Genomic DNA, 142026 nt, shown 5'->3' with positions numbered 1-142026 from the left:
ACTCTGGCTAAGGGTGTCACTGTCTCTCTTGCAACTTCACTCTGACTTTCACTCATGCCTCTATCATTACCTTCAGGAAATGACACATGACGTCTTTGTCTTAGAGTTTTCTCCAACTCATGCTTACATCTCTCATAGTCAGTAGTGAGGTCCTGCAGCACTTGTTCTAAATCTGAAATCTGTGAACTCATGCTAGTATTTAACATACTCTCATACATATCAATCTCACTCTCAGGAGAGGACAAAGAGGGCTGATTGACTCTTGTCATAAGCTTACTTCTAGCACCTTGACTAGAACTTAACCTATCAACTCTAGGGGTTGATGTAGCTCTTCCTACGCTATCAGAACCTGAATTTAGCGAAGTCATGGTTTCTATTCAGACATCCTGGTCACGGCACCAAAAATTATGTAACCGGAAGTAGAACTCTTTAATAGATAAATCAACAAAGTTAATAGCCAACATGGCTTAAAGCAGTAAACTGCCTCCAGTTATGATTGTCAACCCAGGTAAGGGGATATCTGAACTATGATCAACGCTAAATGAAAACACAGTTGTAAGTTTTATAAATTTAATAAAGTGAGAATTAACCTTTGTAAATGATAACAAATAATAAATAATAGTCAAAATTTAAACAAGAATAAAGTCTTTCAAAATTGCACAGGAATAAATAGTTTTATCAAAAATATAATTTAATCTGGCAAGTGAATAACAATAATCTCAATAAATAAATAAGAAGTTTGTGAAAAATTTAATAGGAAAAATGGGAGGAATGTGAAAAACCTATGAAAATAATTTATGTCCCTACCGAGTTTCCATACTTATGAAAAAGGTCAAAAATCCTATTAAATGAATAAATTAGAAAAGTGTCAAAGGAATGAGCTACATCACTCAATATGACTACTATCAACACTCTAGAGTTGAACTGAAAATATCAATGCTAATTCTAGGTTCTAAAAATAACTGACCCAGAAAATAAACAACACCAAAAATAAATAATAAATAGTAAATAATGGTTCTAGGAATTATACCTGTTATCTACAAATCCCTAGACCAGGCTTGACTTGGAAAGGGGAAAATAAATTTATTCTATTAAACCTACATCCTAACTGTTTCCTAAAAAAAATCTAGAATCTGTGAAAAACGTGAAACTAAAGCTAGCTAAGACCTAGAGTACTGTTAAATCATAAGATTTTGTTAGCACTACTAAAGGGTACTAAGCAAATAAGTGCGTTTAAACCAGGAGGTTTTATTAGCACTGTAAAGAGGAACTAACCATTAGGTCTGTTCCCCAACCCAAGTGAAGAAAACTACACGAACACGGCTTTAAATACCCTAGCTATAGGCCCAAATATAAAAGCCAATAAACATCAAAGATTCTATAGCTAAGTTAACCAATCAGAACACAGCTACCAAAAGTACTATGGAAAGACTCCCAACATGGATGACACTTCCTGTTTAAAAAGTAAAACATGTGGAATGTCAACACATGTCCTAACTTATAACAGACAAATAATAAAGAGGTTTTACTTATTTAATAAGTAACAACTGAAAACATAAGGTAAATAGAATTATCAGACTGAAATACCAACAAATACTTGCAAAATGTAATTTACGAAACAAGGGCTATGAAATAGAAATCTAAACCACTACACATGTAAGAGGATCAATCGCAACTTCTCGGGGTGAGCCTTTTCGGCGAGCGGAAAAACAACCTCGAAAGTTTAACATTGGTGTGTGTCCACGATAACCCCTTTTGATAAGTATTGAAATAAATGTAGAGGGTTCTTATTCGTAGAGTCTGGAAGCAAAGTCGGGGAGAAGAGAAAATTCGGACTGTGCACAGTGTTTTTTTTTTTAGTCAGTCCTCGTTTGTAGTAATCTTGAAACCCACAATGCAATGCGAAAGCATCTCACCTCACTGCTGGTTGCTCTACGGTATTAAATTTCCCTGATATATTCTTGCCAAAAACATTTAAAAATGCACTACTCTGAGTAGGTGGTTTTGATTCAAAACAACTTTTTGAAAGGTTTCTTTTTCAGATCTTGCAAAACGATTCTTTATTAGAATTCAGTACCAAAACACATAACCATCCAGCAAAGCATGCAAGTTTGTTTCGGTTGAATTCGAGCAGGTGTTTGAATATCAATCTCCCTCCCCCCCCCCCCCCATATCGCCAAATCCCCTAACTCCGTCACTTTCGGGAAACTCCGCGCCGTTTTTAAACGAATGCGATTGTGACGTCATTTTTTACATGCTGAAAACCTATAATCGAATGCCGAGAAATTATTACGGTCAAGTTCAAGAATGTGTCAAAAATAAATAACTCGTTATCGTATCTATCATATTTCATGTGAAATCAGTAAGTTCTTTTTCCTTTATGCGCTATTTCATGGATACCTCCGACATGTGCGTCAATATGCCCATTTTTACAATGTCATGTCACTCATATTTATGAAGGTCTTGGCCAAAGGATTAATACGACATACCATGCTGAATACTGCTAAAATATTTTATTTTCCGTCCCTATTTGCCCTAATACGCTACACGTTGGAGAAAACGTAGCTTGACGTTATTACATATAAAATACGTTATATCAACATTATTTTATCTATTGTTGATACTTTTCCTAAAATACAATTCAATACTTTTTTAAATCTTCAAAACTAATTTTCTATGTTTACAAGTTTAAGATGAAGGGATAAAAAACGAAACGGGAAAAAAATTCTAATTACATGTAATACTTTGACATATTGTAGAGGGCCCTGGTGACGGAGTTAGGGTTCATTGGACGTAATGTACACGGATGTGGTACGCATTCTATTCATAGTAGTTCTGTATAAGCCCAATAACTGAATTTTTTAAAATGTTTCTGAAAACAATGTTTAAGTTCATTATTAAGTGTAGCAAACAAGATGTTTTGAACATATTTTATTGACATAAGCAAATGGATCGGAAACAAGTTCTTACAACTTACTGGTTCCTCTCCTTAAATATAACAATTGTCATGCAAAGAAAAAAAAATTGCATAGAAATATTAATTTAACAAGTAACATGATTGAAAGTTCTGTTCAATAACATAGCAATTTAAAATCTACAGGTTTCATCAATAAATTTATGGACAGCAGCAAATATTGTGTGATTAGTTTGTAGAGGCAAATCTGTGTCACCCCAAAGTAACAAATTTTTGTCAATATTGACCAACTCGTCGAGCAAAAACAGGCGGTTAAAAAGCTTATTTCTAGCATTTGGATAATTTCTACATGCAAAAAAGAAATGATAAACATCTTCGTATTTACCACATGAACAGAAAGGATTATCGATAATATTTCGTTTATAAAGATCATAATTAAGTAAACAGTTGTGTCTTAGTTTGGTATGAATTATGTTTGTATAGCGTTTACCAAAAGAAAAATATGTTGGCGGATTGCTGACTTTTGTAATAGAACATAAGTTTTTACGGAATGAATTAATTGAGATGGCTTCTCTCGCTTCTACTTTTAATAAATTCCACTGCTTCACAGCATCTGGTACAAAGGACCTTTTGTATACTTCTAATCTACATCGTGGGACAATAAACTGTTCTTTATTACGGGTATTATATTTTGATACATTTTCATGCGTGTTGGGGACAATATTACTCAAATACTCAGGAACATCCCCTTTATGAATTTTGAACATAGTAGTCATTTTTGCAATATAGCGCCTGGATTTTAAAGTTTCCCACCCAGTTTCTAAATAAAGTGTTTCTGAAGATACAAAAATAGGAAGCCCTGTGACAATTCTAGCGGCAGCTAGTTGCACTTTTTCAAGCTTATCAGCATCGTGTTTAAAGAAGCCATCCCAAACAATAGAAGCGTATTCAAGCGTAGGTCTAATGAAGGTAGTGTACAATTTTGAAAGGTTACTTCTACTCAGTTTGTACTTAAGTTTTTTCAAAAGCCCAAGTTTCTTATAAGCATTGTTTACAATACCGTCAATATATGTAGATCAGCTGAGGTTTTGTGACAAAAGTAGACCCAAGTGTCGATGGACTGGAACACATTCCAGTCTGTCACTTTTAAAAAATATTTTAGGCGTAACAGAAGTAGTCTTCGTGTTTTTCGTGTTGAAAAAAATAACCTTAGTTTTAGATGGGTTAAATTTTAGAAGCCACTTATTTGACCATAATTCCAAAATATGTAAATCGTGGTTTAGCTTATATTCAATGTCTAAAATATTGTATGAAGATTGTTGAAGCGAATTGTCATCAGCAAACAATCTACACATTGACAACATATTTTCAGCCACATCGTTTACATAAATCAGAAATAAAAGTGGCCCCAAGACAGAGCCCTGGGGTACACCTGCAAATATATCAAGTTTTGACGATAACAAATCCTTATACATAACTCTTTGTGACCTATGACTTAAACAACTAGAGAACCACTGAAGGAGATCACCAGATATACCATAAGTTTGTAATTTAAAAATAAGACCTTTGTGCCACACCCTGTCAAAAGCTTTTGAAAGATCACAAAAAACCATACAACATGATTTACCTTCATCAATGTTTTGTACAATGTTATGATAGGTTTCTAGTAATTGGTACACAGTATAATGACCGGGTAGAAAACCGGCTTGATATCGATAAAACAGATTATTGCTATGGAAATAATTGTACACATGTTTAAAAATAATTCTTTCCATAATTTTACTAACACAAGATAATAGTGACACAGGTCTATAATTAGACACCAAAGAGGGATCATCCTTTTTAAAAAGAGGAATAACATGAGCATTTTCCATAAAGATGGAAATGTTCTTTCTAATAAAGACCTATTAAACAACATAGTAAGTGGTTTGACAACAGAATGGCATGTAGATTTTAACATCTTATGGCTAACACAGTCAGGACCTATAGCTCTGTTCACTGGGAGTATTGAAATAATGTCTACTACTTCCTGTTCTTCAAATGTAATTTTACAAAATTTGTCACTACACAGACTATACATGTTTGGCAGTATTTCATTTGAATCATCAATAGCTGAAATAGATGAAAAATAAGAATTTTAAGCTTCAGTCTTGTCTAAATCAGAATAAGCCAGCTTTTTTACACCGTTATCATTATGTATTTGTATTGGTGGTAATTCGTTAGAGAGTTTAACGTTAAATGAATCCTTCATCAACTTCCAGTAGAGTTTGTTATTATTGTAACAAGTCGAGCGGACCCTTGTCACAAAATAAAAACTCCTTTGTCAGGCATAACAAGTTTTTATTTAGGATGGCAACAATCAAGAACAATAACAAGGAATGAGATGCTGACCATTCAGACAATAGGTGACCCGAAAAAAAAGGGGGGGGTGAACTTGTCTTGCGACTATATTACACAGTTAATTTATTGTAGTAACTAGTATCTGCAAACAACTCCTTGTTTTCGAACTCAAAGTAAAACAACTTTGCGTAATTAATTGCGTAAAATTAATTGTAAATTTAATAATTCAACAAGCGACGATCCGGACAGTCCCTAACTATTTGGGAAATCCAAATAAACTATCTCTATACTAAACTATTAGATATGCCTAATATTAAACTCTAATGCCACTTAACTTATGAAGAAAATATGCGTAAACTATTCAGAATATGTGTATACTCTCAAAATGAATTTATTTTCAGCTCAAGCTAATACGAACAAATACTACCAAATCCGGACAAGCCATTCCGGACAAGAATAACCTAAATGAACTTAACTGTGAGAACTACTCTGGATATCCGAACAAACGATCAGGACAACTATTAAAATGTATAAACGTGACATAAACTATCAAATAAACTTCTGAACTTGGAAACGACTGACTCATAGAAATGTTCCGGTCATAAGTCCTAATTAATAACTCGAACTGTAAACAACAAACTACTGGTCTACATGACTGGAATAATCTCTATACTCTTAAAACTGTCCTGTCCGGACGCGCAAGTCCTTATAAAAATTAGCATCATCCACTACAAGATTTATCATCTTGAATACCTTGGACTTTCTCTAGTTCTAACCAAACAACCCGAAGGGATGAAGAGTCGAGAGTGAGTGTCGAGATGCTGAAGCTGGGTCCTATATATAACCTTCTATGACCAATCAGCGTTTGTCCTTTTTGTCCGGAAAATTTATAACCAATCCAAACGCTGTACGGATCTATGGAAATTCCGAACAATTCCCGATATCCGGACAAGCTGAATTACAACCCTTAATAATCATTTAATGAACAATACAAGACCTTGTCCGGATTACTTTAATTATATGGACACTAAATAATGTAATTAGTTTAATAAATGAAAATATCCAGGACTACGTAGTTTTACTATAAAAATCAAGATTCGAATCTAAGCGCCTTCTAAAGTAGTGCGAGCAGCGATATATGTAAATACGGAAGTATGACTTCACAATATAGTGCGCCGATGAGATCGATAAAATAAGACAATAGTTCACCATCATAAGGTAAAAAATAGACAAAAATAGTGGTCAGCATCATATTACAATAATTCAAAATAAAAATAATGTACAACATGGTTGAATAATGAAAAATCAGGCAGCCGAATCACAAGTGACAAGATGAGTAGTGAAGCGGTCAGTCAGACGAGAGAAACGCATGGTAAAGTACACAAGAAATTCGCGAGCGGTAAAAGGACGATTTCACATAGATGAAGGTAAAAGAATGCGCTGGTACTGAACATGCATCAACAACTGGTAATTATAAACAGCTGCAGTTTAATTAAAACGATTGTTTTACCGTATTTACGAAGAAATTTAGAGAATAAAATTTGTAAACAAATGATCGAAAATGGGGGAAGTTGTCAAAACACGAACGGTAATACTGCAGGTTTTGTAAAACATATCTGAGTTAAAATAAGGCATAATAAATGCTGTTTAAGCTTAATAAATCACTTTAGAATCATGTACTATGATTATAGTAAATTCCCATCCAGAATAAATTAATTGTAAACAATATAAAGAGTTAGCACATGAAGGTCTCACATATTACATTATTTTTACTTGAATCATTTAAGTATGTTTCTATATTATCGTAATAATTCGCCATCGCATGTTTTTTCATATTGTTAACCGAGTTTCGTACCTTTCTATATCGGACCAGTCAGAATCTTTTTTTGTTTTAAGTGCTTTATTACGAAGACGGTTTCTGATTCTTATTGTTTTTCGTAATACTGAATCAAACCATGGTTTGTCACGAGGACGAATGGTTACTGTTTGTTCCGGTACACATTCACGAACACTGGTAAGAAATTCAGATGTGAAATTTTCTGTAGCCAGATTTATAGTATCAGCTTCATTGATGATTTTATTCCAGTTACAATTCTCAATTAAATAGTTTATTTTTTTAAAGTCCGCATTTTTATAAGCCCACACTTTTCTTTTATAAGAACGATTATAATTTATATTTGAGGAAAGCGAGATATAAGTAGCTCTATGATCACTTATGGACGAATCCATTATTAACGTGCCCGATTCGGTAACTTGAATATCAATAGAAGTGAGAATTGGGTCAAGAAGCGTGCTCGACGTGTTCGTAGTTCTTGTTGGTTCATGGATATTGTTAACTAAATTGTGTGTTGTGATCATTTCACGGATGATATGTGTTTGTGGAGCATTAAAGAAATCAACATTAAAGGACCTATCGCATGTTTCTAAATTATTTGAAATTAAAAGCGTATTACGTTCCTTATGACCACAATTTATAAATTCTGTGTTTTTACTGTGGATAAATCGCGGTAATTAACCAATTATTGACTCAAATGAAAACCCCTGAATTAAAAATCTAAGTTAATTAGATAGCGATTACGTGACCCTGTGACCTCAAAGGCGACAATGGCTGATCAGCTCTTCATTAATCTTACTAAAATATACGCGATACAACCTGAATTTTCTGCGTTGTGGAGACCAAATCACTTATTTTATCGATATAAATTAAATATTCAATCTTATATGTTAGAATTGTCAGCAAGAAAAAATCTGAAAAATCTGTTAACTTTGTAAAAATAGCAGCGACGATAGCGAGGGAGACGCAGCGAAGACGAAGAAACTCGCCATAACAATGCAATTTGATTTGTCATCTTATCACATGTATTAACTTATTTGATTCACAAATTAAACATTATATAACTTTGTTATTCTTCGTTTTGTATATAACATTAATTTATGCAAGTCTTCATATGTTTTTTAAAGCATGGCGATCTTGAAAAATAATTTCCCGATCTCGAAACATTGCTGTAATTAGAGCTACAGGTTCTAAATGTTTTGAATAAAAAACGAAAATATCTTAAAAGCCTTATACCTTAGAACAAATTAATGTTCGATAGTAATTGAAAAGCATATAAGGAATTAATTTTTTCAGCATTTTTCGTAATTAAGCTGCATTTGTCGTTGATAACTCCGTAAATAGTGTGCATATTCTCATCTCTCTATCACCGAATTGTCGCCTATGACGTCAGAGCAGTATTTCGGCGAAATCCGACTGAAATATGCATATTGCCGTATTTGAATTTCAACTCTCCATATCTCTTAAAATATGCTTTCAACAACGTTTATTGTATTCAGTATTTTAATAAATAAGGTTATAGATAATATTTTTCATAAAATTACGATTTTTGAAAGATCATGCGATAAGTCCTTTAATATCACCGACTAATACTATCTTATTCGAATGTTCACCTACTTTATCAATACACCATGAAAGTTTGGTCCAGAAACTGCTCTCGGAGTTCGGAGGACGATATACACAGCATAAAAAATATTTACAGGTATGGTTATCCATTTCGATCCATATGCATTCAACGTCAGCTGGTTCAAATTCCTGGCGCCTAACAGCCCGTATATTATTAGATAAGTAGATCATAACACCACCCCCAAAACAGTTTCTATCTTTTCGCAAAATATTACAAAACCCATCCAAGTGTAAATCATCATTGTGTACGGTATGGTCAAGATGGGTTTCAGTAAAACATAGTATGTCGAAATCATGAACAAACGAGTTTAAATGACCTATTTTGTGTCTGATACTTCGGATATTGAGGTGTAAAATGTCAAGGACATTTTCAATATTAGGCCCCGGATTGACCTCGATATCGCCACATGCCAGTAGAACAAACGTAAATAATTGTAAATAAAAATTGATATACACAGATCTGTGTGTAATAAATATCATGCATTGAGTAAGTATTTTGATAATATTTTTGAGTAACTGTAATAAATATGCACATGGAAACACCAACCATAAACATGTTTTGGATGTACATTTGCCTGATAAATAAAATAGACCGATTGCAGCGCGGTATTGTTCGATTGAATTACCCATTATCTACTTTGTGGTACATGTAATTTGTAATTAATAAGAGGCTGCAATCGATTGCTGCTAAAGTTATATCTGTTACAAAAACTAATAAGTACACGAAATTGGTTGCATGACTTGAAGAGTCTACACATGTTGTATAATAAAAAATGTCACAAACAAAAATATGAGAGAAAATATAATATAAATACAGAATAAAAAAGAGTAACAAATGAAATATGTACATTATAACCAAACTGGTAGTGAAGTACAATACACTGATATAAATAAATGAAAACAAATTCAGGTTTGCCTGTATAACTGTTGGTAAATTGAAAAAGTTGAATGTAAAGGGTGTGTTTTCAAAACAATTGTAAAGGTACCCACCACAAAAAATGGTATATTCACAAGAACAAAAGGTGGGTTGCAAACACAAACAAAAAGATGTATATATACAAAGCTTGATACTGAAGAAATGCAAAAAAAAGCATACTAAGAGGAAAAAAAGAAGAAGAAGGGGGGACTGAGAGAAGTTGTGGCTAAACTTGGTATGATATACAACATTACTTTGATTTAGAAAATTATTAAAGCTATAATTGTATTACATAAGTAACATTTATTTAAGATGAAATGTTTGTCAACAAGAGTACAAGATTTTAATTAGCCATTTTTGAAACACACTTACTCGTCCTCTTCAACAACGTGTCCAAATTTAATTAAGTCCGGTTCATCTCGGATGTGATGATATTTGTCTCGGTTGTCTTTTACTGTTATTTTTCCGTTGGATGACCTCGCACTCTGTAGCAGGTTTTTTCTACATAGCTGTCTGCAGAGATATAGCAGCCTGTCACGGAACTTGGTGAGGTCTTCGTTGACGGAGATTCTCTGGGTAGCTTCGTTGTCCTTAAATTTGCTGGAATTCCGAAGCACATAAAACTTGGTATCCACGGATTTAAGACGGGCTATTATTTGGCGTGGTCCAGTACGTTGCTTCTTTGGGTTGCCAACTCTGTGCGAATTGATGATGTCTTCTTGTTTTAATTCTATTCCTGCAGTGGTGACAGCCTCTAAAATTTTTACGCTCGTATTTTCATCTTGTGTTTCTGGGATTCCGGATATTCTGATCAGCGGGCGTCTGTCGTACTGTTCGACTTCGTCTATTTGTCTTCGCATATTCAGGTTCTCATTTCGCAAGTGTTCGATTTCTTTCCGAAGTGGTGCGACTTTTTCCTCTATCATACTAGAAATTTCCTCACGGAATGACTCCCGTATGCCTTCCCTGACAGCTTCGGCAATTTTTAATATGTCTTCGGGCGATAATGTCAGTGGGGCATTCAATACATATTGGGGTTGGAATCCTGGGTGAAATTGTTGGAGGCGCGGATCTTGACTTTCATAGGCCTGAGTTGGCGTTGAAGAACAAATTGGTGATGGGTTTTCTTGTTCCTGTGTGGTTGCATAATCAGATATAGATCCTTCTTTAGATTTTTTGGGGGTGCGTGACGCTGCCTCGGCAAAAGATTAAGAAAGGTCCTGAAAAGCTCTTTTGTTTGACTCACCCATTTTTTTTTTACTTGTGATACTATAATCTTGCAGTTCTTGAATAGTTCTTGAATAGACTTTACTTGGATAGACTTTGAATTAGATGTACATTAAACAGTAGTCGACAATAACAAGACTTAAAACTGGAACTTGAAGTATAGGACACTCCGAACAACCAATGGCAGACTGAGCAATGTTCATATAACGAAAACAATGGCACATAGAACTTGAATTTAAACAGCAAAAAACTCACATATTACAGCTTTTTTTTCTGTAGATTGTTATCACAGCATGTCTCACTATGCTTTCATAATTGTCAAACCCATTTCCACACACTTTCTCAGCTGAGTTTACTAAAAAAAAATCACATTTTAGTCGGAGCTGGCGAAAGACCGTGTATCGCCAAGCAAGGGCCACAACTTCAAAAAATAATTCAGAGAGAAACGTGGCGTGTTTTCGGCTTATCGGACGGAGTTGGGTAGTAGGGGATACAGTATACAAAAATTTAGCACGCCCTAAATTTTTAATTCATCTGGTAAATACAAAAAAATTACAAATGTCTTTTTTTTCATCTCATTAAAAAAAGTTTAGCTCCAGTCTCGTTCAAAAATGCCCGAATCAAGAGGGAAAAATTCAGGAATCATTATGCGTCAGCCATGTTTTGGCGTGAATCTCAACCGAAATATTGTTATGACACCTGCAAACTACGTTCTTGTGGTAACAACGAAAGTTACTAAATAATAAACTCATCTTGACTTAATGGATATTGCAGATAAATAGTATATTAAACGTTCTTTGTTAAATTTTGCACTTTTTCAGATATGGTCATGCAACTAATATACAACTTCATGTGACGTCACAGTCTAAGCGCTCCTCGGGTCCTAGTCTGGGTCCGAGAAGATGCGACTGTTAGAGGATATGCTCAAAGATGGCTTTTCACTACACAAGATACTAAACTAGATCCGGTGTTTTCGTCATCGGTGGGGTTGGGGGGGGGGGGGGGGGTTAGGTACAAATGCATTTTTTCTTGAGTTCAGTACAATTTATTCCGAAAAATTTTACATTATTACTGGGATTTTTATATCCAAAAAACCGTACATCAGACAGTTCAATGGCGTATCTAGCAACAATCTTACCGTAGTCAAAAAGGCAAGGTGTCTGGGGACCGTCTTGAGGCCCCAGTAGGTCCAGGGTGAGGCCTGGTGGGGGTTCGGAGGCGAAGCCCCCTGAAGCTCCTTGAATTCCAGTGTTTTAGGTCATGAAATTGCCTTTAAATATTTTATTTTTTACTACTGTAGTTATACTGAATATGAAACAAAAATGCTGGGCTTTGACATAGGCTACAGCTCCCCAATATCAGTTCCTTCAAAGGCATTTTAGGCAATGTGAGGACATTACATTAATTTTTCTGAATGCACACACACACAAATATATACATACATACATATGGGCGGAAGTGAGTATCCTAATAAAGTGAATTTCTCTGTGCAATCTATCTATCTACTTAAATAAGGAAGTGTAACATTATTTGGTACTATTCGTTGTAAAATTTTGCGGTCACAGTTGTACATTGTAAGTTACAGTACAATTCTGTTCCGATCTCTGTTGAAATATCTGTCTTTCTTTTAAAAATATCCACACTTTCCTTATTCAATGACTCTCCTTAGACCATTTTAATTTAAAGGGGTCTTTGTTTCCTATGGGGGTCAAAGGTCATCTTTTTGGTTACTTTAACATAGAAATTTAACAAAATTCAAGGGGGTCCGGACCGGATGCTTTAATGAAATAGTTTGACCAATTTGTTCACTGATGCGACTCGAGCTTTTAAAACTGAAGTTGTACATAAATCATGGAAAACTATTCTATATATAAATAGAACCATGTTTTTACCACGCCGCGAAGGCATGATTCGTGATACAATTGTGTATATAAATCAGTAATATTGCATCATTTTCCTGTGTTAACATATACTTCTTTTCTTACGGGATTACGCCTCCATACTGTAAGTAAATATTATAGAAACTCAACATTCTTTGCTTGCATTTATTTGTTTATATTTTACTTAAGCACGTTTAGAACAGAGAACATCTTCATCTTGATTTTTGTAAACAAATTCATTTTGAATAAGTGCGATATTCTCTGTTACATGGCTTTAAAAGGTTTTAGAAATTTTATAGGATGGTCCTTTGTCGAGAAGTTTAGACTTTTGCAAATACAACTACATGTACATACTATCTATTATATAAACATTTACATGTATATCATAGATTACGATAACAAAAATTATTATTTTTTAATTATTAAAATAACATTTCTATATTATCATAGAACACTTCTGCTATATGTTTGCAGTCAGAATCGTTTATATGCCCCCGTAATCGAAGATTCAGAGGTATTTGCCATGTCCATCCGTATGTCTGTCTGTTTGTCCACAAAAACTTTAACATTGCCCATAACTTTTGATTGGTTGGAGCTATGCCTTTCATATTTCACGTGTGTATTCCTTGTGACAAGGCCTTCTTTGGGTACCAACATATTTGACCTCTTGACCTTGGAATTTGACCCACTTATGCGAAAATGTACCCACCTTTAACCTTGACCGGACTTTCAGGCCCGTAGGAAGCAATTTCACTTTGAGGGGGCACAACCATACATTTTCAGTTGGGGGGGGGGGCACTATCCAGTACCAAAATTCCTTGACAAGCAAAAAAAAAAAAGAAGGTCATTAGACGTTATTATTGAGGGGGCACAAGCATATAGTAGCTATGTTTTCTATAGTATTCTATATATCGGCAAAATTAAGGGGGGCACGGCCCCCCGTGTCCCCCCGGTTCCTACGGCCATGACTTTTGAACAGGTGATGCTAGGGCTTTCTTATTTCACATGTGTATTCATCGTGGCAAGACCTTACCATGGGTTTTGACCTTTTGACCTTGACCTTTCAGTTTGACCCACTTTTGAAAAAAAAAACTTTAACCTTGGCCATAACTTCTGAACAGTTAGGACTAGGACTTTCAATTTCACAGGTACATGTATATTTCTTGTGAAAAGACCTTCCTTTGGATTCCACAATTTTGACCTTTTGACCTTGGAGTTTGAATTTCTTTTGAAAAACTTCAACCTTGGTCATAATTTTTGAACAATTGGCGCTAGGGCTCTCATATTTCTCATGTGTATTCATCTTGACAAGACCTTTTCATGGTGTAAATATTTTGACCTTTTGACTTTGACCTCAGAGTTTGACCCAATTTAAAAAAAAATAACTTTGGCAGTAACTTTTGAACAGTTAGTACAAGTGCTTTTAAATTTCACAGGTATATTCCTTGTGAAAAGACCTTCCTTTGGATAACAACAATTTTGACATTTTGACCTTTTAACCTTTACCTTGGAGTTTGACATACTTTTGAAATCTTTAACCTTTAACAATTGGTGTGAGGCATTAATATTGTGCAAGTGTATTTCCTATATATATCCCCTGCATACCATTAATTTTGATCCTTTGACTTAGACCTTGGAGTTTGGGAATATATTCTATTATATTCTGTAAAATAAGTAAACTACGAGCTATTATTATTATAATATTTCTATGAATTTATTGATGATCAGAAGATACTGTGTTCAAGTCCTATAAATTAATCTTTACTCAAATTTTTGTGAACATGCATTCTAAAGACATTATTGTAAACATCAGTATCCAATTATTTTCAAGACCACAACAAATATTTCATTACTCAATATTGTGGGAAAATTTTGCAGCCTTAAAAGCAATCATCATTGGCTTCAATAAATGTAAAAAAAAAAAATTATGACTATAGTCAATCTAGAGACACTTAATTTGACAATAATTTAATATTTTAGGTATATAGGGCAATAGGCAAAAGTCGCAAAAAAAGGTATTCTGCTATTTGAAGAAAAAAAAATGTTGCGAATTCGAATGACACAAACAGTTCTTGTCCCAACACTTCATTTTAATTTTAAAGTCCATAACGTTACCCTGCAGCAGCATTTGCAGAAATTACGCGGCATGTAATGATGATAAATAAATTCAGAGAATCAGCGCGTGAAAAGTTTGCGCTGGATATGATGCTTTGCACACACACACACACATCTATCTATCTATCTATCTATCTATCTATCTATCTATCTATCTATCTATCTATCTATATATATATCTATATCTATATATATATATATATATATATATATATATATATATATATATATATATATATACTAGATAAAACCCCGCGCAAGCGCGGGGAATTGAATGTATACTACTACCGACAGAAAATATTTTGTAGTTTCTAATGACAGCCTACAGGCTTATAGCAGGAAGAAATACTTTGTTCAAAATCTCGCATGAAGTAGATGTACGTCTCCACCCCCACTCCACCCCCTTTGTAAAAACTTGAAAATTAACAAAATTTTTCATTAATTGACGTTTATTGTGAAACCTGTTATATTATGTTATAGATATTGTACTTCAGATGCTCTTATTTCATTTCCGTCAAGGATAAAAGCAGTGAATATGCATATTTTACTGATAAATTGATTTGGGGGGGGGGGGGGTTAAAAATTCATAGGTACTTGGGTCTTGGTTTATAAATATGTTTGTACCTTACTGATATGTAAATAATGTTCTTTACTTTTTTACATATCAATAAGGTACATACATATTTATAAACCAAGACTCAAGTACCTTGAAAATTAACTTTTAACGCCCTATGAATAGGCCGAGTATTTGATACAAAAGACTGTTTTCAGAGAAAAAAAATGAAATGTGTTGATTAAAGCACAAAATTTTACATCTGTAATTGTTTTTGAACAACACCTTATTCATTAATTTTCTCTTTACATGTAAGCAAGTTTATTACGAAGTACAAATTGTACTTCGGGTTCGTTGCCACGATGCTCTCAGTAAGGAATATATATACACAAATTTTACCGATAAATTTATTAGGAAAACCTACTACATACATGCATATATTTGTAATAGTCTTTCGATTTGTAAATATATTCACAACTTATAGTTTTATCAATGATTTACCATTATTTCAATGACCAATCACACAAAAGCTTTTTTTTTATGTTGTGCAGCTATATAAGCGCCTCGGTTTTTTTTTAAACATCGGGCTCGATGCTATAAGATGTTCTAGAAGCTTCCGTCAATATTAAGATCGATGAGTGACGAAAATAATTTGCACATTTCCCTTTTTAATCGGTTATCACAACTTATTTCTTTTACATCATTTAAATCAAGTTTTGATTGAATAATTCAGTGATGACGTTTTATGAAATAAATAAACGATTGATTGTTGTCAGTTTCATTAAAAATTGCCAGTAACTTAGATCCGCCAACCGGAAACGCTACCGTACTCACGTTTTTGCTATTTCATGGCTGTTTATAGAAAATAAAAGTAGACTTTTAATTTAATGTACTATACTTACTATGCGAGTGAAATCTAAATATAGTTTACGGACATCATCTTGTATCTAGTGTATTGTTAGAGGAGTGAGTAAGAACTCTGGTGCACCCGTTTCAGAGTTTATTTGCAAGATTTATTAATTTATAAGTATATATATATATATATATATATATATATATATATATATATATATATATATATATATATATATATATATATATATATATATAATGTTTTCAGTTACCCTTATCTAGCTAAAGAACAGGAATTTAGCGACACCAGACATGTGCGGGATATGGGCTATATTCGGAAGCGACGATGATGTTGCCATCCAGTGTAACGCTGCGCATAAAATTACTCACAGAGGGCCCGACGCCTTCCGACTAGAAACGATCCATCATTTCCCAAACTGTGCTCTCGGGTTCCATCGTTTGTCCATCGTTGACGATTTAGCAGGAATGCAACCCATGAGAGTTTTTAAGTATCCACACATCTGGCTGATGTACAACGGAGAGATTTATAACCATAAATTTGTACGTTTCCAAAAAATATATGATTTATTTTCAGCTAAAGCATTTAAAGTTTTAAACCCATTAAGTAACCTCTTACGCTGATCAAGGATTAGCCAATAGGGATTTCTTTTTCAGAACAGCATTTAAAGATGTCAAATCAATTACGATATCAAGCTAGTAGCTCGTTTTTTAACAACACCCCCCCCCCCTTTTTTGAGAATTTTAAAATTTATAACGCCAATCACCGTTGTAAATTCTTTTTATCTTGAGTTTACAAAAAATACTATAATTACTACAAACTATATGTCCATACAATTTTATGAAGCTTGAGGAGCAGTTTAACTTTGATACTTCTACGGAATGTGACGGGGAGGTTATTATTCACCTGTATGCCCGCGGAGGTGCTGAGTACGCAGCAAGGCATTTGGATGGAGTGTTCGCCTTCATCATCCTGGACACAGCAGAACGAAAGGTGTACGTTGGTCGGGACACATTTGGCGTCAGACCATCGTTTAAAGCCTATATTGAAGAAAAGAAATTCCTCGCCATCTGTTCAGAAGCCAAAGGTAACTGCATGTTCAACTGTGTTATAACAGAATCAAAAGCAATTATAGCATATTATTAAAAGATGAAGTGTCGAGAACAAGAATCGTAATCGTATTGCTACATGTAGATAGTTTGTTTAGAATGCTCAAGTGTCCTCGGACTCAATAGTTAACCTTTTCAGGCCTAATGCCCTTAAAACAAGTGTCTGATAGCGATGTACAGATAACACCATTCCCTCCCGGTCACGTGGAAGCATACAGCCTCGATTTGAATGGAAGGGCTACATATATGAACACCACACGTTTCAATAAAATTGGAGAATGCCCAGAATATAAAACATTAGTTAATCCTATAGGTTTGTAATTTTGCATATAAACAGTAATAAGTGCTTGGTACAGAACACGATGCAATGAATAATACTAGTAACTGAGATGAATTAAACATAGATGATGACATCCTCGGCAGCATACGAGATCTGCTGGATGCTGCAGTTCACAAGAGAACGATGGCAGAAAGACGAATTGGCTGTTTGTTGTCCGGTAATCACCAAACTCATATTTAATGTACAATTTTTCAGTATTTGAATTTAATGAGTAATTTTATGGGATACTTTTTGTACTTGTAGGTGGTCTTGATTCAAGCTTAGTTTCTTCTTTATTCGTAAGAAAAGCTAAAGAGCTTGGAATTAAGTATCCCATCCAAACGTTTTCTATCGGTATGGAGGGGAGCCCAGATTTGCTAGCAGCAAGGAAGGTAAGAGTTTGAATTTCATTATTGTATTAAATATTATTGTCTGCTTGTCATAATAATGGCCTTGTTTAACAGGTTGCTAACCACATAGGAACTGAGCACCACGAGGTTGTATTTACTCCAGATGAGGGCATCGAGTCTCTGGAATCGGTCATATTTCACCTGGAGAGTTATGACATCACAACAGTAAGAGCATCTGTTGGTATGTCATTTTAATAGTAACTAAGTGTGTGTGTGTGTGTGTGGGTGTGAGTGTGTGTGTGTGTGTGTGTGTGAGAGAGAGAGAGAGAGAGAGAGAGAGAGAGAAAGAGAGAGTTAGTTATTAATTTTAAAGAAAAAAATATCAGTTGAAAGTATTTTATAAGTTGAGTATAGGTAATAAAGCGGACGAGAGGATATACTGAATATTAATTTAAGTGAGATACATATATATATATATATATATATATATATATATATATATATATATATATATATATATATATATATACATGTATAGATATATATATATATATTTATATATATATATATATATATATATATATATATATATATATATATATATATATATATAGGAGACAGATTCCGTAGGTCGAGAGTTCAACCCCGGGTTGGGGCGGAAGTGGGTATCCTTGTAAAAGTGAATTTCTTTGTGCTTTCTATATTGATATTTCTTCACTTATGCAATTATGTTAGTTTAAGAGTTGTTAAATGTGCTGTATAAATAAAATTAATAAAATTAATTCATTACAATGTGTATCGGTAACGATCCTCTAATAAAACTAATGTCCAAATAACTGTATCTCTCTTCCATTCTCAATGACCGTGTAGTGTAGGACAGCGCCGCGAGAATTCCATCGGCATCGAAAGCAAGCTTTTTGACTTGCCTAAATGACTGAGCGGTCTAGCGCGCTGTTCCTGTACTGCTAGCTATAGGAGATAGATTGCATAGGTCGAGAGTTCAACCCCGGGTTGGGGCGGAAGTGGGTATCCTTATAAAAGTGAATTTCTTTGTGCTTTCTATATATATATATATATATATATATATATATATATATATATATATAACATTCATAACAGGTGTAAAAGACCAAAAAAATGTAGCAAGCACATATTAAATAAAAAAGGTTAATAAAAAAAATGAGGCACGTAATACTAAGTACATATATATTTCATATTGGCGAGGAATAGAGAGGGCTAGGGTCAATCTCAGTACAACCGGTTCTTTTTCCTAGTCGTATAGGACTGAATTGTGCTTCAAATGATCTGAATTCAAATAAGTTTTCAGCAACCCCATTGCATTGAAATTCGAATGAATCCGCTTAATTTACAAAGAACGAATTTTTTTTGTAGGTATGTTTTTGCTTAGTAAATATATAATGGAGAAAACTGACACTCGGGTAATTTTATCTGGGGAGGGGGCAGATGAAGTGATGCAGGGTTATATATACTTCCACAAAGCACCCTCTGCTTCGGAGGCTGACACAGAGAGTAGGCGCCTCTGTAAGGACCTATATATGTATGATGTGCTGCGAGGGGACAGGTCCACAGCAGCCTGGGGGTAAATTTATTATAATTATCACAAAAAATTAACTTTTAAATGCATGAAAATACAACAGTAATTTTAAGTTTTAAAAAATCGTGCTACTTTTGTCTCTCTTTTTTCTTTTAAAATAGAACGTCTGTTTTCTTTCTCTCATTACTTACTAAAATTAAATATTTTAATTTTAAGCATGGAAATTCGTGTTCCCTTTCTGGACCATCGACTTAGCAGCTATTTCCTCTCACTACCACCGGAAGTAAGACAACCACGTGACAGCATAGAAAAATATCTACTGAGAGCAGCATTTGACAAAACAGAATTATTGCCGCACAACATATTATGGCGACCGAAGGAGGCTTTCAGTGATGGTATTTCAAGTGTAAAAAGGTCATGGTATGAAATTCTCCAAGACCACCTTTGCGATCAGGTCATTGTTTCAATTATATATATTGTTTTTTTTTATTTATACATATAATTTCATCACATAAAGTGAGTGGGATTAGGCAGCAGGCATAGCCTATTTTAGCCCTCTCCCTACAGCAAGGATAAGGTAAATACACTGCATAACATTAATTAAACAAACATTTAAAAAAATGCAAGGAACAAGAAGGGGAAACAAGATGTATTTGTGAAACACTGATGCCCCCGTATGGCAACTTATAGCAAACTTAAGGTTAAACTTGCAAATCAAATATGTTGGTACCCAAAGTAAGGTCTTGTCTCGAGGAATATACCTGTGAAATATGAGAGCCCTAGCAGCAACCAATGAATAGATATGGAAAAGGTTAAAGTTTTTCGAAAGTAAGTCAATCATAAAGGTCAAGGTCAAATGGTCAAAATGAATGGTGCCTAAGGAAAGGCCATCTCACAAGAAATATACTGGTGAAATATGAAAACTGAAGCACCAATCGTTCAAAAGTTTTGACCAAGGTTTAAGTTTTTCAAAAGTAGGTCAAACTTCAAAGTCAAGGTCAATGGATTACAATTGTTGGTATCCAAAGGAAAGTCTTGTCACAAGGATTACATATGTGAAGTATGAAAGCCCTAGCACCAATGGTTAAAAAGTTATGGCCAAGGTTAAAGTTTTCCAAGAGTAGGTCAAACTCCAAGGTCAACGTCAAAGGGTCAAAGTTGTTGGTATCCAAAGGAAGGTCTTGTCACAAGGATTACATATGTGAAGTATGAAAGCCCTGGCACCAACGGTTCACAAGTTATGGCCAAGGTTAAAGTTTTTCAAAAGTAGGTCAAACTCCAAGGTCAAGGTCAAAAGGTCAAAGTTGTTGGTATTCAAAGGAATGTCTTGTCACAAGGATTACACATGTGACGTATGAAAGCCTTAGCACCAATGGTTCAATAGTTATGGCCAAGGTTAAAGTTTTTCAAAAGTAGGTCAAACTCCAAGGTCAAGGTCAAAGGGTCAATGTTGTTGGTATCCAAAGGAAGGTCTTGTCACAAGGATTACACATTTGAAGTATGAAAGCCTTAGCACCAATTGTTCAAAAGTTATGGCCAAGGTTAAAGTTGGGTAAAATTTTGCAAAACTGGGTCAAACTCCAAGGTCAAGGTCAAAAGGTAAAAAATGGTGGTACCCGAAGAAGGGTCTTGTCACAAGGAATACACATGTGAAATATGAGAGCCATAGCTCCAACCAATCAAAAGTTATGGGCAGTGTTAAAGTTTTTGCGGACAAACAGACAGACAGACAGTCAGACGGATGGACAGGGCAAAAACTATATACCCCCGAATCCTCGATACGGGGGCATGAAAATACAATGTAGTACCGGTTTGGAAAAATTAACAAAAGTTATATATACATTTACATGACAGTGTTCAAGTAAAACGTTTTGTTGCTGCTAAAACAAAAGCAATATAATTGTCAAACCGGTATTGATATAGAAATCCGAATTCCGGATTAAGAAAACACAAAGAGTAAACAAAAGTACTGTAGATAACGTACATACAAATAAGAAAGAATTGCCTCCTCATAAGAAGGGAAAAAAACGATGCTTTAGGTCTAACATCTTATATAGAATAAATAGATATGAATATACTAGAATATATATTTTGATGGCACAAATATCAGATTTACTGGACATATATGACAAGTGTCTAATTGAGCATGATTTACAGCTGGAAATCAGCTGTTGAACAGATGGTATAAAATGTTTATATCATATCAAGTAAGAGGCGTTGAAGTGTCTAAGCCCTGGCTGGTAGTCTCAGTAACGGTATGAGTGAGGTCATGAGGCGGAATTGTACTTACAATTTTGGTAATGTCATTTTCATGTTGAATGTGGAATACCCTTCCCTTTTCAGTTATTTTGGCAAAGAGTTTGCTCTCATAAGTCCAGCAGGAGTGGAAAATCCGATTTATATCTTGTTGATTGTTTCTTTGTTTGAAGTTTACGTCCCTTGCAAGATTTCACTCATATAAGACGTCACCAGATACAGATGAAGAGCTGCAAATTGGTAGACACGCGTCTCGGTCCACTGGGCCTAAATGTCCGTGGGTCGAGGTGTCTGATATTCTGCAAATTTACACCTATGCACATTTGTGCAGTGAAGGTTCTTTTGCGTGCCTGCCGTGCCAGAGGGCCTCGGTAATCTTTAAGGTTTCATCCGAGAGAACCCGAAACTGTCGGGCGCTTGGCAAATTGAACAGTTGGTGCTTATTTTAATTATCACAAAGTTTATAAAATTTCAACCCTGGGTTGTGCACCTATCTGCATAGGCGTCGGAAGCAAATTGAAAGTGGGGTGGCTAATTGAAATGGGGAGGGCTAAACCAACGAAAAAAGGTAAGCCCCAATTTCCAATGCCTATATTATGTCTATCTTTGCAAAAAAAAATGGAGTGGGGCTAAGCCCCCCCCCCCCCCCCCGACGCCTATGCTCTGCAACCTGTAAAGACGAGATTTAAAAAAAACGATCAAAACCAACCTATTGTCTTTTACTCATAATTGAACTTTAAGAAATTCAAATGATGAGTACACGACAATTAAGTACATGTAACGTATTTCCAACTCGGCCTGTGGCGCTACTTATCCAAATGCTTCAATTGCTTTCGATAAGGGGAAACCTTTTTAATTATAGCTAGGTAGGAATAAAGATGTTCAAACTAACTAAGGATATTCTAGATTTATTGCATATTTCTCTCCGGCTACAGTTTGGTTTTGACGGCACGATTGTCCTTCTTAAACTGATTAACGCATAACACGTTTGAGGAAAAACAAATTAAACACAAAGATGGAATAAGTGTCACACAGAAATGAGATGAAAGGGTGACATTCTATAGTTTGACAAATCTATCTTTCAGATTAACAACTTACATTGATACTAAAATCGCTCGTAAATCTTGTCGTGGTCAAGGTGTGAAAATTGCCTTTAGGATTAATTCTACTTAAGGTCAGTCGACACGTTCCTTGAAAATATATAATTTTTCCCAAGAATTTGTCATTGATGTGTTGCTACTTAAACAAAAACTTTCCTCGCAAAAAATCGAGGTACCTTACCGGGAATTTAATAACTTGGGTAATCTTATAAATTGCCAATGTCACAATTTTTAGTGTACTTATTTTTTTTCAAAAATATATTAAATTCAATTTACAAATCACAAAGAGAATGACAATTATGAATAATTTTTTAATAATACCAAGAAATACAAACGAATATTTGAGGAACGTGTCGTCTGACCTTAACACCAAATGATAGTTCGATAAAATGTAGGTTTTAGACGTTTTGTTAAACAAATACGGGATCAGAAAGCATTAATGAAAATTATTACAAAATAGCCGTACGAAAAACTAATTAACCAAACAGTAATTTAAATGACAGCGAACATTTAGAATCTTGAAATTTTTCATCAAGACACATTTTTGACTTGAATTTTCAAACATATGTTACATATATTTGATATGAAATGTGTATATCAAGGACCGTTTTTAAAAAATGAAAAAAAATGCCATGTCCAAGAACTTTTTCGTGAGTCTCTAGTGCATTTTTATTGCAAAATTAGTCAGGTTTGCACATATCTTTTATGAGAAGATAATGTCAAATATAAAGTCAACAAATTGTTTAATACTTGAGTTACGAACAAGATTCAATTGACAAATTACAGACAAACAGAGTGAAAGACGAGCCCAAACAATATATATGAACGCGTGGTTTATTTCTTTACTAAATAATTTTAAAATAAGTTAATAGCTAGAAAATCCTATTTCCTATTTTTAGGCGGATCTTTTGGATTGATCGCCTAGCCTTTTTGAATGAAATAATCATAAAATCAGTGTTTTGTAATTCAAGTATTCCAGTCTAATTCCTAAAACAATTATTATATATTTACCACAGATAAATGACAAGGAATTACAGGAAGCACCTGCTAAATATCCCTACAACACTCCCCTAACGAAGGAGGCTCTCTACTACAGGAAAATATTTGAGAAGTTTTATCCAGGACAGGCTGAGTGGATACCTTACTTCTGGATGCCCAGGTGGACAGAGACCACTGATCCCTCCGCTAGAACCCTCAAACACTATAAACAGGAGTAGCAGACAAGAAGCTCGGTAACTGAAGGAAGATCTTTCTAAGCCGGATCTACATATCCGAATTTACCTACACATCAATTTTTTATTCTAATATTAATTAATAATTGGTATCAGAGAGAGAGAGAGAGAGAGAGAGAGAGAGGTCAACATTTTGTTGAATACTTTACAATAATAATTAAATAAAGGAGTACTTTTATTATTTTGTTTGTGATTTTATTATTAGTATATATTACACTTATACGTACGGAATTTTTTTCTTGCAATCTGTATTTTGATTTCTGCTATGAAGTAATGTATAGACTGTGAACCATTTATTACTGTTAATGCACTTCCCTTACCACACACACACACACACACACACACTTTGAACCACATGGGAAGTCTCTTTTCTGGGATTAGGAAAAAATGTGGTTATGTGTCTGCAGACACCAATCCAGCAAGCGTTGACAGTGATCACTCCACATTGCGTCTAAACCTCCTGACTTTTAACAAGTCCCAGAGTACATGAATGGACAGAAAATGCCTATACAGTCATCTTTATTTGAAGATAACTGTAATGTTCATTCTCTCCATTAGATCGGACTTTAGTAATGGAATAAATCTTAAATTTATCGTAGAAAGAAATATCTGAAAAAATTAAGGCCCGATCGAGGGTCTCAGCTTCCAGGGCTGATACGGATCCTGTAGGGCTGATATACATCTACAGGGCTGATATGGATTCATACAAGTATCATACCTTTTGTAGATTAAACCTGATGATTCACATATTTTTCTCATAATTTTAAAAATTACTGTTCTTTGATCATGTTGATATTATATGGTATTCGGTGCTTATTTGTTTTTGCTCAAGAAGTTGTGAGCTGTAAGTTATTATTAAGTATGTAATAAACATAATAAACATAGTCACCCTTTTCCATATAACATCCTGTATCAGCCCTAGACCAATCGATATATCGACCCCCCTTTAGATCCCCGCATATGGTTTGTATTATTCTCTTCGTATTATAATACAGACGTGTTGATACGATGTATCAATACATAAAATGCAGTTTCGATTTTTAGGTCACTGAGTCAATCTGTTTTTGTCCGTTGTCGTGCGTTGTGCAATCTCTAATAAAAACGCTGTGCGTAATATATGTGTTTGGGTCGGTGACCAGCTGTTGCAAAAATATACAAGCTAATTCAGAGAATTTGTGTCCCCTGCTTAGGAAAAAAAAAGAAGTGCATGCGCAGTTCGGGGGGGGGGGGGTCGGACCCGGATTTGTAGAGTTATTAAATGTATACATGTATATTGAAATAAAAAATGCCAATATGGATATAAAGATTTGATTGCTTATTATATAAATAGTGCACGTTTTTGAGGGTAACAGTTGAAATTGACACCCCAAGGAAAACCATTGTCAACCGACGCGTCAGCGGAGGTTGACAATGGTTTTCCGAGGGGTGTCAATTTCAACTGTTACCCTCAAAAACGTGCACTATTTATTTTATTATACTGAATGTCTTATTGATTTCGGGTGTCATAAAAAAATTCGGAGATCGTCGTTAAGTTCACGTTTAGAAAGCTTTCAAACTCCCCGCTTCTATTTTTCTCAATAAGAAAGCTTCGGAAAGGATTTACCAACCTCTTTATTGTTTGTTTGCTACTCAAAAAGTCCTTTATCATCTAAAGTGTGCACTCGCAAGGATGTTTCGTCTGTCGTTTGTTGTTTTCAGGTAAGCTACATCGGACGGAAGCTTTTATTGACGTAGTTTATTCGGCTTCTTTCAAACGCACAACCGACGTTTTGAGAATTCTACGGTGAACCGTACGCGCATGATTTGAACGCATGTGATATTTTCGTAATGTTACCCGTTGTCAAGTGTGTTGCTAACTCTGAGGGTAACATTACGGATTGTTAAATGCGTCTAAACCAATCAGATTTTAGTATTTAACATGAAAGTATAATAATCTTTAATATGTGTATAGAAGATTCTTTTTAATATACCGGCTATATACAGAATATTTATCACACTGTAATAATGATTTTATGAGTTTGTACACGCCAGACATCATAACTTTTTCATTTCACATGTTGAATAGTATCATCTAGTAATTCCAGAAAAAAAAATAATAATAAAAAAAAGAATCGTCCGGGGATTGAAGCCGGGCCTCTCGCTTGCAAAGCGAGCAACATACCACTAGACCACGGAGGCACTTGAATATACAGTAAATTAAATGCAAACATTAAGTCACATATAATGTTTATATTTATGTTTGATATTGTCAAAATTTTAATCAATAAATGTTGTCTAATTTAGCCTTTACTAAACAGTTCTAATAGATGTAATTAGAATATAAAGTCCGCCGACAACCTGTATTGTACGTAATAACTCTGACATGCCCCTGTGCTAAAAATAGTGCCAAGCGACTTTTAATATAATAAATAAATAAAAAAAAAACACTTTGAGAGGGGCAAGCGGCACGTCGATTTACTCAAATGGACCCCAAATGAACACAAATGGAACCCAAATGGAAACACAAATGGACCATAATGGAACTCAAACGAACCCAAATGGAAACCAAATGGAATATTAAATATATATCATCGTATTATCAAGTTGTTACTTATTTAAAATGATGAAAATAATGAACTTACAAATGGAGAATATTAATTATTCATTTCTAATATTGTATTTTAAAATACGAATTAATTTTCTATAGTATTCTATACATCGGCAAAATTATTGGGGGGGGGGGGTAGTGCGCCTCTCTCGTGCACCCCCCCCCCCCCCGGTTCCTACGGCCATGAAATCTATAAACTTTAATATGAAATTCTTCCATTTTGTATTCAATGATATGCAAAAGTTATTTCAAATAGAAAAAAAAAATTCGTATTTTAAAATACAATATTAGAAATGAATAATTAATATTTTCCATTTGCAAGTTTATTGTTTTCATCATTTTAAATAAGTAACAACTTGAGAATACGATAATATATAATTAATATTCCATTTGGGTCCATTTGTGTTTCCATTTGGGTCCATTTGTGTTTCCATTTGGGTCCATTTGGGTTCCATTTGGGTCCATTTGGGTAAATCGACGCACCCGGGGCAAGAGAGGCCCTAGGGAGTTATGGTATAAAATTTCATTGCAAAGGCTCAAAAGCTTCTTGAGATATCGCCCGGAAACGAAAGTGTTACACACAGACGGAATTTATGAATTTACGACCTTGAACTTTGACCTTTTGACCTCAAAATAAATAGGGGGTCTTAGGCCACAGGGAGTTGTTATGTAAAATTTCATTGCAAAAGCTCAAAGAATTCGCGAGATATCGCGCGGAAACGAAAGTGTTAAAACAGACAGAATTTATGACCTTGACCTGTGACCTTTTGACCTCAAAATAATTAGGGTTCTTTTTTAGGCCATAGGGAGTTGCTATGCAAAATTTCATTGCGAAAGCTCAAAGGGTTCTCGAGATATCGCGCAGAAACGAAAGCGTTAGATCTACAGACAGACAGAAATACAGACGGACGGACGGACAGACAGACCCAAATTATATCCCCCACTTTCAGTGAAAGCGGGGGACAAAAAAAAAACAACAGCTGTTAACAAGGGATAATTGCCACTTATTTAAGCCTAAAGGAAATCATTGTGTTTTACATTTGTATTTGTGCATTCTCGACATTCTATTGAAACAGCTATCTACTTAGCACTATAGTTGACCTTCACCTTCCTTCGCAATGAAAATGAAAATGGCTGACAGTAACTCAGCGGTTCTGCGACGAAATCGCCCAGGAACAAAGGCTGAAGTAAGTAAAGATTAATATGACGTGCTTCTTATGTTTGAAATATTTAAAAAAATTACGAATTGATTCATGCTGGATAAATATTTGGCTTAAAAAATCGATACTTCTGGGCATTGTCGTTTTGGTCTCGAATTTCTTCTGTTTTGAAAAGAAAAACTTATCATCTTACAAATGGTTTTCTGACAGGGATGGGGTCAATTACTTAGGAAAATTAATTAAATTACAATAATGCACAAAACCTTCAATTAATTACCATTACCGTTTCAAGGATTTTGGAATGTAATTAATTAAACACAGGTCCAATACAATCACAAGCCACAAATAATTCAAAATGTTTCAAACCGTTCACTTGTAAAATGGACCAATTCAGACATTCATTTTTTCCAAGAACTGTGATAGATTGGAACCAGCTTGAAGAAAGTGTTGTGTGTGCAAAGACAGTGGCTACTTTTCGAGTAGCCGTGCACCAGTGGGACTAGCCCAAACTCTCTCTCCCCTAGCATTTATGCCGGAAAGCCCTGCTACGTAATTATCCAGATCCAGATCCAGAATCAGTACATTTAACTACGTAGCTGGAATTACCTACCATAGCTTTATTTAGCTTCTTCAGGTAGCTTTCTTTAGCTATTTCAATGTAACTTTTCACAGTTTGGCTTTTTATTTAAAATAGACATAAAATCGCAAGTATACGACTACTAATATTTATACTAGGAAAATTTCAAAAAGCAATCTAAAACATTGCTGGGTTTGAACACTTTCAAGCAAAGGATGTACAGTAGTTGGCCATAATTTAGTTCCCAAAATGGCCGCCGCCGTTAAATGTTAGGCTAGCCTGTTGTCATGTAAAATTTAAATAGCATGCAAACAACAACACACACTTACCTTAAATTACTAGTATTTTGTTATGTATCCCTTTGCTTTAATTACTGCTCTAATTCTTTTTGGAATACTTTGATATAGGCTTTTTATATAGTGTAAAGGTAGTGATGCCCAGATTTCAGTCACTACAGTACTCTTTCAAGATCTGACTTGTTGTTAATTTCATTTATGCTGATTTTCAAAACTCTCCATACATTTTCTATTATGTTCATATCTGGGCTTTGTGCAGGCCAAGGTAAAATGGGAATATTATTGTCTGCTTTCCAGGCATTGCATTGTCTTGATACGTGACAAGGAGCATTATCTTCTTGGAATATCCAAGGGTGATTTCCAAACATTTTTAGCTCACCTGAGCCAAAGGCTCAAGTGAGCTTTTCTGATCAAAATTTGTCCGTTGTCTGTCATCGTCGTTGGCGTTGGCGTCGTCGTTGTTGTAAACTTTTCACATTTTCATCTTCTTCTCCAGAACTACTGGGCCAATTTCAACCAAACTTGCCACAAAGTATCCTTGGGTAAAGGGGATTCAAGTTTCTTCAAATGAAGGGCCACGCCTTCTTCCAAGGGGAGATAATTAAGAATTCGTGAAAAATTAATGGTATCATTAAAAAATCTTCTTCTCAAGAACCACTGTGCTTGAAAATATGAAACTTATGTGGAAGCATCCTCAGGTAGTGTAGATTCAAGTTTGTTCAAATCATGACCCCCGGGGGTCGGGTGGGGCCACAATGGGCCATCAAAGTTTTACATAGGAATATATAGGAAAAATCTTTAAAAATCTTCTTCTCAAGAACAGCAAAGCCATGATTGGTCATATTTATATGGTAGCATCCTCAGATAGTGTAGATTCAAGTTTGTTCAAATCATGACCCCCGGGGGTCGGGTGGGGCCACAATGGGCGATCAAAGTTTTAAATAGGAATATATAGGAAAAATCTTTAAAAATCTTCTTCTCAAGAACAGCAAAGCCATGATTGGTCATATTTATATGGTAGCATCCTCAGATAGTATACAGTACCAACCAGACCCAACCTGACACAAAGCAGTCCCAGAGCAGTCCCGGGGACTGCTTTCTGGGACTGCTCTGGGACTGCTAAAGCAGTCCCAGAGCAGTCCCATAGCGGTCCCAGAGCAGTCCCACAGTGGTCCCAGCAGTCCCAGCGGTCCCAGAAAGCAGTCCCAGCAGTCCCAGTGGGCGGGATTTATTAATTAATGGGCGGAGCTTACTCAGAAATGAGATTACCAATAAACAATGTAACTATAAAAGGCAGTTGAAATTGATGATCCATTTCTTTCTGAGCAGTATCAATTCTCATGCAAAAGTCATTTTTGAACTATTAAGAAATTCACACTACGCGTATAGAAACAAATAATAAATACTGAACAAAGAAGACGGTCACACCTTCTAATAACATGAATATTTAAACACAGTTTTGTGGTATATTAATTTTTCACCAAAAAAATCAATTTCTTAATTTACTGTGATTGATATAGGTTTCCATATTTATTTATTTATTTTTTATAGAAAATTAAACTTGAGTTGTTTATTTTCTATCAAAACTAGCTTTAAATAGACCTTATGATTATAGAGCAAGGCCGATTTCCATACTATACTCTGAATGCATTTTTCTTAAGTACTGGAGCCTTTGAAAAATTCTTTGAGTATTATATTTCAGTCATGATTATTTTCACTGACTTGCCAATTTAATTATCGTTAGATTATCTATGTAACAGAAAACAATAATACTTTTATTATATAAATGTTTGAGTGTACATCTGTAAATCACGCGAATGGAATCCTCAGATTATGTTCAAAATTAATTAATCCCGAAATAAACGAAGATTTTTTGCAGTACATAGATTGAAATTAGTGCCATTGTTGACCAGCATGTTCAGTGATGTGTAACACTGATACCCAAATAACATGCATTGACTTTCTGCTAATCATGCCCGAAGGCGATTGAAACCTCAGGTGTTGACACCATTTTATACATTTGTATTGCTTTTTATTAATCGGCCAATCGGCCAGGAAAACAAAAACAAAACAAATAAGAAATAAGTCACAATTCCCAATAATTTAAAAAAAGTTTATAAATTTACTCTTTTAAGGGGGACCGACCCTCTGATAAGAGAGATAACTTTCCAAGTAATATATCCTAGTTTTACTCATAGTTTACTTTATCAGATTTTGATTATCGAGACCTTTGAGCAGTCAATTCAATCAAACTTAACCTATGATGGAAACATTGTCTTCTATTTCCTTTGACTGTACTTTTCAAATTGTTTTATTATGTTTGACAAAAAAACCCATTTAAATCCAATTTTAAAACCTTTAAAAATTGAATAAGTTCTATCTTTTTAAGGATCATTTTAAAAATGGTTTAATGTATCAAGTACCAAATGTAGAATTTTTATCAGTATTACATTTTTTTCCAATGAAAAAAACATTTATAAGAAAGATAACTCTTGTTAACAGATGTATTGTTTTCTTACAACCACATATAACATTGTGATATTCTGACTTAGGAAGCAGCGCTTCATTATGTTTTCTAATATGAATTTAGTAAGTATGACACTAAATATTATTTTCATATACACCGCGTATTTCTAATTTTATGTTGTGATAATAAATTATTACTCTTTCTTATCTCTGTGTTAAAATTTCTTCATATTATGATCTGACATAAAAATCATTTATGAAAAAATAAGCAGCGCTTCGTACCTCATACTATTTTTCATTTGATTTTGATGCTATAGCTCTTGATGAAAATCAATGTTGGGAAGTTTAAAAAATTTTCGTGAAATTTGGAGCAGAGGGTCATTAGTACTTAATAACTTGTTTATAAATCAAAAACAAATTCATAAATAGATCCCCCAGTAATTGTTCACAAATATAATTGTTTAAATGACTGAAGAATGGTAGAACAATTTTATTTCATGGTCATTTAATAAATTATTAGGTTTTATTTGAGGGCGGTAAAAAATAACATGGAATGCTCTTTTTTTAGCATGGTTTTAGCTTTTTCAAGTTAAAAAAAAAATCCAGAACAGTATGTCCCTCTGAATATCTTATTGTAATGACAAGTTTGTTTGTTTGTTTGTTTGTTTTTAAAATAGTGCTAATGCAAACTTTGAGTACATACTGTAACTTGACAGCATTAATTAATTAAATAGGCCTAGATATCTTTTTTTCAAACACCTGTATTTAAGTTTAATTCAAGGGATAAAAGTCATCTCCTGACTTCCCTTTTAACTAATTTCATTTTTTAAAATTAATTCTAGACTACAATTGTGTAAATTTACAACCCCTGAAGACATTTAGTAATTACATGTATATCTATCTCTTTTTATTAAAATGTAAGAAATCCTTGGTATTTTTATTCTTTATCTTTAACACCTCTCTGCTGAAAGTAAACAAAACAACAACAGGGAGCCTGCAAATTCAGAATACACAAAGGGCGGAGCTATCATGTCACTCAGAACCTTTTTCATGCATGAGTGAACAAAGCAGTCCCAGAAAGCAGTCCGAGGGACTGCTGGGTCTGCTTTCTAGAGCAGTCCCAGAGCAGTCCCACAGCAGTCCCATAGCGGTCCCAGAGCAGTCCCACAGCAGTCCCAGAGCGGTCCCAAAGCAGTCCCGGGGACTGCTTTCTGGGACTGCTTAGGTGTCAGGTTGGGTCTGGTTGGTACTGTAGATTCAAGTTTGTTCAAATCATGACCCCCGGGGGTCGGGTGGGGCCACAATGGGCCATCAAAGTTTTACATAGGAATATATAGGAAAAATCTTTAAAAATCTTCTTTTCAAGAACAGCAAAGCCATGATTGGTCATATTTACATGGAAGCATCCTCAGATAGTGTAGATTCAAGTTTGTTCAAATCATGACCCCCGGGGGTCGGGTGGGGCCACAATGGGCCATCAAAGTTTTACATAGGAATATATAGGAAAAATCTTTAAAAATCTTCTTCTCAAGAACAGCAAAGCCATGATTGGTCGTACTTACATGGAAGCATCCTCAGGTAGTGTAGATTCAAGTTTGTTCAAATCATGACCCCCGGGGGTCGGGTGGGGCCACAATGGGCGATCAAAGTTTTACATAGGAATATATAGGAAAAATCTTTAAAAATCTTCTTCTCAAGAACAGCAAAGCCATGATTGGTCATATTTACATGGAAGCATCCTCAGATAGTGTAGATTCAAGTTTGTTCAAATCATGACCTCCAGGGGTCGGGTGGGGCCACAATGGGCGATCAAAGTTTTACATAGGAATATATAGGAAAAATCTTTAAAAATCTTCTTCTCAAGAACAGCAAAGCCATGATTGGTCGTACTTACATGGAAGCATCCTCAGGTAGTGTAGATTCAAGTTTGTTCAAATCATGACCCCCGGGGGTCAGGTGGGGCCACAATGGGCGATCAAAGTTTTAGATAGGAATACATAGGTTAAATCTTTAAAAATCTTCTACTCAAGAACAGCAAAGCCATGATTGGTCATATTTAAATGGAAGCATCCTCAGATAATGTAGATTCAAATTTGTTCAATTTATGACACCCCCCCTCCCCCCGAACCACTTTTTTATTCAAACTTCAACCTTTCAAGACAACTGATTTCTGCTTTTTCCTAGCCATAGTGCTCAGGTGAGCGATGTGGCCCCTGGGCCTCTTGTTGTTATAACTGGCCACAAATATCTATTCAAAGTTTCAATTATAAATATTGGAATTCATGTTTCCATCAATAAGTGTTATTGTTTCGACACCATTATAGGTGATACAGCCCCAGAACATAGCAGAAATTGTACCTTGCTTCTCTCTGTCCTTAAACATTCCCGTGCATTCTCCCATTAAACGTTTTTTAGATTTTCTCCACACATAAATTTTTTTGTCCTCTCATTACCACTTTTGTTTTGTCACTAAAAATTACTTTAGACCAGTTATTTTAACTGTCCAACACAATTTCTGTCTACAAAAACTGGTTCGCCGAGATCTGTTTTCTCTCCTTATCGTGATTTTCTTAGAAACAACATGTCTTTTATAATTATTTTCAAACAATCTTCTTCTAACAGTCCTTGAAGAAATATTTTCAACAGAATTGTTGTTATATTTATTTGTGAGGTCTTCTAAAGTCTGCCTTTGGTTGTTCCGTACCATACGAAAAAGTCAACGATCGGCTCTATTGTCAGTTTTTCTCCGCCTGCCAGTTCTTGGAAGGTTTTCTTCGTTTCCCCTTTCTTTCACTCGTTTTATAAATTTATTTACAGTCCTTGGATTAACTCCAGTGATTTTTGAGATTTTATGGCCAGATTAACCTTTCTCAGATAAACTTACGATGATTTTTCTCACCTCCGGTGTCAAATCTTTCCCACGGCGACCCATTTTGTTAGCAGACGATTATCAACAAACAAAACGGAAATAGAATTAGGAAAATAAATTTAAAACCAAATTCGATATGGGTGCTTATATCCGGATGCAGAAAGATAAGATTTTTTTTATGTATTGGGAAACTAAGAGACAAAATATTATCGCCAAGCCGATTCACGAAAATATCGGCGGCCATTTTGGGAACTAAATTATGGCCAACTACTGTATTTCCATTGTTTGAGTAACTGTACAGCACCTTGTGTGCGGTGAGGCATGGATAAGTGTGATTACTTCACATTGTGCTGAATAAGTACTAGTGATTCAGTGATAGTTGCCGACGATCGAAAAATCGTCGTTGAAAGGTTGGCGATGCTGACAATCGATAGCATAGCAGCAAAATCGATAATCGCTAATTTATAACTACTTTAAACATAATGCTAAATCTTAATATATATTATCTTTTTTCATGTAGTGTTCCCTGTTTTCTTTTGTACAGAGATGATACACTGATTATTTTTTATGCATCTTCCATGTGCACACATATTTACAACGAGTTCCTATTTGATGCCTGACTAAATACTGAGTCAGTGAATGATTTGTAAAAATGCTTCAAAAATTATAATCATGACTAAATCTAAATAAAATTCCCTTCCATTAATGCAAGGCATAATTCATTTAGGCAACAAAAGAATTGATGATGAAATATAGCTATTAGGGCTGTCACGGTACCAAAATTTTTCGGGTCAGGTCGGTTCTGTAAATTTTCGGTTCGGTTTCGGGTATTTCGGGTCGGTTATTTACATCTATTTTAAACCTTAATTTCATTAATTTAACTTGAAAAATCTTTATTTGTTACATTAAATTTACATTGAAAACAAGTCTTAACCATGCGAACGTCTAGACATCAGTGACTTGGCCTACTATTAGCCATAACCTGACCATTCCTGCTCGTTTTGATAATTATCTTATACGTCCGTGACAAGTGTTTTGTAATGGAATGAAGCAGATTTCAGTTGTGATGTTTATTTATCACTGTTATCATCACAAGTTTAGCTTTTTAAAAAAAAGCTGAGAGTCAGCCACTGGAATACAGAAAGTTTCTTTCTTGTTTTGTGATGGTATATGATTTGTTTTATCCATCATGTTGTGTTCATTAAAAGTCATTGTCGTCTAAGTTAAAATTCGCCCAGTCGTTTTCTTATTTGTAAATAATGCTGTACATAATAAATAATAAAGGTTACATCGTAATCATTATGATGACTTCCAATTAATTTCTCTTGGGCGCGGACATCAGATAAAGTTCGTCTCAGAAATGAACAAAGCCACTATGATCCAAATCATTAAACGTTGAAGAATGTATACATTTTCATTTTTACTGTTAAATTCTATAAATGATATAGATTATGATGCTTAAAAGGAATGTAGACCTTGGGTTAGATTGTGTTAATTATTATTAGATAAAAGTTTTTAATCGTGCAGGTTCGAGGCAATGCATGATAGGGGAAAGGGGGGGGGGGTGCATACTGTATGTATATTTAATTCAATTTCTAAATTTAAGCATCCATTTTAGTGTTATTAGGAAAGAAAAGAATTGCTTCCAAAATAAAGTAATAAACTGGAAATTCAAAATATTTTATACATACAGTACGTATACCCTAAAATGATACTGGATTCCATCTTGCTCACTCTAATTGGGGGGGGGGGGGGGTCTATAAATCCGCGCAGTTTCTCTCAACTATCGCAGTTCTACTGTGGTCAGTTCCTCACCTGTGGGCGCGGTTCACGTGCACAACCGGCACTTACATTTCTATCATCGTGTAAATTATAAGACTTTACACATCTTAAGTGATCTTCTGACGTTTTCATAACTTTCATTATTAAAGTGAAAAGGGATTCTTTTTTTCACTGTTTTGGGACCTTTGTGCAAGTGGATTATTGTGTGAATTCCGACCCGTACATGTCTTATGCAAGGTATTGATTGAGGGAGTCTTACACACAAATCTGTGAACTTGCAACGGCGATTGAGGGTATATATATCAAGTGTTAAATGTGTTCTGCATATAAACTTCTCATCTTCTATAAGAAGCACTGAAATATTTTCATAGTATCATATTTCCCACTTAAAACAATTTCGTCGAGAATGACGAAGAACAATGCAGTCTATAAATAGATCGAGGTCGCGTCTTTGTTTAGAGGGTGTTTGTGAAGAATCACGCCCTTTGGTTGGAGCAAATAGCACTAGTTTCTTTAGAACAAGTTGTGTACATCTTTTTCCCAGAATTCCAAATTACGCAAGCGCACTTGTAGTTTCATCCCACTGTAACTAGTCAGCCCGTGGGCTGACTAATCATTTCTTTGATTTCGACGCCATTTTTTTTATTGAACAGACTCTAATATATAAACCCGAACCGAAATCCGGAAAAATGGAACCGGAACCGAACCGAACAACTTGGACCGCGGTTCTCGGTTATTTCGGGTACTCGTGACAGCCCTAATAGCTATTAAGAGTACCACTTAAAACAATCGTCTTTTAACCTGAATTTCCTCTGCTCTCACTCTTGAAACGATATTTTAACTTTCCACTCACATTTTGTGTATTATTTTTCACAGTTTAAACAGTCAGAAGTCAAGCACAAAGCTACTGCTTTTTTAGGTCACCTGAGTCACTCAGGTGACCTATTGCTATCTCTTTTCGTCCGTCGTCGTGCATCGTCCGTCGTTCGTCGTCCGTTGTTCGTCGTCCGTCGTTTGTCGGTCGTAAACTTTTGAACATTTTCAGCTTCTTCTCTGGAACCAGCAAACCAATTTCAACCAATTTTGGCATATAGCATCTATGGGTGAAGGGGAACAAAAATTGTGAAATTCGTGGCCCCTGTCCCCCAGGGGCCTGAGGGGTGGGGCCAAAACCATCAAAATTAATGCAATCTTTAAAATCTTCTTCTTTGCTCCTGGACATCAAGCAGTCAAACTGATGGCATGATTGTAATTAGCATTGAGCCCTCTACCAAAATTGTGAAATTCATGGCCCCAGGGTTAGGGGTTCTGCTGCTAGGGCAGGGCTATATAGATCATATAGTGAAAGTGCATTATTTCTTTGAAAATCTTCTTCTCTACTACTGGGTATTATGAAACAAATTGGATACATAGTTATGATAAGCAAGGGTGACTCTACCAAAATTGTGAAATTCATGACCCCAGGGTCAGGGGTTCTGGTGCTAGGGTTGGGCTATATAGATCATATAGTGAAAGTGCATTATTTCTTTGAAAATCTTCTTCTCTACTCCTGGGTATTATTGAAACAAATTGAATACATAGTTATGATAAGCAAGGGTGACTCTACCAAAATTTTGAAATTCATAGCCCAAGGGTCAGGGGTTCTGGTGCTAGGGCAGGGCTATATAGATCATGTAGTGAAAGTGCATTATTTCTCTGAAAATCTTCTTCTCTACTCCTGGGTATTATTGAAACAAATTGAATACATAGTTATGATAAGCAAGGGTGACTCTACCATAATTATGAAGTTCATGACCCAAGGGTCAGGGGTTCTGGTGCTAGGGCGGGGCTATATAGATCATATAGTGAAAGTTCATTATTTCTTTGAAAATATTCTTCTCTACTCCTGGGTATTATTGAAACAAATTGAATACATAGTTATGATAAGCAAGGGTGACTCTACCAAAATTTTGAAATTCATGACCCCAGGGTCAGGGGTTCTGGTGCTAGGGTGGGGCTATATAGATCATATAGTGAAAGTGCATTATTTCTTTGAAAATCTTCTTCTCTACTCCTGGGTATTATTGAAACAAATTGAATACATAATTATGATAAGCAAGGGTGACTCTACCAGAATTGTGAAATTCATAGCCCCAGGGTCAGGGGTTCTGGTGCTAGGGCAGGGCTATATAGATCATATAGTGAAAGTGCATTATTTCTTTAAAAATCTTCTTCTCTTCTCTTGGGTATTATTTAAACAAATACATGGTTATGATAAGCAAGGATGTCTCTTCCAAAATTGTGAATTTTATGACCCCTGGATCAGAGGTTCTGATGTTAGGGCGGGGCTCTTTTTATTATGTAGTGAAAATGCATTAATGCTTTAAAAATCTTCTCTGCACCTGGGCATATCAGAGGCAAAAAGAGTAAAAGTTTTAATAAGGAAGGGTATTTTTGCCAGATTTTTGAACATCAGGACCATTTGTTTAAGTGTTCTGGTCCAGGCCAGGGCTCTATTAATTTGTATTCTACTGAGAGGAGTTATTCCCCTTTGCCATTTACTTTTGATAATTAAACACTGTAAATATTGTACTTCAAAGGTAAATAGAATAAGAGAATTATGCAAGAACTTTTATTGTATAATACAAAAAGTACTTAATTCATTGTTTTAATGATCAGATAGACTTGTAAGTAGTAGATAAATAAAAATGAGACAAAAATAACTTGTCTTATTAAATGTTCATCAAAGACCAAGAGAGGCCAATGTAAGAGATTTCAACAAGGGATTAAAATAGTACAGAAGCATTGATAATTTGTTAATATACTGTATGGTGATAGTGATAAATGGGGAACAGATTAGAACCTAATTTATGAACTGTTAATGAATATTAAGACCAATTATTTTGTTGATCATGATCACCCTATTTTTTTTTCTTTTGGGCAACAAAGCTTCACCTTTCAGTTCATTTTATACTCTATGCATAATGCTAATTATTGTATCATACTCAGGTGACCGTTAAGGCCCTTGGGCCTCTTGTTATTGTGTATACCTATATGCTATATATAAAATATTGTAAATTATTTCTCTGAATAAATTCAAATATTAATATTTATGAAGGTAGACAACTTGTTGAACTTTTACTTTTTTTTCTTTTATATAAATAGGAATAAATTAAAAAAAAAATTATCATCTTTTAAAAATCAAAAATAAAAAATTTAAGCAAGAGTAATTCTTTCCTTTAATGATTATAGAATATCATATCAGATTTATTAAAATTGAAATATTGGCCTACATGTGTACTTGTCAATAACTATAAACATAATACCGGGCCTTTAATAATGTAAATAAGAAACATAAGAAATGTCCAATTATTTTCAATTATGAATCGAAATGGTGTTCCAGATTCAATAATCGATAGTATTTGTCGTCCGATTCTGAAACACTAATAAGTACCAATCAATTATCATGTTATCCAAGAACTGGTCTTCTTTGTTAGTTCATTCAAGAAGTAACTGTTTTGTCACAAATTAACTGTTGTATATAGCCCCAAAACTTTTAGAACTTTGATTGCAATTGTGCAGAAAAGACATCTATCTTCCAGAGTGTTGTTTTCAGATGAGATTAAAGTTGAAAATTATTACTGCACATCCTGAGAAATATGCTAATTTAAGAAATAAGTATGATTTAGTAGCTAAATAAAGCTACTTCAGGTAGGTAAATAAAGCCATGTAGGTAATTCAAGCAATGTAGCTAAATGTAGTGATTGTACCAGACCTGAAACAGGTCCAGTCCAAAGACTATTTCTACCTACATAGCTGCTTATAGCTACCTAGGTATTTAAACCTACTCCAGGTAGCTATTTTTACCTACTTTTTGCTTTATTAGCATTTCGTGACCAATCGATGGAATGGCGCAATATGGTGAGTACCAAATTTCTAAATACAGTCACACTGTTGTGACTGACGATATACAACAAAAATTTTGGCCAAAAGATGATTACTTTTTAACTTTAGTTAGCAATTTTGCATCAAAACTGCATCCAGTTTCATTTTCTGGTAGCAAAGGATCAAAACTAAGTCTAAAATGTCTTACAAATCTGTATCAATTTTTAAACTTTAATATCTTCATGCTTTATTATATAAAATCAGGGATGGGGTAATTGAAAAAAGTAATTGTAATTGACTGTAATTAATTACATTTTTTGAAGTAATTGGAAGTAATTTGTAATTGAACATTTTTTCAATTACTTGTATTTGCAAAGTAATTGTAATTTAATTAGTTACATGTCTTAGAAAGCCTGTAATTTAATTGAAGAAAAAGTCAAAGTAATTGTAATTTAATTAATTACTTTTTAAAGTAATTGACCCCATCCCTGTATAAAATGTTTTTTAAGATGATTTTCCATGCATTTCCTCTCCATTCTCCACTCTTAGAAAGTTTTCAGTTTAACACTCTGATGATAAACAACAAGTTTGACCTATTTTAAAGATGTGCCTTAATTATTATTTTATTTTATTTTCAAACAGAGCTCCAGATAATTTTTTACCTCAAAGTGTATTTACTCCCTGTTTTTCAAATAAATGCAGATTTTGCTTTTCAGCAAAAATAATTAAAGAGTACTTTGTTAATCTATTGATCTTTTGACATATAATGTGATTTTTAGCTTGTAATTGAAATAAGTGTTTTGAAAGAGGAATGTAAAAAAAAAATAATAATAATAAAAAAAAAAAGAGGACAGTTTCTGCATTTATCAATTAGGTTAATGAAATTTAAAAATGTTGTCAGCTTTTAGCTATAACTGAGAATCATTTCATTTCTTTCACCAGAAAGACCATATGGTAGGCAAAGTTACTTGTACCACGGGCACACAGAATTCCGTTTAAGATTAGGCCTATATCGATCGTAGCAAGAGTTACCAAGAAAAATATCCTTCCTTTGGCCAGATAAAATTAATCTTTAGATTCTCATCCCCACCTGCCCCTCTCAAAATGTCCCGCCCTGTTGTTTTCCTTTTTTTTTTTTGTTACCAAAAATATATACAAGGTTAAAAGTTTGAGTTACTCCCCATTTGCATTTAAAAGTCGCGTGGTGCTATTTATAGCATAGGAGCATGTGGAAAGCAAAAAATTAAGGAATTATTTTCATACAATTAATAAAGGTTTAGGTTATTCCGAATATGCTTATAAATCAAACTTTCCTTTTGATAAAAATTCAAACACTGAGCTGAACTCAATTCACATAATTAGCTAAATCGTACTTGTATCATTCAATCCTTCGTACATGTATATAGTGTAATGCTAATTTATAACTGCTAATGCGTAATTGTACACCCTGTTTTAATTTTTAATGTGTGTTTTGAAAAATTCAATGCATATTTCTGCAAATATGCACCTTATCTGGAGCTCTGTTCAAAGACAGGTAAAAGTAGGTAGAAGTAGCTACTTCAAGTAGGTTTGAATGCTACATGTAGGTAGCCATTAATAGCTACTTAGGTGGAAATAGTCTTTTGGACTGGACCTGTTAAATTACAATTACTTTGCAAATGTTATTAAATTACAAATTACATTTTAAGGAAAAAACTTAAGTAATCATGAACATTCCTTTATATTAATATAAGATTTAGATACAACTTTTTATTTATATTTACATTTGGGAATCTTTGGGGAATTTGGGAAGTCCACAGTGTAGCAATGTGAATGTGATGGGACTTTTTAACCATACACAGAGACCTAAGCGTAGTCATGGGCATCAGTCATACAATAAACCTATTATACACAATGTTTCTTTTGATTCACTACTACCTTATGTAAATAAACAGTTAGGTCTCCATCACATTCGCACCAAACTTTACTCTGTCCCTTTAAAAGTTCTACATGGTCTTTTTGAAAAGGTCAAGAAAAGTCCATATTTGGATTCTTCGACACCAGGCCTCAAGACCATAAAATGAGAACAGACTTAAGTCAAAATTTTGATTTTGAATATCTTGAGTTTTATTTAACATATGTGCTTAAAAATGTGCAGATTTATATTATATTCGTTTAAATATGAGATAAAAATTTTGTTTCATTATCAAAATTATTTCAAAAGTTATACTGATTTGAAATTTTGACTTAAGTCTGTTCTCAGTTTATGGTCTTGGGGCCAGAATACAGGCTTGGATCTGTGATTATGGATATTGCAATTAAATCATAGGCTTTTTAAACCACCACATTTTACGGAAGATAATACTGGTCAAACAATCTGTTTTTCCCTTAAACTTCAATTTGCAAACAAAGGAAATGACACAGTTAATATTAGTAATATATTTTTAATCATAAAAGGGTCCAATCTTGTATTCCACCATATTTCAAGTTGAAGTCCACACCTTGTATTTCTTATAGATATACATCAACTATTGCTTTCAAACTTTTTAATTAAAAAAAAAACTAGAATGCCTACAATATTGAACATCTGATACATAATCCTCCTACCTGTTCATGTTCTTCTTCACACTAAAACTATAGTCCTGCTGGACACGTCATTACTGGTGATGTAAACATAGTTAATAATGAGGACCTTAAATCCCTTATTTTAAAAGGGTCAAAATTTAGGGAACCCCGTTCTTTCAACTGGCATCATAATTTTATAACTATTATGAATTCTGTGGAAGATTGCACCAGGCAATGGACCAAACACAAAAAAGAAGACCTTGACACTTTGTCAGAATGGATTAAGTGCATCAGATGGATGTTGAAATCTCGCATTAAGCGATTGAGGGGCTGTATAAAGACTATTTATCCTTCTGTCTTTAATAATTCAGAAGTGAAAAAGGAATGAGATAGAATACACGATCATTATGTACTGGTCCCAGCTGACAAAGTTGGTAACAACATAGTCTTTGTTTGTAAGGCTCATTATTTGAATTGTATTTTAGAGTAATTCTACAGGTGGAAATCCAACTTACACCCATAGCTCTCTTTCTAATTAAAAGAGGAAATTCTTCAAAATCATATTATGTCCGTTTTAGATATTTTTAACATTCCCAACAATCAAAATGAATTTGAATTACCATACCTTTACTGGATTCCTAAACTTCATAAAAATCCTTACAAACAAAGATACATAGCAGGTTCCAGTAAATGTTCTAGCAAGCCTCTTTCTTTACTCCTCACTAAAATATTTACTGTAATGAAGGAGAAATTTCAGGAGTACTGTACAACAGTATATTCAAGAAATGGTGTAAATCAGATGTGGATACTTAAAAATTCCAAAGAACTTTTAAAAAATTTTGAAATCACAAAATTGTAATAAAATCAATAACATCAAAACGTACAACTTTTCAACAATTTATACACAACCATTCCTCACTATAAATTGAAGTCCAGGCTTTTTGACATCAAAGACAGCTGCTTTTTCAATAAAAATGGAACTCGTAGATATACTTACCTTGTCATTGGTCATTTGCAAAATTATTTTGTTAAAAAGCATTCTGATTGTACACACTCTGAAGTTGACATTAAAAAGATGCTTGAGTTTCTGATTGACAATATTCTGTGTAGTTTTTGGAGATCAGGTCTTCCAACAATCTGTTCAGAGTTTCCAAAAACCAAATATTTCTATCAGTCATTTGGACTGATGACTTACTGTGTTCTTCCAGTCCGAAGCAAATTCTATCAGTCCAAATAAATTTTAGTATATGTCATGATGTACTTCAAAAGAAAATGGCCTTGGTTGATGGTACTCAAACTGAGATTGTAAATCTTTCCACGAATCATTACAACTCTGATTGTGAGACCAGGGGTGTGCAATAATAGATAGAAGCACTATAGCCCACGCGCTATTGGCAGCAAAAAAGGCACTAGCCCGAAGTAAAAAGTTACTAGCCTAGATGTAGGGGGGGGGGGGGGGGGGAAGTAACAACTAATATAAAAAAAATAGTTTATTGTTGAAAAAAAAAAATTCTTATGGTCATTATTTTTAAAATTAAAGTTTAATCAGGGTTTGAAATATACAATAGCCCGAAGCCTAGGGCTAGTTGTTTTAAGACTCGGGCTAGCTAATTTAAATGTAACGATAGTCCGTCGGACTAGCAGAATGGAAAAAAATCTTGTTATATAATTTACTTTCACTTTTCTATGTAGACTGGTTTCTTTTGCAATCATTTCAAAACACAAAGGTCTGAGGCCAGTAAAATTGGCTACCTGGGCCAGTTAAGTTGAAAAATCAAGTAAGTCCTGCAGGATTATTTGAAAGCCCAATTTGAAAGATAAAAAGCATGTTTTCCCCCAAATTTTTCCTGCAAAGTTTCCAACCAATTAAAAAAAATCAAAGCTGTATGACTTCATTAGTTGTTAATCTCCTTCAGCTAATACAATTAGCAGTGCTACATGACTTATTTATTCCTAAAAATAATCGGCTTCTTTTCTTAATCCGAAAATTAATAAAAAGAACTGATAAAGTGTGTCACTCCATTTCAGACTCAATCAGAAGAGTTAGACTCCTGCAGATTTCTTTTTAAAAAAAGCACTTTTAAATTGAAGATAATGATTGCCCTACATGTACTTGAGGGGGCTTCCTAATTTCTCTTGGGGCCTGTATTTTTCATTGACAGACAGGTCCTATGGGCCCATGATGCAAAATAGTTTTGGTAAAGACGGCTTTTGATTGAGATCTAGTTTAATTTGTTTCTGTTGCCAAAGCATTTTAATCTTTAACTTATGCTTTCAGTTTGCTTAAAAATTGTCGGGCTAGTAATTTTGAGCTTTGGGCTAGTAATTTTTTACTGATCAGTAGCCCCTTGGCTAGTGGGTTTTCCAGGAAAATTTCAACCCCTGGTTTAATTCTCACTAGTAAATTGAATCATGTATAAATTAATAATCTGGAAAATGACTGGCTAAAACAAGCCAAAGGTTATTGTCTAATATTTCAATATGTTTTTTTGCATTTATGTTACCTTCTACATTAATTAAAGTTCCTATTCCTTTTATACACACACAACCCCAGATCATGATACTCAGATGTCATCAAGATGGCGGACACACTAGCTGCACACTGTACTTTTCCTTGTCTTTTCTCCAATGGCATATACTAGTATAAACTTTCTTATTTTTTCCAATTACTATCTGGCTTTCATCACTAAACACCCATGTATTCCATTCACGATCAACAGTCCAATTTTTTCTCTCCTTGTACCAGCTTTTTTGTTGGCCTTGTGAATAGCGACTTTTTTCTTGGCAACCCTCCGTTTGTAACCCAGCTCTTGAATTTTTCTTTTTGTTTAGTTCAAGTACAAAATCTATGATTGTATTCCTCATTCACAATACCTGTTATGTCTTTGTAAGTTCTTCATCTGTTTTCTTTAACTACACATGAAAGTTTGTTTTTATTTCTGTCTGTAAACACTTTCTTCCTTCCCCTTCCTCATCAATTTTCTAGCTGTCCCGTTTCATCAAACTTTTTCACAATACTTCATATTGTAGACCTAGAAATTCCTAATATTCTCTCCAATTCTGAAGTATATATGTTCTCTCTAAATGTTTTTACAACCATACTTCTGATGGACGTATCTAATTCTTTCCCCTTCCGACTCCAAGTTATTTTTACATGAATTTATCAACAAACAATAAAGCAGACAACAAAAATATTGTGTATACATCATCAATTTTAGTTTACAACACACAGATAAAAGTAGAAAGGGAAAACTAAGGAAAATCTTTGTCTATAATAGCGCTCATTCCTACTTTACCGAACATGCGAGAAAACGTGATGCGATTTGCTCGGAAGTGGCAAATAATTATGTCCCTTGACTGTAAGTCTATGCTATTTAGCATGTGCATTGTTAAACAATGATTGTTTGTCAAAAGACAATATGAAAAATACCAGCATTAAAATCCACTTGACCTTGACCTTTGACCAACTTTGCAAAAAATACCAGTTTAATTTAACTTATGACTTTTGAATTTTGAGAGGCAGGATTTTGATAATTTGCATTTATACATGTTTATGAGCTCATGATAGTGTACTTTGAAACCGTGTGATATTCAGTTACTATACAAACTTATATTTAAATACCATGAAAATACATCAGGATCTGTATTAATCCACAGTGGATCATGTAGACTGACAATTGCAGTAAAGTCTGAAATCTCTTCTGGAGGATTATTGGAAACATGTTTAGCTCATGAAAAAGTACTTTGAAAGTGTAAGATGTTCAGTTACCACACAAACTTATATTTAAATACCATGAATTCAAAATACATTGGGATCAGTATTCTACAGTGGATTGTGTAGACTGACAATTGCAGTAAAGACAGACTGAAATCCCTTTTAGAAGATTGTTGGAAACATGTATTAATAAAATGATAAATAGTTATTTCCAATAATTTCAATTTAATTATTCATTTGAAGGTTAGGGAACCATACAACATGTTTTCTTTGATTGTCAAATTCTTTTGCTGTTTTATATAGGTGCCATTTTTTCTTTGCAGGCAAATGCATGAACTATAATGCTAAAAGTAAATAAAAAGCTGATCACTCTTAGATTTATTTGCACCTTTAATGAAACTACAAAGCAGGCGACACAGTTGTTCATTGGAACACTCTAGTTATATTTTTGTTGCCGTTATTTCCAGTTTGGAAAATTTTGCAATTTAGTGATTTTTAAAGTGTCATTTGTCCAAGCTTTTTGTCATAAACAAAATATTTGGTGATGATAGAGCAACATATGTAGAAGTGAATTATGTATTTCATTACTGTCGGAAGTATGATATGTCAGTGCTCATTTATGTCTCTAATTCAGCCAAATTCTTCTTTCTTGCTAAGTTGAGATGTCAATCATTATTCAATGACATGTTATTAGAGATTACAAAGGGTAATTATTCTGTATATGTATTTCAGACTGGGAGTCTGACAGTCTGACATAAGTGTCTTTGTGCTTTCCATGTTAATATTTCTCTGTGTTAGAATGTTAAGTCTTTTTGGGAGTTGATTTTATCAACTCTCTATGCACTTCCCCAGAACAAACAGTGTTTCGACCTAATCACTTCGACGAGAGAAAAATCATCAATGGAAAATTATCTCCGCTGACAAGAAATAGTACATCAGAATGATCAAGAAATTTGATGAAATAAGCAATCATAATACACTCTTTATCAACAAAATTATTTTTTTCAGTTTAATACATTGAAAACATTTCATGCTACGACTAACTCTAAATAACAGTATTTGCAGTTGTAAATTTTCCAACACTCAGTCACAGTGCGGAAGGTTTCAGTAATCGGTTCAGTCTCTGATACGCGCGAAATAAAGACTATGTAGTCAGTAATATAAAGAGTCCTTTGCTGGCTGCGCTGATTGGCTGAAACTCTCACTGACGTAGATTTTTTTTAAAAAAATATCTCCAGGAAACCAAACCAAAACCAAAGAGAAACAGAGAACTGCTAACAGATATCGTTACCTTGAGTTCATATTGCCTGACAAAAAACCCCCACAAAAAAAAAAAGAAAAAAAAGGAGCAATAATTTGTCTCTTTAGTTCGATAGCAGACAATATTAATAACCAGTTTAACACAATTTGCCGACAAAATTGCATAGGGACAAAAGAATTTATTCATTTAACGTGTGAAGTTTTATTTTATCATTATCAGCCAGGAAAAAATGGGAAACCATCTTGATGACGTGATCTCTGTTTATATGTACCAATAGCATCCATTCGGCAAACCTCGGATGATTCGCTCGCTTTTATCATGTTTGAGGGACGAATCGAAATAGTTCATTGAACTTTTACTTTGAAGAAATTATAATTCCTGACAATAGTCCACAATGGCTATGTAGTCAACTTTATTCTGTCATTTTATTTTCATTATAAGCATTTTCACTTCAATTTTTATGCAGCTTTCGATATGTGTTCTTACATCGTGCATGCATTCTAATTTTAAGACAGGAAATTCGCTCCTAAAATAGCTTAGATACATCATTTCTTCAGTTTGTAGAGAAAAAACTGATGGTATTCTGGTGATTATATGGCAGTGCATAAACATTTACATGTATACTAGTAGCTACATGTACAGTGTACTTATACAATATGATAGGTCAATAACAGCGTGATTAATAATCAGATACACATTTAAATGCATGTTGGTATACAGAGAACCGTACCTAATTAATACAGAGTGAGACAATACAGACAATTGATGTAAATGCAACGTCTGGCTGTTATATGTTTAAGAACATGTATGCACGTGACTGATTATCACAGCGGGCATTATGTGCTTCCAAATCTCTAATATGTGTAAAGTTCTATAGCCGCAAATAAGATCTTCCCACTGCAGCAGAAGTGACCTATTGGACAAACTTAACCTCTGATTAAGCAGCCGTCTAGTTTTGTGCCCGGTGAATGATAATTATTGATGGTATACACAGGTCGGATTAATTTTTATTAGATGTGTAAATTTATATGGTTTGCTAATTATTTTTATTTTTGAAGGAATGCTAAGCATGTAATTGTCTCAATAATAAGTTCACTGGTGAAAGAACAGGATTCAGGGTGGATCCAGATTTTGGCGAATTTGGGGCACATTGAGTATTTTTTGGGCTGGGATGGGGTGTTGAGATAGTCCATTTCCTTCTAAAACAAAACCGTGTGATTTGAATACATTTTGCGAACAAAGAACAAATATGTTGCTTTGTGGTGGAAATATGTGTAATGACATATTTCATCTCGTTGCAATCTTATTTAGATTCTAAAAAAAATAAATAAAAATGAATAAAATGATACAAATGAATTAAAAATGAATTATGCCACGCAACAAGCACAGTCTTTGTGGATGGACCCCACCCCCCGGCATTTCATATGGTACCCCATGGGTTCTTCGACTCTTTATATATAGAATATTCCTCTATGAATTATTCACAAAGTATTACAATTGAAAAATCTATAATATAACCTAAAACTAGCCTTTCATTAAAATTCACACTCTCTGATACTAAAAGAGAACACCTTTAGAGAATGCGAATTTCATAAAAGGCTAGTTTTAGGTTATATTATGAATTTTTCTGAGTACAAGTACCTACCCATACCAAAAAAAAGTACAGATTAGGCATGCCTATCTTGGGTAAAAATAGGTACAAAAAAAGCATGCCTAAGGTATGCAAGTTTGGAACCACTTGTTCAAGTATAGGTAGCAAATTGGTACAAAAAAGGCATACCTAAAGTATACCTATATTTATTAATAGGCACACTTTAGGTATCAAAAATGCACAATATTGGCACATGATCAGATAGGTACCTTCTAGGCATACCTAAAATGTGCCTATAAATATACCTAAAAGGTACCTTCAAGAATGTGCCAAAAGTATACCTAAAGTATGCCTACAGTTTAGGTACCAAAAAAGCACAATATTGGCACACATCTCAAACATTCAAGAATGTGCCAAAAGTATACCTAAAGTATGCCTACAGTTTAGGTACAAAAAAGGCACAATATTGGCACACACCTCAAACATTCAGATGAGTACCTTTTAGGTATACCTAAAATGTACCTACAAGTCTACCTAAAGTATGCCTACCAATTTGGTACTCAAGAAACTGTGCCAAAAGTATACTTAAGGTATGCCTATAATGTACCTATCAAATAGGCACGTTTGAGGCAGGCCTATGTAAAAGAAAAATTGATTTAAACAATAATAATTATGGAAAAAATAAAAATTTATTGCATGATAGTACATCAAAATATATGAAAAACACTTCTTTAAAAAGTCATCTCTATAAATACAATCTATACCTAAGAAATCCCAAATATTTAATTAATCAAATCCCTAACATTTAATTAATTTAGATTAATATGGTTTATGATATCAAGATAATGATATTTTAAACTTTCTTAATAAGAAAAAATAAAAGAAATAAATAGACATACCTTTTTAGGCATATACATAAGTTAATTTAAATACACAAAGTCAAAAGTATACTCCATTTCATGTCAATTTTTTCCCCCATGAATTGTTCACTTGTAATTCATGTAATCTTCATTATCTTTATAGAGTTCCTATCCATCACAGAATTTTCTACCAGCACACCTTGTTAGTCTTCATTGCTTTACAGTTGGGGTTTCCATCTGGACTCTAAAAACACTGATCCTCCATTTGAATATGCTACGCAATTTCGGCTTTCAGTTTCATGTCATTTTCTTTCAATTCTGAAAAAGTTCAATTATTATTATGTTGCTCTTCACCAGGGACCTAGTATATAGGTCCCTATCTTCACTTACTTAGTTACATTTTATGCTGAAATATTTTTAAGCATATTTAGTAGATGAAATCCCTATAGTTTGCATTGGAGTTTGATGAGCAGTGCCTTGTTATATTCTTATACATTTACTCATTTTTTACAAAAATCAGATTAGATCTTATACTTACTGATAAAGTTATAGTTTTAAATGCATTTCCCTCCAGCTTGGAATTTAAATGACCACAGGAGACAAGTATTCTGTTGAAAAAAAAGAATATGTTTGTTCATGAAATTATCTGGCATTAATATTGACCAACACACATGCACACACTATGTTTAAATTATTGAAACATTACACTCTGAATTAAATGATAATGTGTCTCATATTACCCCCCCCCCCCCCCCCCCCCAGGTATGGAAGTGGAGAGCTTGGGGATTAGGCTAGATGATCAGAAATTTATGCACAACTTATATAAATATAAAATTTATTATGTTTTATTATGCTGGATAAAGGTTGTAAATTTTGCTTGATGCATTAAAAAAAATTTACCCCCCCCCCTTTTTAAAACAAAGATCTTTATCTTATATTTCAAAGACCCCATTACAATAATTTTATCTCACACAGTTCATTTGGATTTCATTTGTTATTATCATCATGCTCATGCAGAGGCTACTGTAAGTAACTGTTCCCAGATATTGACACATTTCATATCTTTATATTTTAAGAAAAGACTCTAAATTACATTTTTTTTTTTTACAAAAGTCTTGTGATACATAATGTTAAAGAAAGAGATTATGTTTAAGTACATTTACTTCATGTGTAGCACTGCCATCTTGAATCAAAACAAACCAGAAATCTACGATACAAATACCTAGAATATCGCGAAATCTACACTTGATATTCATATTCTAATGCATTCTCTAAGTGGATAAATGCATTTACAACAAGCAGCATCAAAATTTAAACTGAAATAAAGACTCACCGACTAATAAGTCTCTGATTTCTTCTTGAAATTTTCATCACAGCAAATTTTCAAATCGTCTCTGAAATATCCGCGCTGTCGCTGACCAATCGTAGACTTCGCAGGAGTCACGTGATTTTAAAAACGTTTGTTAAATTATTCATGAAATAGTTCGTGTAAACAATAAAAAATTATAACAATGCATATTTAACAACTGTTACATGGCGTCAACTTTATTAAAAAGCCGATTAGTATGAATTCCTTGAAATATAGCGTCCCTAATTGGGTAAATAATCGGGACCGCCATTTTGGACGCCATTTTGTGTTATAATCGGGGTCGCCATTCTGATTTCACATAACTTCTTTTTTTAAAAAACTACATGTGAAATTGATTAAATTTATTGATTTACAACAAATTCTTTATGTACTAGACCTCAGCTAAAATCTTAATGTAACTGGCACTCTACGTACATTCCCAAACATCGAAATGAAGTGTCACTACATGAACCCTGTAAAATATACACATCATGTTTACATACTATGTGTATGGTAAATTAAACAATAAGGACAGGTCTTTTGAACACCTTGAAGGCTATTATTTATATTAAATTTCAAGCCTGATTTGTAAATGTGACACTATTCTTTACTGCTACTACTTTACTATCAGTTATAGTTTAAAACAAATTTCATAAATATCTTGTTTTTATTTCATTTTTATTATTTTTTCTTTTGTTTATTTACCTATTATGATTGAGCTGTAGACTTCAAATCAGCCCTTTGTGATTGAAGAACTGCACGTGATACACGAGCCAAAATTTCTGCAGTGTAAGCTATAAAGGTCACCTAGTACAAACACCTGTGTCACTGAAGAACACTGGAAATCAACATCGTTTTGCATACAAAGAAAAATGAAGTCTATTTTAAAATATCACTGGAATGCTGGATATAAATAAATTCCCACTCTCTATATAAGTAAATTTAAACATCCCTAACATTTCTGTATTTCACCAGAGAGAGAGAGAGAGAGAGAGAGAGAGAGAGAGAGAGAGAGATGTCCTAATTTGGATATCATTTAATAGACTGTAACACAAGGTATTTATTGATTTTAATACACTTTTTTTCTGTTAAACTGGGCAATTCAGATGGTCAAAATATTGGTATTTATAATTATACTGTGTTTATAAGACACCCCCCTCCTTTGTTTCATAACATGTAAAACAAAATTACTAGTAACCCTGTAGGGTAGAGGGGGTTTTTAAAGAACAAAAATGGATCTTTTATTTGCTATAAAAAATTTAATTGAATTGAATTGATAATTATATATATATTTTTGGCATTTGATTAACAAAATTACCCCCCTTTTTTCTTCCCCCAACACAGTAGACATTATGCTTACGTTAATGAACTGAAAATCTTAAGTATAATATAATTAATAATCAAATGAACAAAAATTGTTGAATAATAATTAAAAAAAAAGAAAAGAAATAATGGATAAAAAGTGGCTTTTATTCTAACCCCCCCCCCCACACACACACACACACACAAATCACACATCCTAAATGTCATGATATAATTGTATTACTGTAAAAGTATAATTTCAATTGTTATTAATTATTGATTCACTTGTTTGAGTTTTCATTTTTCTCTGATTGAAAAACATGATTCTATTTAAATATTATCACAAATAGGTGCCCATGTTGAAAAAATCAGTTTAAAGTTACAAAGATGCAATAAATGTGACAGTCCAATTTAGTGTAGAAGTAACATTGAAAAATAACAAAGTCTTGAATAAAGTTTTACTTAAATTCAAACATGACTGTCAATTTTAGGTACAAAAAGTTGTATATTCTAAAAGTTTACTCATCCTCAAGGTACAAAATTTAAAGAAAAGATATATGGAAATGTTAATATTTTTGGTATGGGTAAGTAGACGAAAATACTGTGAAATGACTATGTCTTTTATAGGTACTAATCAGGCACATTGAAAAATAACAAAGTCCAATGTAGGTACATTTCAGGCACACTAGAAAATGACTAAGGTGTAATACAAATTATTCCACGATAAACTGAAAATTAGCAAATCAATGTACAGATGTACATAAATATGCAACTAATTCTGCTGTACAGTCTCTGAACTGGCTATATTTCCCCTATACTTTGACATTATAAGATCAATGATAAGATATAATTGCTTTACACTTGAAAATCTGGTAAGCAATATTTGTCGTGATTTATTAATAACTTAATTTTAGTCAAAATACATCCTATGGTTAAGTGCTGTACATTTTATTCATGAATTAATGACAACGTGACCGTTGTTAATGGATATTCATTATTTTTGTGATATTTTTCAAAAAAAAAATTAAATGATCAATCTTAATATATGAAACATAATTAAAAATTTTATCATATCCTCATCATATATATGACAACAATGAAGTTCAATAACTCCCCAGTCCAGAAATAACTGCATTTTCCCCAGTGGATTTTTTTAAAATTCTGTCTTAAATGTGATTTCAGCTGTAAAAAAAATCTAATTACCTGTATTTTATAAACTGAAAATGCAAGATCCAGAATTTCATGTAAGATGAGGACGAAATCATAAAATGGCAATTACTTATAAGTTTACTTGATAAAGACCTTGCAAGCTCTATAACCACATTTTTTCACATGTATATAATTGTAATGAAAATCGCTTTAGATTTTCAAACTCAAATGGAACTATCAACTTTTCTTTATTTTGTAAAAAAAAAACGCATTCCGATCCAGGGCAAAATAAAAGATAGAGTCAAATGAGGAAGAAATTATTACGAATTGATGATATATATTTTTTTAATTTCTGGGTTTTTTTTCCTTAAATAATGCATTGAGTAAAAAATCTTCCATATTGAAAACAATATGGCCGCTATGCAAATAAGCAAAACGTAAACATTTCTCTAGATGTAAATTCAGATTATTTATTCAAATATTGTACATATAAAGGAGTAAAATTTTCATATTTACAACTATCACATTTTGTCAAAAAAAAAACAAATTTGCTATTAGTAGCCCTTTTAAACAAACTTTTGGTCAGAAAAAATACCTTAATTTCATGAAAGAAAAAGTCTTACACGTGTTGGCATATCATTCTAAAGTTATGGTGAGATCAAAACAAACCTTACCTTTTTATACGCCCGTCTTTAGACGGGACGTATTATGTTATGGCGTTCATGTCCGTCCGTCTGTCTGTCTGTCTGTCTGTTAGCTTTTCTCGTGTCCGGCTCATAACTTTAATACTATTAGGCCTAGGATTATCAATCTTTGTCAGCTGATACTTCTTGGGTAGAAGGTGTGTCGCGCACTAAAAGTAGGTCATTCTGACCTTTAATTAAGATGCTATGGCCAAATATGGAAAAATCTTGTCCAGCTGATAACTAGAAAACTATTAGACTTAGAATCATCAAACTTGGCCAATTTATGCATCTTAGGTAGAAGGTGTGTCGCGACCTATTTCAAGGTCACTGTGACCTTTAATTTAAGTGAAATTTAAAAAAAAAACTATCTTTTTACTATTGAATTACACAATCCCAAAAAATGTAAAGTGTTGCAGTATCCTTATCAAAAAATGTTAAAATCAAGGAAATACTTATTTTTTTCATTATATACTTTACAGCAATCTATAAGAAATATAATGTTACAAGAGAAATTCCACCTCTCCCATGGGTGTAATTATCAAGCACTGGTCAAGGAGAATTTTGATAACAGAAAATTGCATGTCAAATTAGAGAGAAATTAATGAGTTTAGTGTGAGGAGCTAACTGGTAGAGCATCTCTGATCAAGCAGGTGTTATCTATGTCTCTTGGGAATTGGGCTGAGGAATCAGCCATGTTGGATTAAATAGTTTTTGTGGGCTAGCTTAACTTTTAAAATGAATTTGGTGAAAAGTAATTAGAACTAATTTGATATTGTATAATAAACTAGTTTGATATTGTATAATAAACTAATTAATTAAAACTAATTATACTTGGGGGGGGGGGTGATATTGGAATTAGCATGCCCGTTGTCCATATGAATTGCAGCTTAAAACCAGTCTGACATTGAATCTAAAAAAAAAAAAAAGAAAGTATTTAAAAAAAAATTAATTATGGTAGATAGTCCCTACAAATCTAAGAGTCTAGCAGAAACCTTATTAAAAATGTTGTTGCATCAAGATTACAATTTTTTTTTCTTTTTATAAATCTTTGTAACAAATTGAAAAAAAAAATCTTTGTATTCAAATTTAATTTCAGAATGACATAAATATTCATTTTAAATGCACTACAAAGCAGATAGCGCAGATCCATTCATCCCTTGGGAGTAATGAGTGGACATGCATCCAGTTAAAGAATAATTAATGAGTTCAGTGTAGGAAGGCTAGCTGTCTCAATCATTTCTGTTAGTGGATCTCTGATCAAGCTCTTATCTGTATCCTTTGGGAATTAGACAGAAGAACTGCTGGTCAGTTTATAGCATATGTCATTTGATGGCCAGTCTTTTATTTTAAAATTAATTTGGTATAGATTAAGTTAAGACTAAATTGATATCGTTTAATTGATATTTTTATTTTATTTTTTGAAAATATTGACGAACAAATTTCAGAGCATCATGTCTCACAAATATGAAAGATTGTGTGTGTCACTGTGTGTGTGTGTGTGTGTGGGGGGGGGGGGGGGCTGCAGATGGGTATTTGTCAAGCTCTAACACAACCAGTTGAGGATCGATAATGTTATATTTGTTATAATTCATGCCTGCACCATAGGAATAGTATAAACAAATATTATAAGGAATGGAAAAATCTTGGAAATCCTTGTATCAAGGTTGTCTTGATTTTCTTGCACTCTGAACTGTTTGTGATAATTGAACAATATTTGACGGGCGTATCATGCTGTGGCGGGGCACTTTATTGACTCTGTCGAATTGTGACATTTTCTTTGTTATTTGATTCCCGCATACTTCTATATGAAGCATTTATGAATGTAATTTGAAAAGTTGTGAGCAAGGTGTCAAACATTAAATTTTTTTGAAACTGTCATTTAAATCAACTCCCATCAGTACTTTCAGTACTTTGATTTTTTTTAGGACTGGTGTAATTGGAGTGATGAAGCATTTGAAGAGATGGATAGCACACTGGCTGTACAACAGGTTGATATCAAGGCACAGTGTGTGCGAAAAGCTTTTTTTCAGCAATAGCAAAACTTAACTAGCCCAAGTCATTTTTACTAGCCCCCTCTTCCAACAAGTTTGAAAAAATTATTTCAGTCATTATTAGCTCACCTGAGCTTTTCTGATCACCTGTTGTCTGTCATCTGTCTGTCCTTCCTTCCATCTCTTAACTTTTCACATTTTCAACTTCTTCTCAAGAACAACTGGGTCAATTTTAATCAAAGTTGGTACAAAGTGTCCTTGGGTAAAGGGGAGTTTGAATTGTTAAAGTGAAGGGCCAAGCCCCCTTACAATCAGACAAAAATAGGGTGGGGTCATAAAAAGATATTCTTCTCAAGAACTGGGCCAGAGAGGCTTAAACTAAAGCTTCCTGAGGTAAATTCTAAATTGTTCAAATCATGGCCCCTGGGAATAGGGTGGGGCCACAAATGGGAATCAAAGTTTTACATTGAAATATATAGGAAAAATCTTTAAAAATCTTCTTCTCAAGAACCACTGGGCTAGAAAAGCTGAAACTTACATTGAAGCATCCTGAGATAGTTTAAATTGTAAATTGTTCAAATTATGACCATTGGGGAAAGGGTGGGGCCACAATGGAGAATCAAAGTTTTAACATTGAAATATATAGGAAAAATCTTTAAAATATCTTCTTCTCAAGAACCACTGGGCCAGAAAAGCTGAAACTTACATGGAAGCATGCTGGGGTAGTGTAGATTCTAAATTGTTAAAATCATGGCCCCCATGGTTAAGGTGGGGCCACAATAGGGAATCAAGGTTTTACATTGAAATATAATAGAAAAATCTTTTTCTCAAGAACCACTGGGCCAGAAAAGCTGAAACTTATGTGGAAGCTTCCTGGGGTAGAGTAGATTTTAAATTTTTCAGGTCATTACCCCCAGGGGTAGGGTTGGGCCACAATAACTATTACAAGGTGAAAATCTGGTGAAGAACAGCAGGATTAATTAAGTTTCATTAAATATCCATTGATGTACCCCCCCAAAAAAAATTGTTTACCGGTACTTTAAGACAACATTCGTTGAGATGAGCTCTGTAATCTCTGATTACCTATGATTGACAGCTCTGATAAACAAGCATAATATGATCAGAAAGTTAAGCATTCAAGAAAATTGCCTTTGGTGCTATAACTGAAAAAGGTCTGTACATGCCATGTATTCTAAAGTGATATGTTTGAACTTTGCTCATATTTAAAGATTTAATGTTAGTTTAAAATTTGGTTCAGATTATTCAAAAATTTTTTCAAGAAAAATTTCAAATTTGAAGACTATTTCTCACATGTACATGTAATTGGTCTGTATCCTGTTTTACAAAAGAACTAATGACTAAAACCAAAATAAAATGAAACTTTCTGTTTTACATTAATTTGAAAACGATTGTAATCTTTTTATAAAGAATTTAGAATGATCGATATTTTTACTCTAGCAATTTTTGCAAAATCATTTATTTTGCAAGATTTTTCAATCTAAAGTTTTTGACCTTAGTCATAAGTTCTTTTATTAAATGGACCCCTGCAGGCATGTTTATGAAAATTTCCTAAGATTGTTCCTAAGAAATTTCCTAAGACATATCTTAGGAAAATTTTAAGATCATCCTAAGATTTTCTTAAGGTGTTTTTCAAAGCTATCTTAAGAGTATCCTAAACTAAGACGTCATAAATCATTATGACATAGAAATACGCAAAGATTTAAACCATTGTCAGGAATCAGAGAGTGGTCATTTTTGCCATGTAATGCTACACGTTATGTAAATCATAATAATGAAAATATTTAAAAGAGTAAAAATAAGAATTTAAACATTTTTTAAAAAATCTATAAATATATATAAAACATTTTTTAAAATAATTATCTTAATTCGACGATATTATATTGGTTGTAATTAAATTCAAATAGAGTTCCATTTGATCACTCAGAATTCTTGAACCATGAAAAGCGCGCCAATTTTCTCTGTGGAACTCTTATTCATTGACAATTTCTGGTTCGACAAGAAAACACCCAGTAGGATGAGTCGAAAGAGGAGTCCTAATTTTTCTCAAATTGAAATCGAAATACTGCTTGATGAGGTGGAGAAAAACGGAGCCATTTTATTTTCAAAGTTTTCCAACGTATCTACAAATTCTTCAAAGAAAAGAGCATGGGAGGCAACATGTGAGAAAATCAACAAGGCAAATAACATCAACCACTGTAGGACAGTAGAAGAAGTGAAGAAGAAATGGTCCTCTTATATGAGTGAGACAAAGAAGAAGGCTGCGCAAAATCGCAGTGAAGCAGGAAAAACTGGAGGAGGCCCCCCACCCCCCAGGGACTAAATCCTATGCAGGAAAAAATTGTGGGAATAACCCCAATTTCTGGCATAAAGGGCGGTATCGACACCTGCGAGGTCACCGAAAAAAAACGGTACAGTAATGTGTAAACTCTCTCTCTCTCTCTCTCTCTCTCATGTTAAGCGAGATTCAATAGTTTTATTTTGTTAACAGGTTACATCTTACTATATTTGTTGTGCATCCGCGTGAAGCACTAAGTATCGGAAGAATTCTAACCATGGGTATTTTGAAAGTAGATGCATGCAGGCACGTAACATTGGGGGGGGGGGTGTCCAAACATAACTTTTTTTTACATTGTACCATTGAAAACATTCATTGAAAGACCGGTCCCCCTCCCTCCCCACTTTTTGGTGCAGTATAGTATAGGATTTTTCGAGTGAGGAAAATTTTCTTTTTTTCCTTGTCAAGTTTTTTTCTGGTAAGTTGAATTCATTTGCCCCCCCCCCCTCCCTTTCAAAAACGATGATACGTTCCTAGCATGTGCAAATGCAGTACACGTATAACTGTGTAATAATTCAACATCTGTAGAAACCACATGATATAAATACAATTTTAAAAAAGCCATGATTTTCTTTTTTTGTTTCTGTTTTTTAGATATATTGAGCGTTGAGCCTGCATGTTCAAGTGACAGTACATGTGCTAGTATTGCGTCGCAACGTGATTTACCAGTTTCATGCGACGTGTCCGTAGAGTCCGGACCCTCAAAGAAGAGGAAAAGGGAAAAAGACAGTGAGGATTTTTATGAAAACAAGTTATTGAGCATTGGGGAGGAAAAGCTTTCAATCATGAGACAGATGCTGGAGATTGAAAAGGAACGTTTGGTGTTAGACAGACAGAGACTTACTATAGAGACACAGCGTCATCAAGTGTACTTAGCCAAGCATGGTGTTACTTTTGAAGGAAGTAATATATAATTTGTACAGATACCTACATGACAGTAAATGATTCCTTATGGTTCTTTAAAGTTATTTTTGTAATTGATTTACTGATACGTTCATCATTTGAAAGAAAATACACACAGACTCAACCCTGAAAGAGAGAGAGAGAGAGAGAGAGAGAGAGAGAGAGAGAGATTTTGACTCGCATACTCATATATCACATTGAAAGCAACAAGAAATACTAGTGCCTTTCTTTTAATTGTAATACATGTAATTAAATTATTCCTCTTGATGCGAGTCCATTGAAGAAGTGTCTGAGAGATCCACGAATGACAACTCTGAATACGAAATTGAGGGGGCAGGGGTGGGGATGGGGGGGGGGGTTGGTTTAAAGAAATATATAACTTTTTTAAATGAAGAGAAATAGTCTCAAATGAAAAAGAAATATCATTTATTAGTCATAACTGTATTTCATTTGCTTTGATAAATGCATCAACAACAAAAAAGAAATCTCTAGTGGAAATTTTTACAGCTGCTTCACCTAGAAAAACGTCCTGTGATAAGACGACCTCTGATTCGAGCACCGTCATTAACGGTCCCTGCATAATCAGTCCCTCAAATTCTTCCTGTGTCTCGTGGACCTGGGTCTGGAAGGGGTATACGGCGAGAAATACACGTTGTGCAACACTACACAGGCTACTGTGATATCGCATGCTTTCTGAGGGGAATATAGAAGACTTCCACCGCTTGCGTCTAGACAGCGGAAACGTGATTTTAAAACCCCAAAAGATCTTTCAACAGAATTGCGGGTGCGGATATGGGCAGTGTTGTAAGGCTCTTCTGCATTTGTTGATGGATTATTTACAGGTGTAAGTAACCAAGGACGCAGTGGATAACCGCTGTCCCCCAGTAACCATCCCTCTGCAATCCTTCCTGTTTCAAATAAACGATTCAAAGCAGAATTTGACCAAATAAACGTATTATGTATTCCGCCGGGCCATTTTGCCACAATGTTAATAAATTTTAAGTTGGCATCACAAACCCCTTGGTCATTTATTGAATTGTAATTTTTGCGATTTATGTATAAATGTTCATCAACGCTTGGAGATTTAATCCTAATGTGTGTTCCATCAATACACCCAATGGTATTTGGCATATTTGCAATTAAACTGAATTCATTCATGTTTTTGGCCAATTCATTTGATGTAATAGGCATTCTTATGTGTATATTGGCCACATTAACAAGACACTGGGTCATATCTTTCACTAGTTTGCACACACTTGGTCTTGAAATGTTATGCACATCACCAACAACTGCTTGGAAACTGCTAGTCGCATAAATTCGTAATGCAGTGAGACAGGTAATGCATGAGATCTCATAGTAGGACGTTGTAGTTCATTTTGAAATTGTTCACATAAATCATGGATTAACCCAGATAGCATGAGGACAATGGCCCAATGTTGGGCCAACAATGTTGGTTATGTTGGGCCAATGTTGGCAATTTACGTTGGCCCAATGTCCTATTGCTCATTGGCGCGACGTTGGCCCAACATGTTGGGCCTATGTTGGTACAACACTGTTTGTTTATATGTCAACGTTGGTACAACGTTATTCTTACATACCAACGCCAACTCAATATTTTGTAACGTTGGCCCAACGTTGGACCTCAGTTCAAAATATAATTATTACGTTGGTTCAGCGTTAGTACAACGCTGTTTGTTGAAATGTCAATGTTGACACAATTATTCCTGATTACAAATGTCTTACAAACTCAATTAAATTCTGTAACTTTTTTATTTCCCAGATTATACGACAAAATTAATTTCACCAAGTTTGGCCAAATAAATTTTTCCTCCTGAAAATGTATCACAGTATATTCTTTGTCACTTTCATTAAATTATCCCGTGGAATGTAACTAAAAGTAGGAAGAGGTAGAAAGTTCAATCTTTCTCAAGTATATTCCACATCACGATGTCCACTACAAAATATCGCTTTGATATACATGTAAGAGTCTTCAAGTTCTAATTTGTAGATTTTAGGAAGGTCACATTTGAATCATTCATTCCTTTTTCTGTTGTTTATCTAATCCTAGAATCCATATTTCCCACAAATATTAATCAGTCCCTTCCATATGAAGAAAATGCCACATCAACCATATTTCCCACAAATATTAATCAGTCCCTTCCATATGAAGAAAATGCCACATCAACAGTCTCATAATATAGAAGGCTTTTCCATCCCGCCAATTCCTATAAACGTTAAGAACGTCATCAATTTAAATAATATTTCCAAATGTTTAATCAGCATCCCGCCACTGATGATTTAAAAGCTTACAGGCCATTGTAATTCTGAAACACACATATATTTTTAAAGCAATCCTTTAGTTTGAATTTCACATTATTAATTATCAATAACAAATACAAAAAACTATACTTACATTTCAAAGGTTAAAATTCATGCGTTCACTTATATGCTTTGTTCAAGCCCGCCAATTCCTATAAACGTTAAGAACGTCATCAATTTAAATAATATTTCCAAATGTTTAATCAGCATCCCACCACTGATGATTTAAAAGCTTACAGGCCATTGTAATTTTGAAACACACATATATTTTTAAAGCAATCCTTTAGTTTGAATTTCACATTATTAATTATCAGTAACAAATACAAAAAACTATACTTACATTTCAAAGGTTAAAATTCACTTATATGCTTTGTTCAAGCCCGCCAATTCCTATAAACGTTAAGAATGTCATCAATTCAAATAATATTTTCAAATGTTTAATCTGCACCCCGGTACTGATAATTTAAAAGCTTACAGGCCGTTATAATTTTGAAACACACATATATTTTTAAACCAATTCTTTAGTTTGAATTTCACATTATTAATTATCAATAACAAATACAAAAACTATACTTACATTTCAAGGGTTAAAAATTCTTGCGTTCACTAACAGACACATATGCTTTGTTCAAGTGCGGTACGTGACGGTTTGTGAAATTAAAAACTGATTAAGATGCCGGTTTCCTTGGAGACTGATGAGTCACCTGCCGAGCCAGTGAATTTCAACCACTGACCTATTTATTTGGAGCTCTAAAACACAGCACTTTAAATTTAATTCAATGATGCTAAATATAGAATCTACCAAGATACAACATTATACTATGTAATTCACAGACTTATAAAGTTTGTTTCATAATTTTCCATTTAATATAATATAGATCAATGTTTATAATGAGTTGCTTATTACAGTACCATCGATTTACAATAAATAAACCTAAATTGATGAATGACACTTTTCACAATATTGGGCCAACGTTGGACCAGCATTACAGACTACCGGTACAATTGTAATCCCAATATTCCCTCTATTGGACCTACTCCAGCCCAGTCTTACAAGCCCAACACAGAGCGGTGTCTCATAATATTGTCAACATTTACTAAGCTGGACCAATGTTGGACCAACATTGAATGTCCAACACTAAGTGGCCACGTTTCGTGTCAACATGTACTCAGTTAGACCCAAGTTGGGCCAACATTTCATACCCAACACACAATGGTCTTGATCCATGCCAACATTTACTCGGTTGGACCTATCTTGGGCCAACATTTTAATGTCCAACACATAGTCGCCATGTTTCTTGTCAACATGTTACTACAATGGGCCAACATTGGGCCAACATTGAATACCCAACACCGTTGGTTTAGCTTTCATGCCAACGTAGATCAACGTTGGACCAACATTGGGCCTACATTTGTTCCCCAATGCCAACACTCTACCAACCATCCAACCAAAAACCAACGTTGGCCCAACGTAGTCATGCTATCTGGGAAGGGTCTTGAAAGCCTATACCTTCTTATAATAGCTTCATCATCAAAGTAGTGAAGAGGGTTATCAATATCTCTAAATACTGTGTCACGTCTGATAGGACGATTTCGTCGAGCCAGCAACAACATGGGCGCGGCCATTTTTGCTTAAGATAGACTTAAGATATGTCAAAAGCTGTCCTAACTTTAAGATAATTCTTAAGAACTTTCTTAAGTTAGGATACTTTCGAAAACCCCACTTAGACTTAAGAATTGTCCTAAGTATATCTTAAGACGTTTCTTAGTCCTAAGATAGCTTCGTAAACATGCCTGCTGGTTCTCATGCTCAAATTTTTAGCTCACCTGAGCTGAAAGCTCAAGTGAGCTTTTCTGATCACATTTTGTCTGTAGTCCGTCTGTCCGTCTGTCTGTAAACTTTTCACATTTTCGACTTCTTCTCCAGAACCACTGGGCCAATTTCAACCAAACTTGCCACAAAGCATCCTTGGGTGAAGGGGATTCAAGTTTGTTCAAATGAAGGGCCACACCCTCTTTCAAGGGGAGATAATTAAGAATTAGTGAAAAATGAATAGCATCTTTAAAAAATCTTCTTCTCAAGAACCACAGGGCCAGGAAAGATGAAACTCATATGGAAGCATCCCCAGGTAGTGTAGATTCAAGTTTGTTCAAATCATGACCCCCGGGGGTAGGGCGGGGCCACAATGGAGGATCAAAGTTTTACATAGAAATATATAGGAAAAATCTTTAAAAATCTTCTTCTCAAGAACAGTAAAGCCATGAAGAGTCATATTTATACGGAAGCATCCTCAGGTAGTGTAGATTCAAGTTTGTTCAAATCATGACCCCCGGGGGTAGGGCGGGGCCACAATGGAGGATCCAAATTTTACATAGAAATATATAGGAAAAATCTTTAAAAATCTTCTTTTCAAGAACAGTAAAGTCATGAAGAGTCATATTTATATGGAAGCATCCTCAGGAAGTGTAGATTCAATTTTGTTCAAATCATGGCTCCCGGGGGTAGGGCGGGGCCACAATGGAGGATCCAAATTTTACTTAGAAATATATAGGAAAAATCTTTAAAAATCTTCTTTTCAAGAACAGTAAAGTCATGAAGAGTCATATTTATATGGAAGTATCCTCAGGAGGTGTAGATTCAATTTTGTTCAAATCATGGCTCCCAGGGGTAGGGCGGGGCCACAATAGAGGATCAAAGTTTTACATAGAAATATATAGGAAAAATCTTCTTCTCAAGAACAGTAAAGCCATGAAGAGTCATATTTATATGGAAGCATCCCCAGGTAGTGTAGATTCAAGTTTGTTCAAATCATGACCCCCGGGGGTTGGGCGGGGCCACAATGGAGGATTAAAGTTTTACATAGAAATATATAGGAAAAATCTTTAAAAATCTTCTTCTCAAGAGCAGTAAAGCCATGAAGAGCCATATTTATATGGAAGCATCCTCAGGAAGTGTAGATTCAATTTTGTTCAAATCATGACCCCCGGGGGTAGGGCGGGGCCACAATGGAGGATCCAAATTTTACATAGAAATATATAGGAAAAATCTTTAAAAATCTTCTTTTCAAGAACAGTAAAGCCATGAAGAGTCATATTTATACGGAAGCATCCTCAGGTAGTGTAGATTCAATTTTGTTCAAATCATGACCCCCGGGGGTAGGGCGGGGCCACAATGGAGGATCCAAATTTTACATAGAAATATATAGGAAAAATCTTTAAAAATCTTCTTTTCAAGAACAGTAAAGTCATGAAGAGTCATATTTATATGGAAGCATCCTCAGGAAGTGTAGATTCAATTTTGTTCAAATCATGGCTCCCGGGGGTAGGGCGGGGCCACAATGGAGGATCCAAATTTTACTTAGAAATATATAGGAAAAATCTTTAAAAATCTTCTTTTCAAGAACAGTAAAGTCATGAAGAGTCATATTTATATGGAAGCATCCTCAGGAAGTGTAGATTCAATTTTGTTCAAATCATGGCTCCCAGGGGTAGGGCGGGGCCACAATAGAGGATCAATTTTTACATAGAAATATATAGGAAAAATCTTCTTCTCAAGAACAGCAAAGCCATGATGAGTCAAATTTATATGGAAGCATCCTCAGGTAGTGTAGATTCAATTTTGTTCAAATGATGACCCCCAGGGGTAGGGTGGGGCCCAATGGGGGATCGAAAGTTTTACAGAAAAACATATAGAAAAAAAATTTCTTCTCAAGAACAGAAAAGCTATGTTAGTCTTATTGATATGGAAGCATCCTCGGGTAATGTAGATTCAAGTTTGTTCAAATGATGACCTCTGAGATAGGGAGGAGCTACAATGGGGGATCAAATTTTTACAAAGGAATAAATGGGAAAATTCTTTTAAAATCTTCTCAAGTACAACAAATTTATTTGTTATATTGACATGAAAGCATCATCAGGTAGTTTAAAATTCAAGCCCCCCCCCCCCCCCTGTTCATTACTGAACTGATTTGTGCCTTAGTCTAGCCAGTGTGCTCAGGTGAGCGATGTGGCCCATGGGCCTCTTGTTTTTTAAAGCTAGAGCTGTAGGGGTTAGACTTAATTTTCTTCTTTCCTATTTGGTAGGAGATTTTACATTTTACAGTTGTTAGTCTCACCAGAACTTTGGCTAAAATGGAAACATACACTTGTATTCCAAGTTTTATTTGGTTGAAATATACACAAGTCTGCATGGACCATATCTTTTTTAAGTACATGTGACGACAAATTTAAAATTACAAGGTACTAAGTGTAATGTTCATTTTAAACTTGGATTTTCTTACAATATTTTAATTTTTTTGTTAGTTTATACAACAGGCCATAAGGAAGGATTTTAGAAACATTGATGAAATCTTGACCCCTCCAGAGGGAATAGAGGAAGGAGTTTGGAAATATGAACATCTAAGGTTAGTACTGACTGTTGTTTTCAAATGATCCTGTGTACAAAATTGATTTAAGAAAGAAAGCACTTCAGTGCAGTGAAATAAGTGCTCTCCAGTTGATGTAATGGTAGATACAGAATGACAGGTGACTAATATCTTTCATTCTGCATGTTCCAGCTATAAACACCTAATAACTGTGGAATCGCTAATTTTCATGGGGGTATAATTTTCGTTGTTTTCGTGGAATGTAAGGACCCATGAATTCATATTCCACTCGAAATGTTAGAATTCCATATTGCAGTATGATGTTTCTCCTTTATCCAGGAAATCAAATCCCCTTGAACCAGTAATTTTCCCTTAAACCAAGAAAATTTGACCCCATGAAAATGATTTTACAGTACTATACTCAGAAGAGTGAGTACTGAACCTGAATGAAATTTAATGTTGATCTCCATTACTTCTATATTCTAAGTATTCTTTAGTGTCTAGATGTTTTTAGCTCAACTAAGCTGAAAGCTCTTGCTTTTCTGATCACATTTTGTCTGGTGTCTTCTATTTGTCTAGCTGTCCAGAACTGACCATCCATTTGTGTGTAAACTTTTCACATTTTTGACTTCTTCTCAAGAACCACATGGCCCATTGCAACCACACTTGCCACAAGGTGTCTTTGGGTGAAGGTGATTCAAGATTATTCAAATGAAGGAGCACACCCTCTAACAAGGGCAGATAATTAAGAATTATTTAGAATTATGTAGTGAAAATTTAATAGAATCCTTTAAATATCTTCTCCTCAAGAATCAGAGGGCTAGAAAAGATGAAACTTGTATGATTAATAGCTTCATTACATAGAGTATAGATTTTATATCACCGGGGGTTGGATGGGGTCACAATAGAAGATCAAAGTTTTACATGGGATTATATGGATAAAAAATCTTAAATATATGTATTGTTTTCTCAAGAACATTAAGCCATGATAGTCATATTAATATTGAAGCATCCTAAGGTAGTGTTCATTCACATTTGTTCAAGTCAAGGACTCTGGTTTGGGCTAAAATAGGAGATAAATAATTTAGAATTTATAAGATTAAAATATGAGAAATCTTCTCAAGAACAGCAAAGCCATGATTAGTCAGCATTGCAGATTCAATAGTGCAGATTCAAGTTGGTTCAAAACTTGGCCCTGGCTAAGGCTAGGGCCACAATAGGCAATCAAAGGTTTAGTACATGGAATTACTGTATGTGTACTTAAAAAGAGCAGGCTTTATATATTTATTTTATATTTATACCATCGTCTTCAACTTCCCTCAATATAATTTATTTTCTCTATGAGTCTACTCTGGTCTGTTTTTAGCAAATATAACAACAAATTATTTGTCATAAATGGGCCTTTATTAGAATGCCAAACAAATTAACCATACTTACACAATGTTTGTAAACAATTTCCAAAAAATATTGAACAGTGGACAACATTACAAGTCCAAGAAACGGTGGGAGGATGTAAATCAATTCAGATACATAAACAAATCCAAATCAAAAATTTGTTTCCATCAGAATGCATGGTCTGGAGATGAACAAGATCAAGTTACAAATCTATAGAAGCAAGAATTAATTGCGGCACTGAAAATTCCAGAAAAATTCTCTAATAACAGTAGAATAACAGAGATGGTATAATTTACTTTATGTTGCACATAAATACAATTATGTACACGTACAGTATATAGGAAAAAGGATTAAATATCTTCTTCTCAAAAACAGCTTACCCATGATTATACATATTATTATAGAAGCATCTTCAGATAGTGTAGATGATTAAAATGTCTTCAAATCATGACTGCATGAGGTATGGTGAGACCACAATAGGTGATCAAAGTTTTACACTGGAATATATTGGAAAAAATCTTTTAAAAAGTCTTTTGAAGAACAGGAGGATATTAGTTATCCAGGTTCAGTCAAGGGTGTACTTGGATTTACCCCGGGTTGTATTCCATAAACCCTTCTGCCTTTGGAATAAAACCCAGGGTAAATCCCTGTACACCTTTGATTGGACCTGGATAAAAAATTTATTTCCTAGGCCTAAAAAAAAAAAGAAAATTGTGTGTTTCGGGTAACACTGATGAAAAAACTAGGGTAGGTAGGTAGGGAAATCTTTTTTTTTTTTGGATTTTTTTTTTTATGTATGACCACTGAAATATAGATAGAAAATGATGAGAATATTACTCTGTATTTCATATAACACCAAAATGTTTGAAAAACATCAGACAACTAAATTTTACAGTATCATATCATTTTAATTTTTCATTTTCTCTTCACTTCAGCAAGTACGAGTGGTTAAGTTTCAAAAATGTGTTTGACCCTTGTGGTTATGACCTCAGTGGTTTCGTTCTGAATCAAAAAGATAACAGTTTAATAATGGATAATTTAAAATTCTTTTATTAAGTATGTCTTCTGCAAGAGAAAACTTTCATTTTTACACAAATCACATATCCTTAATCAATAACTGATTAAGATAGTTTTAATATATATTTACATTTCAGATGCAGTTTGAATTCAGATTAATATCATCTTTATTTATACAATTCATTATTGTAATTTTGAAGCAATTATATTTATACCAGTGAAGAAAGTTTTTGATCTTCAAAGAATTCGAAGGCTGTAATTGTGTGAATGTTAATTATCTAGTTATTGTTTACACTGCAGCTTGTCCCTGCGTTTGTGGGTTCTTTACAAAACATTCAAACAGGCTTTCTTTTATGAAAAAAGTGATCTAAAATATTCTAATACACATTTATCAAAATCTATGATTTTAAGAAAAGAAAGATAGAAAATAATTTTTATTATATGTACTTATTCATTATTTGTGCTATTTATATGACAGAAACGATCTAATTGACACAAATATCTATAAAGCCTTTTGCTCTCTATTGACAGCTGCCGTACACCGACACACCTGTGTGTTTGTAAACATGTTGGTTCATATTCACATGTGTGCTTGTATAGCTTATACATACGTAGTATGAAACCACGCGGGACGAACACGTAATCGGGACGTAACCACCCAATACCATTTCAGCTATGTCACAAAAGTTTTGAATTACAGAAATATCAGTGTGAAAATTGTATTATCCAAAAGATTTCCCATTCCATGCTGCCGAACATGTCATAATAACGCTTGCATGTTGATTTAAATATCGTTAAATGTTCACTGTAAGTCTGAGCCTTTTAAAGACATTTCTTAGGAATGAGAAAAAAATATTCTGATAAAAACGGATTTTACATAGAAATAATAGGAATTTTAATCTGATAAATACGGACATCGAAAAAAATTTTTGGATCGGCTCTTTTTGATAGGTTAGGTCGGGTTACCCGAAACACACAATTTTTTCTTTAGGCCCTATGAAACCAAATCAATTCTTTGCAGACCCACGTCCAACCAATGGTGTTTCAAACTATCGATAGGATTTACTACATGCTACGATGCATAGCGTTGTTTGTTGTTTGACATCCCTCTCAAGAATTTTTCACTCATATGGAGAGGCCACCACTTGCCAGTGGAGAGATGCAAATTTTGACCTTTACTCGGCACTCAGGGCCATTGAGCAGTGAGGGATCTTTTTCATGCCAGCATCTACTGCGACACGGGACCTCGGTTTATACAATCTCATCTGAAGGACCGGTCTCTATGTCCCACAGTGGGATTCGAACCCGCGACATAAGGATTAACTCCTTACTCCACGACTTTAGAACAGACGCTCTACTACTGTGTCACACAGGTGACTAGGATGCATCGTGAAATCATGTTATTTGCTTTTTGTGATAGAAAACTATGCATTGTGACATTTTTTTACCCACGGCTCAAGCCGGGTGTACAGAAATTTACACCTGGCTTACAAACCAATCAAATCTTATGTTACAAGCTAGGTAGGAAATAATGAAGGTTATTCAGGTGAGCATTGTGTCCCATTGGCCTCTTTTTTTTGAGCCAGTAGCAGAGTGTAAAATTTATCTAGAGATATTTTTTTTTTTTTTACTTTTTTAGACAGTTTTGTATGGAACTAAATGGACTCTGTGTGAAATTACAGGTAAGTGTGTATAACTTTTGTTTTTTGTACATGTAATAACTTAGCTGTAGAACTGTACCCTCTGGTTGAAAAAAATTTGGACGAGCTACAAATTGAGGCATTGTAAAAACTTTACCATGCTGGGGTTTTTTGTCACATGCTTATTCTATTATTGTATTATATGTGTCCCCCCCCCCCCAAAAAAAAAGCATGGTAACCAATACATAACCATATATTTTACTCCTAATCCTGTTACTTTATTTACCTTTAAACAATTCAAGCAGTTCATGTTGCCATGGAATGTCAATATCCAAGAAAATGAATAAATAAATATTAAATAAAAATCCAAGAGTGCTTTTCCAAAATTTGTGAAATTCATGGACCCTTGATCAAGATTCTGGAATTAACTTGGTGCTCTGTTGATCATTTAGTGAAAAGTCATTTATTCTTTGAAAATCTTCTCTTTTGCTCCTGGTTATTTAGCAGACAAATTAAGTGAATGAATATGATAAACAAGGGTGCCTCTTCCAAAATTGTGAAATTCATGTCCCCTGGGTCAGGGATTCTGTTGTTAGGGCAGATAAGATTTGGTGTGGATGTATTAAAATTATGTATCAAAATTTTACTCTGCTTCAAGAAAAGTTATTCCCCTTCATTATTTATCACTGTTAATAATGTAATTGATAGGTAAGTCGAATTAAAAAAAAATAAAAATTTTCATCTCTGCTGGTCAGAGACCAGTAGTAAGGTGCAAGTCATCTGTTTGCTGTCCAGAGACAATTTTTCCAAACACTGCTCCTTCTAGTTTTGTTCCAATGTCAATATTACTGTTCTAAGTAATATATGCTGATACATAATTCTTTATATTGTTTTTTTTTTAAAAACAGTGTTACCATCATGGCATGGTTACTAAAAATAGAAATTTCTGTAAAATTCTTACAAAATGCTACTCTTGATGTTTTGGTTCAATTTCAACAAGACTTGATATATAAAAGTACACTAAAATGGTGTTGCCATGATAAATACATAATTGAGCCAAAGGCTCAAAGAGCTAATGCTATTGCCATTTGTGCATAGAGGCTTAGAAAAGAAATATGGTTGAACAATTTATCAGGAGAAATGATGTCTTGGTGAACAAAAATAGATATTGCTGTGAAAATCTTTAAAAACACTACTCTTCCTACAGTTTCGTTCCAATTTCAGTAAGACTTGGTACTCAAGTACACTGTTCTAAAATACATAATTCTATTAATTTTTAATTTTTGACAAGTGGTGTTGTCATGGTGTTGTCATGGTTACTAAAAAAGTAATTTCTGTTAAATTCTTTCAAAATGCTATTCCTACAGTTTTGGTTGAATTTCAATAAGACTTGGTACACAGTTAGGGTATATGAAGACAAACCAAGTACACACAGTACAGCTGCAGTGTCATCAAAAACTTCTGGTTAATGTACTTAAAAGGTTAAAAACACTCTTTGTTTAGGCATGCCATATGGTGGGATTCATTTTTGTACGAATCTGATGTCAACTTACTGTTTATCAATGCATCCATCTGTACCATATATAACATTTTTTGTTGTAAATTTCTCAGCAACTACTTATCGCAGATGCTTGAAAGTTTAGCACCCTCTTTGTTTAGGCATGTCTTATGCATTTTTGTGCGAATGTTATGTCAAATTCTTGTTTATCCCTTTGTCTGTCCATAAATGAACATGTGTATTCACATCAGAGCGAGGGTATTATAAGTGAGCATTGGCTCACAGACTTCTTGTTGATTTTGTATTTGTTTGTTATTTTAACATCCCTTTTAAGAATTTTTTTACTCATAGGAAGACACCACCACTTGCCGGTGGAGGGCTACTAATTTAGACCTATACTTGGCACTCAGGGCCATTGAGCAGTTAGGGATCTTTTTCATGCCAGCACCTACAAAATTAAACTTCCACTATGTAATGGAGCTTTCACATAAGTGTCATCTCTTCTGACCCAGTATTTCTTGAGAAGAAGATTTTGAAAGAATTTTTCCTATAAACTCTATGAAAAACTTTGATAACCGTAGCCTCAAACTTCCCTCTAGGGACATGATCTGATCGAATAAAACTGAATTTACACTTTATAATGAAGCTTTCACATAAGTTTCAACATTTCTGACACAATGGTTCTTGAGAGAATTTTTAAAAAAATGTCCATAAACTTTCACTAATTCTTAACTACTTCCCTTGCAAGAGTGCATGACCCTTAATTTGAAAAACTTGAATCCCCTTTATCCACGGATGTTTTGTGTCAATTAAGTTTGGTTGAAACTGGCCCAGTAGTTCTTGAGAAGACACTGAAAATGTGAAAAGTTTACAGACAGACAGACAGACAGAACACTTGACAGACACAATGTTATCACTTAAATTGAGGTTTTAGCTCAGGTGAGCTAAGAATGTCAACACCAATTATATTGGCACATGTATAAGAATAATGCAAAAAATAATTTCCAGATAATCAATACTATCGAACCAAAAAATATAATATTCAATCATCAAGTATATATAACAAGAAAAAAAATTGACTGATTTATCAAATATATCTTAAGAATTACAGGATCTTGACATATCATAGTGATGTACACCAATTCCAGACACAATTTTTCTGACCAAAACCTTTTCTCCCTACAGTATTGTATCCATATAAGTATCCATATCTGTATATGTATTGTGGTATGAGAGGCATCTCAATCCCGATGACTTAACATTTAATGAAATTTCCATCGTTATTTGTTTGGTTTTCAAGCAGCCCCATTCATTGGGAAATAGCATATGGTAATATTTCTAATAAAAAATGTGTTAAGCTCCTGTAAACCCCTATCATATCTTTGGATTTTTTTTAAAAAAGAAAATGAAATTAAGTTAATTTGTATTTGTTTAAAAATTCAATTGCAATTTTGTTTCAAAACATTAATTGGGATTCCTCCTCTATATTTCTTAACATCAGGACATTTTATGGCATAACAGTTACCCCCACCCCCCACTTCCACTCTAAAATACAAAAGACAATAATATCAACAAGATCAATAAAACCGTGTAGCAGTTTTTCAAGAGAGACCTTTCAAGTTGATTACACTATTCGCTTCCAGACCCTTACCAGTATATGCTTAAAAATGTCAGTTTAACCCCCCACCCCCACCGGCACACATACAAACTACAAACAAACTCTGTAGATTTTCTTTCAATCATTTATTTTAATGAACTAATTGAAAGATACATTTTTGTGTCCCCCTCTCCAGTTGAAATTGCTGCTTTCGCTTACTCCTACAGCTGTGATATGGTATTGTGTCCCTTTGGCGGTATTAACTTGAAAAACTTCACGGTGACACAAAATGGGTATTAAAATGAAAAATTAATGCAATTATTAAATTTGATTTTCTTTTTAGTTCTTTTGCTGTCATACATGTGTAATATAATTTATGGTTAGGTATAAAAACTGTTTCAGAATACAGTATTCATTACCTTAACTCTCTTTTAATCACAAAGAAAAGAACATTATGCTATGATTTACAGTCCCTGAAACGTTCTACTTCCCACTTGAACGGTGAGCGAACGCTGAACGAACGGTGAACGAACGCTGAACGAACGCAGAGCGAACGGTGAGTGAACGATGTGTGAACGCTGAACGCAACTTGGTGAACGATGTGTGAACGGTGAACGGTGAGTGAACGCTGAACGCGAACGGAGCGCAAACGCGAACGCAAAGTGAACGGTGAACGAACGGTGAATGCAAGATGAACGATATATTCGGAATGCCTCTGATCTTTTCCTCGCATTGAAACTATTTTATTGTATTATAATGTCAGGTCCCAAATAAATAAATAATAAATGAGTAAACCAATAAATGAATGAATAAATAAGTCAATAAAATAAATTCTCCAAAATTGTCCTAAGAAAGACAATGCATGCACATTAAGTTTTTAATCACACGATTTTTATCGCATTAAAACATTGCAATTGTTGCCGAACGCTGAAGTATAAAAGATATTTTTTTTAGTTGGAAAATAAAAATGTTTATTCTTATTTGATAACAAATCAGAGAAAACTTATGACTTATAGAATGAATTAAAGCGGTTGTAACATCCATTCATATATCTCCGTGTCAAGGCGATTTCGTGTAAAGTAATGAAAAAAAAATTACAAAGGTCAGTGGACGTTTTGCATTTATACGCTCGTATTTTAAATTTTTAATACGATAATATATTATGTGTTATTTCTTTTTTTCATGATGATTTATTGAGCAGACTTCTACATGTATATGTTGATGGCCGTGGTTATACTCGGACAAGATAATACAAAGATACATATTCATATTATTTGTTATAAATTCAATTTTCAGAACTTGATATTTAAGTAATATGCTGTTAAAGTTTTTATTAAACAGACAAATGAGAGAGAGAGAGAGAGAGAGAGAGAGAGAGATTCCGTTTTAGCCTCCCCCCTTTCCTTTCAGGCTTCACTAAATGTTTGTACCTATATCAAAGAAAACCTCTGAATTTTTTTTTTCTAAATATATCAGACAGTGAAAGTAACTTTTTTTTTTTATCAACAAATCATATCCATTTGTTTGACAATCATACTCGTTTTTATGTTCCTGCTTCAAGTTCACACGAAGTCCACGTGCTTGACCTGTCAATCAAAATCATTCGACACTGGGCAGGTGTGAAAGTTTCGTCACATCGAAGATGAAGTGCGAGTATTTCCAACAAGTTATAACATTTATTTTTATCATTTCTAGATTTGATTCCAACATTTGAATAATAAATGAATAAAATACATTGGGCATTAACACTTGAATTTGAAACGTACTCTCTGCCAATTTCAAATACCACCGCCGACACGTGTACATTTTGAACTACTATTGTTTTGTGACTTTTTAAGATGCATGTTTATTTGAAACTGAAATTTTTGTTCTAAAAAAGACCTTAACTTTTTTTTTTAAAAAATGTTAATTAAAATATTCTGGAAATGCAGTACTAACTAAGTAACCGATTTAGGGGGGAAAGGGGGGTATTAATCATATCGAATGGCAAACATATAAAGTTACGGTGAGGAGAGAATTTTTTTCTCTATAACTATAGACTTTACATATTATAGTAGAGAAAATTCTGTAGTGCAGTACATTTTAAATAAATATTTCCTTTAACCACACTATCAATTTAATTCGCTCTAAAGATAATAAATTAACAGGATATCCGCAGTACTATGTATAACTCTCAGAACTAGTTCTATCATATTTTCTGTAGTAATTAAAAAAACGTGTTAGAAATAAATATTTTCATAATTTTGCTGCGTAATTATTTGACTTGGATAATTATGTCACCATTAACGATTTGTCGTCTTTAACAAAACAACAAAATGTTGCAGTGCTTGAAGTATTTGCACATTGCCCTTAGTTAAATTTAATATTTCCGCATCGTTCTACATAGGTACAGAATGTGCTTATAACAACATTTATTTTCCAGAGTAATTTAATAAATAACCTAACAGCTAAGTTAGAATAATAAAAATATATATCGTAGATATTTTTCCCCATGAAATAATGATTCTTCAAACACGATATGTTAGTTATTAAATTAAAAAACCTGTAACTCCTTCCCTACAAAAAGATAAGTCCTTTCACTTCGGAGTTCCGAATGACAATGAAAACTGAACGATAGGTGAACGCTGAACGCAAGGTGAACGCAAAGTGAACGGAACGAAGAGCGAACATTGAACGCTTTGTGAACGGTGAACGCAAGACTGTGAACGGAGAGCGAATGGTGAACGCACGGTGAACGAACGGTGAGCGAACGGAAAAATGGGAAAGTAGAACGTTTCAGGGACTGTAGCATGCAATTCATAGATTTGAAGAGAAAAGGCTGCTTAAATGAAGCAGAGAAAAAAAAAATACAGAATAAAGGATAAAATTTAAACATATTATTAAATTGATAAAATATCAACATTTTTTTATAAGGTATACTCAGTAGTGGGATCATAACCTAACAATTGCTCTCCATTTAAATCCCTTAATTGACAAGTGTCAATTCACTCCCGACAAAAATTGCATCTAATCTCATCACTTTCGGAAATGGTAGTCAATTCTCAAGCTCTCTAGTGATATTCTCTCACAGTGTGAAAGGAAACCAAAGTGTCATTCTCTCACAGTGTGAAAGGATATCAAAGTAAGTGAAAAATAATTTCTGGCCCATCATAAGATAGAGATAGTAACTAAACCGTCTTGATAGAAACTAAAACTGCCAATTTTTTCCCAAATATGTTGCTAAAATCCGTGTTATATAGTACAATGTTTTCAATCTCACAATTGCTAAACTATGACGTCTCAAATGCTCAACTATGACTTCACAGCTTATGGCACACACTGTGTTAAGGAAAGACAGGGGCAAAGGGAAAATCAAAGAAAATGTAATAAACAGAAAATTCAATATTTTGTAGTTGGATATGGAATTTACTTCATGAGTGAGACAGGATTTTTATGGCGTCGAGCTTTAGCTCGAAACGCCATCTAGTTGGCGAAAGCGGCTGAAGCAACTCTTACCAATCGGAACACCTCGACAGACTACGCTACGCTTTGTAACGAGCCACCCGATGAACTCCGAATGCAGTTTTACGCGACCGAATGTGTCCGACTATTGATGCTTCCGCAGACTAGAACCCGCGCTTTTTGTAACTGCGTATGAATAATTGTTTCTTTGTTTAATTTACACCATTTTAAAGAAGTTGATAATAATTGTATGAAATATATCACATTAATTTAAATAAACATATTAAAATTTAAGAAAAAGAATGACAAGAAATCAATTTATTTTTTCATTTTCAATGCGAACTATTTTTTGGGAAGTCACGTGATGTCTGAAACTAGAGAGTGTCTAGACGAAAGTAGCGTGGGTTTGGAAAACAACAAGTTGAACAGCAGAAATAGAGAACAGAAAAAGGAAAAGTAGTTGAAGAAAGCAAAAGTAGTAGAAGGTAAGACAAAGTTTATATTTGTTTATGAAAATTATGCTTAAATAATATCGAATCCACTTTGTATTGCCGTGTATTTTGGTGTGTGAACATACCGCGCCGATGGCAAAATTGACTTTCACACAAAATTAGTTGAAGATAGTTGTATCGTAGAATTTCGTATCGTAGATTGTTAATGTTCAGTAAAATTTAGAGCACACGCTATTAACTTTTTAAAAAGTTTCTTAATAAGTTAAATTAGCATCTCGATGTTTTGCAAATCTGTGCAATTCGATATGTAAACACTGGCACGTGGTAATGTTATTGTAAACAATCCTAGGGGTTTAACGATTGAATCCTGTTTTCCGGGGAATTTAATTTTGAAAGACCACAAAATCTGTCTCATTTATATATCTCTGCAATAAATCTTAATGTTGCACATTTTTTTTCTCGGGTGAAATTTACTGAATCTCAATTAATACAAGCGGTTGCTATTTCGTATTACAGCAGTAGGGAAAAATGGCGCGAAAATTCTGTAATTTGATTTGGAGTAGAGAATGAAAGATTTGAGCAGATAACCTGACTAAAGTGTAGTAATGGAAATGAATAACTGGATTTCAAATTTATTAAATATGTTTCTCTTGCTGGAGTTGATTATAATATTGCATTAGAACTTGTATGATATTTGATTTCAAGAGAGAAAAAAAGCTGTTGAAACTTGGAGCTTGTACACTTTGATCTGGAGTAGAGAGTGTAAAAATTGAGCAGATAACCTGACTAAAGTGCACTAATGGAGTTGAATAACTGGAGTGCATATATATTTATATATATATCATGTATGTTTCTGTTGCTGGAGTTGATTATGTCACATAAGAACTGGAGTGCTCAACATGGTGGTCTGGGAACTAGTTGATTGAAATGAAATAAATTTTTTTGTTTTGTTTTGTGAAATTAAATCATGGGAATTGATATAGAACAGTGGCGTAGTAAGATAGGTTGTTTCCATCCAAAACCTAGAAACAAAACAATAAATGCTTGGTTGTATTCAATTGAAAGCTTATATGTAGGTTTACACAGAAGTCTGCTTTTGAGCAAGTTGATATTATGCATTTTTTTATTGCTGATTATGAGTGGTGATGTAGAAGTTAATCCTGGACCAACAGAAAATGATTACAAAAGTAGTTTTCCTGTTCAGGGCAGTTTTCATCAAGGGCATGCAAAATTTAGTGATTATTCACGTGGGAGGCAGTGTTTACCTTGTTGTGTGTTTTTCATTTTACATAGCAAAATGAAACCCCAGAAATATTTTAAATGGAAAAGTGATGATTTGGATAAGGTTCTGCATGAAGGGGATCATTTGTACAGGTTTTCAAGGGAATTTCTAAGGCCCTCAAAAAGTTTTCTTGAACCAAGAGACTTGCCCCCATTTATAAAGGTCAGTGGCAAATATTTTCATTGGACTGTTAAGAATACTTTTAGTGGCGGCATTCAGGACCATTTTATAGGAGAATATCCTTTAGTTAAGTTGGAAACGGCTATCCTAATGGGATTATCTGGAGATGTGTCAATTTGTCAGTTTGGTATTTTCATAAGCAAAGGAAATGCTTTAGCAATATGTAGGGAAGAAGATTTTTTCTTGATTTTTGATTCACATTCTAGAGATGTTAATGGTTTTGTTTGTGCAGATGGTAAAAGTATAGTAGTTCAGAAGAAATCTATGAAAGAATTGTGTGACCATCTCAGGTGTGTTATTCACTCAGGTGAAACTGATGAACAGTATGATTTCCATGTTGTGAAAGTGAATGAAATATCAGAACACCGCATTAAATATGTGCACAGAGCAAGTGAAATGTGTGTGTGTAGTGTACCAGAAAAAATACCTTTAGAAATAAATAAAAACTCAGATTTCAGAGAGAATGCTACAGAGATATCATCAAATACTACTACTAGCAGAGTAGAGCTTACTGAATTGCCATTTCTTGGCCCTGAAGCAAATGAAAATTTTAATGTTGCACATAGTAGAAAAAGAAAAAGAAATCACCAACAGCCAAATGAAATTCCACAACCAAAAAGAAAAAAATGTGTTCCTGAATCAGTTGTTTCCACATTTCATGACCTAGTTTCGCAGGGACCAGAGTATATTTGCATCAGTTGTAACCAAGTTTTCTTTAAGCATTCAGTTACAGTATTTAAACATGAAAACTATTTATCGCACAGTTTGATTAACGATTGTGTAACTTCTGTTACAAGCGTTGACAATAAAGAATGGTTGTGTTTGCAATGTAAGAAGTATTTGAAAGACGATAAAGTACCACCTTGTTCTGTTGGAAATGGATTTCGTTTTCCCAGCTTGCCAAAAGAGTTGCAAGGTCTCACTAAACTGGAAGAAAGGTTGATATCTCCTCGTATTCCATTTATGCAGATAAAAGAATTACCCCGTGGTGGTCAAATTGCTATGCATGGAAATCTAGTAAATGTTCCAGCGGACGTAAATAAAACTGTCAAGCTTCTCCCAAGAAATATGAATGATAGTGAAACAATTCCACTAAAGCTAAAAAGAAGTGTGAACTTCAAAAGTCATATAACGTTTGAGCATGTCAGACCTGAAAAAATAATAGCAGCTGCCAAATGGTTAGTAAATAATAGCAGATTATTTCGTAATGAAGGTATATCGGTGAATACAGAGTGGAATGCAATAAATGAAGATACCTTAATGCAAGAAAAAGAAATTGTTAAAACTGTTCTTGATATTAATGATGAACCAAGAGATAAGCATGATAAGCATAACAGTTGTGAGGTGGATAGTGAGCAATGGTCAGAAGATGATAATGCTGTTTTGAAACCCTCTGGCAATTTTGATACAGTAATGCAACCAGCAGACTTTCGGGAATTTAATAGAATTCTTAGTGTTGCACCTGCAGAAGGAAATACGCCTCTAGGCATGTTTCAAGACATAAATGCTGAATTCCTCTCTTTTCCAACAATATACTGTGGTGACTCGAGACAAAATAACAATTCTAGAATCACACCTGTACATTACAGCACTATTTGCAAATGGGAATTAAGAAATGCTGATAGAAGAGTAGCTCAAAATATCACAAATATATTCTTTAAACTCAAGAAATTGCAAATCAAACAGATTTCAGATAAAGTGTCTTTAGCAGTAAGAAAATGTAAGTTGAATGGTAAAAAGCTAACAGTGAATGATGTACTTTCAGAGGGCTCTATTAACAACATTGTTAAACATAATGAAGGATATCGGGTATTGCGTACATTGCGTGGCTCACCACCTTACTGGGAAAAAACAAAAAAAGACATTTATTCTATGATTCGGCAATTAGGTATACCCACATGGTTTTGTTCGTTTTCGGCAGCAGAAACAAAGTGGAAAGCCCTGTTGCGTGTTCTAGGGAAACTAGTAAATAATGAAACCTACTCCGACTCGGATATTGATAATTTGACCTGGTTTGAGAAAAATGAACTTATAAAAAGTGATCCAGTTACATGTGCAAGGTATTTTGACTTTCGTCTGCAGATGTTTTTAAACAAAGTTTTAAAACATGAAAGTGCACCAGTAGGTAAAATAAAAGATTATTTTTTCCGCATTGAGTTCCAACAAAGAGGCTCTCCTCATGTTCACATCTTATTTTGGGTTGATGGAGCTCCAAAACTTGGTCTTAATACTGAGGAAGAGATTGGGTCATTTATAGATAAGTACGTTACTTGTAAGAAGAATGCCAGTATACCGGATTTAGTTAATTATCAAACCCATAGACATGCGCGTACATGTAGGAAAAAAGGCAAGTCCATTTGTAGATTTGGGTTTCCTCTGCCCCCTTTAGACAAAACTATGATACTAGAAGGATTAGAGGGTAATGAGAGCTCTGAAGAAGTTTGTGTAGCGCAAAGAAATTTTGACAAAATAATGGCTTTTTTAAACTGCCATAAACCTGGGGATGATTGTGATTTGAGTTTTGGGGATTTCCTGCAGGCAGTAAAATTGACATACAAGGAGTACATCTTAGCTTTAAGGTCAAACATAAAGACTGGTCAAAAAAAGGTGTTTCTTAAACGAAATGTGTCCGAAATCAGAATAAATAATTACAATGAATTGCTCATTAAATGCTGGGAAGCTAATATGGACATTCAATACATTCTTGACCCCTATGCATGCGCAGCATATATAGTTTCCTACATTTCAAAAGGACAACGTGGCATGTCCCATCTGCTCAGTAGTGCTTGTAAAGAGGCAAAGCATTCAGAAAGTGATATAAAACAACAGGTTCGTCAAATAGGAAATACGTTCTTAACTCACGTTGAAGTAGGGGCTCAGGAAGCATGTTACCTGGTGCTTCAGATGCCATTAAGAAGATCCTCTAGGGAAGTTATCTTTGTAGACACAAACAATGAGAATGATAGGGTTATTTTTGTAAAGTCCAAGTCTGCATTGGAAGATTTGCCAAAATCCTCGACTTCAATAGAATCAGATAACAATATTCACAGATATCAAAGAAGACCAGCATCTATGAATAAGTACAATTTAGCAGATTTTGTAGCTCTTTTTCATTTCAAAGCAAACAAATCTCCTCAAAGACAAAAAGAGGAAAATTCTGCCAATGAAGAATTGCCAGAAAGTTCTTATGATATAAATATTGAAGATGATGTTGAGTTGCCTGAAACGGATGAAATGGCAGAAGAACATGTATTTAAAGATGGTTCAGTCATGGTGAAGCGTTCTATTTCTAGAGTACTATACTCTGTTGGTTTCAATAAAGAAAATGATAGTGAAAATTTCTATCGAGAACAACTAATGCTGTACATTCCATGGCGGAAATATGCAGACATTTTGGGAGGGTATTTAAGTTTTGAAGCAAGGTACAGAGATAATAAGGAAAGAATTGAAACTAGTAGAAGGAATTATGTAGACGATTCTGCTGCCAATATTTGCCAACTTGAAAAGGAGTTTTTTTCTGATGAAGTAGAGGAGCCTGTTGTAACTGGATTGCAACATCAAAATGAATGTGATGCAAATGAAGGTCCTCGAGAGTCACGTGATTTTGGATGTTTTAATCCTGGAAAAACTCCAGATAATAGCCAGTATGATCTTGCATTAGATTTGAACATTGGAAGAAAGCAAATTTTAGAAGAGGATTATCTAACAGGAGAATTGAAAGATGATGATTTTAGAGAATTGGTTCAAAAATTGAATGTGAAACAGAAAGAGTTCTTTTACCATGTGTTGCACTGGATAAAAACAAAGAAAGATCCAATTTATCATTTTCTCAGTGGTGGTGCTGGTGTTGGTAAAAGTGTATTGCTTAGAGCACTCTATCAAGCACTGATAAAGTATTTCTCGCACAAAGCTGGAGAAAACCCTGATGAAGTGAAAGTTATAATCTGTGCACCAACAGGAAAAGCAGCCTTCAATGTTGGTGGATCAACAATTCATTCTGTTTTTAACATTCCTGCAGAACAAGGATTCAACTATAAACCATTAGATATGCAACAACTGGGAAGTTTTCAAGCAAAATTTAAGTCATTAAAAGTAGTATTTATTGATGAAATCTCAATGGTTGGGAGGAAAATGTTTAATTATATTAATTTACGACTTCAAGAAATAATGGGCTGTTTGACACCATTTGGGGGAATTTCAGTGATAGCATTTGGAGATTTGTTCCAATTAAAACCAGTGATGGATCAGTGGATTTTCAAATCTAATTTTAACAGTGAAAATCAGGAAATTTTGGCACCAAATTTGTGGGTTGATCATTTTCTTTTCTTTGAATTGGATCAAATTATGCGCCAAAAAGATGATATACTGTTTGCTCAGATTCTCAACAGGTTAAGAGAAGGTCAGCATTCTGTTGAAGATATTGACATTTTAAAGAAAAGAATAATGCAAGAAAATGAACAAACAAGAAATATGCCTCATTTATTTCCTACAAGAGCAGAAGTTTACAATTATAATAGGAATACTTTTGATCAGTTAGATGAATCAAGGAAAACAGTTATAGAGGCTATCGATACAATTTCAGGAGAATTGCCTATTATATTAACAGAAAAAATATTGTCAAAAGTCCCAGATGATGCAACAAAGACAAAGGGATTAATGAAGTATTTGTGTTTGGGTGAAGACCTTCCAGCTGAAATATGTGTCAATATTGATGTGATAGATGGTTTGACAAATGGCACTCCATGTGTTGTTAAAAAGCTAGACTTTCGAGTTCTTGACTCAGCTAGATGTAGCATTGTGTGGGTTAAGTTTTTCTCTGAAGATATTGGCAAAAAATGTAGATCGCAATTTAAACACTTGTTTAATAGTTGTATTTCATCTTCATGGACTCCAATATTGGAGATTACAAGAAAGTTTAATTTCAATTATTACAAATCTTTTTGCATAACACGACGTCAATTTCCATTAACCCTTGCAGCAGCAAAAACTGTGCACAAAGCACAAGGATGTACATTGGAAAATGCAGTTATTGGACTTGGGAGTAAAAAGATGGAGCACCTCTATTATGTTGCTTTAAGTCGTGTCCAAAATTTGTCGTCTGTTTATTTGTTAAACTTTGAGGAGAGATGTATTAAAATTTCAGAGTTAGTAGTAGAAGAAATGAATAGGTTGAGAACTTCAGCTCAAATTCTTGTATCTATTCCTATTTTGTACAGTCTTCCTCAAAATGTCATGTCAATTCTCTTTCAAAACTGTAGATCTTTAAAGAGGCACTTTGTTGATATAAGACGAGAGAAAAATTTGCTCACAGCAAATGTATTGGCCTTTGCTGAAACATGTCTGAACTCCACAGATAAATCTGAAGATTATGAATTAATGGGATTTGATTTATTTCGAAATGATGATTCTTGCTGTAGGGAAAGACCATATCATGGTACTGTTGTATATTCTCAATTTCTTCCAAATGTATTCAAAGTGGAAAATGTTTCAAAGGTAGAATTAACATATGGACATATCATACATGAAAATTCAAAGATAAATATCTGCTTTGTTTACTGCCCTCCAAAGATTGCATCGTTTGATCTATTTAAGAAAATTTTTGCTTATTTACACAGCAAATATGATCTTAGAATACCACATATAATCATGGGAGACTTCAATTTAGATTTTCATCATGTAAAAATGTTTCCGAATTATTTAAGATCGGCATATTCTCTGTACCAATTAATTGACTCTGCTACAACAAATTATGATTCAATCTTAGACCATATATATACAAATATTGATAAAAGTCGAATTCATTCCACTGGAGTGTTAGAGTCATATTTCTCAGATCATAAACCCATCTTTATTGCTTTGAAGTAATTTGCAAGAATTCTGTACATGTATTTTTTTTTAACATAGATGAAAACCCTTAAGGAAATTTTTGAGGACAGTGGGGCAGCGAGTGCACCATATAACACAGCACTGAAAGTCCAAATTTGTGGCTTAGGACAAACCTCTTCCTACAAAAATGCAAGTGGGGAGCAAAGGCAATCCCTGACCATGGGGATTGCTGACAGAACAATGGCAGCAAAAGGAATTTTGTACGATGTGTCAAAGGCCAGTTCGCTGAAAGTGGGGAGCACCGTGATGCTTCTCAATGTCATCGTTAAGAAGGAAAGTAGAAGCATTGTGATGACCAACAGATCTAAACTTCTAAAGACTGGCCCCTTTACAGAGGCACTACCAGCTCAGATAGTACAGCAAGGTCTGCAACTTGCCTGTCCTCCACCAGCTGAATTGGTGGCCATCAACAAGATCAAAACATCCCCCGTCAAGACCATGGTGTCCATCAGAGGGCAGGTGGTGTCTGTAAGTAACTCTCAATTTCAGTTGGCTACTTTAATATTTTATGACTCTCTCTTTCTCTCTCTTGATATATATATATCATGCAAATAAGATTTCTTTTCTTGCAGGAGGAAATGGAAAGGACTGTCAAAGTTAGTGGAGAAGACACAGCTGTAAGAAGTTTTAAAATCAAAGATGACACAGCTTCCTGCAAAGTATCTCTTTGGAGAGACCTAAGCAAAACAAAAACAGCAGTGGGGAGTCACTTTGAAATTACGAATGTCATTGTGCAGGTGTACAATGACGAAAAGTCGGTGTCCACCACATCAAGGACCAAGTTGCTGGTAAGGATAACTTCTATGTGCAACATGTTTAGTAAATTTTTCATTGTCTTTTATATTGCTGTTTACTTGGCCAAAAATATTGATTACTTAAAAATACATATTTTTATTACATTTTCAACAGTGAAATACTGTGATTTATTCATTGAATAAAAGTGATATTCTCTCACAGTGTGAAAGGATACCAAAGTTATATTCTTTCACAGTGTGAAAGGATATCAAAGTAAGTAAAATATAATTTCTGGCCTGTAATAAGATTGAGAAAGAATTAAACCATTTTGAATGAGACTAAAACTGCCAATTTCTTCCCAAATATGTTGCTAAAATCCATATTACAATGTTTTTAATCTCAAAACTGCTAAGGTATGGCGTCTCAACTGCTCAATTATGACGTCGCAGCCTATGACACAGTGTTAAGAAAAGACAGAGACAAAGAGAAAATCAAAGAAAATGTAATAAACAGAAGATTCAATGTTTTGTAGTTGAATATGGAATTTATTTCACTCGTGAGACAGGATTTTTTTGATATTTTCACTCGTGCTTCGCACTCGTGAAAATATCAAAAAATCCTGTCCCACTCGTGAAATAAATTCCATAACTAACTACAAAACATTGAATATCCTCTATATATATCTATTTCGCACTGGATTAAATATAGTCTCATTCTCTAAAATATCATTGGTCACCAATGGTTGGTGTACACTTTTCATATTTAATTATTGTAGCCAATTACTGCCCCAGATGTGAAGAAGAGAGTTGCATTCATAGCCTTTGAGGTGGTAGACAATGGATTCTTTTCCCTAACAGGAGATCTGGATGATGGAGATTATCCCGAGTTTCTGATCAAGACTGGCCTCCTTGCGAAAGCTCTTCAATGCCAGCCAAAAGAAGTGGAAGTTCGCTTGTTGTCAAAACTGCCACTTAAAGCAGATATAATTATCAAAGAAAAAGAGGTCAAAGAGATCCAGATTCAGCCTCAGTAATGTCATGTTGAACTTGGGATTCAGGGATGTACTGTAAAATGATTCAGAATTTTGCAAAGTTTTGTTTGTTTATTTTTTTTCATATTCTTCTTTTTATGTTTGAGTTCAAGTTCATTTTACCTCCAAGATCTTGCCATTTTCAGCAAAATTTTTGATACCTCTTGAATCTATGGAGATTTTTTGAAATGTGCAGTGTTTCCTTTTTACAGTAATATTGCTTTTGTATATGTTTGTCATGATGTAAAAGGTAATAGAAATAGAAACTTAGTAGTGAAATATTTTTGATTGATATTTGTAGATACTTGGTAGTTAAATCTTAGGGATAATTATAGAAATGGATGAAATTATGTTTTTCAATGTCAAATTTGCCTTCAAAGTAAACTTCATGCAGTGAAGAACATGAATTCTATAGTTTTAACAGTTTTAATGTTTTGATCATTTTCTGTTTAATTTTGTGGGGTACAGCACTTCTGAATATAGACCATCATGAGAGAACTGAAATTTGAGTGTATTTAGTCCTCATGAAGTTGAAAGTTTTTGTTTATTTTCTTTTTAATCTGTTCCTCAGGCCCTTAAGTACTCCGGTTTTGCAGAATTTTTTATTTTTTTTTTTTTTGGATAAGTTGAAACTTTTCTCCGTTTTATCCAAGGGCAATTTTATAATTGTTTAATTTGAAATATAGTGAAAGAAGCATTGAATGTATATTTAATATTGTTTTGTAAATTTTTTCTTGAGGTAGGGATTGATTTGAATGAAATTGTAGGTTTTAGTATCTGTTATAAATATTGCTTATTCTCTTTTAAATTTTTCTGACACAGGACAGTTGAAATTTTGACTGATATTTGAATTAATTTGTATGATATTTTTATTTCTGAAGTATAAACTTGTCTTTGACTGCAGCTTCCGTTCTTTCTGAAAAATGTGTTTGACTGCAGCCTCCTCCTCCCTTTTTTTTTTTTTTTTTTTTTTTTTTTTTTTGAGAAGGATCATTGCTGATGTTTTAATATGATGCACGGAATATACTTTAACATTGAATTTGTAAATATTCTTGTGATATGGAAGTAGATTTATCTTTTGATAAAGGTCAGTTAAGTTTAAACTTTTTCATTTTTAATTAGACAGTTTCATTAAATGTCAAATGCAGTATTGGCTGAAGTCCCCCTCCTTTTTTTTTTTTTTTTTTTTTTGAAAAATCATTGCTGAAGTATTAATATGTTGCATGGAATATACTTGTAACATTGAATTTGTAAATATTCTTGTGATATGATTTAGAAGTAGATTTATCTTTTGATTAAGGAGTGTTAAGTTTAAACTTCTTCATTGTTAATTAGACAGTTTTATTGAATGTCAAATGCAGTATTGATGTGAAATTTCAAGCTCCACTGAAAGGAGATACTACATAATTCAATGAATTGTTTTGGAGTTTCTTAAGCATTTTTTGTGGTGTCAACATTGCTTGTGTGTACAGCATATCTTAAATATCAGATTTGGAATTAGTATTTTTCAAAAGTCTGATAACCTTATCCCTCTTCAATACAATACACTCCAAAAAATTCTACATGCTTGACAATGCATTTTGTAAAAAATCCTTGCACTCAGCTTTTTTTCATTTGTGAAATAAATTTCAGTTTCCATTCATTCTTCATATTTTTATCATTATCCTTTGATAAATTTATCAAATCCATCAAGTCATACCAATCACTCAAATATTGTGCCTCTATTCAGAGACTTCCACATTGAGCATTAAAGAATACTGTAATCTTGTGCCAAATTTACTAATGATCTTTCATGCCATACACTAACTGTTTATAGTGCCCATAAAAAATATTGTTTTCATTTTATACAGAATACTACATTTGTTACCTTGTGCCAAATTTACTTGTCATATTTATCACTGTAAAAACTGTTCATCCTTAAGCATATTTTTTATTATTGTTTTATGTACACTTCCTTGTTGAGTTTTGAAAGAAATATTTGATCATATTAAGAAAACTTAATACCTCATATGTATGCCACTATGTAAGATGTTAGCAGATAAAATATTTCCTGCTTCTTTAAAAGATGAAAATGGTGTTCAACTGTATTGTTTGCATTTCTAATATTTGAAAATGCCAACTGCATACTGTAATTGGAATATTTTACAAACATTTCACAAAAATATCTCAAATTTTGTTTTGGTTATTTTTTTTTTGCTTACATTTGATAAGCATGACATTCCACAACATGCTCTAATTTTTATGACGTCGAGCTCTTGGAGCTCGAACGTCATCTAGCGATCGGCCAAGTGAAATCGCCAAGGGATGTACGCGACCGAATGTGTCAGTGGATGCATCCGCAATAGAAAATAGCAATAGCTATAAACCAATTTCTTTTAACACGCTCACAATGAATAATTATAGCTTGAAAATGAAATTGCATCAATTGTATCTACAATTAATTCTTTTACAAAACAACGATATTATGTTTTATTTTCACACAATAAAAACGTGATGGTTGTTGCGGATGAATTTCTACAGAAAGGTGCGTCGATATGACATGAATAACATTTTGGAATGATAACCGTGGAACACAAACAACCCAACAGGCGGTAAAATAATTTACAAAATTACATAAACACGAATACTATAAGACTGAAAAGATTGAATTTGTAAATCTTAGCTTTACTTTTACAATCTTCTGACCAACTTTATCCTAAAAACCGATGATGTTGACCAGTATTACTGTATTTCTCCATTTCCTCCAATATACCACCCCCTATCGTAACTCGATCGTACGTGTAACAGAGTAGAGTCATGGTTGTAGTTTAGATGCAATCACCAAAACAACGCTTTGACATTGGCAATTAGAAAGAATAATATATAAATTCATGAAGTCCTTCATAGTTCTTCAATTGACTGAAAAGATATTAGTTTGATATTTAGCATGAACATGTTCGATGGTGTCTGGTCAATTCGAACCCTGCTCCATTCGGACCATGACATAAGGCCCCAGACTGTAATTGTGACATTTTGTTTAAAACTATTTTTTTATTATTATTATTATTATGTCACCTGAGTCACTCACTCGACCTATTGCTATCTTCAGATTCTTTTGAAATTATTTTTCTTGTTCGACGTCATTGAAGCCTTTCAGGCTTTTGATTTTATATTTTCACTGGTGCTTCACATTCGTGAAAATACTTAAAAAAAATATATTGAATATCCTCTATTTAAATAATAAAAGAGATGACAAAAAAAGAAAATGAGGATGGAAATTTCCAGTGACCCCCCCCCCCCCCCCCCCACCACACACATTTTTGGTTGCAGTATGGTCAAATCTTTAGCAGTCAATGTATCCAGAATTATTTCTATGGAAAAGAGAAACTCGGAAGTTAATACCCCTACAGCTCCCCCCTCCACCCCACCCCATAATAGGTTTTTAGATTTTGGTCAATTTCTGCACATTTATGTTGTCAAAGTATTGCTTTGACACTTGACAAGTGTACTACTTTTATACCATTTGTCACACTTGTCACTTTTTGCTTTCATCCTGCCCTGCCCCCCTCTTCCCCCCCATCCCCCCTTCCTCCTCCACTTTTTAAAACCATTTTAAGTGTTTGTCCGATGGAGACGAACTTATAGTCATCTAAAATGTTTGATCTCTGACATTTCAACAAAGTACTACAGTCCCTGAAACGTTCTACTTTCCCACTTGAACGGTGAGCGAACGCTGAACGAACGGTGAACGAACCCTGAACGAACGCAGAGCGAACGGTGAGTGAACAATGTGTGAACGCTGAACGCAACTTGGTGAACGATGCGTGAACGCTGAACGGTGAGCGAGCGCAGAACGCGAACGGAGCGCAAACGCGAGCGCAAAGTGAACGGTGAACGAACGGTGAACGCAAGATGAACGATTTATTCGGAATGCCTCTGATCTTTTCCTTGCATTGAAACTATTCTATTGTATTCTTATGCCTAGTTCTAAAAAAAAAAATAATAAATAAATAAACAAATCAATGAAAATTGTTCTAGGAAAGACGATACATGCACATTAAGTGAAATTATTAATTTAAGTTTCTTACAATATTTTCTGCACATATGTACGATGTTTAAATTCATTTTTTTAATAACACGCTGTAAAACATTGTAATTGTTACCGAACGCTGTAGTATAACAGATGAAATTAATCTAGTTGTAAAATAAATATGTTTATTCTTATTTGATATATAAAACTATTTCAAATAATGTGGATTTTAGAAGAGAAAACTATGGACTTATAGAATGAATTACAACGGTTGTAACAGCCATACAAGGGGATTCCATGTGAAATAAAAGTTACGGTGAAAAATATCATTACTGGAGAATCACCTTGGTTATACAAATGATAATCATGTTATAATGGCATTTCTCTCTCTCTAATTAAAGACTTTATATATGTAAAGTAGAAAAAAATTCTTTAATGTATTACAATTTAAACAAATATTTTTTTAAACCACACTATCAATTTAATTCGCTCTAAAGATATTTAATTAACTGGATATCTGCAGTACTGTTTATCATTCTCAGAACAAGTTCTTACATGTATTTCTGTATTATTTGAAAAAAAAATGTGATAGAAATAAATATTTTCGTATTTTTGCTGCAGTTGGTAAATTAATTGATTTCGATTATTATCTATCCATTTACGATTTGTCGTCTTTAACATCAAAGAAAAATGTTGCAGTACTTGAAGTATCAGTATTTTGACCGTATTTAAATTTAATTTTTCAGCATCGCTCTACATACATGTAGGTACATACATGTACTTATAACAACATTTATTTTCCAGTAAAATTTTATAAATAACCTAACAGCTAAGTTACAACAATAAAAATAAATATTGTAGATAATTTTTTTCCCATGAAATAATGATTCTTTAAACACGGTATGTTATTTATTAAAATCAAAACCTGTAAATCCTTACTTAAAAAAAGATAAGTCCTTTCACTTCGGAGTTCCAAATGACACTGAAGACTGAACGATAAGTGAACGCTGAACGCAAAGTGAACGAACGAAGAGCGAACGTTGAACGCTTTGTGAACGGTGAACGCGAGCGCACGTTGAACGCTGAACGCAAAACTGTGAACGGAGAGCGAACGGTGAACGCACGCTGAACGAACGGTGAACGCACGCTGAACAAACGGTGAACGAACGGTGAGCGAACGGAAAAATGGGAAAGTAGAACGTTTCAGGGACTGTACTAAGTGTTATTTACAGTGAAACTTTGTTAACTCGAATCCTCAGATATTTCTAAGTTTTATTTGGTCCAATCACGTTTAAGATAATGAGCGTTGACTGTATATATATTATGGGGGTATGTCCTGTATATCTTGTACTGATGAAGGTTAACTTGAGAATGACACAATAAAATATCCTGAGAGAAAGAGAGAGAAGGGAGCCCCCCCCCCTTTTTTTTTTTTTTTTTTTTTTACAATTTTTCTTTCTGAATTTTTAAACAATTGAATATACAATACGTACATTTTCCCTGATTTCATTTAAAAAAGAAATTCCATAACATGGTAGGTGAGTAAAGCAACTTGATATGTTTTTATTAGAAATATTACTAAAGATCTTATTTCCCAATGAATGAGGTTAAGATCAAACACAAAACGATGGAAATGTTCCTAAATGATTTGGACATCGGGATCGATATGCCTCTCGTTCCTCAATACGGATACAGATACTTATACGGATACGTTAGATAGAACAATCTCTAATACTAAATAAATAAAACTTGTTTACTTATTTAATTGCCATACACTTTGTGTCTATCCTTCAGTCTTTCTGTCTGTTTCTGTCTGTGTCTCTCTCTCTCTTCACAACCTTAATAAATATTCTTCAACACAATATATTGATGACAAAATGTACAAATGTTCACTGTACATATTGTCATCGAAGACAAAATTTGTCAGTACGCGACAGTACATTTTTTTGTCCATTATGCAAGAGGAAAAAAGGCTCATCTTGGTACATATTGTGTTGGCAACGATATGTGCAGATGGGTGACAATATGTGCAGTGATGGTAGGTACATATTGTCGATGATGACAGTATGTACAGAATGACAATATGTACTGTCAAATGGGGCTACAATATGGGGTTAGAATTTTTCATGTGATTAAAGATAGAATTTTTTAAAAAAAATCTTACAATGAAGAACAGGAGGACCAGGGGGAGCATTGTGGCCTGTGGGCCTCTTGTAAATTATCTCATGATGTAGCTTCTTATATTCTCTCTTTTGATTAAAATATGATACAAATGTAAAGTCTTTCTTTGTCAAATTTCACTCCATGATTGGAAGGTTGTGTGTTCGAATCACGGCCGCGACTGACCTAATGTCGATAAAAAATAGGTAGCAACTGTTTCTTCGCCAAGTGCTCAGCACTTTAAGTGAAAGTTGTGGGTCCTTGGGACAAGACCTTAGAAAAACTGAGGCCCTGTGTCATGGTAGGCGTTGGCACAATAAGAACCCTCACTACTCAATGGTCCTGAGTGCCAAGTAAAGGTCAAAATTTGAAGCCCTTCATGGGTATATGATGATGTCTCTATATGAGTGAAAATTCTCTAACGGGATGTAATACAGCATACAATCAATCAATCAATCTTTGTCAAACTTAAACAGCTGTCATTTAAATTTGAAGAGAAAGGTATTTGAAATATTTTGACACAGAATTAAATTGTAAAAGTGAATAATAATAGAGATGTGGGAATTCTTTACTTTGATGTGGTTAGGAAGCATTCAATTTAGATATTGAGATGTAACGTTTTCATCTGATTTGTAGACTGAATGTCAACCAGAGCAGTGTTCACAAATGACAGCTACAGAGCAATGGATATTTTTATGTGCTGCTCATAAAACACCCAAAGAGGTACATGTGCTTTACCTTAACTATGATTTCCTTTTTATGAAATAAATAATGATAATCTGTATCAATAACCGACTTGTCGAAATTTTGAAATCACTGTCAGACATTTGGTCTGACAAAGTCAAATGTTCTGTTGGACTGGACAAAGTTTTGTCAGACCAGATACATGTACTTTATTTTGACGCTGAGAAAGAAAAATAAATAACTGCACTAAAATGCCCTTTATTATTTTCAACAGCCTTCAATCTCACAACTTTCTTTTCTTAGAGTCTTTAATCAGAGACATAAATGGCACGTTTTATGTCTTTGCTGTAACAAATTTAATTGACCATCGTCACCACACGGCCATTTCTGCTGTTTTTGTGACCTTTACCTGCGCACCACGATCCCGATCTTTTTAAAATTTGCTTCACTCTCGATTTTTTTCAAACGGTCATTTGACTGACATTTTCTTGAGAGTTATTGGTCCAGACAATTTTTTATTGGCCTTGCCGACAGGACTGACGGATTTCGACAAGTCTGCAATAAATGGAAGTCATATGGCTGTACAACTGCACTGATGGTAAAAAGTATAGCTGTAACTGAAGTGATTGTAAGAGTATGGCTGTACATAAGGAGATAGATATTAATATGTTTTGCTGATGTCATAAGTTGCTATTAAATGTCAAGGTATTGATTTCAGTGTCCAGCCATTGACTACACCAGACACACACTGGATGGAGCAGCATGTCTACTTAACAGTAACAAATATTTCCCCAGCAGGTACATCTTATTTAAGCTAAACAAGACTCATACATAAGCATACACCATATTAGTTTTCCCATCTCTGATATTAGCACTGGGGTATACCCTTTACATTCTTTACACCTGACTGCTTTCTTGTCATGAGTATATACGTGGAATGGACAAATGTTTTGTGTTGGTTATCTGATGCCCTGTTCACACGGAGAGTTTAATTCCAGTGAAACGTAAGTAGTGTACTGTGAATTAAATTTGAATCATGTTCACATGGAGAATTTAATGCGAATTAGTTTAATTCGAAATAATTTAATTTTGTTTGTATTCTAGCGTCTGATTGGTTAATATCCAAAAAGGAACACAAATTATTTTTGTATAACCTGGTTTGGTATGGGGGGCCCCCCCCCCCCACCCCCGACAACCAGCTGAATCATCTGTATCCATACAACACTCTCATTTCCAGTCCTCGGGATTCATGGAAAATTCCAGATTTAATAAATGTACCATTAACTTCAAACAATAATTCAATCTTACCACATGTAAACAAACAACAAGGCTGCTAGGCCTATGTATCAGTTTTTACCTCCCCTCACTTCCCATCACTTCCGTTACTTCCGTAACTACGGTTGTAATATTGAGCGGCAAATTTGAACTAATAAAATGCAACAAAATTTTACACCCAGTTATTTAATGATTTTAAAATTAAATTATAAGGAATGACTTTAATCCTTGGCCAAATTATTCGAGTATAACCTGATTTGGGTCAGTTTACGCGAAGCGGATTTTAAAGCGTAAACTGACCCAAACCAGGTTATACTCGAATAATTTGGCCAAGAATTAGAGTCATTCCTAAATTAATTTACTGTGCATCAAATTACCCCTCAATAGCTTTGTGTGAACACTAAGCGAAGCTAATTTGAATTAAATTCTGACGCATGTGTAATACCAAAATTAAGCCACCTGCCACATGTTGGTCATCAGATATTAGTACTTAAGCTATTTTTTAGTGAAAAAGAAAAATTTAGTGTATCATTAAACATTTGTACAGACCCTGTGATGTTATGTCATATGTAATCTGCTCTGCATAAGGGGATGTGCTTTGCAAATGACGTCATAATAGACTTTCTATATAGAAAAGAAATTTAATTCGCATTAGTTAACTTCGCATTGACTGTTGTGTGAATGCAATTTAATTCGCATTAGTTTAATTTGCATTATTTTACTTCCAATTAATTTACTGCGAATTAAATATTTAATGTGCATTCGTGTGATCAGGGCATTATATTACCTTTTGTTTACATGTTATTGTATTTGTGTATTTGTATTAATTTTTACTGAACTTACTTTACTGTAACTTACATCAAGAATAGTGGTATGAATTATCTAATTAATAAGAAGTAATCCAAAATGGCTGACCAACAAAATGCTTGCTTTTATATCTAGAAACATGAAATAAAGAAAATGATTTTGATCACAAACTTTGGATTTTTTACTCTGGGAATACTTCCAATATATATGGGGAAGATGCAGGTTTATTTAATTGGGATTCCTGCTGAATTTCAGCCCCAGGTGAGCCCTAAAATTTAGTGACATGCAGTCATTTAAACACTGTTTATTTTGAAAGGTAGATAACCAAAACTGGAACTAATTGATAAATTTGCTAGTATATAATTTAACTCACTCGCTAAAATGTATCTTATGGTCACATTTAGCACGTATTCCCACTTAATTTTGAACCCTGCTCTTGTTATCTTTACAATTTACAACAGCAAAAATGGTGGGTGCCAGTAGTCAAATCTCAGGAATTTGGATGACAAAACCCACAAGGGAACCTTATGCTCCCACTTTTGAAATATTTTGACCTGAAAGAAAACTTAAATATTTTGATAGGTATAATTTTTTTACAGAAATTTTAAGTTGGGGAATACCACATACCTGGCGAATCATTTGAAATGAAAACTACAATGGATCAACTACATGTTTTAAAGTTTGAACAAAATGAAAATAAAACAATAGGTCACAGCTTACAGTCCCTGAAACGTTCTACTTTCCCATTTTTCCGTTCGCTCACCGTTCGTTCACCGTTTGTTCAGCGTGCGTTCACCGTTCGTTCACCGTGCGTTCACCGTTCGCTCTCCGTTCACAGTTTTGCGTTCACCGTGCGCTCGCGTTCACCGTTCACAAAGCGTTCAATGTTCGCTCTTCGTTCCGTTCATTTTTCGTTCACCTTGCGTTCAGCGTTCACCTATCGTTCAGTTTTCATTGTCATTCGGAACTCCGAAGTGAAAGGACTTATCTTTTTGTAGTTAAGGAGTTACAGGTTTTTTTAATTTATTAACTAACATATCGTGTTTGAAGAATCATTATTTCATGAGGAAAAATATCTACGATATATATTTATATTATTCTAACTTAGATGTTAGGTAATTTATTAAATTACTCTGGAAAATAAATGTTGTTACAAAATATAATAGAACTAGTTCTGAGAGTTATACATAGTACTGCGGATATCCTGTTAATTTATTATCTTTAGAACGAATTAAATTGATAGTGTGGTTAAAGGAAATATTTATTTAAAATGTAATGCACTACAGAATTTCTCTACTGTAATATGTAAAGTCTATAGTTATAGAGAAAAAAAATCTTTCTTCACCGTAACTTTATATATTTGCCATTCGATATGATTAATACCCCCCCCCTTTCCCCCTAAATCGGTGACTTAGTCAGTACTGTATTTCCAGAATATTTTAATTAACATTTTAAAAAAAAGCTACGGTCTTTTTTAGAACAAAAATTTCAGTCTCAAAACAAACATGCATCTAAAAAAGTCACAAAACAATAGTAGATCAAAATGTACACGTGTCGGCGGTGGTATTTGAAATTGGCAGAGAGTATGTTTCACATTCAAGTGTTAATGCCCAATGTATTTTACTAATTTATTATTCAAATGTTGGAATCAAATCTAGAAATGATAAAAATAAATGTTATAACTTGTTGGAAATACTCGCACTTCGTACTTCGATGTGACGAAACTTTAACACCTGCACAGTGTCGAATGATTTTGATTGACAGGACAAGCACGTGGACTTCGTGTGAACTTGAAGCAGGAAAATAAAAACGAGTATGACTGTCAACCAAATGGATAGGATTTGTTGATAAAAAAAAAGTTACTTTCACTGTCTGATATATTTAGAAAAAAATTTCAGAGTTTTTGTTTGATATAGGTACAAACATTTGGTGAAGCCTGAAAGGAGGGGGGGGGGGGGCTAAAACTGAATATTACTCTCTCTCTCTCTCATTTGTCTGTTTAATAAAAACTATAACACCATATTACTTAATTATCAAGTTCTGAAAATTGAATTTATAACAAATAATATGAATATGTATCTTTGTATCATCTTGTCCGAGTATAATCACGGCCATCTAGAGATACATGTAGACGTCTGCTCAATAAATCATAATAAAAAATAGAAATGACACATAATATATTATTGTATTAAAAATTTAAAATACGAGCGTATAAATGTAATTAATTTTTTTTCATTACTTTACACGAAATCGCCTTGACATGGAGATACATATATGAGTATAAGTTACAACCGCTTTAATTCATTCTATAAATCATAAGTTTTCTCTGATTTGTTATCAACTCAGAATAAACATTTTTATTTTCCAACTAAAAATAATATCTTTTATACTTCAGCGTTCGGCAACAATTGCAATGTTTTAATGCGATAAAAATCGTGTGATTAAAAACTTAATGTGCATGCATCGTCTTTCTTATGACAATTTTGGAGAATTTATTTTATTGACTTATTTATTCATTCATTTATTTGTTTGCTTATTTATTATTTGTTTTGTTTTTTTTGTTTGGCACCTGACATTATAATACAATAAAATAGTTTCAATGCAAGAAAAAGATCAGAGGCATTTCGAATATATCGTTCATCTTGCATTCACCGTTCGTTCACCGTTCACTTTGCGTTCGCGTTTGCGCTCCGTTTGCGTTCTGCGTTCGCTCACCGTTCACACATCGTTCACCAAGTTGCGTTCAGCGTTCACACATCGTTCACTCACTGTTCGCTCTGCGTTCGTTCAGCGTTCGTTCACCGTTCGTTCAGCGTTCGCTCAACGTTCAAGTGGGAAAGTAGAACGTTTCAGGGACTGTATTTCCAATCAAGGCTAACAGAGATTGAGGCATGAAAGAGATAGGACTGTAGCCAAAGATAAAGACAGTGATCAACTATAAAATAAATTTGCATAAAAAATCATAAAATAGATACAAAGCAAGCTCAGTTGTGCTTTAAAATGTTACATGTGCATAAAAATTATTAGAGAGGTAGTTCCCAAATTGAAATGAAGTAGCAATATGTTCACTTGTCTATCCAGAAATATTTTCAATAAATATCTAAGCTATTAAAATTTACAAACAAATTTTGCAATCAATGAAGTTCTGTTTATTTTTTGTTTTATCAGAGCTTTTAATAAATGTTTATCTACCCCCAGACCACAATATCTTACTTGGTGATTTGTAGGGAAAAAATAGTAAAAAATCTTTTTTTCAAGAACAGCAGGGCCAAGGTCAGTCATATCAATATGCAAGCATACTAAGGTAACCAGATTTAAGTTGTTCATATCCTGGCTTTAGTGGGCTGGGTTGGGGTTATAAAAAGTCAAAGCTTACATTAGAAGAAAGATAGAGGAAAATTTAAAAGTTCAATAGAAAATATTGTAATTTGTATGATATTACAGTCACTGTATTGTAATAGGAATCACATAATACATATTGTACCATACCACCCTTTTGTTTTTTCAGGGTTTGTATAAAGGAGTCATCAGTAAACAAGCTGGGTTCTGTATGTAGAAGGGTATACAGGATATTCTCTCATGCCTACTTTCATCATAGAACCCTATTTGATGAGTATGAGGTAGAATTTTGATTACTTATCACTGATTTTTATACCTCCAAAAACAAATATTGGGAGGGTACATTTGGTATTGTCATGTCTGTCTGTCTCTCCATCTGTTTGTAGACTTTTTTCCAAACTCCATAGAATACCAAGTACCATTCCTTTTTTAAAGATTGATTTATCAATTTTATAATAAAGATTAGACATTTTTAAATAAAAAATAACTATTGCATGAATGAGGAGTGAAATAAATGAAACAGATGTTTTTGTGAAACACTGATGCTCCCATATGGCAGCCCGTGGCGAGGATTAAAGTTTCTTAAATGCAAATCAAACTCCAAAGTGAAGATATCAAAAATGTTGGTACTCAAAGAAAATTTGTGTCAAAAGGAATACAGCTGTGAAAGATGAAAGCCCTAGCACCAACTGTTTAAAAGTTATGACCAAGGTTAAAGTTTTCTAAAAGTAGGTTAAACTCCAAGGTCAAGGTTAAAAGGTCAGTATTGTTGGTACCCAAAGGAAGGTCTTGCCACAAGGAATATACATGTGAAATATGAAAGCCCTTGCACCAACTGTTCAAAAGTTTAGGCCAAGGTTGAGGTTTTAAAAGTAGGTCAAGCTCCAAGGTCAGAGACAAAAGGTCAAAACTATTGGTACCTTAGGGAAAGACTTATCACAAGGAACACACATGTGAAATATGAAAGCCCTAGTACCAACTGTTTAAAAATTTTGACCAAGGTTAAAGTTTTCTAAAAGTAGGTCAAAATCTAAGGTCAAGGTTAAAAGGTCAAAATAGTTGGTACCCAAAGGAAGGTCTTGCCTCAAGGAATATACATGTGAAATATGAAAGCCCTTGCACCAACTGTTCAAAAGTTATGGTCAAGGTTGAGGTTTTTCAAAGGTAGGTCAAACTCCAAGGTCAAGGTCAAAAAGAAAATTATTGTACCCAAGGAAGTGTCTTATCATAAGGAACACACATGTGAAGTATTTCACCTGTGTATTCCATGTGACCAGACCTTTCTTTGGGTACCCACAGTTTGACTGTTTGACCATGTAGCTTGACCTGTTTTTGGAAGAAATCATTTTCAACCTTGGCAATAACTTTTGAACAGTTGGTGCTAGGGCTCTCATATATCACATGTGTATTCCCTGTGACCAGGCCTTTCTTGGGGTACCAACATTTTTTGGCCTGATGACCTTGATGTTTTGAGTATGATCTACATTAGGAAAGAACTTAAACCTTGGTAGTGTTAAATCTAAAGCATACTAGCAGGGCTTGATGCCATGCCCTTTTTTCTCAGCACCATGTCCTTTTTTTCCAGCGCCATGTCCTTTTTGCTTGCCAAAAATTAAAAAATGCCCAACAGTGGTGAGATTGACTAGCTGTTCTGTTTATTCAATATTCAGTGCATGCTGATTAGGAAATCTCTTCTCACTTGAACGCACACAGCCACCTGGCCAGGTAACATGGCTCAGGCAGTTAGGGGATAGGATCAAGTTCAAGTTCGTTTATTCTAGGGATGTCAAATCGGTCAATTTTTGATAATCGGTTACTCGGATGTTTTTCCAATCGAGTACCCGGGTACTCGGTAAAAATGAAAATACAACTGTGTTAATTTTCTTGAGCCCCGTTAAGCTCTTTTAAACCCCAACGCTGTTTTTATCACGTTTATAAGTGTATATAAACAATGGAGTGCAAGGGAAATGAATTTTGGTACTGAAATTATTTATAAAATAAACACAAAAGACACAATTAATACATCAAAAATTTACAAATGGTTTACATTTCTTGTTTAGATCTATTTCATCAACGCAAAAAGAAGGACAATCTGTTGCGCAGGTTTGTGGTGATTAACTAGCGAAAGGGAAGGAACGGACGTTGTTTTGATCGCTAGTCTAATACATGTATTATTCCATGTGTTGGTTGTTCCCCCCCATATACACTAAACTTACTACGGCAACTGACTTTCAACATTTTTTAATCTTAAGTTATTTCTAAATATTTCTTCACTTTTGAAGTGGGTAGCTTCATTTTTATGCATTTCCAACCCTGCCGTATATTAATTAAATAATTTAAAAATGATTTGGAAATAATAGACCATACGTAAACGATGTTCACTGAAAACAATCATTAAAGCCATCCAAAAATTAAGGACCACAATAGGTGGGAAAAGCTGTGTAACAGGTGATTGTTCACTAATTACTGTATGTAGACAACGACATGCTAATTACCGTATGCATATTTAAGTTATTTTTTGATAAGTTTTTGATAAAAATATGTATTTTGAAATAAGAAAAAATAAACATCCAAGTAACCGAGTACCATTTTTAGTATTCGATACTCGGACATTCGATCGAGTACCCGGTTAACCGGGTACTCGTTGACATCCCTAGTTTATTCACTAAAAACCGTGTAAATATATGGTACATGAGGACAAGGAAAAATATTTACAGCATATAAATTCAGGTCAGAGGTACAAGTATATGATATACATATTCAGAAAATGAAAGTGAAAGAGGACAATAAAGAAGAAAAAAAGATCAATACTTATAATACATACAGTCCCTGAAACGTTCTACTTTCCCACTTGAATGGTGAGCGAACGCTGAACGAACGGTGAACGAACGGTGAACGAACGCAGAGCAAACGGTGAGTGAACGATGTGTGAACGATGTGTGAACGCTGAACACAACTTGGTGAACGATGTGTGAACGGTGAACGGTGAGCGAACGCAGAACGTGAACGGAGCGCAAACGCGAGCGCAAAGTGAAGGGTGAACGCAAGATAAACGATTTATTCGGAATGCCTCTGATCTTTTCCTTGCATTGAAACTATTCTATTGTATTCTAATGCCTGGTGCTAAATAAATAATAAATAGATAAACAAATCAATGAAAATTGTCCTAAGAAAGACGATACATGGACATTAAGTAAAATTACTTTAAGTTTCTTACAATATTTTCTGCACATATGTACGACGACGTTTAAATTCAACTTTTTGATAGTACGATTTTTATCGCTGTAAAACATTGTAATTGTTACCTAACGCTGTAGTATAACAATGAAATTAATCTAGTTGTAAAATAAATATGTTTATTCTTATTTGATATATAAAACCATTACAAATAATGTGGATTTCAGATGAGAAAACTACGGACTTATAGAATGAATTACAATGGTTTTAACAACCATTTAAGGCGATTCCGTGTAAAATAATGAGAAAAAAAAAAATTTTACAAAGGTATGTGGACGTATAGCAAAAATACACTCGTATTTTAAAATTTTAATGCAATAATATATTTATGTGTCAGTTTTATGTTTTATGATGATTTATTGAGCAGACTTCTACATGTATCTGCAGACATTTCCCGGCCATGAATATGTATATATATATGTATATACTCGGACAAGATGATACAAAGAGGCAATTATATTATTTGTTATATATTAAATTTTCACAACTTGATATTTAAGTAATATGCTGTCATAGTTTTTATTACACAGACTAATGAGAGAGAGAGAGAGAGAGAGAGATTCGGTTTTAGCCCCCCCCCTTCCTCAAATGTTTGTACCTATATCAAACAAAAATTCTAAAAATTTTTCTAAATATATCAGGCAGTGAAAGTAACCATTTTTTTAAAATCAACAAATCCATTTTTTACAGTCATAATCGGTTTTTATTTTCCTGCTTCAAGTTCACATGAAGTCCACTGCATGACCTGTCAATCAAAATCATTCGACACTGTGCAGGTGTGAAAGTCTCGTCACACCGAAGGCAAAGTGTTAGTATTTCCAAGAAGTTTTAACATTTTTTCCTATCATTTCTAGATCTGATTCCAACATTTCTCAAAATAAATGAATAAATAAATGAATAAAATACATTGGGAATAAATACTTGGAATAATTAAGCCGCTTGAATTTGAAACATACTCCCTGCCAATTTAAAATATCACCGCCGGCACATGTATATTTTGAACTACTATTGTTTAATGACTTTGTTTAGATGCATGTTTGTTTTGAGACTGAAATTTTTGTGCTACAAAACACTTTAACTTCTTTTTAAATGTTAATTAAAATGTACTGGAAATACTAACTAAGTAACCGATTTAGGGGAAGGGGGGGGGGGCTCTTAATAATATCGAATGACAAACATTTAAAGTTACGGTGAAAAATATCATTACTGGAGAATCACTTTGGTTATACATGTATAAATGATAATCATGTTATACATGTAAAGGCATTTCTCTCTCTCTAATTAAAGACTTTATATATGTAAAGTAGAAAAAAATTCTTTAATGTATTACATTTTAAACAAATATTTTTTTTAAACCACACTATCAATTTAATTCGCTCTAAAGATATTTAATTAACTTGATATCCGCAGTACTGTTTGTCATTCTCAGAAAAAGTTCTAACATGTATTTCTGTATTATTTAAAAAAAATTGTGATAAAAATAAATATTTTCGTATTTTTGCTGCAGTTGGTAAATTATTTGACTTCGATTTTTATCTATCCATTAACGATTTGTCGTCTTTAACATAACAACAAAATGTTGCAGTGATTGAAGTATCAGTATTTTGCCCGTATTTAAATTTAATTTTCAGCATCGTTCTGCATAGGTACATACATGTACTTATAACATTTATTTTCCAGATAAATTTTATAAATAACCTAACAGCTAAGTTAGAATAATAAAAATAAATATTGTAGAAAATTTTTTTTCCATGAAATAATGATTCTTTAAACACGGTGTGTTTTTTATTAAATTCAAAACCTGTAAATCCTTACTTAAAAAAAGATAAGTCCTTTCACTTCGGAGTTCCGAATGACACTGAAAACTGAACGATAAGTGAACGCTGAACGCAAGGTGAACGCAAAGTGAACGAACGAAGAGCGAACAGTGAACGCTTTGTGAACAGTGAACGCGAGCGCACGGTGAACGCAAAACTGTGAACAGAGAGCGAACGGTGAACGCACGGTGAACGAAGGGTGAACGCATGCTGAACAAACGGTGAACGAACGGTGAGCGAACGGAAAAATGGGAAAGTAGAACGTTTCAGGGACTGTATAATAATGGTATAAATTGAGGAAAAAATCATGGAGGACAGACTAAATCATATATTTTTAATATATAAGTACAGAGTTTTTCCAGTGTCTTAGCATCTTGTTTTGTCATGAATTGAGAAAATTTAAATTTATTTGGTCTAGTAAAGTAGTATTCAGTAATATACTTTTTCCTAATGTTTGACAATGCAGTGCATTCAAGTTTAAAATGGAATTCATCAGCAACATGTTTGGTTTTACAAAGTGTACATAATCTTTCATTTAATGGTATACCTGCCCATCTTCCCAGCTCAACTGGTAGACGGTGATTAAAGTACAAAATTTTTCAAGTATTTTTCTAAACTTTAATGCCAAAATACTTAAATACTTTTCACATTCAAAATTTATTTTAAAAAGTTTATACACAACACCCTTGGATGAATTTTAATGTCAGCATGCCATTTTTGTATAAATTGATCCTGTAATCGTTGCTTTACAACAGTGGTAACCCAATCTTGATTAACACTAATACAAAACTGTCCATTGATAACATGAGAAAACATGATTTGTTTGCATTAGTTATGCAATAACTAATCCAATGTCAAAGACAAATTAAAACTTGTAAATTATTAAATAATTTAAATAGAAAGTAGGAAAATTAAAACAGTTGATGAAAAAATGTGAAAAACAAGACTGCTGTTTTCATCTAAATTATGTCAAACTTATATTGTACCAAAACTGAATGTCATATGACTGATGTGAGAAATGGGCATGGAAACATCAAAGTATGAAGGTAGTTTCTTTGAATGATACTGTGTTTTAACTTCTAGAGTGGACACTCTGAGGGTAAAATATAAGTTAGGAATGAGATTTATGGCTCATTTTAGTGGAATTTTTTGGTTATGGTCAGGTTTATGAATTTAATTACCTTTTAATTACTTTTATAAAAAAAGATTTCAGTATAATAATTAATGTAAAATGTAAATGTTTATAATTTTAAAGACATTAAAGAGTGCCCTCATGAAAACTTCTTGTGGCATAAAGTGCCCTTTTGATTTTTAGTTAACTATGCCCAGGGTTCTCCATCATTTCAAATTTAACTGTGGTGCAAGACTTGCACGAAGAGCTAAATTTTGCAGTCATTTTGTGACCAAATTCATGAAGAAACCACAGACCCCCCCCCCCCCCCCCCCCCCAACACACACACCAAACTACATGGGTATAATTATAAATAAACAAATGTTAAGTTATAGAATCTGAAAATAAAGGTACAAGAAATTACGAAGTTTGTCAATGATGTGTTTAATCCTGATTTAAAAAAAAAATTTAGTTTACAAAAGGTACATATACACCTACAGTGTTCATTAAACGGCAGAGGAAATTCTGGTAGGTCACACAATCAAGCTTTCATCTGAATAATATATTTGCAACTATTGGTCTCAGTTGACTTAAAGTCATATATGGCATATTTTTTATAACTTCAGACTAACTAAAATTAAAAAGATCTTTCTATTTGTTTTTTTACTTTTATATAAAGATAGGACTTTCCTGTAAATTTCACAATTTAAATCAATTGAGTTTTAAAGATATTAGAAATTTAAAACAATAAACGATTTATTTACCGACTCCGCATTTAATTAACAGACACAGTTTAAAATCAATTTAACTATGGAAACATGAGATTATTCAAGTTCAAAATCATTGGGAATTTTAATTTGAACATAAATAACATATATCGTGTTTATCTACACTCAATCTCGTATTTTTACTTTTAAGCTCAGATATGGCATACATATAGCTTTAAGGATACACCAAAGGTTTCCAAATGCCAGAATTTAATTTGCATGTAATTCTTTCATTATCAAAGATAACATAATAAAAGTATATATCATTTGAAAGCTTGTTAAATTTACTATTTAATTATCCTAATTTAAACTTTAATTAATAATTTATTTAAAAATTATTTAAATATTAATGTAAATTTTAGTGCACAAATATTTTATAAATCAACTTTTTTGTATTTAACCCCTAAAAGTGGTCATTTTACCTCAAGGTAGATTAAAGATTGAACTTAAAAACCGTATCTCAGATTTTTGATAAATCTTCTAATTCAAAAGTTACAGCCATTTGCCCTTCAATGTTACCAATTTATTGGCCTAATTTAACATTTCCCTCAATAATTCCAAAACTAAGCTAGATATCAAAAATACGAGATACGGTTTTGTGAACACACATTTGAGAAGCATCCCATCCAATTTTCAGAGAAAATGGTCAATAAATAAGGGAGCTGAATCCTTTGAAATAATACCACAAACTGTCTGATCTTACTTTACAGTAGAGGGCAAAAACCCATTACACGACAAAATCCGCCAAAGCTAGGAATATATGAAACCTTGGAGATTCAGCTTTGGATACCTGTCAGTTAGCCATATTTCCTATGCATATTCACAAGAATGGGAGGTTCTTTTCTGTATTTAGATGCTTTTAATTAAGTAAAATAGGTTCAATTCTGAATCAGAAAGATTTCCCGGCAAAATGGCAAGAGCTAAGCTCCACCTCCTATTTTATGGTCATCAGTGATCTGTTAGATCTCTTTCTCTAAATCTGGAGTCCCTGTAGTTTAATTACTGATAACCTCTGTGTGGCTAGTGAAGAATTCCCCAAGTGGTCACAGTGATTTATTGCGTCTTTCATGAGCAGGCAGTCCCAGATCAAATCAGAAGCTTCAATAACGGAACATTCAATGTGGTAGTGTTTATGTTTCATTATTGTTAAATAATTAGAAAACCATTTCATAATTACCAAGAATTTTACATGCATTATAAAGCAGTGATTAACTTCTTTTTCTTGTCCAAAAATCTCAAAATTGTTGAAAATCTAGAAAAAAGCCTTTGGTGTATCCTTAAGTATTTTAAAATTTCTGATTTAAAAAACACAGAAATTTAGAGTCATAAAATAAAATTTTGATGGATTATCTGTTGTTGACTTTTCAACATTAAATCAATTCATGATTACGATACACGTATGATTTCAAATCGGATTTGATTCACAGAGTCAAATCAATCTTAGAGACATGGTTTTGGTAACGCTAAGAAAGTTATTACGCCAGTATTGAACATTTCATTTGCAATTACCAAAAAAAATTGGTGTGTCTCTTTTCATTTATGCGTAAAGTCCAACAAAGTCTAGAAGATAATTGTCTAGAAGCCAAACAATGGGCCCTAATTTGAGTAAATTAATGATTACCTTAGAAAAAGGGTACATTTTTTGGAGGTTCATATTGAGACTTATACTTTTATCTTCCTGATTGATGACGATCTTAACTGTGGTGCTGACTTTTTAACTGTGGCGGGGCTGCCACGTTAAATGGCCCATGGAGAACCCTGCATGCCCTTTTTGGGGTCATGATTTGAATAATTTAGAATTTTAAGGTATATTTCTTGTGACAAGATCATACCTTAAATTAGGGTACCAATATATTTGACCTCTTTACTTTGAAGTTTGACCTACTTTTGCAAAATTTTACCAGACTTTTAACCTTGGCCATATTTTTGAACAGTTAGTGCTAGTGCTTTCATATTTCACATAGACAAGACCTTTCTTTGGGTACAATCATTTTTGACCTAGGAGTTTGACCTTCATTTGAAAAACTTTTAACCTTGGACGTAACTTTTAAATGGTTGAGGCTAGGGCTTTCATTTTTCACTTGTATTCCTTGTGTCAAGACCTTTTCTTTGGTACCAATATTTTTTATCTTGATCTTTGAGAATGACCAACTTTTGAAAAACTTTAATCTTGGCTATAACTTTTGAATGGTTGGTGGTAGGAATTTCCTATATTACATGTATATTACTCATGACAAGACTTTTCTCTGGGTACCTCTGAGTTTGACTAGTATTTGAAATATTTAACCTTGTTCTTAAGGACATACGCAACGTAGTTTGAACTTTATTGTCTTTTTCCCTGGAGTTGAAGAGTTCCAATACTTAAAGGAACTGTGTGCTACATTTAAATGTCTATATATGCTATTGTACACTTCTTCTAAAACAAGTTTGGATAAACAAAACATCTAGAATATATCCTTAGTAATTTTTGTATATTTTTCTTTGAATTATACAAGAATTTTTATCAATTGATATCTTTTCAAAACCCCTGGTAATGCATGCTGATTTTTTGTCTACGAACATCTGATGCCACTATAATCTTAAATTAAGAATATCTTGAAAAATTATCAGTAGGTAAGGTACTTTGCGTATGTCCTTAAGCTGCCATAGGGAGGCATCAGCATTTCACAAAATCATCTTCTTATTATATGTGTTGAGTGTGAGCATAGGGTATTTAGACAAGCTCAATGTCACATTATTTAGATTTGTCAAATTCTGAAGGTTTCAGAAATGTAAAATTGTAAAAAACAAAATTTTATTTTGAAGGATTATCAGGGGTGTCATATTTGGGCAAAGATTGCTTATGATCAAGAGGTCTGTCAGGACATGCCATGATTGTTTAAGTTACAGGTCACATGACTTGAAAGTGAAATATTTTTCGAGGCATGTCAATTTAATGTGTGGACTGGGATGTTCATATTATTTTTAGTTATAGGAAAATATTCTTCATAACCAGAAGTGCTTCCAGTGCTAGAGGTTTAACAATACAGCATACATGGATCCTATTGATAATAAGAGCTTACGATAAACATATTGTCAGACATAAACAGTTGAACTTCGGTATCTTGAACATGGATATGTCGAATTCCATGGATATGTTGATGTGATTGGGAAGTCCTAACCACATATTTCTTAACAATAGTAGTGCTATATAAATATATAAATAAATAAACAGTGTTAGTGCTCTGAGCTCAATATTTTTGCCTGCTTTGGGGTGCATTTGTTTAAACAATTTAATTCAGAATTTATTGAAAAAATATAGACATATTATAATACATCAAAATGTTCAGCAGAGATTTGATAGTCAGTTTTCATTCTTTGTGTAAACAAGTAGGTAATTTACAGATAAAGTGGATATATTATAAAAACACAACTTTTTCTTCATGGGACTAAACTTTTATTCACTAAGATGCTTACTGACGGTAATACAGACAAGTAATAGCTTTTCAAAAAGCTTGCCTGACTAATCAATCAATATCTATGGAATGTATGAGCAAGAGAGGTGCTAAACGTTTCTGTCATCAAGGAGCGACATAGTTGCGATACTTCATTACACAAGATGTACAATTGACTTTCTCAAATCTCATAACCAAATACTGCAGATTAACGAATATCTAAGACATGCCACTATTCAATCATTTATTAGTTAGCCCACGGGCTGACAAGTTACATTGGGATGAAACTCTAACTTTAAGTGCGATAGCGTAGATTATAATTTTGGGGAAAATAGTTAGATGATTCTAAAGAAATTCATATAACCGGTACATGTACTCTCTTACTAGAGGGCGCACTTCTCTGGTCAGTGATAGATTGATGAGACGGCCTCTTTTTCTAGACTGGTCTGTTTTCCGTCATTCTCAACGTCGAAGTAAATTATGAACAGTTTTAACTGCCTTTTCTTGAAGTGTTTGAGACAAAAAGGCTTCAATGCTGCTCTAGAACTCAAAGTAAATGGACTGTACACTTTATAGCTAGAGCAAAACAAGATACTAATTAAGATTGTTTAGTTTTTCTTTTCAATCGATTTCAGAACCTTTCTCATAATTATAATAACGTGCTTTTATATGAAATGAAAACTAGTACAGATCATGATGTCCTCTTCATTTTGCCGATTCTTTGCTTAGAACCTTACGGAAGTTAAGCTCATTCCTCTATGGGTACTGACCTACTATTGTCACTATCCTTGTTCATCACAAAGCATGAAATAATATGCTGACTTTCTAATCTGACTAATATGCTGGCTGACTTTCTAAGCTTTTTTAAAAACCTAACCTTGTAACGTACATTATTAATAAATGTAATATTGAAAGTAAAGGTGGGAAACAGACTGAATTGAGAAGGGATGTCCCATTTACTAGGTGGAGGGAGTTTGCTTATGATTGGACTAGTTCACTTATGGGATAAATAGTAAGAACAATCAGCAAATCCATTGCTTTAGTGTTGCCTGCCCTGTACAATGTGTTCTTTTAAAAATGAGATAAAATTTACTGTTAATAAAAAATCTGAAGCTTAAGAATCAGGTTAAAGAAATTATAAACGTTATTTATTTCCATAGAAGTTATCACACCCATTCAATAGAACAATCCAAGAAAAAGGCGCAAAGATAATTTACATGTGACATTTGGCGCGAAATGATTGTGTCACCCCTTTTGTAGAAGGCAAATGGACTGATCCAGTAGTTTAGAAACGCAGAAAAAATGTTACACGGACATGCCCATACAAAGAATTGCAAAGAATAACCATGTGCCTGCCAAAAAACTGAAGGAATTAAACACATCATTATTTTGCATCAGTACTGTAATACAATTATTTCTTCAGCAAACTGTATTTGTTTAAATGCAGGTAACAAATTCCAGTGTAAATCAGATTCAAGAAAATCTAGTTAATTAAAAATGATTGCTTAGTTTCGGATCTTGAAAAAATTAATCCTCATACTGCCTGACGCACGTGGCGTCAGGCAATAATTTTTAATACAGGGACATAGTTTTGGTACAACTTTTCAAAGTTTGTGTAGTCACATCATAAGAAATACCTTTGTCAAAAGTTGATGTCCGGCCATTGTTGATTTTACCTTGATGTAAAATCTCGACATTTGCCATATTTTTCTCTTAATGTGGTTTCTTTAAACTATTGTTTTCATTAGCCATGATATGATTGTTTTTATTTCTGTTGTGTTTATATGAAATAAAATACTTAGGATTGTTTTTAACTTAGATATATCAAAGTCTACACCCATGAATCCAACCTTGGCATGGGCTGATCGCCGTCTAGCAAATTTCACATTTAAAACATGTTTAGCATAATCTTCTTCACATAAAATGTCAAAAACATCTTCTAGTAAATATCTATCAAGTTTTTGGCTCTACTGGTCAGAGACCAGAAGAGCTTATGCAATAGTAAGGTGTCCGTCGTCCGTCCGTCTGTCTGTCTGTCTGTCCGTCTGTCTGTAAACAATTTTCAAAATGCTACTCCTCCTACAGTTTTGGTTTGATTTCAATATAACTTGGCACACAAGAAGACTACACTAAGATACATAGTTTAGTGCATCTGTTTTTGATTTCGATGAACGGTGTTGCCATGGTTACTAAAAATAGAAATTTCTGTAAAATTCCTTTAAAACGCTACTACTCCTACAGTTTTTGTCTGATTTCAATATAACTTGGCACACAAGTAGACTACACTAAGATACATAGTTTAGTGCATCGGTTTTTGATTTCGATAAACAGTGTTGCCATGGTTACTAAAAATAGAAATTTCTGTGAAATTCCTTTAAAATGCTACTCCTCCTACAATTTTGGTCTGATTTCAGTATAACTTGGCACACAAGTAGACTACACTAAGATACATAATTTAGTGCATCAGTTTTTGATTTTGGTGAACGGTGTTGCCATGGTTACTAAAGGTAGAAATTTTTGTGAAATTACTTTAAAACGCTACTCCTCCTACAGTTTTGGTCTGATTTTAATATAACTTGGCATACAAGTAAACTTCTCTAAGATACATAATTTAGTGCATCGGTTTTTGATTTTGATGAACGGTGTTGCAATGGTTACTAAAAATAGAAATTTTTGTGAAATTACTTTAAAACGCTACTCCTCCTACAGTTTTGGTCTGATTTTAATATAACTGGCACACAAGTAGACTACACTAAGATACATAGTTTAGTGCATCGGTTTTTGATTTTGATGAACAGTGTTGCCATGGTTACTAAAAATAGAAATTTCTGTGAAATTCCTTTAAAACGTTACTCCTCCTACAGTTTTGGTCTGATTTCAATCTAATTTGGCACGCAATTAGAATACACTACAATACATATTATGTATTTCAGTTTTTGATTTCAGTGAATGATGTTGTCATGGTTACTAAAAATAGAAATTTCTGTGAAATACTTTCAAAATGATACTCCTCCTACAGTTTTTGTTAGATTTCAATGTAACTTGGCACAGAAGAAGACTACATTAAGATACATAATTCTATTTATTGTTGCATGTTGCAAAGTTTCAAATCCAAGTGCTACTTTTCCTTTGTTATACAAACAGACCAGTAGAGCTACAGTCTCATCAGAGACTTCTGGTTTACTGTGATTTTGGTCTCTAAACAAGTTTACGAGCACATGTATTGAAAAATGTTTTCTTGAGTATGCCACCATTTTGAATCAAGTGGCATGACCTTTTCACCTGTCTAAATTTACACAGCCAATCACATTTCATGTAATTAATGGAATTTTAGCTCACCTGAGCTGAAGGCTCAAGTAAGCTTTTCTGATCAGATTTGGTCTGGCATCCATCTGTCTGTCTGTCTGTCCGTCTGTAAACTTTTCACATCATTTCCAAGTAACTATAAGCCCTATTTTGACCAAACTTGCATGGATGATACATCTAAGGATGTACACTACCAGACTTGCTTTGGATACTGGATATGACCTACATTTTCCAGATGAGTGACAGGTTAATGTTTTTGAGCAGGTCCATTACCAAGAAACTATAAGGGCTATGTGAACCAAACTTGCCTAGATGATGCATACTCTCATACTTGCTTCAGATGCTGGATCTGACTTGCATTTGGATGAGTGACTAGTTTAAAGTTTTAGGCAAGTCCATTCCCCAAGTAACTGCAAGCCCTATCAGACCAAATTGCATAAATGTTGCATCTAGGAATGCATGCTATTAGATTATTAGTTTTATGTGGGATAAACTAATAGTAAAGGCAACATTCATTGTGGTGAGCTTTGTAATCTCTGATTACCTATGTTTACCTTGACCTTTCCTTTGACCTTGACCTCACTTTTCTGAAATAAATGTTAAGCTCAGTTTCCAAGAAACCATTCAAGATAATTAAATCAAATCTAATATGCTGGTACATCTTGATGAGAGCTAGTTAACTGCATCAACATTTTTGACCTTGAATTTTCCCTTGACCTTGACTTCAATTCTTGTTCAGCGAAACTTAAAAAAAAAAACTGTTCAAGATATTTTCATCAAACTTCATAATTATGCTTAAAAATATTGATGAGAGCTATTCAATTGCATCAACATTTTTATGCCCCACCATGAATATGGCCGGGGCATATAGTGTTTGTCATGTCCGTCTTCTGTCCTTCTGTCTTTCCGTCCTTCCGTCTGTCCTTCCATCACACTTTGCGTTTAGCTCTGTTCAAAGCTCAGTTTCAAAGAAACTATCCAAGATATTTTTATCAAACTTCATATGCTGATAGATATTGATGAGAGCTATGCAACTGCATCAACATTTTTTGACCTTGACCTTTCCTTTGACCTTGACCTCACCTTTCTTAAATTAGTGTTTAGCTCAGTTTTAAAGATACCATTCAAGATAGTGAAATCAAACTTCATATGCTGATACATACTGATGAGAACTATCCAACTGCATCAATATTTTTTACCTTGACCTTTCGTTTGACCTTGACCTCACTTTTCTTAAATAAGTTTTTAGCTCAGTTTTAAAGATACCATTCAAGATAGTGTTATCAAACTTCATATGCTGATACATACTGATGAGAGCTATTCAACTGCATCAACAATTTTTGACCTTGACCTTTCCTTTGACCTTGACCTCACTTTTCTTAAATTAGTGTAGAACTTCATATGCTGATACATATTGATGAGAGCTATTCAACTGCATCAATGTTCTTTGACCTTGACCTTTCCTTTGACCTTGACCTCATTTTTTAGCTCTACTGGTAAGAGACCAGAAGAGCTTATGCGATAGTAAGGTGTCCGTCGTCCGTCCGTCTGTCTGTCTGTCCGTCCGTCTGTAAACAATTTTTCAAAATGCTACTCCTCCTACAGATTTGGTCTGATTTCAATATTACTTGGCACACAAGTAGACTACACTAAGATGCATAATTCTGTGTATTGGTTTTTGATTTCAATGAATGGTGTTTCCATGGTTACTAAAAATAGAAATTTCTGTGAAAAACATTCAAAATGCTACTCCTCCTACAGTTTTGATCTGATTTCAATATAACTTGGCACACAAGTAGACTATACTAAGATGCATAATTCTCTGTATCGGTTTTTGATTTCGATGAACGGTGTTGCCATGGTTACTAAAAATAGAAATTTCTGTGAAATACTTTCAAAATGCTACTCCTCCTACAGTTTTGGTCTGATTTCAATATTACTTGGCACGCAAGTTGACTACACTAAGATACATAATTCTGTGTATCGGTTTTTTATTTCTATGAACGGTGTTGCAATGGTTACTAAAAATAGAAATTTCTGTGAAATACTTTCAAAATGCTACTCCTCCTACAGTTTTGATCTGATTTCAATATTACTTGGCACACAAGTAGACTATATTAAGATGCATAATTCTGTGTATCGGTTTTTGATTTTGATGAACAGTGTTGCCATGGTTACTTAAAATAGAAATTTGTGTGAAATACATTCAAAATGCTACTCCTCCTACAGTTTTGATCTGATTTCAATATAACTTGGCACACAAGTAGACTATAATAAGATACATAATTCTGTGTATCGGTTTTTGATTTCAATGAACGGTGTTGCCATGGTTACTAAAAATAGAAATTTCTGTGAAATACTTTCAAAATGCTACTCCTCTTACAGTTTTGGTCTGATTTCAGTATAACTTGGCAAACAAGTAGACTACACTATGATACATAATTCTTTATATTGATTTTCTGATTTCGATGAACATTGTTGCCATGGTTACTTAAAATAGAAATTTTCTTGAAATACCTTCAAAATGCTACCCCTACAGTTTTGGTCTGATTTTAGTATTACTTAGCACACAAGTATACATAATTCTCTGTACCAGTTTCGGATTTCGATGAACAGTGTTGCCATGGTTACTAAAAATAGAAATTTTCTTGAAATACTTTCAAAACGCTACTCCTCCTACACTTTTTGTCTGATTTCAGTATAATGTGGCATACAAGTAGACTACAGAGATACATAATTGGTGTTATTGTTTTTTTCATTTTGTTGAATGATGTTGCCATGGTTACTTAAATCAAAATTTCTGTAAAATTGTTTTAAAAGGCTACTCCTCCTACAGTTTTAGTCTGATATAATAATAAATCTTGCCACAAAAGAGACTAAACCAAGGATCATCATTCTATTTATTGCTGTTGCAAAGTTTCAAGTCCAAGTGCTACTTTTATCTTCCTTTATAAATACAACCAGTAGAGCTACAGTCTCGTCAGAGACTTCTGGTCTTAAATTAGTGTCAAACTTCATATGCTGATACATACTGATGTAAGCTATTCAACTGCATCAATATTTTTTGACCTTGACCTTTACTTTGACCTTGACTTCACTTTTCTTAAATTAGTGTTTACCTCAGTTTTAAAGAAACCATTCATAATATTTTTATCAAACTTCATATGCTGATACATACTGATGTAACCTTTTCAACTGCATCAACAATTTTTGACCTTGACCTTTCCTTTGACCTTGACCTCACTTTTCTTAAATTAGTGTCAAACTTCATATGCTGATACATACTGATGAAAGCTATTCAACTGCATCAATATTTTCACATTGACCTTTCCTTTGACCTTGATCTCACTTTTCTCAATTTGTGTTAAAATGTTTCATTACTAATATACCCTTGGCAGGGCATTCATGTCCTGTGGACATATTTCTAGTTGACCTTGACCTTTCCTTTTACCTACAACTCACTTTTCTCAAAGAACAAGTGCACTTATGAGCCCTGGTAAAAGATGAAAAAATGAAGATTCAATTAAAGCATAATTTTTCATCTCACATCATCAACTGATATCTGAAATATAAGATTCAACAAATTTTAGTGCTGAAATTCATGTTTATACAAAAAGCAAAGCCATACAATGTGGTACGGGTCAGCCGACATTTGTGATTTTCTATAGTAAATCGTGGATGGGCATTCATTTCAAATCCTTTGTTTATTGTCAGCGTAACATTATACAAACTTGTGCCAAAGACAAAAGATGCATTTTACATTTATAAAACTTGTTTGAAAGTAGGAAATTTGTACAGCATTAGGCTGGTACTTAAAATGTTGAAAATGTATGAAAAGTTCAATGTTTTTCATATAGCAAGCGAGAGCTATTTATCTGTGTGACCTTTATTGAACCCACCTGTGGAATAAATTATTTTGAGTAGTCACATGAATTCTACCCAGTAAACATTCCTTAAAAGTGCTCACCGTAAAACACTGCCATGTTTTATATTGTTCGCCAAAGTCGTACCGCTTTAGAGATGTTGGCATGTATTAGGTTTTATGAAAAATGAGAGGGTAAATAGAGTTTAGTGTTGTTTAAAATGTCATCATACATAAAAATGTCAAACATTTTTAACATTAATGAAAGACAATTTTACCGGTGTTGAAACCCATAATATCACACAGTTATAAATAAATACAGTACATACATGACTGTACATATATTTAATATCAGGATAACCTATTAAAGCTTCAATGGGTTCTTAAAAATACAGATGAAAAAATAATCAACAATTATTTCAAGTTAATTATTACAACGCTAAATGAAAATGATTTGCACAAGCATTTTGACTCATTGTTACTTATGTATTCATCTCTACTGGTTTTAAATAACATCAATAACAAATAAATCAAACTTTGTTCTTAAATAGTAGTGCAGTAAAACAGTTCACTCTATGTACACCTAAATACCCTTTTGAAATTTAAAATTGATAAAGAAAAATAATGTTAATTCTAATTGTATTATTTCAAATGGAATCGTGCAAAATTCTTAGTTTGATCACTATAGCTACATGCAGCTTTACAGCTTCATTCAATTTTTTTATAGATAAAATAATGCAAGACGTATTATTCAGCAATCCACCTGTCAATGATCCACCACCAGATTGTTCAAATGCCCTCATTCATTCCTCATGACAAATTGTTTTGGAATGACTTTTCCGGATTTGGGATGTCTATAGGCATTTAAATACCTCCAATTGTTTAAAATCCATGCTGATTTAGGTGATGTTTAACATGATTTTAAATTAGAAATATCCACCAGTGTTTATTACCAACAGACAAGGATTTGGAAATAGCACTGAAAAAGGGCCCAGTCTCTATTGCTTAAGTGCACTTGTTCAGTTACAAAGAAACAAATGAAAATATTTTTATCAAACTTTTTTTTGTATGGTTATACATATTTTTGTATAGCTATTCAGCTACATCAACATTTTTTACCTAGACCTTTCCTTTGGCCGTGACTTAAAATATTTGTTAAGCTAATTTTAAAAAAATTAAGATATTTTCATCAAATGTTATATGCTTATTCGTATTGATGAGAGCTGTTCAATTGCTTCAAGATTTTTTACCTTGACCTATCCTTTTACATTAAATTCACCTTTCTCAAAATTGTGTTCAGGTCAGTTTAAAAGTAACTATCCTAGATATATTTATGTAAGCTTATGCACTGATACTATATTTGGTGAGACTTTATCAACTGTGTCCATTTTTTTTTTTACCTTGACTTTCCCAGCTAACGTTGACTTATGATTTATTGTATATTCGAGGGTTGTCCCAGAAAAACGTGAACATTTTCAACATCTTTTGTTTCACCAATACTATAAAGTTAAAAATTGATATACACCATCATCAACATTTTTTTAGCTCTTCTGAGCCAAAGGCTCAAAGGGCTAATGCTATGGCCATTTGTCGGGTGTGCGTAAAATTTTTAGAATATGGGCCCATAACTCAAGAACCCCTTGGCCAATTAGTGTCAAATTTGTCACAGGGTATCCTTGGCCCAAGGGCTCCCTTTTATACTAAAACTGGGGTTGTGACCCTTTAACAAGGGGAGATAATTAGGAAAATAGAAACAAAAGTACTGGTTGCTAAAAAATCTTCTTCTCAAGAACCACTGGGCAGATTATCACCAAACTTACACAAAAGGATGAGGATATGTTGTAGATTAAAATTTGCACGGGGATTTACCCTGGGGCAAAGGGCGTGGTCTCAAGGTCACTTCAAAGTTGACCAAAAATTACATTTTATTAAAATGTTGATATTTTGCTTACTATAAGGACTAGGATCATCAAATCTTGTCAGTTGGTGCATCTAAGGACCTCATATCATGTTGACTCAAAAGTAGGTCACGGTGACCCACTTTTTAAATTTTGCGGCCATTCTTTTTCAAAATGATTTAGAGGCATATTTTGAACAATTTAAGGCCTATGATCATCAAACTTTGTCAGTTGATGCATCTTGGGTCCTCAAAGTACGTCAACTAAAAAGTAGGTCACCTTGACCTACATTTTGAATTTTATGGCTAATCTTTTTTAAAACAATTAAGGTCATTAATTCGAATACGGGGAGGCTTAGAATCATTAAATCTTGTAAGATGATGCATCTTGGGGCCATAAAACGTATTTATTAAAAAGTAGGTCACAGTGACCTACTTTTTTGAACTTTGCAGGCATTCGATTTCAAAGCGTTTTAGAGGCATAATTTGGACATTTTTAGTCCTATGATCATAAAACTTTGTAAGTTGATGCATCTTGGGTCCTCAAAAAAGGTCAACTGAAAAATAGGTCACCATGACCTACTTTTCAATTTATATGACTATAATTAAATATTTCAGGTACTAATTGGCTTAGAATCATCAAACTTTGTCAGTTGATGCATCTTGGGTCTTCGGAGTAGGTCGACTAAAAAGTAGGTCACAGTGACCTACTTTTGAAAATTTATGGCGTTAATTAAATATTTCGGGTACTAATTGGCTTAGAATCATCAAACTTTGTCAGTTGATGCATCTTGGGTCCTTGGAGTAAAACAATTGAAAAGTAGGTCACTTTGACCTACTTATAAAATTTTATGATTATAATTTTAAAAAAATATTTTAGGTATTAATTGGCTTAGAATCATCAAACTTAGTTGATGGGTCCTCAGAGAATGACAAGTGATAAGTAGGTCACCATGACCAACTCTCAGGTACTAATTGGCTTAGAATCATCTTGGGTTCTCAGAGTGTGAATTGGAATTTCAAGGGTTTATGTAAATATACAGGATACTTCGAGGCTTCAAATAGAAGTGATAGGTTGTACAGTTTATCAGAAGAACGATTCAAGGCCCATGGGCCTCTTGTTGAGTAATGCATGAAAATTTCAATAAAATATCTCTATAAATAACATTTCTCTCTGATGGTAAATGAATCTTACAAAATAGCTGTCAGCGCAACACTGACGATGTCAAAATGTAAATCGTGGCATTTGTGAATTTATTATGGAATCATACGTTTGATAAAATTCGTTTGAATCGCAAATTCGACACTGTATTTAATTTTCTTTTAGTTACCAAGTTATCCATCTCAGATATTAATTAGCGTTTCCAAAAGACCGCGGAATTAATTCTTTTAATAAACTTTAACAATTTCCCAAACCCGGTCCTCAGTCAAGTTAATGTAACTGCTCGCTTAGTTAAACAGGCGTCGCCAAGAATGATGCCCAGGTTATGACTTTTCAGTTTGTCTTCTTCCATCGAATAACAAGTCAAGCCATCCTCGAACCTTTTGAACTAGGTATAGATCTGTGCCCAAGTTATATGTTTGTATCATTCTGTCATTTACATATCTTTTCCCATATGGACAGGAGTCATATCCTGCTCAACAGCACAGCTTAATAATTTGGTGCACCGCATTATCGCTCGACATCACTATTTTTGACAATATCTTAGTAAAGGTATTTTTAGCTCACCTGAGCTGAAAGCTCAAGTGAGATTTTCTGATCACCCGTTGTCCGTCCGTTTGTCCGTCCGTCTGTAAACTTTTCACATTTTCAACTTCTTCTCAAGAACCACTGGGCCATTTTAACCAAACTTAATACAAAGCATCCTTGGGTGAAGAGGAGTTTAAATTGTTAAAATGAAGGGCAAAGTCCCCTATAAAGGGGAGATAATCAAGAAAAGACAAAAATTGGGTGGGGTCATTAAAAAATCTTCTTCTCAAGAACCACAGGGCCAGAAAGGCTGAAACTTATGTGAAAGCATCCTGGGGTAGTGTAGATTCTAAATTGTTCAAATCATGACCCCTGGGGGTAGGGCAGCGCCACAATAGGGAATCCAAGTTTTACATTAAAATATGTACTAGTAAAAATCTTTAAAAATCTTCTTCTCAAGAACCACTGGGCCAGAAAAGCTGAAACTTAAGTGGAAGCATCCTGGGGTAGTGTAGATTCTAAATTGTTCAAATCATGACCCCTGGGGGTAGGGCAGCGCCACAATAGGGAATCCAAGTTTTACATTAAAATATGCAGAAAAAAAATCTTTAAAAATCTTCTTCTCAAGAACCACAGGGCCAGAAAACCTGAAACTTTTGTGGAAGCATCCTGGGGTAGTGTAGATTCTAAATTGTTCAAGTCATGACCCCCGGGGGTATGGCGGGGCCACAATAGGGAATCCAAGTTTTACATTGAAATATGTACTAGTAAAAATCTTGAAAAATCTTCTTCTCAAGAACCACTGGGCCAGAAAAGCTGAAACTTAAGTGGAAGCATCCTGGGGTAGTGTAGATTCTAAATTATTCAAATCATGACCCCTGGGGGTAGGGCAGGGCCACAATAGGGAATCCAAGTTTTACATTAAAATATGCAGAAAAAAATCTTTAAAAATCTTCTTCTCGAGAACCACAGGGCCAGAAAACCTGAAACTTATGTGGAAGCATCCTGGGGTAGTGTAGATTCTAAATTGTTCAAGTCATGACCCCCAGCAGTAGGGCTGGGCCACAATAGGGAATCCAAGTTTTACATTAAAATATGCAGAAAAAAATCTTTAAAAATCTTCCTCTCAAGAACCACAAGGCCAGAAAAGCTGAAACTTAAGTGGAAGCATTCTGGGGTAGTGTAGATTCTAAATTGTTCAAATTGTGACCCCCGGGGGTAGGGCAGGGCCACAATAGGGAATCCAAGTTTTACATTGAAATATGCAGAAAAAAATCTTTAAAAATCTTCTTCTCAAGAACCACAGGGCCAGAAAGGCTGAAACTTATGTGGAAGCATCCTGGGGTAGTGTAGATTCTAAATTGCTCAAATCATGACCACCGGGGTTAGGGAGGGGCCACAGTAAGGAATCTAAGTTTTACATTGAAATATGTAGTAAAAATCTTTAAAAATCTTCTTCTCAAGAACCACTGGTCCAAAAAAGCTGAAACTTATGTGGAAGCATTCTTGGGTAGTGTAGATTCTAAATTGTTCAAATCATGACCACCGGGGTTAGGGTGGGGCCACAGTAAGGAATCTAAGTTTTACATTGAAATATGTAGTAAAAATCTTTAAAAATCTTCTTCTCAAGAACCACTGGTCCAAAAAAGCTGAAACTTACGTGGAAGCATTCTGGGGTAGTGTAGATTCTAAATTGTTCAAATCATGACCCCTGGGGGTAGGGCGGGGCCACAATAGGGAATCCAAGTTTTACATTGAAATATACAGAAAAAATCTTTAAAGATCTTCTTCTCAAGAACCACAGGGCCAGAAAGGCTGAAACTTATGTGGAAGCATTCTGGGGTAGTGTAGATTCTAATTGTTCAAATCATGACCCCTGGGGGTAGGGCGGGGCCACAATAAGTACTACAAGGGGGGGGGGGATCAGGTGAAAAACAGCAAGGCCAAAGTTACTCAGGTGAGCGTTGTGGCCCATGGGCCTCTTGTTGCATCTAACATCATATTTTTGTCACTTGTGATGCTAAATAAATTAATTTTTACACATGAGTACTTCAGATCACAGAGTTTTTATGGAGGTAATTTTTTTCACATTATATTTTCGTATAGCCTTTTAATAAAGAAAACTTCACTGATAATACTATTTCTGAAACTCGAAAAAAATTGCCATGCGCCGAGCACCGATATTTGACACCTTTTAAAAGCTATTTTTACATACATGTGACATTACAACATTAAAATATTTTGTTAAAATAGCGAAAATTTCATTTTCCAACAAGGTGCAAAAAAATATTTATTTTGGTCGAATAGTATCTGAAATATTCAAAACGTTCGCGTTTTTCTGGGACAACCCTCATAAAACTCAGTTTTTAGCTCTTGTGAGCCAAAGACTCAAAGAGCTAATGCTATGGCCCTTTGTGTGGTGTGCGTAAACTTTTTAGAATATGGGCCATAACTCAAGAACCCCTTGGCCAATTACTGTCAAATTTGTCACAGGGTATCCCTGGCCCAAGGGCTCCCATTTATATACTGAAACCAGGGTTGTGACCATGAACCAAGGGGAGATAATTAGGTAAATAAAACCAAAAGTACTGGTAAAAAAAGTCTTCTTCCCAAGAACCACTGGGCAGATTATCACCAAACTTACACACAAAAATGAGTATTATCTTGAAGATTAAAAATTGTTCAAGGCATCACCCTTGGGCAAAGGGCGTGGTCTCAAGGTCACTTCAAAGTTGACCAAATATTACATTTTATTAAAACTTTGATATTTTGCTTACTATTAGGATTAGGATCATCAAATCTTGTCAGTTGATGTATCTTTGGACGTCATATCATGTTGACCCTAACGTAGGTCAAGGTGGCCACCTTTTTTAGCTCACCTGAGTTGAAAGTTCAAGTGAGCTTTTCTGATCACATTTTGTCTGTAGTCTGTCTGTCCGTCGGTCTGTCCATCTGTCTGTAAACTTTTCACATTTTTGACTTCTTCTCCAGGTAGTGTAGATTCAAGTTTGTTCAAATCATGACCCCCGGGGGTAGGGTTGGGCCACAATGGGGGATCAAAGTTTTACATTGGAATGTATAGGAAAAATCTTTAAAAATCTTTTCAAGAAGAGGAAAGCCATGATTGGTCAAATTGATATGGGAGCATCCCCAAGTATTGTAGATTCAAGTTTGTTCAAGGCATCCTCCAGTAGTAGGGTGGGGACATAATGGGGGATCAAAGTTTTACATAAGAATGTATATAAAAAATACCTTTTTAAATCTTCTCAAGAACAACAGAGCCATGATTAGTCATATTGATATGGAAGCATCCTCAGGTAGTGTAGATAAGTTTGTTCAAATCATGATCCATGGTAGGATGTTGCCACTTTGGGCAGATTCTAAATTGTTCAAATCATGACCCCCAGGGATAGGGTGGGGCCACAATGGATGATCAAAGTTTTCATAGGAATATATAGCAAAAATCTTCTTCTCAAGAACAGCAAAGCCATGATTGGTCATATTTATGTGGAAGCATCCTCAGGTGATGTAGATTCAAATTTGTTCAAATCATGACCTCGGGGGGTAGGGTGGGGCCACAATGGACGATCAAAGTTTTACATAGGAGTATATAGGAAAAAAATTTTAAAATCTTCTCAATTTATATGGAAGCATCCTCAAGTGGTGTATAGATTCAAGTCTGTTCAAATCACAACCCCAGAAGGTAGAGTGGGGCCACAATGGACGATCAATGGATGATCAAAGTTTTACATAGAAAAAATATAGAAAAAATCTTCTCAAGAACAGCAAACCCAAGATTGGTTATTAACTATTCGGTAGTATCCTAAGGTAGTGTAGATTCAAGTTTTAAAAAAATCATGACCTCATGGCGATAGGGTGGGGCCACAGTTGATGATTAAAGTTATGCATAGGAATACATAGAAAAAAAATTTAAAGATCTTCTTCTCAAGAACAGCAAAGCTATGATTGGTCATAATTATATGGAAGCATCCTCAGATAGTGTAGATTCAGATTTGTTCAAACCATGACCCACGGGGAAGGGTGGGACCATAAGGAAAGTTCAAACTTGTAGGGAAAAAAGTCACAGACAAAGAAATATGTAAGCATCTTCAGTTAGTGTAGATTCAATTTTGTTCAAATCATACACCCCCCCTCCCCCGTCCCTTTTTAGGGGTAGGTCAGGACCACTTACGCAATAAAGCTTTTCAATACTGATCTGATTTTTGCTTTTTTCAACATGCTTAATATATAATATTTTTTCCTAGCCACAGTGCTAAGGTGAGCGATGTGGGCCTCTTGTTGAATTTCATGGCTAATCTTTTTCAAAATATTTAAGAGTCATTATTTGAAATACTGAAAAGTTTAGAATAATCAAACCTTGTCAATTGATGTATCTTAGGGCCTTAAAACATATTCATCAAATAAAAATAGTTCAAATTGACCAACTTTTTGAATTTTGCAGGCATTTGTTTTCAAATTGTTTTAGAGGCATATTTTGGACACTATCAGACCTATGATCATCAAACTTTGTCACTTGATGCATCTTGGGTCCTCAGAGAATGTCAACTAAAAAGTAGGTCACCGTGACCAACTTTTGAAATTTTATGGCTATATTTAAATATCTCAGGTCCTAATTGGCTAAGAATCATCAAACTTTGTCAGTTGATGTATCTTGGGTCCTCACAGATTGTGTCAACTAAAAAGTAGGTCACAGCGACCTACTTTTGGAATTTCGAGGCAATATCTAAATATTTCAAATAGTAAGTGTCTTAAAATCATCAAACTTTGTCAGTTGAGGCATTTCGGGGCCTTGGAGTATGTTTACCAGAAAGTAGGTCACTGACCTTTTTTTGGAATATCATAATCTCATGGCTATATCTGAATATTTAAGATAATAAGGGACTTCAAATCATCACACTTTGTCAGTTCTTCCTGGGTTCCCAGAGTGTTTTAACCAAAATGTAGGTCATGATGACCTACTTTTGGAATTTCAAGGCTTTATCTAAATATACAGCATACCTAGAGGCTTCAAATAGAAGTGATAGGTTGTACAATTTATCAGAAGAGCGATTCAAGGCCCTTGGGCCTCTTAAGAAACTATGCAAGATATTTTCATCAAACTTCATACACTAGTACAAATTTTTATGTTGCATTACTTAATAAACCCTGGATGGGACATTCATGTCATATGGACATATTAATAGTTAACAATGCCCTTTTTGTAGTCAATCTTTGTGTGTGGCATGTGTCTCTGGGGTGATGGATGGAGGTTATAGTCCCATTAGGACTGTTCTAGTTCACTATTGCACTACAAAATCAATGACCTAGATTTGCACTATTATTCTTTTCATATAATATTATAATTTCAAATCAGTACTTCATTAAAATTCCTTGTGTATGCACAATTTTTGTATAAAATTTCCTTTTTATTTTTTTTAGAATGAAACTTACCTGTGCAGGAGATTCACAAAGTTTGTAACAAAGTATAATCTTATGTCCAAAGACAATTTAATTGTTCCAATTCTAGAAGATCAAAATGCCATCGATGGAGAGAGTGAAGCCTGATGGAAACTTAGGATATTAATTATAATCAGTGTCAGTACTGTTAATTTCATTGCTCTGAGTGAGATAAGTAAAAGGAGGGGTTTCCTTTTCACATACATGTGCTATCAACAGCATAAGGAAATCAGATTTCTCCATTGGAGGAGGTGTATACTATCACCAGAAATTATTCAGGGCAATTCATACAGTGTTTGTATTTCCCAGACATGAAGTTCTTGTACTCTGTATAAAGATTAAGCCATATGTATTTATTATTAAAACTACTAATATTTGTGGGTAGCTAGTGTGACACTACATGTAACTAGTACTTGTAAGAGAACTATCAGATATATCTCTGTATTAGGAGTCTTGTGTCATTAGCTCACCTGAGCCAAAGGTTCAAGTGAGCTCTTCTGATCACATTTTGTCCAGCATCTATCTGTCTATAATATTTCACATTCTCACTTTCTTCTCAACCAAACTTGCCACAAAGTATCTTTGGATAAAGGGGATTCAAGTTTGTTCAAATGAAGGGCCACACTTTCTAAGGGGAGAAAATAAGGAAATAGTGAAAAAATTAATGGCATTTTTTAATTAAATCTTCCTTTCGAGATCCATTGGGTTAGAAAAGATGAAACTTATATGGGAACATTGTCAAGTAGTGTAGATTCAAGTTTGTTCAAATCATGACCCCCAGACGAAGGATTGGGCAAAAATAGGCACAGTTTACATAGGAATACATTGGAAAAGCTTCCTCTCAAGAACAGCAAAGCCACGATAAGTCATTTCTATATGAAAGCATTCTCAGGTAGTGTAGATTCAGGTTTGTTCAAATCATGACACCCAGGGGTAGGATGGGGCCAAAATTGACAAAGTTTTGTGAAGGAATGCATAGGAAAAACATCTTTAAAAATCTTCTCAAGAACAGCAAAGACATGATTTAAGGACATACGCAACGTACCTTACCTACTGATAATTTTTCAAGATATTCTTAATTTAAAATTATAGTGCTATCAGATGTTCATAGACAAAAAATCAGCTTGCATTACCAGGGGTTTTGAAAAGATATCATTTGATGAAAATTCTTGTATAATTCAAAGAAAAATATACAAAAATTACTAAGCATGTATTCTAGATGTTTTGTTTATCCAAACTTGTTTTTGAAGAAGTGTACAACAGCATATATAGACATTAAAATGTAGCACACAGTTCCTTTAAGTATTAGAACTCTTCAACTCCAGGGAAAAAGACAATAAAGTTCAAACTACATTGCGTATGTCCTTAACATATGTATATGGAAGCATCTGCACATTGTTTTGATTCAGGAATGTTCAAATTGTAACTCCGAGGGGGGGGGGGGGCACAATTGGTGATCAGAGTTTTACATTGGAATACATAGGAAAAATCCTGAAAAATCTTTTCAAGAACAGCAAAGCCATGATTGCCATATCTATCTGAAAGCACCTCAGGTAGTGTAGACTCGAGTTAGTTCATACCATGATCCTATGGGGGTAGGGTGGGGCCACAATGGCAAACCAAAGTTTTACATAAGAATATACAGAAAATATTTTTTAAAAATCTTCTTTAGAGGAATAGAATAAACTATGATTGGTTATTAGCTCTTCTGAGCCAAAGGCTCAAAGAGCTAATGCTATGGCCATTTGTGCGGTGTACGTAAACTTTTTAGAATATGGGCCATAACTCAAGAACCCCTTGGCCAATTATAGTCAAATTTGTCACAGGGTATCCTTGGCCCAAGGGCTCCTTTTAATACTAAAACTGGGGTTGTGACCCTTTAACAAGGGGAGATAATTAGGAAAATAGAAACAAAAGTACTGGTTGCTAAAAAATCTTCTTCTCAAGAACCACTGGGCAGATTATCACCAAACTTACACAAAAGGATGAGGATATGTTGTAAATTAAAATTTGCACGGGGATTTACCCTGGGGCAAAGGGCGTGGTCTCAAGGTCACTTCAAAGTTGACCAAAAATTACATTTTATTAAAATGTTGATATTTTGCTTACTATAAGGACTAGGACCATCAAATCTTGTCAGTTGGTGCATCTAAGGACCTCATATCATGTTGACTCAAAAGTAGGTCACGGTGACCTACTTTTTAAATTTTGCAGCCATTCTTTTTCAAAATGATTTAGAGGCATATTTTGAACAATTTAAGGCCTATGATCATCAAACTTTGTCAGTTGATGCATCTTGGGTCCTCAAAGTACGTCAACTAAAAAGTAGGTCACCTTGACCTACTTTTTGAATTTTATGGCTAATCTTTTTTAAAACAATTAAGGTCATTAATTCGAATACGGGGAGGCTTAGAATCATTAAATCTTGTAAGATGATGCATCTTGGGGCCATAAAACATATTTATTAAAAAGTAGGTCACAGTGACCTACTTTTTGAACTTTGCAGGCATTCGGTTTCAAAGCGTTTTAGAGGCATAATTTGGACATTTTAAGTCCTATGATCATAAAACTTTGTAAGTTGATGCATCTTGGGTCCTCAAAAAAGGTCAACTGAAAAGTAGGTCACCGTGACCTACTTTTCAATTTATATGACTATAATTAAATATTTCAGGTACTAATTGGCTTAGAATCATAAAACTTTGTCAGTTGATGCATCTTTGGTCTTCGGAGTAGGTCGACTAAAAAGTAGGTCACAGTGACCTACTTTTGAAAATTTATGGCGTTAAGTAAATATTTCGGGTACTAATTGGCTTAGAATCATCAAACTTTGTCAGTTGATGCCACTTGGGTCTTCAGAGTAGGTCGACTAAAAAGTAGGTCACCGTGACCTACTTTTGAAAATTTATGGCTTTAATTAAATATTCCGGGTACTAATTGGCTTAAAATCATCAAACTTTGTCAGTTGATGCCTCATGGGTCTTCGGAGTAGGTCGACTAAAAAGTAGGTCACAGTGACCTACTTTCGAAAATTTATGGCTTTAATTAAATATTTTGGGTACTAATTGGCTTAGAATCATCAAACTTTGTCAGTTGATGCCACTTGGGTCTTCAGAGTAGGTCGACTAAAAAGTAGGTCACCATGACCTACTTTTGAAAATTTATGGCTTTAATTAAATATTTTTTTCGGGTACTAATTGACTTAGAATCATCAAACTTTGTCAGTTGATGCCTCATGGGTTTTCGGAGTAGGTCGACTAAAAAGTAGGTCACCATGACATACTTTCGGAAAATTTATGGCTTTAATAAAATATTTTGGGTACTAATTGGCTTAGAATCATAAAACTTTGTCAGTTTAAGCGTCATGGGTCCTTGGAGTACAACAACTGAAAAGTAGGTCACCGTGACCTACTTATGAAAATTTATGGCTTTAGTCAAATATTTCGGGTACTAATTGGCTTAGAATCTTTAAACTTTGTCAGTTGATGCGTCTTGGGTCCTCGGAGTACAACAACTGAAAAGTAGGTCACCGTGACCTACTTTTGAAATTTTATGGCTGTATTTAATATTTTCAGGAATTATTTGGCTTAGAGTCGTCAAAATTTGTCAGTTGATGCATCTTTGGTCCTCGGAGTAGGTTGACTGAAAAGTAGGTCACCATGACCTACTTTTGAAAATTTATGGCTGTAATTAAATATTTTGGGTACTTATTGGCTAGAATCATCAACCTTTGTCAGTCGATGTATCTTTGGTCCTCGGAGTACAGCAACTGAAAAGTAGGTCACGGTGACCTACTTTTGAAAATTTATGGCTTTAATTAAATATTACAGGTACTAATTGGCTTAGAATCATCAAACTTTTGCACCTTGGGTCCTTGGAGTAAAACAATTGAAAAGTAGGTCACTTTGACTTACTTATAAAATTTTATGGTTATAATTTTAAAAAATATTTTAGGTATTAATTGGCTTAGAATCATCAAACTTAGTTGATGGATCTTCAGAGAATGACAAGTGATAAGTAGGTCACCATGACCAACTCTCAGGTACTAATTGGCTTAGAATCATCTTGGGTTCTCAGAGTGTGAATTGGAATTTCAAGGGTTTATCTAAATATACAGGATACTTTGAGGCTTCAAATAGAAGTGATAGGTTGTACAGTTTATCAGAAGAGCGATTCAAGGCCCATGGGCCTCTTGTATCTATATGAAAGCATCCTCAGGGGTGGTGTTGGGCCACAATGGGCGAACAAAGTTTTACAAAGGAAAGCTTAGGAAAAGTCTTTAAAGGTCTTCTTCTCAAGAACAGCAAAGCCATGATTGATCATATACATGTATATATGAAAGAATCCTCAGGTTGAGTATACAAGTTTGCTTTATAACCATACCCACAGGGGTATGGTAGGGCCACATTGGATGATCAAAGTTTTACTTAGGAATACATAGGAAATATCTTTAATAATGTTATTCTAAGGAACAGCAAATCCATAATTAGTTATATTAATAAAAAAGCAGCCATAGTTTGTGTAGATTGAATTTTTTTTCAAATCATAACCCCTGGTAGTAGGGTGGGGTCACAGCTGGGATCAAATTTATACATGTGATTAGATATGAAAAATCTTTTCTCAAGAACAGCAAAGTCAGGATCAGTTATATTTTAAATGTAGGAGCATCCTCGCATAGATTCAGATTTGTTCAAATCATGACCTCCAGTTTTTAGGGAGGGGCCACAACAGGGGATCGAAGTTATACAAAGGAGTATGTAGGAAAAATCAGTAAAAATCTTTTTTTCAAGAAAAGCATAACCATGATTAGTCATATTAATACAGAAGCATGCTCAGGTTGCTTAGATTCAAGTTTGTTCAAATCATGACCCCCTCCCCCCTGTGGGGCTCAATAGAAGATCAAAATTATATTGAAAAAAAATCCTTAAAAATCTTCTTAAGCCACGAATAGTAAAAAAAAAAAAAAAAAAATTGGAAGCAACCTCAGTGTTGATTCAAGTTTGTTCAACTTTTTAGTACTGATTTCCCTAGCCAAAGTTCTCAGCTGAGCGATGTGGCCCATAGGCCTCTTGTATATTATGCTTGTATCATTTCTTTACTACCAGTAAGGATCAAATTCATGATACTATATTTTGTTTAAAATTTTAAACAAATAGTACAGTCATTAAACAGACTAGATGATGGGGAAATGATTTTTTTTTTCTTGACTGATCAATTCGAATAATATACATGTATCTCAATACTTTCTACTGGCAGTCAAAACTTATTTTTACTTTTAGCTCACCTCGACGAAGTCGAGATGAGCTTATGCTATACCCCTGGCATTGGTGTCGGCGTCAGCATTAGCGTCGGCTTTCCGGTTAAAGTTTTAGGAGCAAGTCTATTCCCAGGTAAGTATAAGCCCTATCTGGACCAAACTTAAATGGATGTTGCATCTAAGGATGGACACTACCACACTTGCTTCGGATGCTGGATCTGACCTAGATTTTCCAGATGAGTGATCAGGTTAAAGTTTTCTGGAGCAGGTCCATCTCCAAGTAACTAAAGCCCTACCTGGACCAAACTTGCATGGATGATGCATCTAGGGATGAACACAACCACATTTGCTTCAAATGTTGGATCTGACCTAGATTTTTAGATGAGTGACCAGGTTAAAGTTTTTGGAGCAGGTCCATTTCCAAGTAACTATAAGCCCTACCTGGACCAAACTTGCATGGATTATGCATCTAGGGATGGATGCTACGACACTTGCTTTGGATGCTGGATCTGATCTAGACTTTCCAGATGAGTGACCAGGTTAAAGTTTTTGGAGCAGGTCCATTCCCAAATAACTATAAGGCCTACCTGGACCAAACTTACAGGGATGATGCATCTAGGGATGGACACTACCACACTTGCTTCGGATGCTGGATCTGACCTAGATTTTCCAAATGAATGACCAGGTTAAAGTTTTTGGAGCAGGTCCATCTCCAAGTAACTATACCTGGACCAAACTTGCATGGATGATGCATCTAGGGATGTACACTAACCAACCTGCTTGGGATGCTGGATCCGACCTAGATTTTCCACATGGGTGAATTTTAACCATATTTTAACAGAATTAGCTTGGATGATGTATCTAGGAATGGACACTTCCAGACTTGATTTGGATTCTGAATCTGACCTACATTTTCCAGATGAGTGACCAGGGTAATTTTTTGGTGTAGCTATATTATATTATGGTCTGTTATGATTAAACTTGCATAGATGGTGCATCTAAGGATGAAAACTTCCAGATTTGCTTTGGATGTTGGAACTGACCAAAATTTTCGGGATTAGTTTTTTGTTTGTATGTTGTTTAACGTCCCTCTCGAGAATTTTTCACTCATATGGAGACGCCACCACTTGCCGGTGGAGAGCTGCAAATTTTGTCCTATACTCGGCACTTACGGCCATTGAGCAGTGAGGGATCTTTTTCGTGCCAGCACCCACTGCGACACGGGACCTCGGTTTATACGGTCTCATCCGAAGGACCGGTCTCAACGTCCCACAGGGGGATTCGAACCTGCGACATAAGGATCAACTCCTTACTTCACGCCTCTAGAGCAGACGCTCTAACCACTGCGCCACGCAGGCGACTCGTGATTAGTAAACAGGTTAAAAGGTTTTTGAGCAGGTCTATTTCCAAGTAACTATAAGTCCTACTTAAACCAAACTTGCATGGATGTTATCTTGGATGTACACTAACTAGAAAAAAAAATATGATATGAAATTTGCCTTACTGATAGATAACATTCGTCGAGGTGAGCTTCGTAATCTTTGATTACCAATGTTTTTTATATAACGTAAATCAAGTTTTGATTGAATAATTTATTAATAACATTTTATCAAATAATTAAACAGTTGCTTGTTGTCAGTTTCATTAAAAATTCTCACTAACTAGGATCTGTGAACCAGAAACACCACCTTACTATATTTCTTGCTATTTCACGGCTGTTTATTGAAAATGAAAGTGGACTTTTAATTTAATTTTTGATAATTACAATGCAAGTGAAATCTCAATATAGTTTTCGGACATCATCTCATACCTAGTGTAATATTAGAGGAGTAAGCATGAACTATGGTGCAGGTGTTTTGGAGTTTATTTGCAAAAATAATTAATTTATAAGTAAAGATGATAACATTGCATTTAATTCAGATGGGTATAATTTTTACTTCTATTTTATATTTATTTTATTTGAAGAATTGGTTTATTGTCTATAATGTAAAAACATAAAAGAAATTTTAAAGTCAAAACCTGTGTGTAACTCATTATTAGATCAGCTGAGTCATTTGTGTGACCTGTTCCATCTGTGTTTGTCCATTGTGAAATTTAGAACATTTTGGGCTTCTTTTCTTGAGTGGCTGAGCCAGTTTAAATTAAATTTTGTATTCAACATCCATTGATAATGGGGGAAGAAAATGGAGAATCCCAAAAACTGTTGTCATTGACATCTTTTTCCATAATGAGTTATCATTGAAATCATATCTTCATATCTTTTCATTGAAAATCTATACAAAACCTTCACGATAATTATAAATTCCTTTTTATAAACTTGTAAAATAAAAATCAGATTCCTGTTTATCTGGTGTACTTCTTGTATATACATATGTAAAACATATACTACCAGGGGTGTGCAATTACAGAAATTAAGCACTAGCCCACGGGCTAGTGGCAGCAATAAAGTTCCTAGCCCCAAGTAAAAAGTTACTAGCCCAAACGTAGGGGGAATAACAACTAATATTGAAAAAAAAAGTTTATTGTTGAAAAAGTCAGGGCTTTAATGTCATTCTTTTTAAAATCAAAGTTAAATTCTCACAAATATATTATGTGTAAAAGCACATAACATTTATCCTTCATTTGATTGAGTGATCGTAAATAATTTAATGAGATATCTGCATGTATTTACTATAAACAGAGGAATGGAGGAAATTCGGATTAGAAAAAAAAACAATCGTTTTTTGGGAGTATATAAGGCAGGTAGTATTGCAAAATGGATAAGATTATTGAGATTTATGAAGAAGAGGAGCATGCTGCCTGGAAATTTTTCATTGGTTGGCAATTTAATAGCAAAAAATGAGTGGAAATACCGATAGTGATTTTCATGTTTTACGTTAATAGTTTTAATTTTTACTAGCCCAAGGGGCTACCTCCGTTCAGAAAACTACTAGCCCGACCCCAAAAAATAGTAGCCCCGGGCGTCGGGCGATGCTAATTGCACATCCCTGTACTACACAAATGTTAGTCTAAGAATTTGCATAAAGCTCTGTACTATGTTAACACATTTTTTATTCAGCTTACAGCATCTCAGATATATAGCATATTTCATGAGTGGGACAGGATTTTTTTTATAATTTCACAAGTGCAAACCACAAGTGAAAATATTTTAAAAAAAACCTGTCTCACATGTATGATAAATTCCATGTCCAACTACAAAAAACTTGTATCCTCTATTTATCCTGATGTATTGCTTTAGATCTCATGCTAATAAAATGAAAAATAAAGTGGATATATGCATATTATGGTTTATTAAAGTAGATGAATCAAGTATTGTGATTATTATTTAACCTTCTGTCATCAGCAATACACTGTACTTATCATGCAAACTTAGAATTTTGTTTGAGAGATTGTTTTATTGAAGTAACACTTTTCTTTACTTCACTATGAAATTGCTGCATATTTCATTATGATGGACAGTTAATATGTATTCTGTATTTATTAAAATGTAAAACTCTTTTCATTTTTTTTATATTCCTCTCGAAAATAATTGTTACAGTGGTCAATGATTGGTTTATATGGACCATTTTTTGATCACCACAAGACATGGATGTCCATGTTCATCTTTTTTTGTGCCTGTTTTTTGACAATATCATGCACTAGGATCTCCTGTCATTCTGCCTGTATGTTCATTCATCCAGTGAAGTTTTTTTTTTGGGGGGGGGGGATATTGGAATCAACATGTCTGTCTTTCGGCCTGTCAGTAGACATGATTTTGTCCAGACCTTTGCATGGATTTGTTTGAAAATTTGTACACCCATTATTCACCATATGAAGTGTGCACCTGGTATTTTTATGCATTTCACAGGTGTTTTTTTTTAATTTTAATTAACTTAGTCATTGTGGGTTCATGTAAATTTAAGACATAGAATCTTGAACTGCCAGTTGGTACATCGGTACAAAAATGTGATTTGCAGCTTAAAACCACTCATTAAAACTCAAAAAAAAAAAAAAAAAAAATCACCAAATGTTAAAATTTTTTTTTTGGTAGATAGTCCCTACAAATCTAAGTCATGTAATAACCTTGTTAAACAATATTGGATCAAGATTACACAATTCTTTGTTTCTCATTGTATAAAGCTGGACATGCATCCATTAAAGATTAATTACTAAGCTCAATGTGGGAAGCTGTTGGAGCATCTCTGATCCAGCAGGTGTTATCTATATCCCCTGGGAATTGGGCAGAAGAATTAAAGGTCTTTGTTCTCTAACTCTCTGAATTTATAGTCTGTCAAATTAAAACAGATAGTTACGTGATGAGCAGCCTTTTATTTTTAAAATGAATTTAGTATAAAGTTAGCAAGATTAATTAGATATTGTATAGTATGATATCTTTGTTATTTTTTTCTAAAAATAAAAAATAAATTGCAGAGTGTCATGTCTCACAAAGATGAAAGATAATTGAGATAAGTGCAGTTTATTTTTTTCAATCTAATAAAAAGCTAATATAATTATTAGTATTGATGTTTTATTAGGCTGCCTTAGTTCATTATTCGTCAGAAAATATAATGAGCAATTAAATTTTCACTCTAAATGTTAAAGAAATTGTAAACACCTCTTAGATTCATAAAATATGTTTGGAGACTTGTCACCTTTTTTGAAAAACTCATCAGGAGATATCCATTTTGGACAGTTCTAGTTGTTTTTTCCACAGTAATAGGCCTAGGATATCAAACCTTGGAAAGGTGGATATGTGTTGAAACCAAACATGGGTCACCGTGGCCTTATTCTCGGAATAATATTTTATGGCTTTATTTCCTTAGATCATGTCTGAATCATATCTTTCACACACTGTAAGGGCTAGAGCCTTGGCTACTTGAATCATCTTGCAGTTATCTTCAGGTTTGTTTTAACCCAAAAGTAGATCACTGTGGCCTCATTTTGGAATTTCATGGTGACGCATTATCAAAGCATGTCTGGGTCGTATCTTTCATATTTTAAAGCCAAGGCTCATCAAACCAGGCACCAAGACCATAAACTGAGAACAGACTAAAGTCAAATCAGTATAATGATTGAAATAACTTTGAAAAAAAAAAATTTCATCATGCATTTGTGTTGGTATATATCACACTCACAAGTTTCAAAACGCCTTTCAAAACACCTTTGTTGAAAAAAAAAATAAAGATATTAAAAATCTCAAATTTGACTTAAGGTATGTCACTCGTAAAATTATTTATATCAAGGATTTTTTGAGAAGTAGATTTTGGATAAGTACTCATAGCATGATTCAAAATTGCAAAGAAAATGAGGGGTCTGTTTGCATCTTACTGAGCAACGGTACAATTAATTTGACATTTTTTGCACTTCAATTGTAACTCTTAGGTTAATCACGTTATTCTTTTTCATATTTTATCAGATGTAATCATAGCGATAAATATAATCTTATTTTACGTAAAATAGTTGGAATAATATGTATCATTGAAAAAATTGTGCAAATTAATGTGCATGAATCATAGTGTGACCTTTTTGCACTAAAAAGTATCATATTTGGGGTATTAAAATCTAAATAGGCAATGAAATATTTTCTTATATCAAACTTTTATGACTTTAGTGCTGATTGGTTGGAAGTAACGTGTAGTTTAAAATAATGGAAGAAAAAGTTCGGGTCAGTGATGTAAATTTTGAGATATTGGTCAAAATATGCGATTTTCTGGCCAAAAAAACCTGTAAATTTTATCTCGACTTCTTTAATATATTTTCATTTCTTGGCAAAGTCTGTTGAATGAATGTGTAAAATTTGTTCTAAAAAGCTGTGTTTAATATTCCTAGAATATAATAATGTAATATATATTCTCTGAGTAAAAATATATGGGGCTAAAGTTCCAAGATATGTGTAGATTTGATAAATTTTCTTCTAAATATTCTTCCATCACAAAAATAGTCCCCTATATATTTTGTTTCTTTATGACTTTGTGAGCATTGTTTAATTCAAACATTTAATAAAAAATAAACTGTAATGAAGAGTTTTGAAGTTAAGGGTTCTGACCGTTTTTTTCTAAAAAGCTGACGAAAGACATACCTTAAGTCTGTTCTCAGTTTATGGTCTTGATACCTGGTCAGTAAATGCATCTTGGGGGGAGCGGGGCTCATGATCCAAAAGAAGGTCACTTGACCTCATTTTGCAATTCTTCAGCTTTCCATACAGAGTGTAATATAATATAATATAATATGTTATAAAATAAAATATTTCATTTTATAACATATTATAAGATTTTATGTATAATATGTGTTCAAGTTAATGCAATATTTGTACTTTATTATATAGTCTATCCATAGTCCCCATATAATCTATACAAACGCAAACGGTTCATAACACTACATATTCAATGGATTTGAAGCCATATTCACCGGAGGGTCGGTGAGCGTGCAGCGGCATTGTGACGTCACAATCAAATCCTCAACCAACGTTGTAAACAATGGTTGCAACGGCCAAAGTCAGCTGTGTACCTGAGCAGGAAAAAATGTTAGGCAAGCCTATTGCAGGATTATTTTCCAAACATTTCGATGTCTTACACACAGCGGAAGGAAAACACAAAGGTTATAATTTGTAATCTGGTTATTTTTTTTTTAATTTTTCAAAGACAGAAGGTCGTTAATGAAAATGAAGTCGTCATGCAGCCTTCAATGTCTTATTCATTCAAATCAAGACTATACAATAAAACAATTATGGACTCCTTCGGTGGTGAATATGGTTTGTTATTCACCAGAAAAATACCAATATTGACCTCAGCTTCGCCTCGGTCAATATTGATATTTTTCTGGTGAATAACAAACCATATTCACCACCGAAAGAGTCCATAATTGTATATTATCTAATTCGGCAACTTTACGCTACCTTGATCTATTATGACGTCACAATGAACTTTTGCTTTTGGACGTTACCAGGTAACCTACCTGACATTTGTATAACTGCCTGAAGAGCCTAACATGGCGAAAGCGCTTGCAGAAAACATTTTGTGATTTTTTTGGATTTTTATTTTTAATACACCCAACAAAACTGTACCGGTTCTACGTTTTGCTTTTCAAATTATTTATATATATATATATATATATATATATATATATATATATATATATATATATATATATATATATATATATATATATATATATATATATATATAAACAATAACAATAAATAATTCAAATGTTAACATGTGTAGAAAATGATATTGCACTCGTATAGAAATTAAAAAAAATATTGCACAAATCAATACTACAACAACTCAAAAAAAAAAATTTGACAGAAACACTAGACTTGGCAAACCTTTTTTTAAAAATTAATACAAAAGTGAAAGGTGCCCATCTATCAATCTACAGTGGTCACTATGTAAATGTAGCTCACTTACAGTCTAAGAAATGCTGTAAGTCAGCATAGCAGGTATATGTTCTTGGTCATCAATTTACATAATAAATATATATAAATAGTTAGGTTTATGTTGATATTCATTACAAAGTTTTTGCTCGGCCATTTTGTTCAAAAGAATTTCATTCACTCTCCACTCCTCCTAAAAATGAATTATGTGTCCTCTTTTTAAATTCCAATTGTTTGGTTGCTTGTTTTCATCCCTGATTTTAAGGACACATTGTCAAGCACTTTCTGCCAAAGGCAGAAGAAAATTTCAAGATTTTTATATTCTATAATAAGATTTTGATAAACTTATTAACAAGCCTATTAACATCAAATCAGGATAAATGTTAATTTATACCATACCAAAAAATATTCAACAAGAGGCCCATAAGCCACATCGCTTTCCTGAGCACTTTGGCTAGGAAACAGAAATCAGTTCTGTATTGAAAAAGTTTAAATATATAAGAAGTCCCAACCTAATAAAAAGGAGGGGGCATAATTTTTAGGCTTGAATCTACACCAACTGAGGATGCTTCCATTTTTCTTTGACTAACCATGGCTTCAGAAGATTCTTAAAGATTATTTTCCTATACATTTTATTTGCTATTGTGGCCTCTCCTTACCCCCAGGGACATTGATTTGCTTGAATGTACAGTACCTGAGGATACTTCTATATTAATAATATTAAACATAGCTTTGCTGTTCTTGAGAAAATGATTTTTAATGATCTTTCCTATATAATCCTATATAATTATAAACTTTATACCCTGTTGTGGCCCCTTCCTACCCCCGGGGCTCATGATTTGAACAAATTTCAATCTAAACTACCTGAGGATGCTTGTATATAAATACGATTCATCATGACTTCCCTGTTCTTGAGAAGATTTTTAAAGATATTTCCTATATATTGCCATGTTAAACTTTGATCACTCATTGTGGCCAACTCTACCTCCTGGGGTCATAATTAAAAACAAGAGGCCCAAGGGCCTTGAATCGCTCTTCTGATAAACTGTACAACCTATCACTTCTATTTGAAGCCTCTAAGTATCCTGTATATTTAGATAAACCCTTGAAATTCCAATTCACACTCTGAGAACCCAAGATGATTCTAAGCCAACTAGTACCTGAGAGTTGGTCATGGTGACCTACTTATCACTTGTCATTCTCTGAGGACCATCAACTAAGTTTGAAGATTCTAAGCCAATTAATACCTAAAATATTTTTTAAAGTTATGACCATAAAATTTTATAAGTAAGTCAGTGACCTACTTTTCAGTTGTTGTACTCCAAGGACCCAAGATGCATCAACTGACAAAGTTTGATGATTCTAAGCCAATTAGTACCCGAAATATTTAATTAAAGCAATAAATTTTCAAAAGTAGGTCACGGTGACCTACTTTTCAGTTGTTGTACTCCGAGGACCCAAGATACATCGACTGACAAAGTTTGATGATTCTAAGCCAATTAGTACCCAAAATATTTAATTAGAGCCATAAATTTTCAAAAGTAGGTCATAGTGACCTACTTTTCAGTTGTTGTACTCCGAGGACCCAAGATACATCGACTGACAAAGTTTGATGATTCTAAGCCAATTAGTACCCAAACTATTTAATTAAAGCCATAAATTTTCAAAAGTAGGTCACGGTGACCTACTTTTCAGCTGTTGTACTTTGAGGACCCAAGATGCATCAACTGACAAAGTTTGATGATTCTAAGCCAATTAGTACCCGAAATATTAAATTAAAGCCATAAATTTTCAAAAGTAGGTCACGGTGACCTACTTTTTAGTCGACCTACTCCAAAGACCCAAGATGCATCAACTGACAAAGTTTGATGATTCTAAGCCAATTAGTACCTGAAAAATATTTAATTAAAGCCATAAATTTTCAAAGGTAGGTCACGGTGACCTACTTTTCAGTTGTTGTACTCCGAGGACCCAAGATACATCGACTGACAAAGTTTGATGATTCTAAGCCAATTAGTACCCAAAATATTTAATTAAAGCCATAAATTTTCAAAAGTAGGTTATAGTAAGCAAAATATCAACATTTTAATAAAATGTAATTTTTGGTCAACTTTGAAGTGACCTTGAGACCACGCCCTTTGCCCCAGGGTGATGCCTTGAACAAGTTTTAATCTACAACATATCCTCATCCTTTTGTGTAAGATTGGTGATAATCTGCCCAGTGGTTCTTGAGAAGAAGATTTTTTAGCAACCAGTACTTTTGTTTCTATTTTCCTAATATCTCCACTTGTTTAAGCGTCACAACCCTAGTTTTAGTATAAAAGGGAGCCCTTGGGCCAAGGATACCCTGTGACAAATTTGACAATAATTGGCCAAGGGGTTCTTGAGTTATGGCCCATATTCTAAAAAGTTTACGCACACCACACAAATGGCCATAGCATTAGCTCTTTGAGCCTTTGGCTCAGAAGAGCTAAAAATTGAATCAAAACTGAGGATGCTTTCATATAAATCTGATCAAGCATGGCTTTGCTGTTCTTGTAGAAGAAGATCTTAAAGGGGGAGGAAATAAGCACCTCCTTCAAATTTACCTGGTCTTAGAACCCCTGTCAATCATCTGAAATTAAGCCTGGGATTGGATACTTGGATTTGATTGACATTTAGTTTTCTGCCGTTGTGTATATCTTGTGTACCTTGTCTGGAGCTTGTACCGACCATCCAATTTACATTCAGGCTTTTGATGCCCACCGCAAATGCCAACGTGATAAAGAAGCAATCAAGGCATTATTTAAATGCATAAGAATATGCCATAAATATAATCATTTTGTCAAATAATTAAATAAATGATAAGAAAAATCATGCTTAAATATTAAAATTGTAATTTAAAAAGGGGGATTTCATTTCACGATTACAATCGATAATTATAATTTGTCAAAACATAACTGACGTACATTTATTCCACCTTAACAAAATATACCGACCCCCTTTTGAAATGTTATGGAATTAAATAAAATTATTTTTTTAAAACAAGTATGACAAAATTGTAATATTGCTCAAGAGAAACTTTATAAGACAAATACGTGTCGCTTTTCTTCAAGATACGGTGACGAAAGTTAAAGTATAATAACCAGTTTAAGAGAAATTATAACATCTTGCATTGCATATAGTATTCGAAATTATGAATCCCGAAGGGAAAAAAGTACAATCCAGGTGATTCAATTCCCGTTTCACCTATAGCTGTCGGGGGAATCATCCCCGGTCCAAAGCCCTGGCCATTTTTACAGACAATGCGTCATGGAAAAATCACGTAGGAATTATCTTCTAAAAATATTTATTTAGTTTATTATATTTCTACATAATTTAGTCTCCAAATAGCGTTTCTGAGTTTTAATATTAGTGAGAGACTTATTTATGACCCGCTTTTTTCTTTCGAATTGCGTACACAACGTGCAATTTGAATTACTTCCCTTTGTGTCGCCAGCTTACAACGACAAATTTGGTCCTATAATATTCGTTATAACATATGAAATTAATTAACAAACACACAGTATACTTGAAATTGTCAAATTGTTAAAAAAGATTAATTTTAAAAGAAAGAATTTGAGTAGGATTCTGTCCGCAACAAAAACATTTCGCATGGTTTATTTCAGAATTTTACGGTCAACATTTCAATTGACCTACACAAGAAAAACAATGACTTCGTTTTACTATGTCGTAGGAAAACGTATACAGGTAATACACTCAGGTAACATCCTGTGTATAAAGGTAGGTATACACAAGCTAACGTCGTTCCCTCGGGGCTTCTCACCTGCTTCGATTAAGCTCCACCCCACACCAAACTTACCTGAGGAAAACCAACCGGTTGAAAACCTCGGCCTTTAAAAGAATTCTCCTTTGTATTACTATGTAAAATTTTGATCACTTATTGTGGTCCCACCTTACCACTGTAGGTCATGATCTGAAGAAAAAAAAATTGAATCTACATGATCTGAGGATGCTTCCAACCAAGTTTCATCTTTCCTGGTCAAGTGATTCTTGAGAAGAAGATTTTTAAAAGAAGCCATTAATTTTCACTAATTCATATTTATCTCTCCTTGGAAAAAGGCTTGGCCCTTCATTTGAACAAATTTATATCCCCTTTACCCAAGGATATTTTGTGACAAGTTTGGTTGAAATTGGCTCTGTGCTTCTGGAGAAGAATTTTAAATTGTAAAAAGTTTACAACAGAA

General features: G+C 34.0%; 3 protein-coding genes across 3 annotated transcripts; all 3 read left to right on the top strand.

The window, feature by feature from the left end:
- Nucleotides 1-12805: 12805 nt before the first annotated feature.
- Nucleotides 12806-24375, top strand: LOC133188451 (asparagine synthetase [glutamine-hydrolyzing]-like). The gene is made up of 10 exons (XM_061323888.1): nt 12806-12865; nt 16526-16818; nt 17123-17363; nt 17525-17698; nt 17790-17882; nt 17969-18096; nt 18169-18295; nt 19447-19654; nt 19826-20063; nt 23982-24375. Exons 2-10 carry the CDS (start codon nt 16570-16572, stop codon nt 24180-24182), a joined length of 1659 nt encoding a protein of 552 aa, XP_061179872.1. The 5' UTR covers nt 12806-12865; nt 16526-16569; the 3' UTR covers nt 24183-24375.
- Nucleotides 24376-27885: 3510 nt separating this feature from the next.
- On the top strand, nt 27886-125329 carry LOC133188460 (MOB-like protein phocein). Its single transcript, XM_061323898.1, has 8 exons — nt 27886-27971; nt 56180-56242; nt 66126-66226; nt 70239-70281; nt 93146-93232; nt 93912-93991; nt 98784-98895; nt 125175-125329. Exons 1-8 carry the CDS (start codon nt 27903-27905, stop codon nt 125298-125300), a joined length of 681 nt encoding a protein of 226 aa, XP_061179882.1. The 5' UTR covers nt 27886-27902; the 3' UTR covers nt 125301-125329.
- On the top strand, nt 84594-86343 carry LOC133188672 (uncharacterized). The gene is made up of 3 exons (XM_061324174.1): nt 84594-85043; nt 85148-85363; nt 86086-86343. The coding sequence occupies exons 1-3, from the start codon at nt 84594-84596 to the stop codon at nt 86341-86343; spliced, it is 924 nt and encodes a 307-aa protein (XP_061180158.1).
- Nucleotides 125330-142026: the final 16697 nt, after the last annotated feature.

Source organism: Saccostrea echinata, unplaced genomic scaffold (genome assembly GCF_033153115.1).
Source record: "Saccostrea echinata isolate AGI-Se365-2 ecotype Australia unplaced genomic scaffold, CSIRO_AGI_Sech_v1 ptg000016l, whole genome shotgun sequence".
NCBI classification, from domain to species: domain Eukaryota; kingdom Metazoa; phylum Mollusca; class Bivalvia; order Ostreida; family Ostreidae; genus Saccostrea; species Saccostrea echinata.
This window is presented reverse-complemented; position numbering and strand designations above follow the sequence as displayed.

What these genes read in the sequence shown, in the direction of transcription:
- LOC133188451 (XM_061323888.1), top strand. Translation starts at nt 16,570, where the DNA reads ATGTGCGGGATATGGGCTATATTCGGAAGCGACGATGATGTTGCCATC. An exon ending in ATTTGCTAGCAGCAAGGAAG is followed by an intron (nt 18,097 to 18,168) that starts GTAAGAGTTTGA and finishes CTTGTTTAACAG; the next exon opens with GTTGCTAACCACATAGGAAC. An exon ending in AAGACCACCTTTGCGATCAG is followed by an intron (nt 20,064 to 23,981) that starts GTCATTGTTTCA and finishes TATTTACCACAG; the next exon opens with ATAAATGACAAGGAATTACA.
- LOC133188460 (XM_061323898.1), top strand. Translation starts at nt 27,903, where the DNA reads ATGAAAATGAAAATGGCTGACAGTAACTCAGCGGTTCTGCGACGAAAT. An exon ending in TGGAAATATGAACATCTAAG is followed by an intron (nt 66,227 to 70,238) that starts GTTAGTACTGAC and finishes TTACTTTTTTAG; the next exon opens with ACAGTTTTGTATGGAACTAA. An exon ending in CTCATAAAACACCCAAAGAG is followed by an intron (nt 93,233 to 93,911) that starts GTACATGTGCTT and finishes TATTGATTTCAG; the next exon opens with TGTCCAGCCATTGACTACAC.
- LOC133188672 (XM_061324174.1), top strand. Translation starts at nt 84,594, where the DNA reads ATGAAAACCCTTAAGGAAATTTTTGAGGACAGTGGGGCAGCGAGTGCA. An exon ending in TCAGAGGGCAGGTGGTGTCT is followed by an intron (nt 85,044 to 85,147) that starts GTAAGTAACTCT and finishes CTTTTCTTGCAG; the next exon opens with GAGGAAATGGAAAGGACTGT. An exon ending in CATCAAGGACCAAGTTGCTG is followed by an intron (nt 85,364 to 86,085) that starts GTAAGGATAACT and finishes TAATTATTGTAG; the next exon opens with CCAATTACTGCCCCAGATGT.